This window comes from Lathamus discolor, chromosome Z (assembly GCF_037157495.1).
Source record: "Lathamus discolor isolate bLatDis1 chromosome Z, bLatDis1.hap1, whole genome shotgun sequence".
NCBI lineage: Eukaryota > Metazoa > Chordata > Aves > Psittaciformes > Psittacidae > Lathamus > Lathamus discolor.
The window spans coordinates 69,751,545-69,895,723 of record NC_088909.1 but is presented as its reverse complement, the minus strand read 5'-3'; the positions used below and the strand labels follow the sequence as shown (position 1 = coordinate 69,895,723).

Here is a 144,179-nt window from a genome sequence, read left to right as displayed (position 1 = left end):
ATTTCAGATTTTTAACTGCCAGGCTGGAAGATTGGTTGAGTGAAAACAGGAAAAGGTGTGGGACAGAATCACAGAATCACAGAATCACAGAATCCCAAGGGTTGGAAGGGACCTAAAAAGATCATCTAGTCCAACCCCCCTGCAAGAGCAGGGTAACCTACAGTACATCACACAGGAACTTGTCCAGGTGGGCCTTGAATATCTCCAGTGTAGGAGACTCCACAACCCCCCTGGGCAACCTGTTCCAGTGCTCTGTCACTCTTACAGTAAAGAAGTTCTTCCTGATGTTAACGTGGAACCTCCTATGTTCCAGTTTACACCCATTGCCCCTTGTCCTATCACTGGATATCACTGAAAAAAGCCTAGCTCCATCATCCTGACACCTACCCTTTACATATTTGTAAACATTGATGAGATCACCCCTCAGTCTCCTCTTCTCCAAGCTAAAGAGACCCAGCTCCCTCAGCCTCTCCCCATAAGGGAGGTGTTCCACTCCCTTAATCATCTTTGTGGCTCTGCGCTGGACTCCTTCAAGCAATTCCCTGTCCTTCTTGAACAGAGGGGCCCAGAACTGGACGCAATATTCCAGATGCGGCCTCACCAAGGCTGAGTAGAGGGGGAGGAGAACCTCTCTTGACCTACTAACCACTCCCTTTCTAATGCACCCTAAGATGCCATTTGCCTTCTTGGCCACAAGAGCACATTGCTGGCTCATGGTCATCCTCCTATCCACCAGGACCCCCAGGTCCCTTTCCCCTTCGCTACTTTCCAGCAGGTCAACCCCCAACCTGTACTGGTACATGGAGTTGTTCTTCCCCAGATGCAAGACTCTACACTTGCCCTTGTTAAATTTCATCAAGTTTCTCCCCGCCCAACTCTCCAGCCTGTCCAGGTCTCGCTGAATGGCAGCACAGTCCTCTGGTGTGTCAGCCACTCCTCCCAGTTTTGTGTCATCAGCAAACTTGCTGAGGGTGCATTCAGTTCCCTCATCCAGGTCATTGATGAAAATATTAAACAGCACCGGTCCCAGCACCGACCCCTGAGGAACTCCACTAGTCACAGACCTCCAGCTAGATTCTGCCCCATTGACCACAACTCTCTGCCTTCTTCCTTTCAACCAGCTCTCGATCCACCTCACTACTTGATCGTCAAGCCCACACTTCCTTAGCTTATCTATGAGGATGCTGTGGGAGACAGTATCAAATGCCTTACTGAAATCAAGAAAAACTACATCTACCGCTCGCCATCCCAGATAGGGTCTGTGGTCCCAGGATTATTCACAGACTTCCACCATCCCTTTTGCAACTGCAAGTAGAATGTGCAGCAGCATGGGAGATGTTTTAAGTCCTAGAGCTTCAACCCAACAGCTCTGCCATGGCATAACAGCCAAGGCTGGGAAGAGAAATATCAGTGCTGTATAGCAGAAGGGATGGCCAAGCAAGACCCAGGGCAGCTGCCAAGCTCAGGCTGATTCATCAGTGAGTTATGGCAGCAGTTTCAGGACGTAGGCAACCTGAAGCTGGGGTCTGCAGTGATAGTGTGCTTTACAAGTGGAGAAGTTTGGCTGGCCTTTGACCTGAGAAGAAAATTAACCTATCATGACTGATTTGCCTGTAAAATAGAAATGTTTTCAGCAAGTGTGTGGCTGAAAAGCCTCTGCAAAGTGGAGAGCTGGCCACAGTCTGAATCCCAGCCCACTGCAATTGTCCTGCCCTCAGCAGGATTCCCACCCCTTGTCCCACACTCGCTGTGTGAAAAATGCTTATTGGGAAAGCTGTCGTAGCACCCATGTTCTCTGTTAGTCTCTGCCCTCACTTTTATTTACAGCAACTATATTTGCTCTTCAGTATCTAGAGATAAAAGCTTAATCCCCAAGGAAACATATGGTACATATTTCCAATGACTGCAGTAATGCACTTATTTGTGAAATAGTCAGGAGTTGTTTTATAAATGTCATTTAGAAGCACAAGCTTTTTCAGCTGATGAGGATGTTTTTCTATTTAAACATTGATTCAAAAACCCTGCCAAGTAAATCAGGAAGTTGAGAAAGAAATTTTACAGTGCACAGAAAAGCAGCTGTTTTCTTCCCCTCATGTTCTGGTAATCTAACTGATTGTTTCTTTAAACTACAACAGCAACACCAAGGCAGGCAAACAGTAACTTTGTTTCATTACACTACTGAGCCAAATTAGCTTTTGTGAAAGGTTTCCACATGAAGACCTGTGTGCACTCGTTTGGTATTTTTCCATGTGAAGGGCATGAGAGGACATATAAATTTAATCACACATTACATTTCAAGATCATTTCAGTATGTGAGGGTACAAAATATTCTTAGCAGCTGCTTTAAGATTCCTAAAGGATTCCCTTTAAAAAGAGAAAGCTTTAAAAAAGCAAAACTTTTCCAACACTAGCCAAAACTCAGGGCATTAAAAATATCACTGAAAAGTTTTGAACTTTGGCCGCCTGGATGAAAACCAATTTAATGCAATGCCCGGCTGGGAAATTTGAGCATAATACAAACTGATTTAGCCACTAGCATGATTGTATTTGTACACAGACATGCAAAAGCCTAATTATTGCCTAGGAAAAAAAATAAAATAAAAAAGAAATAAAAAAAAAAGTACTCCACACATTAATTTTTGTGGCCATTTATATTTGTGGAATGGTGTACCTGTGGGTATACTTATGAAAGATTTGCAGTGGGTGGCTTGACAGCTCATTCAGCAGCTATACTCTGGGAAAGAGAAGCAGTGCTTGAATCTCTGCTCATAAAGCAAACTCAGCCCATGCAGTTGACACGTGCCATAAGTACTGTGCATCTTCACAAAAGGGAAGTGGGTTTTATTTTTGTCTCCAACCCTCTTGTGTGTTTAGGAGATGAGAAGAGTGGTAGTTAGCTTCATGGATTCAAGTGGGCTCCCAGTTTGCAGCCTTTATCCGCCCAGTCCAGTGGAACTGCTAGCACACCTAAAAAGCCACATGTGTATTATTTATCCTTTCATTTGCACTTCTGCATCCATCAGTGAAAATAACTTTCTCTGTGACCACTGACAAAACTACTGCCTCTGCACTCCAAGAGTACTGAACCCCCCCAACTCTGAGCATGCAAGCTGGCTGTGAGAATAATCCTGCAAGCAGTGCTCCTCACCACAGCAGCCCTGAGGAAGCCAGGGCCAGCACTGGCCCTAACAGGACTGGGAAGCCAGAGGCAGCTGTCCTCTGAGCCTCCATGTGTACCACACAGCAAGGCTTCAGACCACTCAATAGCAAGCTGGCAGGCCTCAAAGCCCTGGCTCTACTTTCCTGCTCCCAACTGCTGCCACAGATGTCCAGACTTTATTACAGAGATGAGCTGAGATGCCTGCAGGAACAGCTGGAAGTGGGAAGCAGGAGCCAGCCTAATTGGCTCCAGTAATGGCAACGGCTGCGTTAAAAGAGGAAGAAAGAGGAAACAAAGGGAGCTCTCTTCAGAGGCTGTAGCCACCAGTGAAACTGGCAAAATAATTAAACATTTTCCTGGTCTTGCTTCCCCACTTAGAAAACTGCATTAGATACCACAAGACTATCTGAAGGTTTTCTGTGGCCAGAGCTGGAGAGGAGCCAGTATACACTACACAAATGTGGTCTCTTCTTGGAGAAAAGCAGACACCCTGGGTTAAAAGTTGCATCAGACATCACCACTCCTGGTGACAGAAATACCTTGCTGAAGTTTACACTACAGCCAGAAGATAACCCACACAATTGTTTAGAAACATGCACTATATCTTCCAGCATATTATGAATATATAACCACAGGAGGGTTTAGCAGATCTTTGAGAAAAACAACAAAACCCACTTATATTTACCAATGCTGTAGTAAAAGAGTGCTCAGATACTTCTACTACAGGGGAAAAAAAAAAAAAAAAAAAAAAAGCAAAAATTTTGTTTCAAGTTTTTCTTAACTAGTCCAAAAGTACATCCAAATACAATGCTTGGAGTTACAAAATTTGATGAAAAGGCAGAAGCAGCTGACTCCTCAATGCCCGCAGTCTACAGTTACTAACTTCAAGTCCTCCATTTAACTGTAACAAGAACAAGAACTCTGATTTCTCACACAGTAGAAGGACCCATTTTGACATTGCCTAGTAAAATCTTTCAGTAAGAATGCTCTGCACGAAATCAACTAAAAAATTAGGTAGCAGAAACAGTTGCAAAGGTGTAAGTTGTGTTCAGACTGCATGCAGGGCCCGAGACTACTGTTAGGACCTAAGTCAAATGTGGCCCCAGGGAAGAATACCAAGATGCAGCACAAGTACATGGCACATAGCACCAAACCACGAACACCAAACCAGGAACACAGACTGATATGAAGCTGTGGTATAGCCTGAAGAGACGTCTGGTTTGGCTGAGCAGCAGCAAAGATACCAGGATTTCATTAAAAATGGAGCAGTATGAAGACAGCCAACCAAGAAATGATTTCTGCAAGGACAGCCAGCAGATTAGGAGATAAAAACAGGATGGGCAATGCAGTCTCAAAATTTGTAAGATATGAATCATAAGACCATACACTGCTGTACCATTCTCTCACCCTTACCATGTATCTCTTTTGATTTGGCTATTAAACACTAATTATTTTTCTTCTCCGAAGTAAACAACTCTCATCTGTGATTATTTAACAGTGTCATTAATTTTTTATAATTTTATCAGTATTTGACTTGTGTGAGTTTTCACACTGATTAGAAGTCCCCCCAAAGTCCCTGAGTCTCTGATGTGTCACTTTAATTTTTATTAGAGACCTAATGTCCTAGCAACACACTAATTTATCTCCTTTGCCATGACTAAAATACATGACATGGTCTAGAAGCATATTATATCAACTATGCTAGAAGCATAATACATTTTCATAAGAGGAAAAACAATCATTTATGAACCACCACTTTTCTACTACTTAAAGCATGAAGAAAAAAAAACCAAGTAACTGGAGTTTTCCAAGATGGGAAATAAATAAGTACAGCTCAAAGAGTTATACAATTTGTTACTTGCTTGACTGGTTCATTCTAATTTTTCTCAGAAGAAACAGGACAACATGGAAGAGGAGTCCATTTCAAAAGAGTCAGTCTTACTACTGTGGTGAGTAGAAAAATGAAGAAAGCAGGATAAGGTCAACACATTAACATTTACATGAATTCAGATCCCATATAACTAATCCACTTCAGTGACAGGCAGACTATCAGAGGGGTGGAAATTAGACTTGAACATTAATTCAAAATGTCGGGTTTAACCTTTAGAAAATAATTCAATTTTCTCTTTCTTTCCCTTTCCTGTTCCTCTGTTTCCATACACCATGAAGACACTTTTCTGCTTCTTCAAAATTATCTATGTATTTTTCAAGCATTCATTTAAAATTTGAAGAAACTGCCCATGCACACTTTATGAGACTGAAAGTACACATGTGGGACTTAAATTCCTTTCAAACCTTCCATGCATCTTTCCTGTAGACTTAATTGGACTAACAAAGGAGAATGAGTCAGGATTAGCTGCTATTCACTCAAAATACCAGTGGACAAATGTTAGCAATCATTGCCTATGAGTTCCAGGTGAACTTTTCGCTAACAAATCACCTGACAACAGACAAATAGGTCTCAAGTTACAAAGAGGGGCATTCACCAATTGTTTTGGAAAGAGAAGTTAAGAATGAATGTTCCAGTGGAGGAATACAAAGCAGGTAGAAAGAGAGTGAGAGAGGATCCCAAATCTTAAGCAAACAAGGCTTGAAAACATTTAAAAACAGTGAGAAGGCTAAAGCTTTAAAAAGTATTTTATTTTGTATGGCTCCATGGGGCTAAGGCAACAATCATACTTCCCACAAGGATTCTTCGCATCTCTCCAGGCAGGTAGGCTGCAGCTTGAAATGTATAGAAAACTGCAGCTATGGAAAGGATCAGTTTAAGTAATCTGGCTGTCTGAGATTGGCATAATTATGTTAACACAGCATCTTCATCTTAGGCAGGACATTAAAGAGGGAACAATATACTGCTCAAAAGGACTGAGCAGACTCAGAACTAGACCCAAACTGGTAGAAGCCAGTTTCTTGTGCTGACAGACAGTCTTCAAAGATGGAAATTTAGCCAAAATGTTTATATCCTTATTCTGAACCACACCAGTGTAGGTTTTTTTTTCCCTTTCTAGAAAGGATTTACATTCACCTTCATATATGTTAGTGGGAGAGTGCATGTCAGACTGTATCACTCTCATAAACTTCTTAATAGCTTCAAAACAGAAAAGCTTTTGTTAAAGGCAAATATCTGGTATTTCTCTTTAGGTGAGGCAGTGCAACTGACATACATACAGACATACAGACAAAAATGAGGGTAGTCATTCCCTACATAGGATGATAAAGGAACATTATTGAAGGCAAGCACATGCAGGAGTTTTGGAAATGTGATCATGCTCCCTGAAGACACTAAACTCTTCATGAAGAGAATTGGGAGAACTTTTTTCCTTACCCTGAGTGCTCCCAAGGGGAAAGTGAACTCTACAGGGTGGTAATGGCCCAATAGGCACAAGTGGCAGTAAGCTAAAAGACAGCTCCTTTTTTTGTTTGTTTTTGTCCACCTGGCATCACCTCCAGGTGATATGGAATGCTATGTGAAGCAGGACAGTGCTAAAGATGTAGTTCTTAAACTCAAAGGTGCATGACAAGAAAAAAAAAAAACAACCCAAACCCCCCAAAATTCCAGTTCCTGAACAGTAGATAAAACTGTGCATGCCACTTCATTTCCATTAAAAAGGGAAACAAACAAACAAACAAGCAAACAAAAACCACCCCCCAAAAAAAAAAAAAAACAAACCAGAAAACCAAAAACAAACTAAAAAAACAAAACCAGCCAAGCCTGAATCAAAGCAATCTTTCTTATTTTACTTGCTTCCATCGTCACTGTGGTCAAAGAAGTTCCATTCTTCTTATTTCCTGTCTGGTACTGACTTTGTTTTAAATACAAACCACTGGAGTAGTCTGTTGCCAAATTGCTGCATTTTCAAACATTCGAAATAGGACATTAGTTCATAGCATGAATGTTTTGAAATCTGATCAACATGCTGTTTCTCAATACATTAAGCAAAGCAAGCAAAATTAGGCTGTTTTATGTCAGGTACTTAGCACAAATCCCTTAATAATGTGTTTGAGTGCAGAAACCATTAATAAACGCATAATTCCCTAAGACAGACTTGATTAATTAAGTCATATGTGTATCCTTCTAATTAAAAAAAGAACATTAGGCAGATGAGTGGAATTTCTGAGTACAAAATTCAAAGGCTGTTTTGCTTTTATTTGAACAATGAAAGAAAAGCTGCTTGTTAATATAGCTGCCAAAAAAGCAGCAATAGTGCTGACACAAACCCCCCAAACTCTGACTTACTCAAAACAACTATTTATTCATTCATTTGTAGTCTAATTTTTAATCAGGTAGCTGCTTGATTAATCCAGGCAGTTCATATTACAAGGGCAGCTGGTGCTAATATATACATAAGCAGATAATATGCTGGTTACATTTTTTTCTCAAGTAAATTGTTTAAACCCAAAGTCTTAGTGGTTTTTGAACTCTCCAGAAGAACGATTTTATGAAAAACCAACAGTCTAATAGTTGACTCCAGACCCTTCCCAAGCACTGCTGTGTGGACTGTAAATTTTGGTATTATACCATAATTTGCGCCAACACTGAAGTAATAACTATTTTTAAAAGCATGGCTCTTCTGTTAAAACAATTAGCTTTTCGAGGTTCCTTTAAAAAAAAAAAGTAAACTGCTAAGACTAAAAGGGTAAAGTTAGTGGCCTGTAGGATACGCAATGCTGGTACCTATCAGCACAGAACAGAGACTGATCTGCAGGATTAGTCTCAGCTGGGGAAAGGACTCCACTGGTTTGAGCAGGGGGTTGGAACTAGATGATCTCCAGATACCCCTTCCAACCTAAATTATTTTGCAATGTGGGCCCTTGAGGCACTGACCTACTTTCAGGAACACAATGTCCTATGTGTTTAATTACAGGGAAGTGCCTTGATTTTGATGAGAAAACAATCAGGTGCCTGAGAGCAAGAGGGAAAACAGTAGTGACAATGAGTAAACAGCAGCAACTGATAGATGTAGATTTGACAGAATACACTGAATTCATGGGACAGGGAAGAGACAGAAAAGCAGAAACAGGGGCACAAGAGTGATTTGACTTAGATCTGTGAGTATCCCAAGAAACCTTACTTGGGCTCAAAGTAGCTGACAAAGTTGCTCTGAATCTGCTGGCCTGGAAGAAACAAAAAGTCAGACACCAGATCCAGTTATAAAGCCACTGAATCTGTTTCTCCACAGCCAACTGATGATTTGACAGGAATAAGTCTTTTAATTCTTCAGTTGCTATATCCTAGATCATCAATATAAAGAACATTCCACAATAACAAGTAAACCAGCACCGAGTAAAACAGGCGGCTGCTGTATGAAGTCCTAATTGGTTGGTGCAGCCAGTTTTCCAGGCCTCATGCCTAGGCAATTAAAGAACTCTCAAGAAGTGTGACAAGAGCAAAAGAAGGCCCACCATGACTGCTAGTCTTTCCCAAGGGTCTTCATCTAAAAGGCAGTTGGCTGCAACCACTGAGAAAAGTGCTCTGAAACATTTACAGCCAGAGTCTGCAGCTATGAAGAAGCCAGTGAGTGCAAGATGTCTGGCTGGAGACCAGTAATGAGTGGTGTCCCTCAGGGATTGGTGTTGGGACCGGTCTTGTTCAACATCTTCGTCGCTGACATGGACAGTGGGATTGAGTGCGCCCTCAGCAACTTTGTCGATGACACCAAGCTGTGTGGTCCGGTTGATATGCTGGAGGGAAGGGATGCCATCCAGAGGGACCTTGACATGCTTGTGGGGTGGGCTGATGCCAACCTTATGAAGTTCAACCATGCCAAGTGCAAGGTCCTACACCTGGGTGGGAGCAATCCCAGGCACAGCTACAGGTTGGGCAAAGAAGGGATTCAGAGCGGCCCTGCGGAGAAGGACTTGGGGGTGCTGGTAGATGAGAAAATGAACATGGGCCGGCAGTGTGCGCTTGCAGCCCAGAAAGCCAACCGTATCCTGGGCTGCATCAAAAGGAGCGTGACCATCAGGTCGAAAGAGGTGATCCTGCCCCTCTACTCTGCTCTTGTGAGACCTCACTTGGAGTATTGTGTGCAGTTCTGGTGTCCTCAACATAAACAGGACATGGAACTGTTGGAACAAGTCCAGAGGAGGGCCACGAGGATGATCGGGGGACTGGAGCACCTCCTGTATGAAAACAGGCTGAGAAAGTTGGGGCTGTTCAGCCTGGAGAAGAGAAGGCTGCGTGGGGACCTCATAGCAGCCTTCCAGTATCCGAAGGGGGCCTATAAGGATGCTGGGGAGGGACTCTTCATCAGGGACTGTAGTGACAGGACAAGGGGTAACGGGTTAAAACTTAAACAGGGGAAGTTTAGATTGGATATAAGGAGGAAATTCTTTCCTGTTAGGGTGCTGAGACACGGGAATTGGTTGCCCAGGGAGGTTGTGAGTGCTCCATCCCTGGCGGTGTTCAAGGCCAGGTTGGATTAAGTCTTGTGTGGGATGGCTTAGTGTGAGGTGTCCCCGCCTACGGCAGGGGGGTTGGAACTAGGTGATCTTGAAGTCCTTTCCAACCCTAACTATTCTATGATTCTATGATTCAAGATGGCTTGCTGCACTGGATGCGTAAAAGAGGTTACAAGAGGGCGCAGCTTTTTGGCAGTCTGGAATGTGACTTTGAATTCAGCAGCAGTTCACTTTATTAGACATGAACTGCATACATTTCCTCATTTCAGTCCCAACTCGCAAATTACACACATACCACCAGTGGAGAATCACACAGAGAGGAAAGACATGTATCTGCTGTATCATCTCTTTGGGACAGGTGTTTATCTGAACATATGAGCCTTCCAGATACAATTCACACACCTTCCAGTACTAAATCCCAAGACAATACAATTGGCAGCAGCCAAGTCTCCTTGACTTGAGGGATAGCCTGAGGCCTCCACTGAGAGAAATACTTACGTACCTCTATCCAGAAAGACATACAGCAATGCTCTTACCCTTGTCTGCTTTGGCAATAACATATATGCAGGCATCTACCAGACTCTCTACTTAGGCTGATACAAGGCTATCACTCTTCAAAAATCCAGTAAAGAACACTTAAATCAAGACATCTACTATGAGACAACAAATCCTGTTCCTAAAATGTTAGAGAACTACAGCACTACAGAGATAAGATGCTGGAAAGGACCAAAAAGAACATGTACAGTAAAAGTCTGTGTAAAAAACATTTAAATCGGGAGATGGGGAGTGTTGTAATGAGGATCACTCACAGCAAGTTGCTTGTCTAACTACAAGGTCAATAAATATGACAGGAATGACAGAGGAAACAGACACAGTCACTCTGGATTTAAGTGTTTAATAGTAAATTCTGTGTTTTAGCTTGGCCCCAGCTGGAGACAAAAAGAAAGAAAACAAGACTTCCATATTTTAAAGTGGTCTGAGTTTAATGGAACCGATTTTTGGCACTGGAGGAAGGAATATCCATCCTGAAAATCAGCCACCTTTTCCACCAGCTTTGCTTTCCAACAAGTGCCTTCCTGGTCTGCAATTAATTCCATGCAATCATTTCTTCCTCCTAGTAAAACTGTCTTCTAAAGATTAGTTACAAGCCTGGTTTCTGTTGTTCTGAGCCCTACAACTTGCTCTTGTGCTGTCCGGCATCTCCCTTTTGTCCACTGCCCATCTACTCTAGAATTTCTGCTAGACTTGGTACACTTTCAGAAAGACAGCCTCTCTCATCCCCCACTCAAACTCTCTCCTTCCTTTTTTTTTTTACTTTCTACTTTAATCTTATTTCTCTGCTTTGTAGAAAATGTTTACAATGCAAACATATATTCCAGGGCACTGAAATGGCTCTTTTTTCTCTTTCATATAAACATATAGTAAAACAGCATTTAGACTATGCCTTCTGACATACTTCAAAAATGGGAAAATTATTTGGTGGTTTTCAGCTTTACTAAGAATCTTGGTAAGGACTCTCTTTGGTGGATCTCAGGGACAGAGTATGGCCTTCCAGAGACAAGTTTCCCCACCAATTACATTTTCCTCCCTTGTACATAACCCAGTGTTATTAAATGTTTGCAGACCATTCGCTGCAGGAGACAAAGGCACAGCCAATTCAGATTGAAGACGGAACAGAGATTAACAGTGAAATTTTGGAACTCACCTAATGACCAAGGGTCTGGAGCCAGGGCCAGGATACAAGCAGAGGCTGAAGCCAGAGACAGGAACCCAGTAAGCTGCCAAGAGGTAGGAACCAGAGCCAGGACATGATCCAAGGGTTGGTAGCCAGAGCCAACATGCAAGCCAAAGGTCAGGAACAGCTGCCAGGGGCTTGGATCAACAACAGGCTTCAACTGTTAAACAGCTGAAGAGCAAATGCAGTCACCACTTCAACGCCCAGCAACTAACTACATGGATGGCCACACGTGTGGCTGTGCAGCTGAAAAGCCGCAGGCTCCCTCACCCAGCAAATTTCCAAGAGGCACCAGCTAGCACTGAACTCAGGCCAATCCCAGCAGTGCAGACCCAAATAAGCTGTAAAGTATTGCATCACAGCTAAGTATCAGAACAGGGGCATGAGGTAAGACCTGGAAGTAGCACCACAGTTTTCTCGAGACCATAGACCTGAATCAACATGATACCAGTTCGTTACACTTAACACATGCCTGCGGTGCTGCCTCCTGGTGGCTTAAGCCGGGTGAGCTACAACACAGATTGGTGCCGCTGCGCTTCAGGAAATGGGATGGCTAGATAAAACCAAAGTGGAGATAGAAACACAGAAAAGTTACAGGTACAAAACTACTTCTGAGGTTAGTTTAATTAACAAACTTGTGGCTGAGTAAAGTAAATATTTCAGTAAAGCCAGTTGGAAAGCTGTCCTCTTTATCAGTAATCAGGCTCTCAAGCTTACTAAAAATTTAGGAGAAAAGCCAATGCATAAACACATCCTTCTGCACAGCCATAAATAGCCACAGCATCATAATTCACTCAGTCTCTTCTATTAATGTCTAAAAAGTCTGAACTGAGAATTAGAAGCTTTAGAAATCAGAGTGGGAGAACAGCATGAAATATAACAATCTTTGACTAGCCAAAGAAAAGAAAAAACATTAATTCCATCTGAGCTGTAGGTGTAACAAGCTTATCTAACCAGTAAGCTAATAAGCCCAAGTGACAGAGGAATAAACCAAGAGAGATAATCAGAATCTACTGCACTGATGCATCAAAAGCTCATTCCACTGGAATTAGAAGCAGCGATAAAACACAGGTGTCTAATTTGCCCTGGTTAAATACCTGGCACATCCAAAAAAATTATTCTCTCTGTAGCACATTTAAAACAAGTTTTAGTGAAATGCATAAACATTTCCTCTAGAATAGTCTTCAATTTTTATACCTGTCAGATGTCAGATCTCAGTCTACATAGGCATGAACAGGTTTTACATTATCAGCATCAAAAATCGTGAAGAGTCTTGGTCTTCATTCTCTGCCATATTTGCATTCTACACCGTACTGACCCAGTCGGGTGAATTACTGCTTATGAAGGAAAAGGTGATGTTTTCACTCGATTGTCTTTACAAAGAGTTTGTAAACACATGAAAAGGTGAATTAAGTATGGTTCAGAGTTTACAGTAGCTTCTAATCTTTGCACTTGTTAAAGATATGTATGTGTGTGAAAAACGTGTGTGAAAATATGTAAGAGGTGGAGAAAAGTAAAGGGCTCCTTAGGTAGGAAGAGGGGAGTGGTAGGGGTAGTGCACTGAGATCCATGACAAAGATGCATCCAACAAACCTACATTCATCTTGGCTATTTGATATAGCCTTTGTCTTAGACAACACACATGATGTCCTTACGTTGTCATATAATGTCATCAAATTCAAACTCTTCTATAGACATTCTTTTAAGAGTGTGTGGGAGTGGTTTATTGGTGGAGAAAGGGTAAAAGAGGAAGGCAAAAATGAAAAGACATTTTGCTCTGCTTGTGAATAACCACACTGCCAAAACACAGATGAGCTAGCTTTCTAGATGAAGTAAGAGTTTGTGATACTGTCTTTACCAGCACTGCTGGGCCTCAGGCCTTGGGGTCAAAAATCCAGGTTGATGTAGACAAAGATCCACCATCAGTGAAGGAAGAGTTGGTATGCAAACTATTACAGGAGCTTGACCCCCTACATAAGAGGTCCCTGACAACATCAGTGCAAGGGTGTTAAGAGAGCTAGCTGAGATCACCATGAGACTGCTCCCCACAGTCTTTGAGAAGTCATGGAGACTGGGGGGACATCCCAGAAGACTGGAAGAAGGCTAATGCCACCCTATTCTATACGAAAGTCTTCAAGGAGGATCCAGGAAATTATAGGCCAGTCAGTCTTACTTCAGATTCTGGGAAAGTTATGGAGCGACTCCTGGGTGGTATCAAATCAAATCAAGCATGTGGCTGGGAAAAGAAAGCCCGGATTCACCAGGGGTAAATTGTGCTTAACAAACCTGATCGCCTTTTATGACAAAGTAACCTGCTTCATTGATGTGTGATGAGCAGCGGACATTGTCTACCTGGATTTCTTCAAGGCTTTTGGTATGGTTTCCCACAGCCTCCTCCTAAAGAAGCTGTCATATTATGGTCTAGACAAGTGGTCTGTGCAGGGGTCAGGGAACTGGCTGACAGGTGGTACGCAGAGGGTGGTGGTAAGTAGCTCCTTTTCGAACTGGTCACCTGTCACTAGTGCGATCCCTCAGGGATCAATACTGGGCTGAAGGCTACTTAATATCTTCATAAATGATCTGTAAGATGGGATCAAATGTCCCTTGACCAAGTTTGCTGACAATACCAAGCTCAGTGCAAAAAATGGACACTTTGGAATGCAGAGCCACCTTGCAGGACGTGCTGGGAAGGCTGGAAGAGTGGGCTAACAAGAACCTTATGAAATTCAACAAGGACAACGTAGGTAAACACAATTCAAGAGTGCAGCACAGGCTGGGATCTACCCAGCTGGGGAGTAGCTCTGTGGAAAGAGACCTGGGGGTCCCACTGGACAACAAGCTCAATAGGAGTGAACAGTGTACTGCTACAGCAAAAAAAGCCATCGTGATTCTAGGTTACATCAACAAGGACATCACCATAAAGAAGTCATTATCCCACTCTACTCAGTGTTTGTCAGGCACCCACTGGAATACTGTGTTCAGTTTTGGTCCCCCCTATACAAAAAAGACGTGGACAGGCTGGAGAGGGTCCAGGGAAGGGCTACAAGGACTGGGAAGCCTGATGTGTGAGGAAAGGCTGAAAGAACTGGGTTTGTTCAGTCTTGAGAAAAGAAGGCTCACAGGGGAGACCTTATCACCATGTTCCAGTAACTAAAGGGTGACTAGAAGAACATGGAGACTTCCTTTTTACAGGAAGTCACATGGAAAAGAGATGAGGTAATAGACACGAGTTACTCCCAGAGAGATTCTGATTGGACACAAGAGGAATATTTTTCACGAGAACAATAGCCATTGAAATGATCTCTCCAGAGAAGTAGTGGATTCCCCAGGCTGGACATTAAAGATTCAGCTGGACAGGGTGCTGGGCCATCTAGTCTAGCTCATGCATTGCTTAGAAAGGTTGGACTAAATGATCCTTAAGGTCCCTTCTAATCCAGGATTCTATTATTCATGATTCTAATATTTCCCTTTGCCAGAATCTTTCTAGGTGCATCTACTTCTAGTTAAATTCCAAGGATTGAACATTATATTTTAAATAAATTACTATCTTTACAAAGCATCAGCGTTCCCGTTGGGATTATAAAATCTGCACCTTAGTATTTGAGCCCAACTCAATTTTCCTTTGACTGGAAGAGTGAAGCATGAGTCAATGATTTCAAAGAACTGCATATTGATATTGTAGGCTAAGAGAAAGAGAAACCAAAATAACATAATACGTATAGATTGATCTCAGAAAATCTCACCGGTGACACACTAAGATCAAGAAATAATAGACTTCAGTGAACTCAGAGATTTCCCATTTTAAGTTTACAACAATATTTTTAAATAGGTAAGATAGGGAAAAAAATATGTTTCTAAATGTTTTAAAATACATTAGCTAGTGCAAGTGATAGGGTATACCAACCCAAACTCTCCAAATAATGGCTGTTTTTCTAGTCAGTTAAAAAAAATCCAACAAACCCAATACTCAGGCTTCTGGAAATTTAAAGCTTTAGGTTTTCATGGGGTTGTTCTCATCAGGCAATCAGCACATACTTTAAAACAAGTCTTCCTCAGTGAAAGAAGCTGTGAAATGATAGCAGAGAGATTGCCAGCTAAAAACCAGGCCTTGGGAGAATAAAGAGGGAAAAAAAACCCCAAACAATCCCACACAAGAAAGCAAACCAAATAAACCAAACAAAACAAATCACCAAAAAAAAAAAAAAACACCCCACCAAAAACAAACCCACAAACAAATGAAACAAAATTGACACCCCCAAAACCAGAGAGAGTAATCCCAAAATTTCCAAGGAAAATGTGCTGAGGAGACGCATGTACTATTTCTTGCCTCTGCTCAGATACCGCTACTGAAGTCCCTTTCTTCTATCCTTGAAGGTCTAAATCTTTCTAGTCGAATACTGAAAAGTATCAGTAGTGGTAATATAATGACTTACAATGTATTTCTGCATAGGTGTCAAGCGTCTCCTGAACAAGACTGCTGAAACTTAATATGGGATTTCTTTTCACAGACTAAAGAAATATCTATGCATTGATAGGCACAAGTCATCTGGAGCTATTAATATACTTTAGAACAACTAGAAACCATTTACTTGGACCACCTGTAAAGGAGAGAAGAATAAAAATAGCTTTCGGCCTGTAATTTAGCCTGAGGGCTAAAAATAATTTGTGACAAGGTTTTGACATATGTCCTACAAGTAGAAGCTCAGTTCTCTACAGGGGAAGTACCTGGCTGCTATTAAATTTGGATGGGTTGTTAACAACACAGGTGCCCCTGTAATTTCACAGCTGCCTGGAGGGCTCATCAGGCATCTCTTCACTTAAACATCAGCAAGTGCCTGGAGGCAAAACCATAAGGGATGAAAAGGACTCTCCCACTAAAGTAATTTCTTACTTGTAAATCCTACTCATTTATGACCCTGTGTTAATGCCTCAAGCTCTTTGAAGAACTATTACATAAATCTTTTTAACTGCATTATCATCTCTTGCACACAAACCATAATTTATTCTAAGGACTTCAAAGGTCATCAGTTATCCTGGCTGCACCTCTAGCCTGACATGGCAATCCATTAAAAACAGAGAGACTTTTCCCAACAAATTTTTTCACTTTAACTTGCTGGATGACTGAAACTGTTAAGGGGTCACTCTCAAACAAATAATCATCATATTTTTATCATCTTTAAAAGCTTCTGTTCAACTCTGCAGTCTATTAAGACATCAACCATCTTCCCCATGGCCTGTATTTTTCAAGAATTATACAATATCCTCACTATGATATATTAATATATCTTTGACCTTGATGAGTTCCATTCCCAGGATTACCCTAGACTCTTTGAATGCAGCACACTTCAGGGAAGCTTCTGCTTTGTAAAAATATTCAGAAGGCACCCTTTACCAGAATTTCAAGCAATATTTCTTTCTTGTTCAAAAAAGATCTGCCTGCTCATCTGTTTATACCCTGTTTTGAATATCCTTTCCATGTCAAAAGGATAAAACTTCTATAAAAATATTGTGTTTATCATAGAAAGTAAAAAAAAAAATCTCCAGAGGAACTGGAAAAATACACAAGAAAAAAACAAACAAAAAAAACCAAAACACACACTCCCCCCCCCCCCCAAAAAAAAAAAAAAAACAAACCCAAAAACTCAACAACAAATTAGAAAGGCTTGAAAGCAACTCAAACAAAGAGGGATTTACCAAATGGAAAAGGCAGCTGTAATGGCTGAACTGTCTTTATCAGTATTCTGACAAATAACAATTCCTGTGCTTTAAATATTTAATGCGAAATCCATGGATTTATATAGCTTACAAAATGCCAGAGGCTTATTATCTTTACAGATTGCATGACAGGAATATTCATATCATTTGATTCCACTGTTTAAGACAATAGGAATTCCTCCAGGTGCTAATGGTAGATAACTTGTGTGCTGCTTCAATAATCTACTAATTATAGAATTCCTCAGGTAGAACAACATCATTAATCTGATTAAATTATTTATATTTCGGGAAAGCAAAATCTTATTAAGTCCTTGGCATTTGACTGTGCATATTAGCGGCTGTGTCTGTAGTTTATGATGTGGAGGAAAGGGCCTGTATTTTACCTCGCCATCACCACAGCTGGAAAAGGACCAGAGTATCTTACATCGCAATTTATAGTGTCATTCATAAATTCCAGGGTATGCTCTGCAATGCATAGGTTGCCCATTTAGAGTACTGTAACACTGCTGAGAGTGAAGGTTTGTTGTGAGGTATTTATCAGGAACCTCATCTTCTCTAGAATAATATAGCAAAAGACTGCAGGGTAACCATGTTAACACCATGTTAATGCGAAATTATCAGATACACTAACGTAAGATCAGATTCAAACCAACTGCCAGAATTAAAGTGAGGTTCATTTCTATTAAATACAGCAGGAAAAACCACAAATGCAACATATGTTTGCATAAAGCACAGTCAGATCCCGCTTGAGTAGCTATGATTTTAAAATAAGGGAGAGCATAGGGGATCAGAAACTGGTAACTACCTTAGCTCGTAACTTAACACATACAGTGGAACTAAAACTAGATGCAGTGTAAGTTAACAAAACCAGAAAATTTGCTAAGTATTTGCAGCACAGAAGGTATTTTCTGAAACAGGCATCTTCACATCACATGGGATAATGCACCGCTTATTTAGACAACTGATAAACTCCACCATTATCTCTGTACACCATTGCTTAGTATATCTAATTTCTGCCACAAAGCTCCATTTGAAGCTCACCTTTCTACAGATGCACAATTAACAACTGTAATCAACATAATGATGTTCCCATAGTAAACAAATAAAACCAACAGTACATTTTTAGTCATTTAAATATCAAGGTAAATACAGAACTCTTAAGGATCTGATTTAATGTTGTGCCTGTTTTAACTGCTATATCATACAACTTACACACTCAATAATTTACAGAGTAATATCAAGGTCTCTCTGTAGGTCATAATTCTGCTAGCATTTATTCACAGTCAACTTATATTCATATCCATTTAGGTTAAAATTACAGGCTTAAATGTTGGTAGTATTCCTTCCAGCAAAATATTGTTCTGCTTTTATAAAAAGCCACCAAGTAGTCTGATAATTTACCTTTTTGCCCTTCTAAACATCTAGAATATTTAAGTACAAATTGAACGGAAGAGAAAAAGTTGAGAACACCAGTGTCCATTTCAGCCTATATTAAAATACATAACCTAACAGTGATTTGCTTCTTTAAAAAGCTATGAACTTATACATTTTAGATTTTGGGTCAAAATTGGGGTTTGAAACTAGAAGTAACTGATACAGTACATACCGCATGTAGTCAGCCACTCTAAATATTTTAAAGCATTAAAAGTCCTAACATTACTGGATAATCTACAGCTTTTTATTCCTTTTTAGGAATTACCAAATGCTCTTTCCAGTGCGTTACTATCCATCTATCAAATGCAAAGGATATTTGGAAAGGGATAAGATGGAGCAGTTTCCCATTTTCAGCTGATTCTTCTAACACAAAATAATTTTATTTTATGAGTCATCTTACTTTCTGGCAATAACAACAAAAAAAGTGATAACATTTCACCTCTGTCCTACGCAAATCTGGTCATATAAAATGTAGGACGTTCATCACAGTGAAAGTGAGAAATAAAAAAAAAGAGTCCTTTCCACCCTCCAGTAACAGCTCCTGCAATGAGTCATAGCAAAAAATCACCTTGAATAGAACACAGTATCTTTCTCGGGCCAAACTCTTGCTAGTTGATCTGGCACATTGTAACTGAAATTAATTAACTAGCAACCATTTGTACCATAAGAAAGTTCAGTGCTCTTTTCATCAACATGTTTCTGATGTGTTTCTTGAGAACAGACTTTCCCAGAAAAGCCTGGTTTGCATGGCACAGATCTGAATGACAGCACATGCCTACTGATACCACCATCTCAGTAGACTTCCTTATAGCCTCCTAAGTGAGAAAAATGTTTATTCTTTCAGACACGTCCACTTGAGTCATTGCCAGGGGGAATTTACAGGCCATCCTAGAGATGTAAAAGTGATGATTCTTCCATCTGCCTTAAATCAGAGGGGTACTAAGCACGGTCCCACAATCAATTTACTGCTCAGTTGGAAAACATGTTCAAGGTCTGAGGCTGTCTTTTAAAAAGAAAGTCGTCTGTGAGGAATGGGATACATAGATACAAGCAGACTTTTCTTGTGCTCATCGTCATTGTTCCTCAGGCCCAGGAGCTCTGATGCATATTTGTTATATATAGTAAGCATCCGCTAAACAGCAAAGTTTACAGAGAAGAGAAAAAACATGCAATATCTTACCTTCAAGCTTAAATACCTCATTTTCTCCTTCGCTACAGATGCTGTCATATCCAAGGCATCATCCAGCATATTTAATGTTCCAGCAAAGTTTACTATACTGAGTGATAAAAATCCAAGTAAGTGGAAAAACAACAAGATTATTCAATGCTGAATGAGAAGTAAAGACCTGTTGCAAGCTCTCTGCTGAAGGATTTTAGCATTTTCTCTAGTGGATACTCTGATTTGTTTTCCTATGTCCACTCTTCATCAAATCCCAGAACAATGACTTTTTTCACCTGAAAAAAATGTTCTATCACATATCAGAAGACACATCTATACAAAGAAGGTGGTAAAACCAGCACTGGTTCCTGTACATGTTAGTAGGAAGGAGAAAGTGAAAAAACAGAAACAGCTGTAGGTACTGCTGCCACCTTTTAATAGTCCTCAGTGCCCATATGTGTCCACATACATCAGAGTACATTATGCTCTGCTCAAGGATGTGAGGCATAAGAAGTGGCTTACACTATCATGCCTTCACATCTAACATGCTACAGCTCTCTTACAGTCTTCCACAGAGAGAATTAACTTCACAAGGAGGGTAAGTTTAGAAACACTGTTCTTTCCAAAAAAACTGCTGCAATTCCTTTTTCAAAATTAAATTTGCCTTTGCTCAACATAAAGGACTACTTATAATCAAAAAATAGACAACTAGTCATAGAAATTGTTGAAGATTTAATTCCTACATAATCTACTTTTCACAGAAATTTAAATAGACCCTAGGATCTTGCACATGTGTACTACTTTCCTGCATAAACTACAAAAGCAGACAAACATTTCTTCTGAACCATATGCAAGCAGCAATTCTTTGAGAGTAGATGAGTATGGGACATAAAAAACAGTGAGGGAATGCAAAACAGAACAGCAAAAAAACAGGAGTAAAAGACTACCAGTAGTTATAACAACTAGTTAGAACAACTGCTAGCTGTTATAAACTGCAAAAACTTCTCTGGGTCCAGAGACTACAACAGCTTGCACACCTGAGAGCTGCACTAGAATGAGAAATGGGAAGGAGAGATCAGACAAAACAACAGTATGCCACAAGGCCTGATCCAAACTGGATTTTAGATGATAAACTTTGTATTAAGAGATCTTTCATCTTCAGGCTATCCAAGATGAGAGTGTAATGGTGGTGATTAGATATGAGCACATAAAAACATCTGCAAGGCCCAAAATAGGCTTTTGCAATGTTACCTGTCTACTCACAGTGGGTATTACAGATGCACTGGTTAGTGGCTGGTGGGGGTTACTATTTTGTTTTGTTTACGTAACTGTGCACTATGATTATGGTTTTGTGTTTGCTATTACTTTGTCAGATTAAATAATTGTGTGTGTAAATAGAGGATATATAGAACTATGCATTTTAAAAATAACTATTCTTACAACACTAGAAACAGCCATGTAATTCTTATACCTCTTGCTTATACAAAATGATAACCTTAGGCACAAGAGAATTCACATTTTATTACTTAAAAAATTAAAATCCTATTTTCAAACCTGGAATATGCTCAGGCAACTCTGCTGCCTCCATTGAAATGACAGCTGATGTCCTTCATAGGAAAACAACAAATATCTGCAAGTATGAATGAACTCATTAGAAGTCTGTATTTTTTTTCACACCATCACTATTTAGGTTTCTTTTCTACCTAGAAAAACATTGATATTGGTATCACACAGACTTGCTCTTGGGTTTTGTGTGATTTTTAAATCCACAATGTATATTTTACAGTTTAATTGTTTCTTCAGATTAAATTGGTATGAAACACAGTAAACACAAATACTGGTAACCCTAGCTAAAGAAAGCTTTCATCTCAGATAACAACAGCCTGTTACCTAAAAATCTACCAGATTATAAACACAATGACCATTTACAATAAAACCCTTCTATCACAGAATTACAGGATCGTATAATGCAGAGACAATGCACTACAATCTAAATTTTTATGTGCACTTGTGCATGGGGGGTAAGGTAGGGACACTTAACTTAATTCTAATAACCGTATGTGTAAACTCAGCTCAAAAACAATTCCCTAAACGAGCTTGTAAATTAGAACAGCTTTGCTGACAGTTGGTATAGCAAAATTTGAAATACAAATATCTACCATGCTGAAAAAGATCTCATCTTATTATTTCCTCCAATTTACATAGTTATCCAATTTACCCTTTTACGTAAAAATACATCATTTAACCAAAAGCAGAACAGGCTTAATTTCAATATCCTCTCAGAGCACAGACACAATAACCTACATCTATATCATCACATAAACATTATCATGCTAGAAACATGCAGTACTACAATTACAGTGCACAAGAAAATACAGCACTTATCTTTTTACTGCTTTGTTTAACCCCCACATGCTGGCTGAATGCGCCACTTGGTAGGCTTTCAGAAAACAAGGAATTGGCTGGATGGTCTCACTCAAAGAATTGTGGTCGACGGCTCCACGTCCAAGTGGAGACCAGTGATGAGTGGTGCTCTGCAGTGGTTGGTACTGGGACCAGTGCTGTTTAACATCTTTGTTGGTGACATGGACAGTGGGATCAAGCACACCCTCAGCAAGTTTGCCAACAACAACAACCTGTGTTGACACACTTGAGAGACCTTTACACATTTGAGAGGTGGGTGAGCACAGACCTCATAAGTTCAATAATGCCAAGAGCAAAGTCCTGCACATGGGTCAGGGCAAGAACAAAGCACAATTACAGGCTGGGCAGAGAATGCATTGAGAGTAGCCCTCAGGAGAACAACTGGAGGGGTTGGTTGCTGAAAAGCTCAACATGAGCTGGCAGCATGCACTTGCAGCTCAGAAAGCCAATTGAGTCTTGGGCTTCATCAAAAGAAGCTTGGCCAACAGATTGGAGGAGGTGATCCTGCCCCTCTATTCTGCTCTCATGAAATCCCACCTGCAGTACCTTGTTCAGCCCTGAGGTCTCCGACGCAAGAGGGATGTGGACCTGCTGGAGTGAGTCCAGAGGCCACGAGGATGCTCCTTTGGAGGCAAGTTGGGAAAGTTGGGCTTGTTCAGCCTGGAGAAGAGAAGGCTCCAGGGAGACCTTGGAGCAGCCTTCCAGTCCCTAAACATGGCCTACAAGAGCATTTTACATGTAGTGACAGGACAAAGGGGAGTGGTTTGAAGCTGAAAAAATATTTAGATTAGATATTAGCAATACTTTTTTTATTGTGAGGGTGATGAGGCACTGGAATGGGTTGCCCAAAGAAGTTGTGGCTGCTTCATCCCTGGCGATGTTCAGTGCTGGGTTAGACAGGACTTTGAGCAACCTGGTCTAATGAAAGGTGTCCCTGCCCACAGCAGGGGAGTTGGAACTAGATGATCTTTAATGCTTCTTCCAACCAAAACCATTCTATCATTTTGTGAAAACAGAGGGTCTTGTTAGCCGCATCTGCCAGAGGAAGAAGGGAATTCTGAAGCAATAGAAATGTGGACTGTATTATCTTATTACTTTTTCTACCTCTAAATTTTAGGGTGGGATGATCAACTGTTTATAAATATTTCCTTTTATCAGCATGCCCTCAGCAACATGCAACTATAATTTTGATTTTCTAGTTCGTTCTTGGTGCTTCAGATAACTCAGTAATACTTCAATCCCAACCCTCCTTTGTGTCTCTCACAAACCTCCACCAGGGGACTGCAGTGCATACATAGAATCATAGAAGCATTTAGACTGGAAAAGACCTTTAAGGTCATCGAGTTCAACCATTACCCCAGAACAGCCAAGCCCACCACCAAACCATGTCCCTAAGCACTGGTCAGTGACTCAAGCACCCTGGGCAGCCTATTCCAATGATTGACAACCCTTTTGGTGAACAATTTTTTTTTAATATTCAATTTAAAACTCCCCTGTCACAACTTGAGGCTATTTCCTCTTCTCCTCTTGTTACCTGGGAGAAGACAGTAACACCCACTTCATTACAACCTCCTTTCAGGTAGCTGTAGAGAGCAATAAAGTCTCCCTTGAGCCTCCTCTTGTCTAGAACAAATACCAGTTCCCTCAGTTACTCATCATCAGACTTGTGCCCCAGACCCTTCACCAGCTTTCTCACCCTTATTTGGACACACTCCAGCACTTGATTATCTTTCTTATAGTAAGGGGCCCAGAACTGGACACAGGATTCAAAGTGTGGCCTCACCAGTGCCCAGTACAGGGGGATGATCACTGCCCTGGCCCTGCTGACTACATTAATTGCTGATACAGGCCAGGATGCCATTGGAGTACTTGTAGCTGCTCATGTTCAGCTCTGTCAATCAACACCATCAGATTCTTTTCCGTCAAGCAGCTTCCCAGCCACTCTTCCGCAGGACTGTAGTGTTGCAAGGGTTGTTGTGACCCAAGTGCAGGACCTGGCACTTTGCCTTGTTGAATTCAACTGGCCTTTGCCCATTGATCCAACCTGTCCAGATCCCTCTGTAGAGACTTCCTATCTTCAAAACAGATCAGCACTCCCACCCAGCTTGGTGTCAGCTGCAAACTAACTGAGGGTGCTCTCGATCCCCCCTTCCAGATCATTGAGGAAGACATTAGAGAGAACTGGCCCCAGTACTGAAACACAATTCATGAGCAGCTGCCAACTGGATTTACCTCCATTCACCTCCACTTTTTGAGCCTGACCCTCCACACAGGTTTTTACCCAGCAAACCGTACATCCATCCATGCCACGACCAGCCAGTCTCTCCAAGAGAATGCTGTGGGAAATGGTGTCAAAGGTTTTACGGAAGCTTTTCCCTTATCCAGGAAGTGGGTCACCTTGTTGTAGGAGATCAGGATGATCAAGCAGGACCTGCCTTTCATGAACCCACACTGACCAGGCCAGATCCTCTGGCCGTCCTGTACATACCATGTACAGGTACACGTACATGTACGAGTACATGCCACTCAGGGTAATCCACTCCATGACCTTCCCCAGCATAACTCCAGTCAACTCGAATATCCCTGTTTAGCCAGGACAGCCGAGAAATGATGGAAACTGGCTTGCTGAGCACTTCTGCCTGCTCGCTCAGTACCCTTGGGTGGATCTCACCCAGCTCCATAGACTTGTGTGCATCTAAGTTGTGTAGCAGGTGACTGACAACTTCCTGTTGGATTATGAGAACTTCATTCTGCTCCCTGTCCCTGTATTTCAGCTCAGGAGGCTGGATACCCAGGAACAAACTGGTCTTACCACTAAAGACTGAGGCAGGGAAGGCATTAAGTACCTCAGACTTTTCCTCTTCCTTTGTCTCTGAGTTGGCATGGCATTTCTGCATGGCACATTGTAGAGAACCTGAACTCCCTGCACCAAACACAAAGACTCCACCTCACCACCTAAATTATTTTCTAGTACTACAACCAAAGTAAAGAAGTGTAAATAAGGATGGCGAATGAACTGAGATAAGCAATGAGGTTTAATTCTCTAACATTAATGCTTCCCAAGGGTGCCTTATCACCATTTAAAATAACTGTAATTAATTCTAATCCTTCTTAGATTGTGCATATCAGCAACAGGCCTAATTTACTCTGGAAGAATTTAACATGCCATATATCTGTTGGTCACTCTACCTCACGCACTCATCACATTCATGCACATTATTCTTCATGAGGATCTGCACTGTTTGGTATCATTTCTGAACAAGTCAGTCATTATTTGGTAGAGCTCAGAAATTTCCTGATTACTTTTCTGTTCCATGGACAAATTTCATAAACCAGCAAAAGACCCGAGACTTTGTTAAAACTGATGGTCACTTCTGAATCCTTCTCATTATCTATCCAAAGCCTGAGAAATTCACTTCTCTAGCAGAGTTCTGCCATCACAGAGGGCTGGAGCATGGAGCTCCCAGTTATTCAAGCCCTCCCTGAATTCTCAAAGCTACTGGCCAAAACCACCAGTTTTTGCAAATTGCATGGCTGGTCTGCACAGCCTGTTGTAGCTGAGGGCATCCCTTACTTCTTGCCACAGAGAGGTGTATGTAAACTGTCCAACCAGGACCACAAGGACTTGATCACTCTTCAGGAACCGAAAGCACGCAAGAACTGTGGCCAAGAGGATAACTTAGAGGTTGAGTCCTCTAACTCCATTTCACCCTGAATTTTTCCAAATAAAGTCATCAGTTGTTTTCTTTACTTTTCCTTTCTGTAGGCAATTTTCACATTTCTACTTCTGTTTGCAGAAAGCCAGAATCTTTGACTTTTTACCAGCTCTCTCATTTTCTGGTATCTTGGACAAATCACCATCATAAAAAAAAAAAGAGCCCCTTGGAAAAGGAAGAGCACGTTCTGCGCAAGCCACCTTCTTATATTCTCACATGAATGCATTTGACACTCTCAACATAAGAATTTTTAAAGTGATCTTCTTTTCTTCCTTCTAAAAGCCACCTGATTAGCAACGGCAGCTAAGACCTGCGCAGGCATCTGATGCAAGGGGGAACTGGGACATGCTCATCTGCCACCCTAAGTATGAGGAAAGAGGCAGATTTTGCCCTGGCAACCTGGCCCAATGCAGGCAAGCCAGCAGCAGCTCAAAGTAGCCAGTGCTGTATGTGCCACCAGCACCATCACAACCAGGGGGGACCCACAGACAACTCGCCCAGCTCAGCTCTCAGCAAAAGGCAAAACTGAGCTCCTTCAGCTACGCCATCAATTCTCCCTGATTCCCTTCGGAGAAAGATGATACCCCTTCCCAAGCCTTCAATAGCTGCTCACACCAAGCTGATGCAATGAGTATGCTCACCTTGATAAGGGGTATTTTAGGCAGAACTCACTCTAGTCATGGGGTCACCTCACTATGGAGCACAGTTATATCCTCTGCTCCCAGTCTATTTTCTGCAAAAGGTCTTTATGCTGCTCTGCTGTGGCTGTCCAGTGCACATCCTAAAGGAGACAAGAGCTGCCAGCTGGCATTAAGCTGCCTCACAGCCAGCAATGGTCACGTGGGGAGATGAGAAGATTCAGGGCTAGCTAGATTTAGTCATAAGATAATTTTGGGTTTTGTGATCATATGTCTGTGATGGGCATTACTCAGAGGTACAAGCAGTGCCAAAAGGAGAGAGATCAAGATTACTGCAAAGCCCAAAACAATAAAAATAAATCTGAGTTTGGGGAAGAACATGCACACATTTCATCTTTGCCTAGACATGACTCATCAGTACTTTCTCCTCCATGCAGCCCAAGAAGCTGCCCCAGTGCTTCTGTCCCTTGTTCTCTGGCCTCTCCCCTGTTCACTTACAAACTGCATCGAGCCACGGCTTAATAGCTACATCACTTAGCTGGGCATATCGTGCATAATAATTCAAGGACTACCATTACGCTACTGTTGAATAACTTTTTGTCTGCAAATCAGGATGCAATTGGATTAGCTTTCAGTGCCTGACCTCATGGCCACACTACCTAGCCACTTAGAAACACTGCTTCATTTTCACTATAACATTGATGCAATAAAGAATTACAACGATTTTATAGAGGCACAGAGTGATTAAGCTGTTTGCTCAGTCAGCAGCAGAGTCCACAGCTGAAGTCGTAAAATCTAAAATCCCACAACCCAGAAAATACAGTGTCATCCATTGTCTGTCTTTTTGATAACTCTGATGCTACATGGGAGAGTTTCCTGGGATGGTCATGTTCCACTGCTTCTCTCTGGCAGAAATGACTATTTCCCAGATTTGCAAATAGAAGAACAAGAGAAGGGAAATATTATAGAACAACTTCAAGCTTAAGAAAAAACTGCAGACTGATTACACTATAAAACCTCAGGGGATTATACAAACAAGTACCACATTGTATACAGTGGAGCAGAAAGGAAATAGTTTGTGTACAAAAGAAAAATACTTTGGAAGTACAGCTATGGTCAGAGAACTACAAATAACTTTATTTAAAGGTATTTATCAGAAGTCTGACTAAGAGATTTTGATTACCCTGAATTTTTAGTGGAATTTCCACACTCCTCTAGCCTTTCAAAAGTAGTCCTCAGCAGGAAACTAAGAAGAGAGGCAGACCTTTGAGTGTATTCTCATTACCTGAAACCTTCCCACATCTCAGGCTCACCCCTGACAGTACACATTGTTCTATACCTCCTACTTCAGATGAACAAAATGCTAACTCACTGTATGCCTTTCATCTCAAAAGAGCAAGTTTAAGCACCCAGACAACACCTAGTTGCCAATCTTAACCATGAAGAAGCTATTTTCTACAAATAAATACATTAAAAGTGGGCCAGAAGGATCATTTTCCAAATATACAGGATGTAACTTGAAGACTCCCACTGTTGTACCACATCCAAGGAAAAAAAAATTCTCTTCCTCCTGTTCACTTTACAATTAGAAACCATATGATATGAGGAGTTACACATGAACCATACAATTTTGAAGTAACTATAGGATACGCAGAACAGTTTCAATGCTCCTTCCATTCCTTATGCTGTATAAAGATGTGTTTCTCAGGGTTTTTGATCCAAATAATTTTTACTTGTATTTTGAAGAGGCTAACCTTTTGTTTTGTTTCCGTGTAATTAGTATTTCAAAAACATATTAAAAATTGCACCATTTTAAATTGTAGAATAGCTACATGACAGAAAAATGCTTTTCTGACCATTTACAGATTCTGTTTTTTTTTTTTTTTATAGATCTGTCATTTTAAGGTAGTTATTATTGCATTTGGGTTTTATAAGGTGATACGTTCAGTTAAAAGCTGTGTTACAGTGAATAGTGTCACTGTTGAACAGAATTCAGTTTAGCCTGGCCGATCTCTAGTGATTTATGGAGATAAGCTCATTATAACTTCAACAAGGAAACCGTAGATCACATGAAGGAACAAAAACAAAAGGAAGATTTAGCTGCTGTGTCAGGAAAAACTGCTATAAGAATACAGAATAACTGCATTACATTCTTCAGAACAAGAAGAAAATAGCAAAGGAAAAACACTGCTCTCTACCAAAAGAAATATTCTTTTTAGGATATTTTAATGGGTTAAGAGCAAGAGGAAAAAAGTGTTTAGTTTACAGCTTCCCCCTTTCCATACAGAAAACCCATAGGAAAAAGTCAGTTGTAAATGATACTGTTTTTCTCTCTCACACAATTTAGAAACTCTGAGAAATGCCACTGCCTACAGTGGATACTGATAGGGCCATATTTCACCACTGCCATGCTGAACTTCCTGCTCAAGCCAGAAAATGACACCACTCTCTCCTTTTTGACAACACACCAACTGAAGAATAGTTTTCTCTTCCTCCCTCTGGCTGGTCTCTTTCTCACACAGACACTTCTCTTGCCCATGACACAAACTCATAAGAAAAATCTCATGTCGAGGGACAGTTCACAAATGAAGTTGTGTTAATGTACAGGTCTTGGTGCTTGGGCAGTATACTGTTTCTTTTTCCATAGGGAGATCAACATACATTTATCGTACAGTTTCCTTCACTTTCATCAGAGCATGAGAAGTGTTTGCAGGTTTCAAACACCCACATATGCATGTCTCCCACAACGCATTTTAAAACAATCATTTGTCTTTTAGTCTTGGATCTTTAATGTAACATTTTGATTTTTTAGGTAAAAGCAGCCTGAGATGCTGTAACTATAGACCTCAGATGTCCCCAGGAAATTCAAAGTGCTTTAGCTAAGCTGTTCTCAGTTTCAGTAACGTGGGTGTTTGGAATTAGCACTTGTCACATTTATCTTATGTTAGAGTGGTTACAAATGCATCGCTGAAACCATGACACTTCAACAAGCTGCCAGCATACATTAGTACTACCTAGCATTTTAGCTGTGAATCTCAAAGCATGCTACAGAAGATGGCAAGCAACACGCCATTTAGCAGACAGAAAAGAGTGAGAGACAGTGTAGTGCAACTGCCTGCCAGAGGCAGCTCAGGAAGAAAGGTTCCTGGCCACTGCAAGTGGGGCTGATAACATCTTGAACAAAGATGCTCCCTGCCTGCCTGCCTGCCAGCAAACCTTCAGAAACACCTTGCATTTTCTGAAAAGCAAGGTTTCCATACCGTGTTATGGAAGCTCAACTCTTGTTACTGCAAAAGAGGAAAGGCAAGGCAGAGGACTCCCTATATGAATGCATTTCCACAGATTGGCCTTCTCTCAGAATGGTTTTCCAGTTGATTTTTCACCAGGAGCTCTTTTCCGTTCCAGCACCCTCCTGTGTCATATTTTGAGACTCCGCTCAAACCCAATCCTACTGCCAAAACCACTAGAAACCTTTCAATTTTATACCTGGAAATCAAAGTAACAAAAAACTGTTCTCCCATATGAAGATGCCAGTAACCATTTTAAGTCACAATATATTTCTTTATCAGATTATTGCAACCAAACTGGCTTTTAGTCAATCTAGTCTTCTGTGCCATACCATATCTTCTTTCACTAGAGCAAATTGAAGCTTTTTTTAGTGAGCATGCAGTCTAGTCTCTAGCATTGATAAAATACAGGTTAAGCAGCAAACAAAATAAAAAAATTGAAAAAAAAAAAGCATATTTAAACATTGTTTTGATAGAATATAACAAAGGTAGTTTATGCTCGTTTAGAGGTAAGGTGGTAAAAATAGGACTCTTGTTTTCGAAAGTCAACCTCTTTTTAGATTTTTATTTCAGAGCATCTTGGTGAGAAGGCTATGGCTGTTTCAACTACAGCTTTCAAGAAAGAAATCTGTGAAGCATAACTGGGTATCCAGAGCTGAAATTCTTGGCTACTTACAGTAGGAAGTAAATGCATAGTATGCACAGAGGACCATGCTTATGCAGTTTTGAATCCCTGTACATCTGACATGTTTGAAGGATACTCAAAAGACATCTCAGAGAGGACATCTTTATACATGTGTGTGCCTGAGTACTACCTTTTCAGTCTCATCAACACCTAAACATTTGCTAAGGTTGGAGTAGGGACTGGTGTGACACAGCATAGGCTTTCTGTTGCCCATTCTTTTCAAGTCTTTTTTTAAGAGCTGACTCATGATGCTTTGGCCATATAACATGGTTTAAAAGTAGCTGGAGTGAGAAACAAAATCCTGATTTGCATACCAGGGTACAGAACTCAAAACATGGAGTGAAAAACACTCTAAGACCTACTTTTGAATTGTTGCACTTTCATGAAAATGGAAGAGTTCAAAACAGAACTTGCATTTCCCCCTGAAAATTACTAAATCTAGTGGAAGGAAGAAGAAAGAAGCAAGAATGAGATACACTTTTAAAGCACAAAAACCCACCAAAACCAAATAAATCATATTTTAAAATATATTTCATAATGATATTATATGGGGCTTCTAGATTGAAGATTTCATGCTCATATTCTCCTGTGTAGATCAGTCTTCCCAGTTAGCCCAAGTTCTCCTGTGATGCATGACTTGTAGCTCACAGTGGCTGTGTTCTCCTCCCTGCTCTCCCCTGTGATCCCCAGACAGGACTCATAAGCACTGGGAAGAAAAGGAAACTCAGGACCTATAAGACTGTAACACCTCAGAATAAAAAGAATTGTATTTCCAAAAACAAAAATGAATTTGCTGTGGAGAAGATAACAAGCTTCTTGCCAAAAAATCAGATTTTCATTTAGCCTTAGTTACAACCTTTTAATTGGTAGATAGCCAGCAGCTATTCTAAGCAAAATTCTGCAATTAATTATTACAACAACAAATAACAAATTATCCATTTAGATACTGATGTGAAAGCAATATACACTTCTAAAGGAATTACTTTACAAATGAGCAGGTTGATATCTTTCTTGTACTATAATTTTCAATTTGCCAGCCTGACAGATAACACACACAGAGAGAAAATTATGAACTTTGGTGTCCAAGTAATTGTTGCCCCTTTATATTTACTGTTTTTACACACAAGTGCATGGAAAAAGTATAAACATTGTAAAGCACATTTAAACTTCACAGCCACATATTAATTTATTATTAATAATATTATTTAATATTAAACATTAGCTGTCAAAGAAGTGGTGAAGCTATGTATCGATATTTGTATCTGTGCGTTGGTGAACTTATGCATTTGCTGCTAGGTAAAAGGCTTTTTGTTTTGATTTACATCATGTAATTAATTTCTTTCAAAACTCTGAGAAACTGGCAATAATGCTATAATTTTTGGCTAAGAAAGGAACAGCCATATTGTATAGAGGAACAAATGAAAAAAAAATATATAAAAACGTTATATTCAAAGGTTTTAGTGGCACTTAAGATGGTACTCAAGCCATTCTATGCTTAACTGTATTAAAAAAAAAAAAAAAAGGAGAATGAGAAAAAAAAAAAAAAAGAATACAAAGAAGTATTCACTAGGACAGTGTAGGATTATTTATTCCAGCAAACACTGAAGCTCATAGCCATCTTATTCCCTGTGCTAATATTTGGAAAACACTGAATTCGAGAAGCAATTCAATTCCTAAAGCCCTTTACATCTTTTTAAGACAGAGGAAGAGTAAGGAAGGGAAATTTCAGTCAGCATCATGACCCATATAAAAGAAATATAGTAAGCAAAATTACTGAAATGATACTCCAAGGATTACTATAGTGAATAGATGTTGGAATTTTTTCTTAGAGGATCGGGGTTTAGAAAAAGTGGTTCCAGGCTCACAGAGTAACATTCACACTACTCTCAGAGCTACTCCGTTTTTTTCTCTATGCCCCAAATCCAGTTCTATAGAAATGCTCAACTTTTCATTCCTAGTTTCTCCTTTACACTCTCAAGGTTGCTGTACTCCTAATCTTTTTTCCTTACTATTTTTTTTTCAAATACTACTAGACATGATTAGGAAGAAATTATTAAAGTTGGAAGCATTTATTCCCAGAGAAATTACAAATCTACTCAATCTACTCACCACCACAAAAGGAAAAAAAAAAAAAAAGGAGGAAATTCAAACATAATTATGTGCACTTTGCCAAAAATAGCTTTTTTGGCACAAAACCACAAAAATGTGCTTTCTTTAAAAAAATAATAAAAAAAAAAAATAGTACATACTTTCCACTGAAGGTTAGTTTTTTAAACTACAAAAAATTTAATCAGTTCCTACCAGTATCAAAAAACCTCAGTGAGCAGAGACTAAAAAAAGTCTAACAAAAATTTCACAAAAACCCCGCATGAATCAAGAAAACTTGACATGTTAAACAGCAAAGTAGCCAACAGCAATCACACTCTTGCAGTTTCTTCCTTCTGACTGCATAAAGAAACCTAATCCTTTCCCAAATGTCCTTTCTTCTCCTTCAGCTCTCCTCATTCACTTTTCCTCAGCCATTAGTTCCAGCTCAAACCCATTTAAACAAAGCTTGGGGTAGGTTGTGGAAGTCACACCAGAGCTTACTGCCTTCAGATACATAGCTAAGACCAGGTTAGCCTCTTCTTGTTTATATTATTTTCAAAGCTTCAACTTTCAGCTGGAAAGTAAGATGGATGGCAACAATAAGGGTGACCCTTTATTCATCTTTTCCCCTTTATTAAGCCCTTCTTCAATGCAGGTGAAGAGATGCATACAGGAAAGGAAGCTTTGTGTCACATGGTTATTCTCCCTGGGTAGGCAGCAGCTCAAAGCCAATGAAATCATTAAAAAGTGGCAGACACTGAATTTCATCTTTCTGGCTTTTCTGGCCTCTGGAAGGGGTGTTCAGCAGGATTCTGGTCAGCTCCATTTTCCCTGCTCCTCACTCACTTCCAGGCAAGCTCTTCCCGCTTGCAGTAGAGCAGTTTCTAGGCCCTGGAACTTTCTTCTGTTCTTTCACCTCCCACATGAAGCAGCAGCAGTCATATAACAACTATGTTAAAAGAGAATTTTCAGATTAGGAATAGTAAATTGAAGCATCTACATAGTTCACACTCCTGTTGATGTTGGGAATGCCACCTTCCTAGCTTGCTTTCAGTTATCATTAAATACAACCCATCAGGTCACTTTTGCATTGGTTACAATAAAATTTTAATATGTATTTCCATTATTTAAAATAGTGCATTTATTTCTGGTGTTATTTTGCCTTGCAGCTAAAAAAGCATGCACGGTCACTACCATTGTTCCCAAATTATTGCATATTTATTTGACAACAACAGTTCTTGCCTTTGCCTTGTACTGTCTTCAATGAGAAGTACAGTTGCAACTAGCAGAAGACTTGAGAAAGCAGAGCCATATCCATTCACCTTTAGAAAAACAAATTTAAAGTAGCACTGATGCAATTCAGTTTCCCTTCTGGAGGCTGACAGCTATGTAAGATGCCTTTCAACACAGTGAGAACAAGTATTTCCCCCCCTCACTCGTACTGAGTAACCTGGAGATGTAATTTATGATGGATTCACAAACAAACCGGTCAACGGTTCAGTACAAACCAAACATAAGTAGACACATTTCTAAACCTGTCCGTCATGCTGCTTACACAATCTGTTGATCCATTGAACAAATATATGTTGAAAGATTAGGCGGGAGTTGACTGCCATTCAGTAAGATAAATGTAGACTAGACTAATTTTCTGCCTGACTTAACACTTAAGGATTTGTATTAAAGGGGAGGAGGAGGGAATTCCAGCCACCTAGGTCTTCGGAATGAGATTACCCTGCCAAGGACCTCACACAGAGGTCCCTACCAGCCCTCTTTCACATACTGAACCATCTGTTTTCTGAATAAAATTGCAAAGCAAGTGAGCTGGTACTCAAGAAGCACTAATTCTGGTTATTCAGATTGTTTTTTCTTGGCAGAAAAGAAAAAAGGCAGGCGGATGAAGTTGTACAAGGTACAGTTTTAACCTAAAAGTGCTAGCTGTGCTGTCATGGTGTTTGTTATACTGTTTTTTTGACAAAAGAGTTGCAGGCTATCGAGCTAGAGACAAAACCGAAGACCATTAAGTGGGGAAAAGCATTCATGTTGCCTAAGGACATCCACTGGCATATTCTAAACCTTGTCTTTGCTCCTTCTTAGTGACAGTCCCTCTGAAAGCAGCTTCAATGCATGTATGTTTTCACAAGCTTACAATATACATCCCTCCACCCAGCATCCAGAGTTTGCATCCCATATGCTTTCAGAAATGTGTCTTCCTATAAAGATTCTAGCAGCCTATACCTGGTGTCTGTCTTGTGCTCCTAGATCTCTTGGCAGAGATAAGTTACTCAGCATCTCGGAGCCTTCCATCCCACGACATCTGAAATGCACTTGTAAAGATTTTGGGACAAGTGACAATTTTCTAATCATCTTAATTCTAACCTGTAAACTCTTGCTCCGTTTCTCACATAAGACAAGATTTGACAGAAGCAGGCTGGATATATATAATTATTACATAACCCTTTGGACCAACACTTGGACCAATACCATTCCCTTGGTATTTTGTTACCTCACAAATAAGAACAGACATCTTGTATGCCCAAGTGCCTATTTCTCTTATGTTACAGAGAAGTTGCTCTTCCAAAATTATTTTTTTTTCTCTAGAAAGTAGCACTTAGAGTGCTAAACCATGCTTAACCTAGGTCACCTCTCCACCCTTCCAGTTTGTTTAATTTACTGCTTCTAAAGCAGATCCTGTGGTCTTTAGCATCGGATGCCTTTCTGTTTGTTTGTTCCAACAAATGGAGGCCAAAGGAGTGCTGATCCCTACCGGACACTGCTGTAATACTGAAAGCAGCACCGCATTAAAATAAGCAAACCTACTGCATACCAGATACAGTGTAAACAGTCCAAATATTACTCTGGTTGATTGCATCTCCCTGTTGCATCCGCAAATAGTAGTCTCTGAGTATTTAAGTCCAAATTCACCATAGAAATTGAAGCATTTTAGAAAGCAGAGGTAATTTTGCTTAACCACCTAAACCATATGATAACAAAGCCAACCATACTTACTTTTTTAATACATCTGGTATTACTACAGTACTCCTATCCCACTCATAATCTGTTCGCCCTTTGACATTTGTCTAGCTGTTGTGGCATCATGCACATGACAGATGGCTTATGTGGTCTCAGGTACTATTGTACTTTATTTTCCAGCTGTGTTTCTACAACACAACGCAATTCTGCAACAGAAATTGATCAGATTTTGGCATGTTACTGAGCTGTGAACAGTCTTGAGATGATGCTCCATTGCATGACTATTATGATGCATATGGGGCAATGTAACTTTGTATCTGGTATATTCAAGGGCATTCAGAAAAAATAGCAGAGGCCAACAATCAAGAGTAGGAAATGGATGGACAGACACCTTCAGAGGACATGTTTTACAGCTGCTGCACTTGTTTTGGCAGGGAGAATACAACTCTTGCTTCTAGCACTCAACAGCTTTTGTTAGAATTTGATATGCTAAGTAAGCAAATGGAAACTTCATACTATCATTTCCAAATTTTATATATCTATTTGATGCTTTGTCAATGAATGAATTCAAACTGGATAGTTCAGAGGACACGATCAATTTAAATGCCACACCCCTCTCAAAAAATACTTACTTATAACTAAACAAAGATCAGAAGAAAAAAACATACAGTCTTCATCTTGTCATGGTGCGTTAGATGACATCAGTTGACTTACACATGTCAGTACTTCTCCCATATACACAGAGAATAGTCATACTATTTATTGCAGGCAACTTAAGACAATGAAGTAGCAGAATGATACTATTTACATACTGAGAACTGTTCATTATAGGACCATTTCTCATTGTAAATGGGCAGAGTTCAGTTCCTCCATCTTTTAGGAAGTATAAAATAGAAGGATGAAAGCTAGCTTTACTTTAAAAGTGACAAAAAAAAAAAAAAAACCCAACCCAACAAAAACCAACAAACCAAAAAAATACAAAGTAGTGAACACCCAGAACTGTCCTTTCTATCCTGTTCTTTCCCAATTCTAAAAATAGACAAAATAGACACTGTCCCTTTACAGATGAGTCAGTGAGTATCCTATTATTGTCCCTGTATCTGCTTTTTCTGTTTCATTAGAAATTTGATTTCCTGGATTCTCAGAAAAGTTGCTATCAGAAAAGATCAGTAAAACTATCAGAAAAGATCAGTAAATAACACCTACTGCTCTTCCATAAGACATCTGGTGCAAAGTGCTGGTGGGTTTCGGTTTTCCTGGGATTTTTACTTAGACAAAATATTTTTTTACATCACTAGTCATAAGTATTAGAGTTTCTTTAAGGCTTTAATTCTATAAGAAATAATTTGTACAAAAACATTTTATTTAGGGTCTCAGAATTGCTTCATCTTTAACCTACTTTGATTGAACAACTGAAGAGCAACACCCATCCTAAATCTGGGGTACTCTAGCCAATCTTTAAAACAAATAAAAAAGAAAAAGCAAACAAGCAGAATAGTATATGAAAAAAACAGCCTGGAAACATGAGTCTACAGAGATATCTAGTTAATTAGCACTAATGTTTCTTATTCAGCAAGTGACCCACCCATGATAAGAACAAGGCAGATACCCTGGCTGAATACATTAAACCTACAGCTCCTTGTTATTCAAACATCTAGATTAATCCAAGACAAAAAAGCGTATTAAATACTGTCCTGGGTTCAGCAGTAGCAGTCATTTTTCTCCTTCTTAGTAGCTGGTGCAGTGCTGTGGTTTTGGTTTTCAGCCTGGGAACAGTGCTGATAACACCGATGTTTTTAGTTGCTGCTCAGTACTGTTTACTCTGACCAAGGACCTTCTGAGTCTCATGCTCTGCCAGGGAGGAGGGGAAGCCAGGAGGAAGTAGAGACAGGACACCTGAAACAAACTAGCCAAAAGGGTATTTCATACCACAGCACTTCACCCCACTATATAAACTGGGGGCAGTTACCTGGAAGGGTTAGATCACTGCTCACTTGGGCTGGGTATTGATCGGCGGGTGGTGAACAGTTGTATTCTCTTCCCTTGTTATTTCCCTTATCATTATTATTATTGGTGGTAGCAGCAGTGGTTTGTGTCATACCTTAGTTACTGGACTGTTCTTATTTCAACCCGTGGGAGTTACATTCTTTCGATTCTCCTCCCCATCCCTCCAGGACTGGGGGGAGGAAGGCGGAGGGAGTGAGCGAGCGGCTGCGTGGTTCTGGGTTGCTGGCTGGGCTTAAACCACAACACTACTTCTAGGTAACCTAAGCATTGATTTGCACTGGTTTAATTGAAAAAAAAAAAAAAATACAAAGGGGAAAGAAAGAGAAGGGGTGATGTGCAGGAAAGAAGGGGAGATAAAGAGGAAGGGAGGGAGAGGGAAAGACAAGAAGAGAAAAACGGAAAGAATTGTTCAACAGTTTAAATCCTTCAGGAAAAAACCCAAGCAAAACAAAACAAAACAAAACAAAAAAAAAAAAAAAACCAAAACCAAACAATAACCAAAATAAAACCAAATCAAACCAAAACCAACCAACCAAATAAAAAAAAACCCCAAACAATTAGGCAGTTGAGATTAGTTTGGCAGTCCCAGGCTTTTTAACCTAGCAGCTAAAATTATGCTAGAAAAGAAAGCTACAATATGGTTCTAATGAATTCACTGGAGACAGTTTTCATTTTAAAGAAAACAAACTTGACCATCTGGATTAAGTTATGGCAGATTGCTGAGTATTTTTCTCCTTCGGTCCCACGTATATGTCTAGCAACATCATATTTGGCACAGCAGTAACCTGTGATAGGCTCCATGGGTCTTTTGAAAGCCTGCTGGTACCTGCTCCAAACTTAGGAAGTCAAATTGTAATCATCATGATAAACAACAGCCAAAGAAGGCTTCATTTGGTATTTTCATAAGCTTAAGATAGCCACCACCACTGCTCTTTTTCTGATGCCATAACATGTACTCAGCAAGTAGCAGCTACAGACAGCCAAGTCAGTCTATCAGACCAGTTACTATCTAGTGCTTTACAGCAAAAAAACCCAAACAAACAACAACACAAATCCAAGAAAAAATACGTACCTTCCCATAAGACCCCTGTTACTCATAAGCTCCTAGGAGTGCAAAATACGCATAGCTCAGAAGAACTGACTTGAATTCGTCACACTTCCTCCACTCTCAAGTTAGATGCATGTTCCAGTTTTAACCCCTACTCACCTGAAAGGAGGAGCAGATAAGCTACATTTTTTATATTAGAATCAACAAGCAACAAACATGGAAACCAACAAATAAAAGTATAAAGACAGTACATAAGAAGTGGTGAGTGGGAAAAAGAAGGTTCAAAGGCTACTGAAGTAGCTCAGTGCTGCATTCAGCACAAGGTACTTTCACCGAACTCAACAAATTTATGTACAACTTACACCCAAATCAGACTCATCTCCAAAAATCCTTGAATTCTCCTTCCTGCAATTAGCAGATGAATTTGGTGAAAGCAGGAATTTTACAAGCACTACCTTACACTGTACTACACAAAGACTTTGACGCTTCAAACACACTTAAATGCAACTTTTCAACTAAAAGAAATCCTGTTTTGAAACACAAGAAGTTAAGACTCAAAGTTTTGCCCAGAGAGGGAATCCCACAGTGTTTTAAAAATACCTGATTCAGCAGAAGGTAAGCATCAGCACGAATAATACATTTATTATGTCTTAAGAACACAGCACAGGTCAACCCTGCTTTTTGTTTACACTGCAGTGACCCCTGAAGCTTCTAGAGCAATTTGTTCAGCTGTGTCTACAAGCCACATTATGCGCTGCATTTCATCTGGTAGGCCACATTTTATCTTATCATCAATATCCACATACAGTTTTTGATCTATGGTCATTACAGTGGAAGAAGCAGCGTTTCTGTCTCACAAGAATTTTGCCTTACAGTTGATAACTAGCAAATACAATCTATGTATCCCAATGCCATGGTAGAGTATATGGTGTCTACTTCACAATAGATGACATTACAATTAGCTGAAATATGAGTAGGAGGAAAACAGTGCTTTTAGGATCTTCTCTGATCCATCACACTGCATCTGGACACATGTGCATATCTAACAGCACTGACAGTAGAACTGGGTACTCCCAGGTCTTCCCCAGTTAAGTATGCCCAGAGGAAGATGGTGATGAAAAGGTTGCTATCCTTTTGAATCCACATTTGTATTATTACCACTAGTCAAGCTTATTCCAGGGCATACAATGCTCCTGTGACTGCTCAGGTTATACAAAGAACATTTAGGAGAATTAGGACACAATAACAGCACATAAAGCTTTCTACAGCTTTTGCAGTTCAACTGGGAGTAAGTCCTGAATAAAGTCAGTGCTGCATGCAAGTGCTGCACTTGCAGTTAAGAAGTCACCTCAGCTACTGCATGGGAAGGAGTGATTCATATACAGAAAAGCTTTAACAGTTCTCAAGGATGGAAAACACAATGGTATTTTTAAGGTATAAATTCCTTCTTCATCTAATGAAAGGGGAAAAGAAAAAAAGAAAACCATGACAAGATTTTGCAGCCCACTCAAGACTGAGTCATACCCATGGAGGAGTTAAAATTACCATTTATTCTTTTTCCCCCTACATAAGGTTGTCTTTTCCAGCTCTTATCCCAGCCAGCTATCACCTGCATTGCTGTTTCCCCATGCCCATCTCAGCTACTCTCCTTCTACTTCATCCCATTTATCTTCTCCCACCCATGAGTTATCACTTGTCCCACTCCAGTACACGAGAAATACATAATAAAAATTGAGCAAGGACTGTAAGTGGAACAACGAAGAGCAGGAAGACAGTCTCTCTTCTCTGAAAGAGTGCTAGTCAGAAGGAATAGCCCACAAATCATTCTGCCCCATCAAACTCCTTCCAACTGCATTTAAAACACCCCAAATCACCAACCAAAATCAACTAAAACCCAAACCAAACCAACACAATAAAAAACTCCAAACAAACAAGCCAAAAAAAAAAAAAAAAACCAACAAACCCACCCATACCTCATAATGAGAATGGTTAGGCACTGAAACATGCTCTCCAGAAAACCTGTGATATGTCCATTCTTCTAGGTATGCAAAATTCAAATGGACAGGTCCCAAGCAACCCAGCTTAACTTTGTATATGGCCCTATCTCAGCAAATGTTGTGCAAGGCAATCCCTTCTGACCTGAATTTTATTCAATGATCATATAAAAGACACAGACCTCCTGCGACTTTCCAAGCTGTATCAGTAACATTGATAAGAACCAGCTTTGTGGGAAGAGGAGCTAGCAGGAGGTCAGAAGCCTTTATGATAAACATCTACATAAGGGTTATGGTTCCTCCTTGTTTTTACTGAAGTTATTCTTTTACATGAATAGGGACTAGGAAGTAAGAAGACATGAAGCTAGAGGCCTACACTAAATATTTTATGGGCTATTTTTTTGAGACAAGAGAAGATGATGAAAAATAACTAGATTTTAGCAAAGGCTGGTGTAGATGTACAATTGAGGAGACCTATGGTGGATGTGCATGTGTCAAGCTTCACTTGGTAGGGCAAGTAATTCTGCTACCTTAAGAGAAAGGTTTCTTTTTTCAGTTGGTTGTTAGTTTGCAGTTTTTGTTTTGGTGTGGTTTTTTTTTCCCCATTAGATTTCCTGCTGGATGTCTGAATTGATAGTTATGAGACAGCCTTCTTCCATCCGCAGCAGGAAATCAAGCACATATTGATTGCACAACATGACATTCATTGCAAAGCTAACAGAAAAAACAGCTTCTTCCTCCAGTACAACAAGATACTAAACACTGTAGCCTCTTAAACTGCCAAGCCTAGCAGATTGGGATTTAATACTACTTCTAACTAGTTTAATCTAGAGAGATCAGTCCTGGTTTACCAATTTGTGCTGAATAGCCCAGCAGGCCAAACCACTCATCACACTGGCTCCTCAGGACTGGATAAGAAATAGAAAATTGCTTATGTTCAATCCCAAAACAAAGATCAAGAGGAAAAAAAGAATAGAAGAGATGTTAGGCAGGCCTTTCAAATCCTCCCCATCTCCATTTAGAGACATTCAAAAAGGAAATGCTAGCTTTAAAAAGCTCAAAACTGCAACAGAAAATAAATCAGTGAACATGAGATCAAATTAAAGTTCTTCTAGAAGAGGAAACTTGATTGCTGTGGGATATTCAGACAATTGCTCAGAGCTGAAGCTGGTTTTTTGTCTAAGTGCTGTTTTCTTTCATTTTGCTTTTGTAACATGAATTTCTTCACATTGGCGTAGAAGCAAGTTACCTCCCAAGGAGCTGGAGAGACAGTCAAATAACTGGCAATGTTTTACTTTTGATTGAATGTCTTGCTTGAGGCGTATTTTCAGGCTTTGGATGAAAGCATGGGAAATTGCTATGATAAGCCTCAGACTTTAAAGTAGTGGTGTAGTGGGGAAGACACTTCACTATAGTACAGATTGTGGAACATTTCAAAGCAACACAGCAGAACACTATTCTGTTCCTGACAGAAGATTCTGTTACTCTATATGAGATTAACAAAACACACACAAATATAAAACCGACTTTTAAGGATTTCAATAGTACCAGCCCTAGAAAACCAACAGTGATTTTGAATGATACCTGCAATTTTCTGTATTATTTGCCAGTTTGCAAAGATTAGAGAGCAAGCAATGTTCAGTACAACTGCTAAAGGATTTTATACTTTTTTGGAGGAAAATGGCATACAATGTTCAGCATTTTAACACTGGCCTGTATTAGTTCTTAACAGGAGCTATTAATGATGCATTGTAATCGCCCATGCTGCAAAATGCAGTGGCTTCATCTGGGCAAATACCTTCTCCATTCCTGTCCTATAACCAGGTTCCAAAGTCTCCAGCATGACTTATCAAGAGTTAATCATCAACATATTTGCACTGGAAATTTTCAGTCTTTTCTAGATATTGTGCTCCTGAACAGGAAGGTGAAATTCCTTACAGTGAAGGTGTTTTCCTGTGAACAGAGAGTAGGACCTCTGGTGGTACTTATATAAAGCTTATTTTTGTTAGAACAATTTCAAGCAAGCTACCTCAAACCAGAACATTGAGGTCTCTGCCAAAAGTACATTACATTTTAACCACAGTGGTTAGCCACTGCCTGGTTGGATAAGACCATTTCTCAGGAACTTATCAAACATGCAGATAAACATTTGCTTTTATATTTGCTCTTTCACTGCCTTCTTTCCTGAGGGTACTAAGAAAAAACTCAGAACAACCAACAGTGTGTTCTGGCCTCCCTTTATTTCGTTCAATAACACAAAAGTAATGTTTCACCCAGATCTCTTCAATCAAGTATAAAGTCTTGGCTTACCTTTCTGGTGTTACATCTTTGTTGCTGCTTGAATGTGCTATATCTAATGTATTTCCATTTCCTCTGTAAATGGAAAAGTCTTCCCTACTTGCAGAAAAATAATGTTCATTTCCAATCCACAGTCACCTTCCTTTCCAGTAAATAAGACCCAGATAAAGCAATTCTTCACCCTGGCTGAAGACAGGCAGCAGAGCCAGGGTGTGCAATTCTTTCCCCTCAGGTGCATCAAATCTGCTGCAGGCAGCTTGCTGCAGGGAGGCGAGGAAGATGAGAAGTTCACTGTTAATTTAGTGGACACCCCACAGGTGGAAGCAGCCACAAGTCAAACACTTGATGTCACCTCAAGAACCCCTTTCATCCAGGACTTCTTCTTCACTTGCCCCTTCACTTGCTTGACCACCTTGGACAAGCCCAGACCCAAAAGAGTGTTTAGTGATGGGGCGATAAATTACTTATTCGTATATTTGTTAGCTCATTCTCATTCGCAATAATTTTATCTATACAGCACCTTGCGATCCAAATTTCCCACTGCCCACACCAGCCCCCTAAATTTCCTCTGACAACCCTTCTCCCAGCAGGGCCCACATGCCAGTCTCCTTTCCTCAGCTCCCCATTCCTCAGCTCCTTGCCTAGCATCCAACCGCTTCCCCAGCAACATGGGGGCTGGCTGGGTAAGCTGGTACCCCACCCACCCAATCATCACACTGTTGCTTCCCCCTAAAATCTCTGACATTACTGGGGGTCCACCAGAACATGACCTGGCCCCTCCAAACCATTGCTGGCACAGTCCTTGAGGCTGCCCTTTTCACCAGCCTCTCCCCCCTCATGGCCAAGAGCTAACAAGAAAAACCTAGTCAAATGGGAGGCTTTGCTCTTCATCTTCCCCCTTCCTCCCTATTTCAACCTGTCCCTGACCCCGTCCTGGCACCAAAAGCCTTAAGGGCTGTGATAATGTTATCTGCCTGTTTAGTGGCTTTTTATAAGCAGAAGGCTGAATCTTTATGAGGGTATAAAAAGCTTTGGGATATTTTTGTCTAATAGAACCAAGCACTAGAGGATTTTGTCTCATAGTGGCAAATAGTGGGTACTAGGCTGGTTTACTCTCAGCTGGAGTACCAGAAAGGTACAATGCAGGAGAAAGGATAGTTTCTGGTAGAGCCCAGCAATGCTCAGATCAACTATTTCATAAAAAAAAAAAAAAAAATAAACACCAAATGAAAAACTTTGATGGAGAAGCTGAAAAAGAATTGTGAATTGTTTCAATGAATGACCATGAATATGACTGCAGGTACAACGAACTATTCACAGTTTAAAAATTTTTGCTAAGGCTAGGAAAAATGACACCAGCAAAACATTTGATATTCAGCAGCATACTGCAGTAAATTGGAACAATTTTATGACATTTTGAATGTTGGAAATCTGAACAAAGGCAAAAAAAAGCTGCATTTTCCTAGCATAGCAAGTGAGAAGAGTTAGGAAGTCATAAAAAAAAAAACCCAAACAAACAAACAAACAAAAAAACCCCAACCCAAATCAGGCTAAAGAACTCAAGATTTTGCTTTTCTGATGTGTTATTGGCTGCATTTATGAAATATGAAAAGCAGCCTGACCAAACTCAGACTGACCCAAACTTAGATATTGACAACAAACTCTCTTTAATTACAGAAGAAAGCAAATGCAGCTTAGTGTCCTGTCTTTCACTGGAGCTCATAAGCTGTTACAGGTTGAAGGGCGCTACTTACGGCTTGCACATCTTTTCCAGTAATTAAATGTTGGCTGAGACCTCATTTGTCCGAACTGTTTTCTCCCCACTAACCGTCTCTTAAAACATCCACTATCTACAGCAGCATTTGGTGCAGCCAAAATCCGTTACAGCCCAGTCTGAATTTTTGCTCTTTCCATAACAAAGCTAGAGCTTGCAACTTCAAATTTAAAAAAAAGCAGCTTCTGCTTTTTGTACTAGAATGATTTGTAACCTCCTTGCTCTATGCAAAATAATGGGTTTGGCCTCATTAAAGTCAAGAGTAGGCATGCAGTAACAGTGTTCACATCACATCAGCAAGGAGATATTAATTCCTGGATACTGTGTCACACAATTTTGTGTTTTTGTTACAAAAGAAGGTAAATTCAGTGATTAGCCAGGGCAGATTTTCTGTGTCCTATAAAATGGACAGATTTTGTGTACCCTTTAAATGTTCTTTGCTCACTCCAATATAGGTATTGCACTATACAAACAACCCCATGTTTGTTACTAAATGGAAAGGTTTATTTTGAGAATGCAATTAGTACGTAATACCTTGGAAGATGAACAGCTACCGCAAATACAGAATAAAGGTTAAAGCATAGCTCTTCTGTTCCTGTATTTTTCTTCTACAAGAAAAGATATACAGCACTAAACTGCATAACTTCCATAAAGGGTGCTATAACTAATTTAGAAAGACAATGCTTCAACAAATCAGCATTTCAGATAGACATAAGTGAGCATGCATAAGAATTCAAAACAGGGGTCCAGAGAGCCCTATAACATGAAGTGTTCTTGATCCCCTTCAGCTGTGCTTTGAACTATGAGTAGTACCTGTTTTGCCATGCTGCCCTATGCTCAGCACCTCTGCCCTCAACTCCATAAGGCAGGCTAATTTTCCCTATCAGTTGTGTGAGTGTTAATAAGCCTTGTCAGCTCATTTACATCAGTGGACACTAATACAGTAAGAAATGAACACATTGATTTCATTGAGATCCCTGGGCAGCCGCCAGTTACCGACAGTTCTCAGCTGAGTATGAAAACAGCAATGCTTTTGATTGCAAAATGATTTTTTCCCTGCTGCTGCTCCCTCTCCCCCCACTCACTTCTGATCAATACATCATTCTGATTCACGCACACATCTTCCTCAAGAGACTTTGAACTAACTCAGTACAATTGCAAGCTCAAAGAAAACGCTGGCATTTATTTTTCATGTTGCAAACTAATTCTACATATCTCTTCTCTCAGGATTCAAGAAAAACTTGATTTTAATTGAAACTGAGGTAAAGAACAAGATTAGAAAGGCAGCTCTAGTAGAAATGACAGGGGGTGAAACTCACTGTATAACACACCATGAAGAATACATGGGAATTTGTTTAAACAAGACAGAGGTGAGTCTGAGTCCTAGCGGCAAAGAATTTAATGCTAAAATCTATGAGAACTAATGTGTGTCCCATATCCTTTACACTCAACAGTTACAGCATAAATCAGCTCAATTTCACCATAACTGCTCCAAAATCAAATGTTTATTAAGGACATACACATAGAATGACATAACCGATGTTCCTACTCTGACCAAGGCTAGATCAAGCAGACGCAATTAACAATTTTTTTTTTTTTTTGAGATTAGCTTCATAAATTACCTTTCATTTTTCTCAGTAAACCTTTGAATTTCATATGTACTAACATAATTAAAAAAGACAGAGTGGCTTTTGACGACTTGCACAATGAATTTCTGGATAAGGCTCTAACATTTCCCGTTTTCCAATAAGGAGATGGGGACAGCAAAACCTATGACTAAAGCTTAAGCTTCCTGGAGCAGGCTGACAACAAGCATAGCTAGGATAATAATTTGTACCCTCCTTCAACCACACATAATACAGTCTTTATTCAGCAAATAGCAAAGTCGTTTCACACCATGCCAAAGGTCAGCTTTTGCTGTATTAATAGCTGCTCTGGGAGGATCAGTGTTGTGCTATCCTACATTTTTTCCAGCGCCTGGAGATGCAATTTCCTACAATCTGCAGGCAATTTCCCACCAATTTTCTTGGGGAGCTAATAGGCTGTGACAGGAGATGGAGCTAGAAAGCAGCAGGCAGCTTCAGAAAAGACAAATTGCATCTCTGCCACCTAACCGGGCAATCTAGGAAGACAGAGTTTATAGCTTTGTAGTGTTATTGGGCCCCATGCTAACAGCAAATCATTCAAGCTGCTATCTGAATTTCATATTCTTCTCCTTCTAAATTTGTTATCACCACATATCACTGTAGCACTTTTTCTACAAACAACAGTTAAACACAGATAATGTATGATTACTAGTTTAACTGCCTTTTAACTAGACAAGCCTTGCTAAATGCTATTCACACTTAAGCGAAATATACAGTCTCACTGTCAAACACAGTGATATTTTAGATTACTTTCATACTTATCAAGGTACAAAGCAGATGCTTACAGAAAGGGACTGAATTGTAAGCTACATTCAAATCAATCACACAGTGCAAACTATGGGAATATTTTAAAAAGTCACTACAGTGAGCACACCTATTGTGGTAAGAAAGTCCCACTGATCTTACATAATATAAAATGAAAGCATAAAAAAAAGCGCCAAATATAACGCTAAGTTCTCCTATTCCAGTAGTGCTTGAAACCTAAAAAAGTTAAACTGAACAGTCTACAATCAGTTAAAAAACACCCATAAAACCATTTAGCTTACCAATTTTAAATTACTTCAGTAAAAAAGAAAGTTACTAAAACTAGTAAAGCTGTAAGAATGTATCACTGATTTAAATAGAAACTGATTTAAAGCTGCCAACCCTCACCTAAGACACACATAAAAAAATTAAAAAAAAATCAATTAATTAAAGAAGATTATTCAAAGGCACATAACACCAGCAACTATTGCAAGTTATATCTGTCACTGTACTTCCCCTTACTATTACAGCAAACCCGGGTATAAATACTGTAAACACATTCTAGTACTGAACCCTGTATTTCTGTATGTTTTTCTTCAATACACAGAAGAACAAGTTTCTGAAAGCATGGGGATTATTAAAAACAACCACCAATACTAATGAAATTATTATAATTAGAAAAATCTGCAAGGTTAATATTTTCCTCTCCTCCCCACTAAGAATAAATTAGGTAGAGTAAAAACAATCCCATCTAAATTACTGCTATCCACTGGGAGACAAAATTAATACTGAGAGATATAAAATTTTACTATAATTCAACCTTAGGGATTTTTTTTTAATTACTTAAGTAATGAAAAAATGTAAAATTACAATGAACAAAGTGTTGAAATATTCTAACATGCACTTTGAAGTTCTCACATCTAAACCACTTGTCATTAATATCCCCATTTCATATTTGTGGTTTTTAGTAAGTTGCAGCTCAACAAAGTACTGAAGAACCAGGCAGAATTATAAACAGAGTACCAGGTCAATAACTTGCACTCAATAAAGAATAGTTTCTACATAAACAAAAAAAACTATGAAACCCATTCAAAACCAAGAAGTACTTCCTTAAAGAGATTCACTGTCAAAAACACAAAAGAGTATCAAGACTCTAGAATCTTGAATTTAACAAGTAACAATTGATGATTTCTCTATAGAATTCTATCAAATTCTTGAAGTACACATTCAAAACCTCAGTGCTATCATGGATCAGCAAATATTCACTCAACTGCTGTCAGAAATACACATCTCACATAATTAACAATCAAAAAGACGGAGAAAGGTAGAAGTATTATGCATGTATATTGCATTAAAACATCTCTAGAGGATTAATACATATGCAGGAGGAAACATGGGGGAGCACAGTAGTAAACTAGTCCCTGCATGGAAAGGAGACTTGTTCTAGGAAGTAAATTTAATGTGGCGACAAAACTGAATCAGTCCAAAGTTTTGCTGCATGCATGGCATGCTAAGCAAATACCAAACTGACATTAAGGACTTAACAGCAGTGTCTGGATGATTCATCAGCTATCAAAAACTATTTTGAATTTTCAAAGCCATCAGATTGTGTATTTACTTGAAATTTAATTAAGAAAATAATCAGGTCCAGCTCAAAAAAAACCCCAAAACACTCCCCCTCCCAAAAAAAAAAAAAACAACAACAAATCCAAACAACAGCTGATAATCTTTTAAGAATAAAGTGAAGCTTCATTGCTCTCCAAAACATCTTTTTCTAGCAAAGCACAAAATAAGTGTTATTAGCTTATCATAATTGCAGCCAATTTTTGAAGTAATGGGGTAATCCACTGTGGATTGTTGTAAGGAAGTGGTACAAAGACTGTGACGTGAAACAGATGGATTTTATTTTGAACAAATTAGGCTCACTACCAGGAAATTAACAAGTGATTTCTAAATTTCCCAACACTATGGATTAACTTTCACTTATGACCCCTTCTTTCTGCCTGTTAACTTTTTTAAGATGCCATTAAAACCAGACCTTGAAGGAAACCCAGCGTTTATTATTTGCAGTTACAAGCCATAATCTCAATTTTCTATACTAATGCCAGAGTATACAAAACGGATAACGATAACAGTATGTTTGATTACTTAATCTCCAAACTATGTGTTATCTTCACCTCTGACTAATTCTTGGCAGAAAACAGAAACAGAAATGAGGGTCAAGAGGTACTATACCTTTGTATTATGAACATAGCAAAGACAAGCCTTGCCAAGCTCTACGCAAAAGCAACTGTCTAGTGTGCCTTACAGCATTTCTTCTATGAATCAACATAGCTTTAGGAGAAAAGGTCCCAAAATTTAAGTTTTACCTCAGCAGAATTTTTCTACTACTTCAGATTTTTTCTATGGAGAGTCAATTACACTGATCAGTAATTCCACATACAATTAAAGTATGAGTATGGAACAATGATGCTATCTTATATTTGGGATGTGGCCTTGGTAAGGAAAATTATTACAACGATGCTGGCTGATATCTATGTAGCTATCCACCAGAAGATTCAATCACCAACAGACTTGTTAGCAACAAAATTCTTACTAATGCATGAGCCAGAAAGGTCACAGCCTGTCATTCAGCTTTGATTGAACTGCGGGAACTAGCAACAAGAAAAATGAAAAAAAAAAAAAAAAAAAAAAAACCAAACAAACAAACAAAAAAAAAAAAAACCCAAAAAAAAAACCAAACCAACCCCCCCCCCCAAAAAAAACCCAACCAACCCCCCCCCCCCAAAATAACACAAACTCAAAACTTTGCTTAGATTTGAAAATGGTAACTAGCATAGGGCCCCATATCACTAATTTCTTCCTTGTTAGTTTTCCAAGAACAGCACTTTAGAAACACAAATCCAGTGCTCTCCAGAATTAACATATCGTAGAAGCAATAGGTTATTTTGATACACAGCATCTTTCAGAACAGTCTGTCTGCTGAAGGCAATCATTCATTCATTCCTCTTCGGTATTTTCTTGGTGTATTCAATTCACAGATGTTTTTAATTATGTATGAAGAAAAAAATTAAACAAATCTACACCCCACCCCCCCCACCCCCCCAAAAAAAAAAAGTAATGGAAAAATAAAACCAAAACAAGCCATACCCATGTGCTTAAAGGATGTTCAAAGCACAGGTTTTGCTGGTTTAGAAAATGTAGAGTGAGCAAGCTCTCCTATACAGTTTAACAGAAATTTTGAGTAAACTTCCCAGAAATGTCAGTAAAGTAGTCTTACAAGGCAAATTCTTAAAGCACCCAGTTTATACACGTCTGGTTTCCCCTACAAAATCTAACATGCTGCACTAAGCACTTAAGCTGCAGTCGGACATCTGGGAGCATATTGCTGAAAATGGGATTATCAATTGCTGGAAAGCTGATCTTGAGCTAAAAAAAATACTAGGTAATGGGAAATACTGAAAACTGGCTGTGATTTAACTCTCTTTCCTCTTGGGATTAGATGACTGCTTATGGATGTCAAAGAAATGCCCGCTTCCAGCTCCAATACACATCTCAGGTGTCCTTGAATTACTATGCAGAAACATCTGAACAACTTGATGGAAACATATGTCAGTGAAATGGGTCATCATAGTGGAATCTCATTCTAGGTGAATTTTGCAGTTTAGATATCAGATGAAATCTAAAATGTATGGTGTGTGCATGTTCCCATCCTTGCTTGCCCACACATGTATTCCATGCCATGAACCCTTTCTTTCTCGTGTTCACTGGGTCCTACTCTGAGCTGCTTCATCTTTCCTATTCTGTTTTAAAAGACCTCTCTCTGGAAAGACACCATAACTCAAGTCTTGCATAGACCTACATTATCACATTCTTTCTACACACTTGTGGTAAGAAAAAAAAAAACCCAAACAGAATCCTTTGAAGAGACAGCACAGTTGGAGTCAGCACAGCTTCTCCAGTGAAGTGGCTTAAGGGCTAAACAATTTATCAGTAGTGTTAAATCTGAATTCAGTACTCTTCCATAGCCTGGAAACATTAAATTCCACCCTTCTTATTTGCTAGAATGGTTGAAGTTCCTCATAAAATTGTACCAATGCAACAGAAAATATGAAGGAGTACTTTAAAAAGATTACATGATCCCTCAGGCTCACAAGTGCAGCAGCCTTTCACAAAAAACCCTAAACCAAAACCAACCAACCAACCAAAAAGCAAACAGCTGGTCAATCTGAGTTTACTTAGACACTTCTGAAAATTCCACCTGCATCACCAATGTGACAGAAAAATTATGGGCAATTGTTTATACACAAAAGTATGCATGTGACCAGATGGTAGATTCTATTTTGATGTTTATATTGAAAAATAACACTATTTTAACAGTCTATGCACTTCATATGTTTCATGCTCCCTCCTCCCTTTAAAGGAACAAAAGCTTTTCAAATGCCAAACAACTCTGAAAGAATTAATGTGGATAAAAATTCTCTCTCAAGGCTTGTGGTTTAATGTGGGGATCTTTGCTTGTAACTATAATCAAAGAGGTACCCTGACACAGACAAATGCATTGTGTGGAATAGTATCATGATTTTCCTGCACAACTGATTTATAAAAGGTTATGTCTGGTGCACATAAACAAAATGTATACATTACAGCTGGCAAAGGATTTTGTTCAGCTGAATTGGCATTACCACAAATCTCCTCTTCATCAGTTATTGTTTGCACTGACATCTAGTATATCATTTGTAAGGACTCCCTGCTTCTATCTGGCACTAGTGTTTGCCAGACCTGCATTCAAGTATCTCTGAATACTGAGGGCCACCCAGCAAACAAATACTGTCCCAGGAAGGGGCTAATCAAAGGAATCCTTCAGGATTATAATTAAATTGAGACACACACACACAAATTAATTACCTGTACCATAGTTATTGCTGTACCTCTTTTTTCCATGTGCCTTTTTTTTTTTCCCAGTGCCTTTTCTGTTAATGCTGGTCTGGGTTGGTCTGCTTCTTCATTCAATATGCAATTATTTTCGTCCACTACTTTACACAGGACTATGAGAACTTATGGACGTTTTAAGCTCTGTTAGTTTTAAATCTTGTACGTAGTACCATAGACCAACATGCCAAAATATCACCAAATGTATCTTTTCATTAAAAATTACATCTGCTGGTGGAAAAGGCTTTACTGTTTGACAAATGAAAGAAAAAAAAAAATCAACAAACTGCAAGTGAAACCTGAAAAAACATCTGGAGAGGACTATTGCATGCTGCATCCCCAAGTTTGCAGACCCAAGGCTTAAAGCAGATCTGATTAGGGAAAAGAAGGATTTCTTAAGTACAAAGAAGAAACATATGGTACAAATATGATTAAATTCATTCACACACATAAATAATGTCCAATTCCATAACTTCTCTGACTCATTGTGCATTCTGGAAGCTAACAAGAGAAGACAAGGTATTTCATTATTTTCCTGACACTATGATTTTGAACCTCCTGACTGCAAAGAGTGTGGTCTTCCTAACAACCACTATGTTACAAGTTATAGCAGAACCATAACATAAATGTGAATTTTTTCTCAAAGTTTGCACAAGTGTGTTAGAATACTTGCATTCTTTGTTCCTCTGATGCCAACTTTAAAGAGAGGCAAAAGAACACCTATGAAGTAAAAGCCAAGGTGATAGCAGTGTGGCAGAAATCCAGGTGTTCCAAATTTGCCACTGCTGCTAAACAAAGTCAATTATCACTGGCAGAGTCAGACATGTGCAAAAAGTTCAGTATGAAAACATGGTCAGTGTAAAAATCAAGCACCCTAGTAAATACTCTCTTTTTAAACTTTCTCTTTTCAAAATGACATAGCACTTCATCGTGTTTCAATGTATCAAATACAATTATTTCTTTGAAATGCATTATGATTCTACTTTTTGGGTCAGTATGTGTGAAAGAAACATGACCACCACCTAAGCTGGTCTGCCATTTTCATACAGATTTCATACTCACAACACAATAGACAAAGATACAGATATATATGGATAGAACACTAATTTTAAATGTCTAGGAGACCAGATTATCCTGAATGGTTAACATTTTACATTTCAAATGCAAGGTTAATGTATTAAGGCTATTACAATTCTAGATGTTATAAAACTGGTTTCAGTAGAGTGGTCATGAAAATTGAGAACAAAACTGACACCTCTTCAGACGGGAAACAGAGAGAAAATTTGTGCCCAGATGAGAAATTTCCTATCCAGTCAATGTATCTGTCAGTCAAACTTGTTTCTTCCTAGTTACATGTCTTTAAAGAGCACGGATATAGGTCACTGTCAAATTCTAGCAAAAGGAGAAAGCAGCTCTTCACAGATGAGTCTCCTAGTTTGTGTAATCTGAATTATTTGTTCAACGATACCTTTTCGTTCATTTGTACTCTCATTTAGCAACAGAAATTCTAATTACAGAATGTAGGAAATGTATGGCCCTCACTGGTGCAATAATTAGGTTTGTCTAGCGCACAGTGGTAGAACTCATTAATCTGAAAAAACATGGTTAGAATAAAATGTGCACATTGTCTCCTCACTCATTTCTCGAGTACACAAAAACTTGAAGATGCTTAGCTTTGGTAACTGGCTGCTTAGCATGGCTCTTCACCAATGTTACACTCTTTGAACGAACAGTGGAAAGGACTCAAAGATTGTTCAGTACAAATATACAGAGCCTGTAGGCCCGCATAACATGGGACACTCAGGAAAATTAATTCTAATTAGTATGTACAGCGGATTAGTTTAGTTAAAAATCAAAATATTCCTTTGTCAATATTCTCACAAGAAATTAAGAAGTGAGTTTAACTTAGTTCAGGTTAATCCACGTCACTTGCACCCTGCAAGTATTTAACATTGTTTTAAGTGATTCCCTGTAAAACTAACACTTTTGGTAATTTGACCAAATTTACCTGAATATCTAAGCATAGACAAGACATTAAAAAAGAAACAGTCTTTAAATACCACTTCTCTGTAAAATATGAAGGATGCAACTTATCTAACTTTGTTTAATCACAGACATCCTCAGTTAATGAATAAAGGCTCTGATGTACTTAGTTGAAATGTGGTTCTTGTATGAATTCTGTTCAGCTGAGGGAGAAAGGTGAGGGCAGTCACCTCCTCTTCTACAGAAATGACCAAATGAACTATGATCAAGCACATATTACTGTATCTGCCAAAGAATATATCCATGGGACATCAGAATAAACTTAAACTGCACAACTTTATGAAATGTTCAATTTTTATATTTACACTATAATTAGTACAAAATTGCCTTTTAAGATTTCTGTAGCACAAGACAGTATTCTACTGGACTTGATACCCTAATATGTCAAAACAACTACTTTGAAGTATGATAAAGGAATCTAGGAAGAGTTATAAAGTATAAGACACCATTTTCAAACTATACATAGTGTTTGCTTTTGCTTCTAAAAAGGTACTTATATCCCCAAAAGGTTTTAAATTTTAAATAAGCAGGGTGGGCAGGGAGAGGACAGGGGGAAGACTGGTTGTTGGTACTAAAGCCTTTACTGTAATAAACTAAAGATATTTACAATTTATACAAATGCTTGACCTTCAACAAAAATACAAAAACATATTACATGATGCAAAACCAGGAAACAAGTTCATCTGAGACACCACTGCTCTACACAGGACAGAATGCAACTTGAACTGCACGGAACAGAAAAGTATTTATCCCCCATAATCAGGCAATGAGAACAATTTGCATGAGGTTACAAAGAAAGAAAGAAAAATAAAAGGCTCCAATAGTCTTCAGTAGACTCAGCTTTTAAAAACTATGTCAAAAACCTAGGCTACATCTGTCCATCTTGCCTCTGTGTTCCATTTGGTCCACGTAGCCAATATTTAGTTGCTGGATGTTGCCTTCTATTTTGAAAAATTGAAGTAGGTTCATGGCAAGGTCTGGAACCTCAATACTTTTGTTCCTTTTTAAAAGGCAAAACTTTTCTACTTCTACAATTAAGAACAATTTTGGCCCAGTTCAACTTCTAAAAGTTATATCCCCATCATATTTTCAGTAGATAACTTCATAGACTGTAGCCTTTTTGTCTCCAGAGCCAGTGACTATGTACTTATCATCCACAGAGATGTCACAGCTAAGCACTGACGAAGATTCTTTGGACTAGAAGAAAAATAGAAATATATTACATAATTTAAAAAAAACCCGCCTGTTACCCTCATCTTAGCATCCCAGTTCGGGTAGAGACATAAGTGAAGATATCTGAGTCTACTCTTGGGACTCTGGGTGTTCTAGTTATCTTTAAAACCATCATCATCCCCACCTGAAAGATACTGGCTCCGTAAGGAGTTCTCCATGCATTAAGAAGGTTATCCTTCCCAGTACTGACAAACCATTTACCTAGAATATAAAACAGAAGGGCTATGAAAAACATGAAACACATATGGGTTTTCAACTCACACCTATGAAGCCTTTTATCTAATTACTGCTGTAAAAGTTCTCACCACTAATCACATACTTTTGCTTACAACCAGTGTGGACACTGATGCTTTTGTAGTGTGTTAACATATTAGGAAATCTCTAGATTCATAAATTGAAATGTTTTTTTACATATAAATCAACTATCACAGCAGCTTTTAGAGAAACAGATGGTTGTAGGTAAGTACCTTTGAATTCATAAAGCAGAGATATTTATTCATAACTTGAGAAAATGAGATACACTCCCGGCTATGGAGAGTGGCCTGGCCACACATGCACCTTGAGGCACACAACACTGACTGCTCCCCAGTGGTTTGTAGTTATGATACCGCTCTGTGCTCTGTTAATACTCAGCCTGTCTGGGCTGAGGAATGTAAAGGCTTCACTTACATTTTTACTTTGGAGACGCTAATTAATGTGTAGTACACATACTGAAACAGGCTGCCCATAGAGTGGTGGATGCTCCATTCCTGGTGACAGTCAAGGCCAGGCTGGATGCGTTTCTGGGCAACCTGATCTAGTTGAAGATGTCCCTGCTCATTCCATGGGGTGTGGACTAGAATATCTTCGAAGGTCCCTTCCAACCCAAACTATTCTATGATTCTACGATTATCGAATGAGCTATGACTATGTATTAACTAATCAGCAAAACATGAACTAGACCCCTGACTGCCAGTTTTGTGTCCAGTGCAACTTACCACAGTAAGCAAACTTGAGTGACAATACACAACTCTCATGAAGGTGCAGTTGATATTTGTCTGGTTTATTTACATGTAGCACTTCTACATTGCTGCTCTCCATTCCCACAGCTAGCCATTCACCAGTAGGACAATAACCAAGGGAAAATATCTGAAAATTAAATGACATTTACACTTCTTATTTTTTTCCTACAAATACTTTTTTTTTTTTTTTTATTCTACAGTGATTAAATTGATTGGGAGAGGGAGAGAAAGAGAGAGGAGCCAAATAAATTCATGCAGTTCAACAGAAGACTGCTGTTCAAAATTCAACTGATTATAAACAATCCTGATCTTACATATTAACTTAGAATAATAGGGAAAGTGAGTAGTGTCAGGCTATCATTTTGTTTTGGAAGCTCAGCATATGAAAGCTGCAAAATACCATGTTGTGAGCAGCCAAAAGGAAGAGAGAGAACAATCCGCCAGCTGCACTGGGCTCAATCTCAGCTTTCATCCTAAATGTTTCCCTCTCACCTTCCCATCTTCCTTCCCCGGCCCTTCCCCACACTCTAAGAAAATCCAGGTGTACCTGTGATGTGAAGTCATGCTGTTGTAGCTGTCTTCCTTCTCTCAAGTCCCAGGATCTGACAGTGTTATCCAAACCTCCCGTCCAGAGCTTGGTACCATCATTAGAAATGTCAATACAGCTGGCTCCATCTGTGTGGCCCTGGAATTGCCTGATAAAACAAACCAGATTGAATAATGATTTCCTGCCAGAGCTCAAGGTAAACACTGTTGTGGTGTTAGTTTTGGACTCTCTGTCTGCTGATGGGTAAAAATCAGCCCCTCCCTCCTTTTTACCACACATGAAATACAACAGTATTACAAAAACATTTTCCAGGTGCTAGGAGAAATTAATTGTATGATGGTTAGCTGAACAAAAGCAAGTACTTCCTATTGGGTTTTGAAAGCAAAAAAAACCCACCCAAAACTTGGGAGAACAGTAAAGTACAGTAACTATACTTAAAAACAATTAGGACAACTCAGATTAAAATAAGTGCTGAAAGAACAGAACTCCTGCAGTTTCAGAAAACAGCTTCTGTATTTTCCCTTGGCTGCAAGTCAAAATGATAAATAAAAAGCAGGTATATTAATAGAAAGGGATCCAGACAGTTAATCACAAGCATTGCTGAGTCAGCAAAGTTGCATACTCTGTAGCAAGAGATCATAAAAATCTAAATGGTGTAGTTTGTTCTAAAACCTTCTCATCAGTGATTCCTCGTTTTTGGCAACCAGAGGTTCATCTCAAGCCTTCCTTAATCCTTCAGCAAAAACATTCCGAGGCTCCTGCATTTTTCATTAGCAATTACCATTAGGAGAAGTCCTGTGACTCAATGTGAAAGGTGGAGGGCGTGGGGAAAAAGACAACTAGCTTGGGAATGAATCACCACAGAAAGGTCACACCACACATTTTGTTTTGTAGCTCTGGTCTCGAACTACCACATGTTATCAATTAGCAAGATCAGCCAGCAAGCAGTGGGAACACCTACAGCAAGCATTTAAAAGGCAAGACAGTCACAGACAGAGTGAGTACACCTTTACAGAGACCAGGCACCCACAGGGGAAACTGAAGACTGTATATAGCTAATATTTTCTTTGTTCAACAGAAAGTAAAATTTGCATGTACATTAATATAACTCTGAATATAAATTTAGATTAATTATTGATAAACAGGGAATTCAACTGAAACACAACAGACGAAGCAAATTCTTCACTGTTTGCATTTGGAACTTTTAAATTATCATGACCTTTCCCAATTCAGGCTCTCTCTTGTCATATGCCGTGGTTTAAGCCCAGCCAATAACTCAGAACCACGCAGCTGCTCACTCCCTCCCCTCCCCCTTCCTCCCCCCTCTTCCAGAAGGATGGGGAGGAGAATCAAAAGAATGTAACTCGCACGGGTTGACATAAGAACAGCCCAGTAACTAAGGTATAACACAAACCACTGCTGCTACCGCCAAGAATAATAATGATAAGGGAATAACAAGGAAAAAGAAAACAACTGCTCACCACCCACTGACCGATACCCAGCCCGACTCGAGCAGCGGTCTAGCCCTTGTGGGTAACTGCCCCCAGTTTATATACTGGGCATGATGTGCTTTGGTATGAAATACTTCTTCGGCTAGTTTGGGTCAGGTGTCCTGTCTCTGCTTCCTCCCGGCTTCACCTCCTCCCTGGCAGAGCATGAGACTCAGAAAGTCCTTGGTCAGAGTAAACATTACTGAGCAGCAACTAAAAACATCGGTGTTATCAGCGCTGTTCCCAGGCTGAAAGTCAAAACTGCACCAGCTACTAAGAAGGATTAAAATGACTGCCACTGCTGAACACAGGACAGTATCCACCCCTTATTCCACACCATTCACGTCATGCTCAGATCCCACATTTTCAATATACCATCACTCTTATCTCACATGTATACATATATATACATCAACACAGAGAGAGAGAGAGAGAGAGAGAGAGAGAGATAGATCATTCCCTAGTGCATGGACCAATCCCTATAAAGCTGCTGAGTCCATCCGGTCCATGATGTCAGACTCCATCTCTTGTAACAGTCTTTCAGACAGAAGAGGCTGTGTGCCGTGTTGGATCGTTGCCTGCTGATGATACCGCAGAACCCATCTGGTTTCAAAGTTCATTCCTTGTTGGAATGATTGTCAGAGGAAACTCAGGGCCAGTTGCTGGTGACCTGAAGACATCTAGTTGGTGGGCTGTAAAAGTGCTACATAGCAGGCAACACCATACAACTGAATTAATTGGCTGTTTTCCCTTAAAATCAAATCCCCTTGAGGTACACATCGGACTTCCCCATCTTCCCGCATTACCCACCAAGCATACCTGCGTCCCTGAGCAAAAGCAATCACACTAGTGGGTTTGCCTTTACCTGAAGCAGGAATAACCCAGACTGTCTTCCCCAGCAAATTCTTCATGTGCACCACAGGAACTTTGTCCCCTTCTACAGTGTGTGAAAGTTCTGACTGGGCTGGACCAGCGCTGTTGACAGATCTGCTGGTGTTGACCAACCAGGTGGCCTTTGATAAGTGTGTATCCCAGTGCTTGAAAGTTCCCCCACCCATTGCTCTCAGTGTAGTTTTTAACAGCCCATTGTACTGTTACATTTTCCCAGAGGCTGGTGCATGGTATGGGATGTGATATACCCACTCAATGCCATGCTCTTTGGCCTAAGTGTCTATAAGGTTGTTCCAGAAATGAGTCCCATTCTCTGACTCAATTCTCTCTGGGGTGCCATAAAATCTGTTTCTCAAGGCCCAGGATAGTGTTCTGGGCAGTGGTGTGGAGCTCAGCGTATGTTTCCAGCCATCCGGTGGTTGCTTCCACCATGGTAAGCACATGGCGCTTGCCTTGGCAGGTTGGTGGGAGTGTGATATATATAATCAGTCTGCCAGGCTTCCCCACATTTGTACTTCAGCCATCGTCCTACATACCAAAGAGGCTTTAACCGTATAGCTTGCTTAATTGCAGCACATGCTTCACACTCATGAATAACCTGGGCAATAGTGTCCATTGCTAAGTCCACCCATCGATCACGAGCCCATCTATATGTTGCATCTCTGCCCCGATGGCCTGAAGTGTCATGGACCCACCGGGCCAAAAATAATTCACCCTTATGTTGCCAATCTAAGTCCATCTGAGCCACTTCAATCTTAGCGGCTTTATCCACTTATTGGTTGGTCTGGTGTTGCTCAGTGGCCCGACTCTTGGGTACATGAGCATCTACATGGTGTACCTTCACCTGGGCACCCAGGAAGCGACATCTTGCCACAGCGCAGCAGCCCAGATGGGTTTACCTCTGTGTTGCCAGTTGCTCTGCTTCTATTGCTGCAACCACCCCCACAGGGCATTTGCCACCATCCATGAGTCAGTATAGAGATAAAGTACTGGCCACTTTTCTCACTCAGCAATGTCCAAGGCCATCTGGATGGCTTTCACCTTGGCAAACTGACTCTATTCACCCTCTCCTTCAGCAGTCTCTGCAACTTGTCGTTGAAGACTCCATACAGCTGCCTTCCATCTCCGATGCTTTCCCACAATATGGCATGACCCATCAGTAAACAAGGCATACTGCTGATTACTTTCAGACAGTTAATTATATGGTGGGGCCTCTTCAGCACGCATCACATCCTCCTCTGGTGACATTACAAAATCTTTGCCCTCTGGCCAGTCCATGATGACTTCCAGAATTCCAGAACAACTGGGATTTCCTATTAGAGCTTGTTGTGTTAGTGCAGCCCACTTACTCCATGTAGCATTGGTTGCATGATGTGTAGAGGAGACCCTGCCTTTAAACATCCAGCCCAACACGGGCAACCGGGGTGCCAGGAGGAGCTGTGCTTCAGTGTCAATCACTTCCGAAGCAGCTCAAACCCCTTCATAGGCTGCCAGTATCTCTTTTTCAGTTGGGGTATAGCTGGCCTCAGATCCTCTGTATCCCAGACTCCAAAAGCCAAGGCGTAGACCTTGAGTCTCCCCCGGAGCTTTCTGCCAGAGGCTCCAGGTAGGACCATTCTCCCCAGCTGCAGTGTAGTGTACATTTTTTTACATCTGGCCTGGTCCGGACTGTACAAGGGCCACTGCATGAACTATCTCACGTTTAATTTGCTCAAAGGTTTGTTGTTGCTCAGGGCCCCATTTAAAATCATTCTTCTTTCGGGTCACGTAATAGAGAGGGCTTACAATTGAACTGCAATTTGGGATGTGCGTTTTCCAGAGCCCCACAACACCCAAGAAAGCTTGTGTTTGTTTCTTATTAGTTGGTGGAGACATTGCTGTTATCTTGTTGATTACATCTGTGGGGCTCTGGCAATCTCCATCTTGCCCTTTTTTTTGCCAAAAATTGAATCTCCTGTGCTGGTCCCTTGACCTTACTCCAATTTATTGCAAAACCAGCTCTCACCAGGATTTGGATTATTTTCCCCCCTTTCTCAAAGACTTCTTCCGCTGTATCGCCCCATACAATAATGTCATCAATGTATTGCAGGTGTTCTGGAGCTTGGCCCTTTCCCAGTGCTGTCTGGATCAGTCCATGGCTGATGGTAGGGCTGTGTTTCCACCCCTGGGGCAGTCGGTTCCAAGTGTACTGGACACCCCTCCAAGTAAAAGCGAACTGTGGCCTGAACTCTGCTGCCAAAGGAATTAAGAAAAATGCATTGGCAATATCAATCGTGGCATACCACTTGGCTGTGTTTGACTCCAGTTCATACTGAAGTTCTAGCACGTCCGGTACGGCAGCACTCAATGGTGCTGTGACTTCATTCAGGCCACGGTAGTCTACCATTAGTCTCCACTCTCCGTTAGACTTTCGCACTGGCCAGATGGGGTTGTTAAAGGGTGAGCGGGTCCTACTGATCACTCCTTGACCATCCAACCTACTGATCAGCTTATGTAGGGGAATCAGGGAGTCTCGGTGCGATATTGCTGCCAGTGCACTGTTATGGTCGCGACTGGCACTTGCTATTCTTCGACCTTCCGCAACCCCACAACAGAAGGATCCTCTGAGAGACCAGGCAAGGTGGACAGCTGCTCAATTTCCCCTGTCTCCAAAGCAGCAATACCAAAAGCCCATCGATACCCTTTTGGGTCTTTGAAATACCCTCTCCTGAGGTAGTCTATGCCGAGGGTGCATGGAGCCTCTGGACCAGTAACAATGGGGCGCTTTTGCTATTTCCTCCCAGTCAGGCTGATTTCAGACAACTCTTGTTGACCAATACCCAGCCCGACTCGAGCAGTGATCTAACCCTTGCGGGTAACTGCCCCCTGTTTATATACTGGGCATGATGTGCTGTGGTATGGAATACCTCTTTGGCTAGTTTGGGTCAGGTGTCCTGTCTCTGCTTCCTCCCGGTCTCCCCTCCTCCCTGGCAGAGCATGAAACTCAGAAAGTCCTTCGTCAGAGTAAACATTACTGAGCAGCAACTAAAAACATCAGTGTTATCAGTGCTGTTCCCAGGACGAAAGTTAAAAACACAGCACTGCACTAGCTACTAAGAAGGAGAAAAATGATTGCTACTGCTGAACCCAGGACATCATAATAGTGTAGAATACTACTACTTTGGTAAGCATAAACCAAAATTCATCTTGTCATGAACTACACAGTTAGTTGCTCAAAGCCATTTCACACACAGCCCTATCTTTCTTTCTCTGTCAGAACACTAATGCTGGAGGACCTTCCAGAAATGTTAATCTTCTACTAATATATTTATTAATCAAAGGTTCAACAAAAGATTTCAAAAATAACTTACATGGCAATCCATTTATTCTCTTTGCAACCTACTCCAAAACTTTTAGAGATCGAATTCCCCCAAAAAACTCAAACAGCTTTTTTCATGAGTGACCTAGTATCAGTCCTTTATGCTTTCCTGAAGAACTGACATTTTCAACTGCTTTTGTAAGTTTAATTTTAATACTTATCACTAAATATGAACTGAAAATTCTCCTTATTACTTAACAAAGCTTAAGACAAAGGAAAAGAACACACCTCAAAGAGTTCCCTAAGTTATGTTCAGTCTTCACCAACCACAAACCAGCAAAAATGCTGACTGCAGAAATCTGCAGATATATCCCAACTAACCAAAACCAACAGAAACTTTCAGCATATTATGGACCAAGCCTTCAGGTAGGCCCTGAAGCATGTCTTCCAAGACTAGGTTGACTACCAAACTAGTTTCTGCTCAACTCAGGTGGCAAACCACATTCTTTGTATAAGAAATACTATTTACTTTGCTGTTATGAACCATTATACAGGAAGATAAATATTTATGTAGCTGTCCAAAGAGTAACTTCTATTAAAGTTTTCTGTAAACAAGTAATGACTCACCTGACCAATGTCTGATTGTGCAGATCCCATACTGCAATGTTCCCATCACTGCAGCACGAAAAGCACACCTTGGAATCAGGGCTGATAGCCAGAGCATAGCAGGCAGGGGCTGAGGATGTCAGCTCTGCTTTTATACGAGGAGTTGGTGCTGCCAGGTCCCATATGGATAATGTGCTGGCTTCTCCACCAACTATTAGGGTGCATCCATCAGGCAGCAATTTACAAGAGCGGATGTAGTTATCTCTGTTCTGTACAACACAAATCACCTCAGTTATGTTAATAGATGCCCTGCCAATAATGATCACTAATACAATTCTGACTGCATCCAAATTTTAAACAGTATGCATTTTTTTCCATTACCAGCGTACTGAAGAGGAACCAGGAGATTCTAAAATGCTTCAGACACCTATTTCTCATCACTAACCAGAGACTGCAGCTGCAGAAACCAAACTGCAGACTTCTGCTGTCACAGTCTACTCTGTTTTAAACCTGACGAATGACGAGTCTGCCAGCCCATTACACAAAAACAGAGCCAAAGTAAGCCTGTGTTTCTGCAAGTGCACTCCACCAGTGAAGGTCACCAACAACAAAAATATTAGAGCAAATGACCTTTCATTTGGCATTTAGGCAACTCTACGTGAAAGTGTGTTTCAAGTCTCATGCCCTTCAGGTTTTGGAGTTCCTTTCAAATACTATTTTGCATTCACCACTGTAAAGTTAAAAAATGAAGTAATCCCATAGTGCTCCTGAATTTATGTTGGCCCTTGTTCAGCATGACTCTTATCATACTTATATCATTACTTTCACATTAACATTTCATATTGCTGACTGAGAGGTACTACAGAGGATTTAGAACTGGAAAACATTTCAGCCTTCACTTTTTACAAGCTTGACTTAAGTGTACTGGATACCCACTTCACCATAACAGTTGCTGAATTAACCAACAGCTCTTTAGGAAATGGAGGGTTAAGATCTGTAACTCAAAACATACAAAAAAACACTGCAAGAAGTAGTCAAGAGCATTCCTACTACTATTCTCTTATTTATTCACAAATTAGGGGCACTAATTAGAGCAGTTGGCTTAGTCTTGTCAGTTATTACTGCTCCGTAGCTAAAATGAAGGCAGCTAGGATGGTGAATTCAGATTCACACCTGCTGCAGAACAGAATACATATTCAACCATACTTTTACTACTAGACAACTAACATAAGAGTAGCAGTAAATAGGTAACGGCTAAAAACCCCAAACTAAACCAAAACAAAAACAGCACTACATTTAATTGGATCAACATTGAATCTAGAATTATTTTCATTCAGAATATATATTACTGCGCTTTGTGACAATAAGTCTTCTTAACATTTCACAAATGTTTACGCTGCTTCTAACATGAGAAGCATCTTTAATTGAGCAATCCTTTTTTTTTTTTCTAATTAGCTTTTCTGCTACCTATACTGACGCACTCAGTCCCTTTTAGATCCTGCACATGTGAGAACAACCAACCAAAATGTATAACTTCTCGATCACCAACAAAAGCATAGAGACTTAAACTGACCTTGATACTTTGTCACATTATTTCATTATGTGGTTGCTGTCCTCTTACACAAAAACAGAGGTTGTCACTACTGGTGTGAGTGAAACACCTACGAAAGTTCTGTGCAGCCCTGCATAAGCCTGGCTACACTCCTTTTAAACTCATGCACAAAAATCATCAGCATGGCTAGAAGGGGACTCAGAAATCTTATCTAATGTGTTACTTGACCCCTAGTGATGATATTTATCCCTAAACATACCAGAACTCTTCTCCACAACTGCACCTGTTATGCGTTAAAAAAAAGACAGCTAAATACATAAATCAAGAAACAGAACTGCCTGCTATTTCCATGTAATATGAACAGAATCCAGACAAGGCCAGCTCCTTACTGAGTCTCCATGGTGAACGCACCCTTATGCACAAGTTCCTGTTGACCTACCAGGCAGTCCAGCTGGGAGACAGGGCTCTTGTTGCCAGGCTGGCTGATGTCCCAGACTTTGACGCACCCTTTCCCACCTGTATACACGTGTCTCGTGGGGTTGCTGATGGTAACTGCACACACAACTTCCCCGTGGTTCAGAGTGTTGATCTGACGGGCATGGCGAGGGATTCCTGGACCAATGAGGGCATCAGGAGGGAAAGGAACTGGCTGCATCTGACCATCTGCAGTAACGTGAAAGGAGTAGGCTCTTTTGGGGAAGGGAGAGAAGACAAACCAAAAATATAATAATCAGCCAGTTAGAGCGGCATAGTGCAAGAAAACCAGTATTTTTTATTTGATCTTTCAATCTTTTTTTCATGATAATCAGAGCTACAGTGCCAAGTCATGCATGCACATGAAACCTCAGAGGGAGACAAGGATTCACACTGAAGCAAGGATTCACCTGAAGCATTTGTGCAGTGGGGCAACAAACACGTTAAATTCTACTCTTAACTGTGCACTAAGGTCATGGCTGGTATCCGTCAGCCACCTGGATAATCAAAGGATCTTTCAGGCCCGGGTTTCTAGACAGCAGTTCCAAGTCTCAGCCTGCAAGTCCTGCAGCAACAATCCTTCACCAGCCACTACTGCTCTTCCAGTGTTCTTCCATGAGACCTGCACCTGTTGCCTCTCAGAACCACTAGCCAAAGCTCAATTTTTGCTCCATTTATGCACCTCATCTTTAACATCAGGACTAGCTGTGCTCACATGCCTCTCTTTCCAGCTGGTAACTAGTGCTTTAAACAGAAAATAGAAATGTGGAGAGTGGTTGTGCTCACCTTTCATCAGGAACCTGATACCATCTTCCCATAATTATATTTTCTTGAGTAATTGTTTCAGAAAAGCTGAAACGCTTGGTTTCCCAAGTAGTTTTGGCACTTCTGTAACACCTTTTATTTGTATTCAGTGCATGATTTCAAGTATATGAAACTGAGGTTTGAGGAAGTGAATCCCAGCACCAAATAAAAACTCTTCTTTAGGGAAAGTACACAAAATTATTTCTTCATGTTCACGGCAATGCTGAAAGTCAGCTATACTTACAGAACAGAGCACAAACAGTGGGTAACAAAGGTTTCAAGTGCAGAGGGGGATTCTTTGTTTGCTTTAAATAATAATGAAAATACTACTGCAAAGCCTGCTTTTTGTTACACTGGTGATCTCTTTTCAATTCTTCTGTTTTAAACACATCCATAGCATATGTTTTTGATGCTGTTATTACATTAACATCATTATTCAAGAGGCCAAAGTGGATAAAAAATGTTGAGATCCTTTCCCCTTCTTCTCCCCATTAATAAGCTATGGTCTTTGTAGTGATTGATAACTTCATTTTTCCAGTACATTCTTTTGTTCAAAATTGCCCTTTATTTCCAAATGTACCTTCTTCCTCAGAAATCTTCCGTTACTGTAGCTCAAGTATTAGTATTGCAACCCTCTACCAAAGGACAAAACAACAGATAATTCAATTTAATCTTCTGTTCTGAGCTAGTATTTTCAAAGTATTTTATTGCATGCTACCAAGTATTGCACAGTTTGAAAGGAAGAACAAGCAAGATGCCTGGATCTGTAACAGACATCACAAACCAACTGAATATGCCCAGGAGCAGAGCAGAAGATAATTCCTTTCAAAAACAGGGAGAAGTGGAGAGCCAAAAGAACTCTACAGTTCTTTCGAACAGATGGTAACAGTGGAAACAGCCCCACGCAATACCACAGTTTTCTCAGAAGGGTAAGAACTGGTTAACAATTACTGCTATTAAACAAAGTAAGTTAATAAGCCTGCTCAAAGAATAAACTGAAATGGAGGATGAGAGAGTGCAAAAGATGACAAATCATTTTGGTCACGTAAATGTCAGGAATGGGAAATGCAAGATAAGAAAGGAAGTGCAAAGTTCACTCCCTTACATGTATACAAGATTCACAGCCTACCAAATGTATTTCTTCCCACAGGACCCTTTATTTTTACTTGAATGAAGAATTACAGTAATGATAAGGGCTTAACTAAAAATTTCTCTAATTTCCATGAAAAGGAGTAGAGACAGAACTGTCCCAAAGTAGTTATTCACTAAACAGATGATGAGAGAGGAAGCAGAAAAGGAGCGGCAATGAGACTAGTCAAGGCTCAAAACCTGCTCTGGTTCAGGTACAGAATCCAGCTAATGTCATAGCACCTAAGATGTTGAAAAGATGGGCCTCACCCTGGGCTCCAGATCAAAGTCAGTTGCAGAGTATTTGTTAGCAGAAAGAGTACAAAGATCTGCACAACTCTGAAGTCTCAGCCTGCCCCTGCTTTTATCATGGACAGTAAAAAATAATCAAGCAAGTATTAAGCCATTTTTTCCAGCATAAATAAAATTAATAATCCACTTTACATGACTTTTTTTCTTTTAATGGAAGATTGCAACGCAAATGTTCTGTTCAATTCAAAACACCTAAATAACTGGTAAACTGGTATTTTGAAATGCTTCTGTGCATACACAAGGCTTCTCAGTTCTTGCTGAGATGGGGTGGGAAGAAGACAATAGGAACATTTTTCAAGTACTTCATGCATACTGTAGAATTATGATGACTCTTCTGCTCTGAAACACCAGAGACTTACGCAGTGTACTTTTAATCATGTAGAATTTCATTAGTGCGCCTGTGTTTAACATGAAGTTACATATATCGTAAGAGGAGTCTCTCTTTTTTATCACCCTGAGTAGGCATTTGTTTCCAAGACCAGCTGGTCAGGAAGATGACTGAGTTTTAGGGCTTAACAAACCACCTCTAATTTCCTACAAGCCAAGACAGCTTTTTCTGCAGTGCAAGTTATCGGCAATCCACTGTGTAAAGAAATGGCTACACATTGCCAAATCCTTCTGTCCCTCCCAAGAGAAGCACACAGAACAGTAAATGTTCCTATTTGTACGAAGATGTGAGTCATGTCATGCTAACATCACCATGGTCAGCATACTTCTGTGCACTAGTAACCTGTATCTACTAGCTATTATGGTATAACCCTGCATTACACATACCTTTCACTTAGAAAAAATCTTTCATCATTTTCCAGACTGACACTCCCTGGACAAGGAAAGCTTCTGTTTCCAGAAGAACGAAGTACTGGAAACAGCCTTCCATTAAAGTGCTCCTCATTGTGCATTCACTGAACAAATGTGAAGGTCAGGAGAGCTGAAATATTTTTTATTTTTGCTTTGAGCAATTCACTAACAGCATGCTATCTCTTTCCAAAAACACATACAAAAGTGAGCATCTAACTAGAAGTTGAAAGAGTTAACATTTACCGCAAGGAACTTCCTTTTCCCACTAAAATGAGAAATGTGTATTTCCAGCTCTGTGTTCGTAACACCTCATGTTTCCATTAAAACCACATTTAAAAAATATACTGGGAAATAACGTTTGTTCTCAATGTTACCATTAATTCACAATTTTAGACTGCAGGGAAGCAATAACGTGGATATAAATCTTCACAGTGAGCTTGAAAATCTGTGCTTAGTGCACGATACAGCTATGAGAAGGTGTGGTTCACATCAAGGATAAATCCACAAGAATATTAATTTAGCAGCTATAGAGGACTAAAAGCTAAATAAGTACCTTGCTATGCAAAGAAAAAAACATGATTACAAAAACACACCAAGAACTTGCAATCCAGGGCACAGTTAAATGTATCAGAATGACAGAGTGCAAAACTCTGACACCACATGTCCATGTCCAAAACTAGAACTGATTTCCCGCTCACAACCTAAGACAAAGATAGTTATTGATTAGGTGATATCTCAAGACAATCTGGAAGGAAATCCCAAAAAAAACACCACCAACAAAAATCAAACAGAAGAGCTCCTAAAACGACAATAATCTAACTACTGATGGGAATCAACCTTGAAACCAAGAATATGGAAATTTACTTGATGCACATTCGTACAGACAAGTCTGTGTCTGCAAAATTAATTACTGAACTACAAACAGCTGAAGAGAGAGAACAACTAACATGAGATCATATCTGTGTACACCAAAATATCAAAGCAAAATGTAAAACCTGAAAAGCCTTATAGGAAATAACTATAAAGAAAAAACAAAAAACCACCCACGCAAAACAAAAAAGACAAACAAAACAACTCCACACATACACACACACACACACACAGACAAACAAAATCCAACCCACAACCTGCTACCACATGCAAAGACTAGCTCATTTGTATAATTAGGAAATTGCTGAATACACTTTGACTTTCTAGATTGCTATCCAATCTCCCAAGTACATTTATACCACTTCTAACAAATTAGACTCTGCAAAGAGCAAAACTGAAAGATTAATATTCAGGAAAATACACAGATGACAAGAAAAGACTTGCACTGAATGAAGTTATAGAAGAAAGCAAGAAAAAGGCAAGCTTTCCAGATAACAGTCCACTGATAAAAGGCAGACAGACACATAGGAGTGGGTACTTCAGCATTTACTAATTTTTCTAACAAGCTACTCATTGGCAGATCTCAGAATACACAGGGGTTAAAAAAAAAATGGGTGGTAATAAATGTCACCCCCTTGGAAATAATTTAATTTTCTCTTGGAAGAAGAGCTAGGTGGAAAAAAAAACCCCAAAAAACAACAAAGCAAAACAAAAAAAGGAAAGCCCTAGAATAACCACTGATAAAAACGGTGCAGCCATGAGCACACACATATAGCTCAGGATCCAATGGTTCAATTTGAAAATTAACTGTACTACTTGCAAAACAAGACTAAATCTCCACATCTCATCACATCAATGTGGCACCTTAACTACTCTCTAGGAAAAGGCAAATGATGTAAATGAACCAGGAATACTCCACTAGTTTTCATAATTATATAACCCATGTACTTGGTATAGAAAACACAGTAGCCTAGCGTAAGTAAGAGATACTTAAAGATGCTGCAGGTAACAGCATCTAGCTAGCTATAGCAACGAACAGTAAAACAAGATTGTTCTAAAGCTGTCAGTGGAAAGATAACAGATCAGTTTATGGAATGTTAGGCTTGTCTCACAATAAAGAAAATAAAAGAAGTCACTTTAAGAGGAAATAACTGACTCAGTCAAAGTAACACAACCACAAAAAAATATTACAGAGCACATCAGCAAATCAAGTAGAAAGTGGAGAGTATGTAGCAACACTGTAGGTGATCTACAAAGCAGTGTAAATAAAGCGTTGAAAATACTAAAGATAAAAAAACCCCAACCAACTACCAAACAAACGAAAAACAACAAAAAAAACCCAAACCACAACCCCCCCCTCCCCCACCTGTAACTTAGCTATGCAATCACAGGATACAAAGTATAGCAGCACACATGCACTGCTTTTGTGCCTTGAGTAGTGCAACAACTAGAACTCAGTCACAGGAAATTTCTGACTGAACGAAAATAAAGTTTTGTAGCTTATAATATAAAATATTGACAGGCATTATTCATGGAATAAGTCATTGAAAGCTGATGAATATATGTGCTTAACAGTAAAAACTTACAGTCACTGGACTATGCAATCTCAAAAAATACTTTCTGTAAGTATGCCAAATTCTACTGAAGTCAGCAAGAGCGACCCTGACCCTTAATAAAAGAACGTTTTGAGAACAAAGCCTGTTCCTTATTGCACTAAATTTAAATATACCACCATCTGACTCATTACACCAACTCACTGAGCCCTCACTTCAGGAATCTTGTCAACATACCACCAACTTTTCTTTAAGTAAATCCTTAAAAGAGATTTAACAGGTTTTTCATGCTGCCAACAGATAGCTAAGTCTGTTCTAGAAGCACAGTGGGTAACAACGATGAATGGCTTTCCTAATCTAAGTCTGCTCTTTTCCTACTGCTATGGAAAAAGAGTAGAAGAAAAATAATATACTTTTTTGCCTGTAATCTGGTGTACTTTTAAGGATGTCTGCATGACAGACATTACAATGTATCACTAACCATTAACAGGAGTTCAAAATGAAGGCAAAGAGTGCATAACTTTCACTACAGCATGTCTTATAACAGTATTCTAAAAATACGTTTCTAAATTTTTCCTGAAGCTGCAAAAGGAAAAATTAAACCATGATAGACTGGTAAAGAAGATAGCATATAACAGGAACACCCAGCATAGAAAGTGCAAAGTGTTAAGTGAATTTCAAAATTTTAAGTACCTAGACAGAAGCTAACTGCAACTTCAGTTAAAAGAGAAGACAGGACTGAATGCCAAGCATGAAGGGATGAAGAACAGGTTGTACAGAGTGTTGAAAAACCTGTTATAATTCTCTCTGCCCCACTCTTTCCAAGAAAACTAATTAGCCAAATTTGCAGTCTATGCTCTGTTTGTCCCTGCATAGACTAGTTGTCCATAAATACTTAAAAAATAATCACTTTTTTATCGTGACATGCTCATGAGCCTACCACGCACATGTAAGCTAAATCTCAACAGCCTGCCAAAGCCAAATTACTGAAAAATTGATGTATATTTTTTGATGAATTTGTTTTATTGTAACATCAATGAGCCACAGCATCACACACGTACTTTATTTAACCACCCCTTCTTCAGTAATTGAAACTTTTCAATAAAAGAACCTATTGTAAAAGCTACCTTACACCTATGCACCACCTGCTACACAATTGCTTCATCATTCCTTTTGCTCTCCAGCTGCACGCTTATACAAACATTTAAAAGAGCTTTCTCTATTATGCGATGTGTGCATCGGCTGCTAAAGTAGCTACTTCAGACACCCACTGTGACCAACAGTTGCAGACTTTCATGCCTGTGCCAGGCATGGCATCTGTGAGTCTGCACTACACATTCATGCTCAACACAGTAAAAAGTTTAGTTTCAGTAAGTTTTATCTTACATATTTTACCACTGTCTACCAGTTTGCAGTCCTCTTAACTTCTACAGAAAGGAGAAAATAAGAAAGCCTTAAAAGTATACCTTCAACAGTTTTTTCTTCAAAATAACTATATGCACACCTGTTTCAGGATATGACAACTAACATTTGAGAATTTATATGCTGTACCTCTTGCCAGGAGAAATCTGAAACAATCTCCTGGGAACAACCAGACACTGCCTACTTTTGAATTCTTAATTCACTGACACAAGATAACTTTATTCTCTCTAGATGTTGCAGATGTTACCAAAATGTTAAAAGTTACTTACGGTTTTCCCCCAGGAATCCCTGCTAGGTTTGGAGGAATTCCAGGTACTCTCATGTGAGGAGGAGGATCAAACCCAACCTGACAATGAAAAATGAATTAATCTCACACTTGTAATTTCTAATTCAATAAACCCCTTCTCTTCACTCCCAAGATACTTGCATTTAACCAAAATGTGTCTTTTACACACAGTATTAAATAAGTGCATGGCCCTTCGTGGGGCGAGAAACAAGGCATTTTCCCTAGGAATGCTTGTGCTAGAAGTGTTTATAGGCGAACAGAAAACCAGTAACGTGTATCATGCATTCACACCACTGAAAACAAATACCCCTGTGTGCAGCCACACCAGTGCTCTTAAACTCTGACAGCAGTGTGCACCCATGCAGGCACAGCAGGGTGCTGGAAAGCACCTTCAGATCCCAGCTAGAACCTGCATGGCTCCACATTGCACTGTGTAGCCACATCGGCTAGGAGATCTCTCACAGTTCTTAAATATACTATGCTCCCTTTGCATACTGCAATGCCACTAAATTTTTATATCCTGGATGAGTATATACATCAAATAATACAAACAGAAATTCTGGACTAAACAGACCTAGTTTTAGTTTTCACCCCAGTTAAAATTCTTCTTGCTTTAAGGAGCTCATATGCTATTTAGAATTTCCACATTTTCACATAAGAGCCCTGTTTACCAGTTTTAAAAATGTAGCCATTTCTGCCCTAATGAGACAACTACAAGCTTAAATCCAATCTTGCAAATTCACAAGTAGGTAAGATTGTCTATGCACAAAACTGCCACCAAGCTCATGTTTGCAGAATCAGGCCCCTAGGTTATTCTGCTTGACAACATCTCTAACTGCTGCGCTCCATTTACTTGCTACACCCACAACAACTATTCTTAACACACCTTATCACAGAGCTCCAAGATGTACCGAACAACTTCCACAAAAATCAAAATACAGGGAAAATGACAAAGTTAAGATTGTTCTACATGCTTCAAGATTAATTTGCTATGTTTGTACGGAACACAAATCTGGTTCAGCAAGAGAAAAGATGATGTCCACAGCAGCAATGAAATACTTCATAGCTACCAAAACAACCTTCTCAAAGCATAAAATATCTTTTTTTGCCATTTATTCATTAGTCAAAGCACTAATGAAGGCGAAGAAAAAGGGAAACATACATAAATACACCGAGATTCTTTGTTTTCAAGGTGCAAATTTGTTTCTCTAGCTACGCAATAAAATGAAGCACAGTGAAGCTGTCAAGCCTCTGGCACTGTTATAACTTGGGAATTCAACAGTGCTAAATGAAGCATGCAGCTCTTCTCAGTGAACCATGGCGCACAGAACTGAGATTTCATACAATGTATGGCCTACCATAGGAGATCTTCCATAGGCAACCACAGCAGCTGCAGCAGCTGCAGCACTCATCTGGGGTGACATATTGTGCAAACTGGCATAGGCTGCCCCTGGACTGGTCAACTCTCCATTCATGCCAGCATGAGGTACCATTCCAAATGGAGCAGGGTATGGTCCTGGTACTGCCAATGGTGTCCGCAAACCTGCAGCTATGAAATAATGAAACAGTTTTATTTATATATTCCCACACACATGGAAGAAACCAGTCCATTTTTAGCCTGTAATACCTAGCCTTCCCCTCTCACATATGCACATTGTCAAATGCCAGAATTTATCAGTACTGTCACCTCTTTTCACTCAGTGTAAATAAGATCTACTGAATTCTGAACTTGCTGATTACTTCTAACAATCTCTTCTAGCATTACCTGTTTCCACTGCTGTAATATTTCCCTGTTTACACTAGTCTCTCCTTAGCCAAATTAAGCAGTAAAACTGACAGACATGGTTTACACAGCTCATGTCTGAAGCAACTGTGCTGTACCAGCCTGAATAGCAAAAGTAAACTTCCCCCCTGCACTTGTCAAGATTTACATTGTCTGAGTCTACTAATATTCACTGCAAAGAGCTGGGGAAGAGATTGCATTCAGAATGAGCACCAGGAACTTCTGAGAAGTCTTTTTATATTGCATTCAGTCTCTGGATTATTTGCAAAAAAGATAAAGACAAAAGTAAACAAAGAAGGATAAGACACAAAGATATTCAAACTCTTGATAATCCAAACATCTGCTTCTCATCAAGCCCTCTCTTGATATCAAGAACAAAGCAATATATTTAGTTAACATTTGCACAGAACTACATACATAAAAAAGATTAATTTTGGAACCACAAAAACACATGAGGTAATGCATTACCAGCTTGGTTAACCAGAGGGTCCATTGTTGGAGGCTTGCCAAGGCCTGGACGAAGTCCTGGAGTTGCACTAGTGCCTGGGGTTGGCACATCACTTCGAGGAGTCGGTGTGCTGGATTTCAGAACAGGCGTGCTGGCTTTTTCATGCTGGTATCGTTAAACAAATTAAATGAGTATTATTTTTAATCCAGGCCATATTATACAATTTATCACAACAGCAGCTGGGATGCTGGGCACCTACTATCTAGTCCCTCAGCCAATTTTCATAAATCCAGGCAATGCTGACAACTTGTGAGAGAGAAATGCTGACCTTTTTGACTGCTGCCAAAATTAAGAAAGAAAACAAAGTTATTTTTCCTTCTTCCATTGGCATTAAAGAAAAAATGCCTGAACTAATTTTTTCCAGGAGAATATAGTATGCATCACCAAATTATTTTAGCTTGAAAACATCAATCTCAATTAACACTAGACACAGCCAATCTGAGTACAAAACCAAAATACCTCTCCAGCTGATTGTATCAAAAAATTGTGACACAAAAGCTACAAAGAATGTCATCAAGCTACTAGCGTTACTGCAGGAAATATTTTCAAAGAGTAACAGCATAGTTAGAAGAATTTAACAAAAGCCTGCAGGACTTCTTAGTGTCTACGTTCAGACTATTTTAAACCATAAGCTATTGCTCATGAAAAAATAAACAATGCTTAAGCATTGCCTGGAATAACAGTAGTCTATTTCAGCTTCAAACGTTTAAAGCCATGTACTTTCTGCCACAAATAGTTGCAAAAGAATGGAGAGTTAGACCTCACAAGAAAGAACAACATATATCTGGACAACAGACTGCTACCCACCAGGCTCATTTCTTTGGATTTGAGGGAAGTGGAACTTCCTGAAGAGGCTGTAGATGCTGGGCTGCTAGAGGCATCTTTCTTCAGCAGCCGAGTTTTATCTATACCGTTTTCACGTGGTGAATGAGTTGGACTTGCCCTTGGGGAAGAAGGATCCTAAAACAATGGGAAGGGAAGAACAGCATAGAACCCTGTCACGGGCTGTTACAGAATCATCACTAAGGAGTCTAGGGGAAAAAAGCTAGAAAAATTTTAGGAGCAAGTTCAAATTACAAAACATTTTATTATCTCTATAGAAAAAAAGCTGAAATCCCTTCATCGGTTTAGAGACATAGTTCATATTGTAAAAAATCTGGTTTTATTTTACACTACATGTAATCATAAACTGTTTCCAAGCATAAAGCTTGCTATCTAAGTATATCTAAGTACAAACTAATGCAAGCACAAATGACACATGGTAAAAGCAAGAAAGACCAACAGTAATGCATTGAAATTTACACTGTTTTTATCATGTACATTCTCCACACACTGCTAGTGACAACAAACATACCGATAATCTATTTAGGTCATACAAACCTTGCTCATCTCTATCTTCAGAAGAAGAAATAAAGACATGTTTTTTATGTCTTAATATCTGTCACTTCTTTCTAACTACCATTTGCAATTGCCTCGCTACTTGAATCTACAGGAAAACCTGAAATCATCTCTCAGGTGATTATCTTTCTTCCAGAGGCACTCTCAGCATTTACTTTAATCTGAAAAAGCCAGCTCAGTTAAGCTACCATGCCATCAGAGTCTGCAGGTTCTCCATGCTCCTTTGGCTCAGGAGAATAGCAGCAGGAAGGAAGCAGTCCTCACAAGAGGGCACTAAGTATACTGGCTGATTACTGAGCAATTTCATCCTAAATAGGGCTTCTGAAAGGATTACTAAAAAATCCCTTGTTTGATACCTATTTTGCTACTTGGCTGACATCATTTGGGCACTTGGAGCTGCTGAAGACACTTCTCTGTCAGCTTCTCTCCCTGTGCTTTTCACAGAGCAGAACCTTGCTACTGTATTCAGGCTTCCTAAATCTCTTTGTTGCATGAAATAAAAGACTTAAAAGAGATAAGGCCCATCCCTTCACTATGATGTGACTGAAAAGTCTCTGCCCTGAAGGAAAAAAACAAAGTGATACAACCTCTGGAAAATACTGTGAACTGACTTCATTCTGACTTCCCTCCAAAACCAAACATTTCTGAAAAATGTTGTCTTTAACACAGGACATTAAAATACTTGTAATTTTTAAAGTACAAAAAGGTTTTTAATAATACTCCTCCTACTACACACAACATTAGATAATGTCTTCCTTTTTCATTTGAACATAGTTTGAAAACCAGAGCCTTTCACCTGCATCTCACCACAACTCTCTCCACAACAGAGCAGCTGTGAAGCATCAGAACGTAACTGCCAAGGGAACAGACCTGGACAAAGCAGTAGAAGGAAAAGCTGAGAGGGCAACCAGATAAAGCTCTGAGAAGATATAGTGATTAGTACTAGCAAAAAAGAGAGGTTGTGAATATTTTAACATATCCACACAGAGGATTCTTTTTCTTCTAACATCTAAATGCACTTTTCCTTTAACCTTTGGGCAAACGTCAAGACTACAAAAATGAAAAAAGTTACCTCATTGGATACATCTACAACCAAGTTATCGTCACTCTTGTCCCCATCACTGTCCTATTAAAAATAAATAAATATAGTGTTCATTTAAATTAGTACATTAAGAGCCCAGAGAGAAAGACTATGTATCTACTCAGACATTTTTTTTTTTTGTTTTCCTAAACAAAAAGCAAACAGCCTTTCATTATTAGTAATAGGGAAAACAATGAAAACAGGAACACAACACCTTATTTCTGCTTCAGTAATAAAACCCAAATAATGTAGAACTAGTTGAAAGCTGATGGTCTCACCATCAGTGCAAGATGGTCCAAAGCTCCTGCTCATTACCATCACTGCTCCTAAAAGAGAAACTCATTCTGTTCATATGCTAATCTTATGTGTTAATCTTATGTGTTAATCTTATGGAAATTACTACTTGTGCATACCTAAAAAAAACCTCAACAGACCTCAGAAAACTAGAGCTTTGGCATGTGTTTGATGAGTGATCTTCCTCAAAGTGATAGGACAATTTTTCTCCTTTTCCAGAAAGGAAAGTTTTGAAATGAAAAATTCTGGGGAAGAAAAAGCTTCAGAAATGCCAAGGCATTTCAACATTTCTAACAAAACCAAAATACGTTGACATTCCTAAACGGAAATGATTTATTATGGCTTGTCAAGCTGCATTTTGACTGTTTCACATAAATCTGTTCACCTGAGCTGCTCTAGTGCCTCACAATAGCTGTTACTCAAGTTTCTTCTGGTACCTGTCTCCAATACAGGCAGGAATGCCTGTTCTATGACACACAGTGATTTTCACAGTCCACTGTGGTGGTTCAACCAGAAAGTGAGTCTTAACTCACAAAACAAATCAAATGAATGACAAAACTTAAAATTTTCATCTGGACAAGCTGGACATTTCCAACAGAATTTCTTTTAGTTAAAAGGTTTCTAGGCAAATAAATCAGACATACAAGATTGATCAAACTGTCCTGCATCTCCTGCTTTCAATGTGCCTGGGCTATCCCACTTTAACAGTGGCAAAGTAAAACGCCAGATCTTTTTCCTCACTTCAGGTCATAAACGTTTAAAACAAGACACTACCACCATGAAAAAGAAAAAAAACCCCACAAAACAAAAACCCAAACACAACCCCCTCAAAACAAACAAAAAGAAACCCAACACAAATAATAATAAACAAACAAAACCAAACCTGAACAAACAAAGAAAACCCACCCCAACAGGTAGTGTTTTAACCCTTCCCTTCTGTTTTTGTAGCTGAATATTAGTCCATGGAATATTGCAAACATATTAGGGACCCAATAGTGCCACTGAAGACAGAATGGTGGCTCTTTCTGCCACTCAGGAAGCTGTCCAAAGGTTGCAAAAGAAGGAATAGGAAAATTTTACCCCTGATTAATCTGCCACCTCTTGAAAAGTATGAAACATCCAGAAAGCAAGAATAGGTCAGAACACATCTGAGCATGTGGGAGCATAGTGGGTGGGTCACTTGTTCACCAGAAATACCACTCCTGAGGAGGGCAAAAATAGCTGCCAAACAATGATTAAAAGCACTTCACTGACTGTCGTCTTGGGAAACTGAAATTTACTGGGACTATCAAAGGCATACCCTATAGGTACTAGGTAGTATCAGAGTATCTCCTCACTAACAAACCCACAGGTTGAAACTATGGAGGTCCTAACATGGAAATCGAAAGAAGAAAAACATAATAATTGTGGTTTTGCATCTTATTTTCATTAATGACCATTCCTGCAAGTTGTTTGTCTCCTTTCTGACATAAGTAGTACTTCCTTGTCCCTAAAAGGGTCTCTCATCTAAAATGAGCTGGAAATCAGCAGTTCTGTTTGTAGAACTGGGAAACCTTTAAAAATAAAGATCTTCTTCCAGATTACAATAAACCTGGAACCTGCAAGAATCCTTGTTTTGCTCAATTCTTTGATGCTGCCGTTATCTGTAAAATCCATTTCAAGCAAAGAACAAACAACCACACATTTAAATGTGGATTAAAACAAACTGCTTCTACAGGGCAATAATATCCTTTTCATTTCTTCTTAGCAGAAATCCAAGAAAAACAAACATGGTAAGCTTTTTCTTCCTTTTTTTTTTTTTTTTTATCAAGCATAGCTTAATAATGCTTAGTGTTCAAACCTTTAAAATGAAAAATGCCCATAGAATATCAAAACCTCAAAGTTGAGGGCGTAACATGGGGAAGTGTGCCAAACCCCTCTGTAATCAAAACAAGATTAGAAAGTGGTGGAAATACAGCTTGCAAAACTGTAATTGTACTACACCACCACAATGTGCAGAAAGGGGAAAGTAGTCCTAACTACTGTCAGTAGCTCCAGGGATATCCAATAGCTACTCAGAGATATTCTGAGTCCAACTGGCGAGAAATTATCCTACCAAATACTGAGGAAATAAAGTGGTACCTTATTTTCTATTGGGTTTCAGTAACCAGGAAGTAATTAGTAATTAGATTCACATTCAAACCAGACAATCTGCCACATTATTATTGCTATGTCAAAGAACAGTATCTTCTGATAGATTTAAGTTCTGATTTTTCTGTACTTTCACACCAGTCCTAGTCTCTAAAGCCTGTTCAAGTATCATCCTGTGATTTGGCTCAGCATTTAGACTTGGAAGTTAAAGCCTGTATGAGCCTTTTGAGATTCACGTATGCCACACTGTTGTAGTGACGTGTCTCTTGGAAACCAAGCAACAAGCAAGCTACTCAAAAATGCACTACACAATCGTGAACTTTTTATATTTCAATCTGCTTTCTGCTGAAAATGCCATATCAGCCAAAAGCAGACTTTAGTAAGATGGTACAGCCTCCTAACTATAACGCAACAGGTAACAGCTTGTATCAGAAAAATGTACTAAAACCAATCAAATCAACAAAATCCTTCATTTCAAACAAACCTGCAGATTTTAGAGCAGTCCAGAAAGGATCTCTTGCTCCAACTCTGAGAAATGTCCCAGAAAACTTGTGAATCCCGAACAGCTACTCCTGGCTTTTATTCCCTGTTGAGGAGTATTACTTGACAATAGCTCAAACTCTTCCCACAACATGAATAATGGCCTCTCCGACACAAATATTCATGTACTACATCAGCCATAGGAAACACATTGCCTCATTCTTCTCAGCTCTTTTACTCCTCATACAAGCACAGTACGTGCAAATAAATTAATCATTTCTTTGACGTAGATTTGCTTACATAGTGGCTGGAATCCTTATCATCCACCTTTCTCTTTTTGATGTCATTGGTATATTCAGGGCCATTCCTGCGTTTATCTGTGCTCCGCAGACTGTCTGGGACCAAAAGAGAATTACTCTGTAAAGACAAAAACCAAGGTCAATCAAAAATTCCTTTCAAGATTCCTTCACAAATGCTTAAAAACTGGATCTGATAGATGCTTTAGAAATGTGATACCTACATAGTCTTTCATTCCATTTAATTCAACTCAAAGTCCTCCAGGCAAACATGTACAGCTTCATGCATTCTAAGAAGCTTGGCTTTTCATTGTTCAATGTATCAAAAGTTTAGTTCACTTGTCAGTCATTATTTAACTAATTAATTCAACTGAATTTATTGTTTAGGAGAAGCAGGCTTGCTGTTTATTCATGAGCAGGCAACAATCTTTTTTTTTTATTTTTTTTCATATTCACATCCCATTTAATGAAAGAGACCTCGTAAATCTAATCTGATTGATTGCACACTTTTAGATCATCATAAATAGATGATGCTTTGGTATGTTTACATCTGCAGGCATAGAAAATTGCCTTTAACTCTTAAAATAAATATTTACCAAATAAGGTGATGCAGTAATCATTCGTTAGCTGTGGTAAACTCCAATTGGATGTCTTCAATAAAGGTATTGCCAACAAAGATCAAATATTTTTACCTCCAGCATAACATTCACTACTAGTGTGAAATTCAGGCTAAAGTGTTATTTAATCAGATTTGACCTGAAAAACTGAGACCAACACACACAAAAGACAAAAGCAAAGACTAATCTTTTTCTCAAACTACATGGACTGCTTTCATTCATGGTAAGGTATGCTAAGTACAAACTGTTGACCCAAAGAGAAAGGCATTTTAGACATTTTTTAGTCACATGACAATTTGACATGCCTGCGATTCCCATCTCCATCTCTGTTCCAGCTAAAGCATTAAAACGTGTTACAATGAGTTCTTTTAAGTGCAGGATTAGCATATGCAAGAGAGCAATTTGTTCAGTGATGTGTTAATGCTGTGAACAATACTGAATGAGTTGAGAAAAAAGATCTCCTTTCACAAAGACTTGGTAAGCCTAGTTCCTAAAAGCCAAGTACATGCTTACATAAATAAATATATGCTCACACACATATATAAGTAAATATATATTTATACGCATACACATATCTCTCAAGAAAAAACACAACATATATTCAGTAAGTGTAACCCCTCAAAGGAAATACTTAGATCTACCGAAGAGCCAGAGATACTTTTAATATATCATAACCATACGAATAGCCAGTGAACTGTGCACTGAATGGCTTTCCCTTTAAAACCTGAGGACGACTCAGTAGTTTTACTCAGACATTGTTTAGTCCCAGGAAGGAAAACAAAACAGGGTACACAAGGCAATCCGAATTCTCTTTTTCCTACTTCAGAAGCTGCACTTTAAAGCCAACTCTAAGTTCTTTTATTCATGACTATTCAAGCTAAACAAATGCCAAGGGGCTTACATAAAGCATACAGGAGAGTTTAAAAAAATTGAGTATAAAGAAGCTCAAAATAACGTCTTTACTGCAATGTTTTGCAGCTAAAAGGTGGGCTTGTTGGATCACTGAACTAATTGCCTTGACAAATATAGTCCAAATTTAACCCCTTATCTCCTCCCAGATGCACACAAACTCAGGGATTCACTTGTTTGAAGAACATTAAAACACATCTTCAACATTCAAATATATTAATAATATTAATATTTAATACCATGACATTTTTAATATATCATGTTTGTAGCAGTAGAATAATGTTTAGAAGTTGCCAATTCAAGCTTTACCACAGATTTGAGTACTGTAAATGTCTTTTCCTGAAAAGGGGAGAAAAGTCTTTTACTTAAGAGATACTTTCCTTAAGGAAAAATCATTAAAAAAAAAAAAAAATCTATTTTACTGCCAAAGACCCTAGCATAAACAAAGACAACAAACGTAGTAAAGTAAGTAAAACTCAGTTTCTCATCTTAAATTGTCAAAATTTATGTGTAACAGAAAGACGGCAAAGTGGAAACAGCTGGGAAAAATTTTGCAACCCTGCTATTTGAAGTTGCCACACAGCATCAAATATGTGTAACTACAATTCCTGACCCTTTTCCTAGTTTAATGTAGTCTACCTAGACAATGCTGACAACATTCTGTACAGTTCGTCTTGTAGAATTTCATACTGTGAAACATACCTAGGAACTCCTAGGTACACCTAGTTCCCACTGTGTCCTAAATTCCAAACCATGATTATTCAATTCAATTTTTCTTCACAAGACTGGTGGATTAGTTATCATATAAACATATAATTACAACAGTAATCTATAGTCCTTATAAGCCAGTTTGGCAAAACATTTCCCCTATGGTCTGCCCTTCTCTAATTTAACACTTTCATTTAAAGGCACTGCTCTCTGGAAACAGAGTAACGAATCCAGAAGCTGTTGTAGACCAGCTTATTTTACAACAGCTATACCATCAGTTGCAAATAAGATCATGCTGCTGCTCTGGCAAAATATACCTGTAAACTCAATAATTAAGAAGTTACTGTTTTGTTTCCCTTAGGAGTACAAAGAAGTTCTAACAACTGTGACTAAAATCAGGTAAACTACAACTTTTGATGAAAAAATAGCCTTTCTTCATTTCAACACTGGTAAAGTTTGTATTTGCTGTACGTTCACTATCAAGCATAGGGCCACCTAGGAGACAGTAGTAACAGCTTCACAGTGATAAGAGTTCTCCCTATCTTCTCTATAGGAGAAAAAAAAAAATAAATCTGTTAAGTTCTTCTACCAGGCCTACTAATATCTGACTTAATTTTCAAAAGTGAGCCAAGTATTTCCATTTTAGATTTTTTTTTTTCCTAATACTACAGAAATTTTCAGTTGGGATTGATCTTCAATAATTATCAGTTCGTACAAAAAAGGCAAAGAGATTTATACATGCATAGTTGATTTCCTAAAGAGAAACTGCATGGCACCAGTTTTCATTTTGTATTAATTTCAACAGACTAGATGCATAATTGAGGATAATCCTTGCTTTCATAGTAGGAGTTCAATTTATTAGGGATCACCAGTGCAACATCAGCAAATCATGACTCTCAGTTCAGAAAAAATGGTCAAAATCAATTTTATGAATTTTCCTTTCAATCATTCAAAATTTATCCCCATGAATCCCTTTTCTTCAAAAGTCCCGGAAGAACTAAAAAAAGAAAAAAATCCTAACGCAGCACCACTTCCTGTCAGTTACCAGACTGCATAAGAGCTTTGTAACAGTCAACTTGCGATCCTAAACTAACTTTGCTGCCAGCATAAGCCAAACACTGAAACCACCAGCAGCAAATGTGAAACGAAAACCTAATCACGAGGCACAGAGAAGGCAGGTTCTCTATTAGGAATACAAGGCACGTTATTCAAATGCATTTCTTCAACTGCCATGCTGCTCCCCACTCCAAGTACTTCCAAACCACAAGTATGAGTGCCAGAGGTACAGGCTCAGAGCCCACAGTATCTCATTTAGCCTGAGTTATAATACAGCACAGACAACTCACTAGAACATACAGAATTGACAACTAACTTTATGCTGATCATTACAGCAATTAAATAACAGTACTGCCACCACATCTGTGCTCATGGTTCAACTACACCTGGTCCCAATTAACGATTTCTCTAGTGCTGGGCTCCTTATCCCTCTCCCTCCTTTCTCTCCTAAAGACACAGATACACACTTGCTCTGTGCTTGTCCATTCACTGACTCCCTATTAATCCAAACCAACCGCATCCATCTGCCCTTACAGCCAGTTACTAGAGCTAACTTGCATTTGCCCCTATCACCAAGCAGGGCCACTGAGTTTATTTAACCACTACAGAGGACCTAAGCACCACACACAAGTGCTATCTACAGACATCCGTATGTAGACAGGAAGAAATGCAATCCGTTGTTGAGTAGGTAAACAGGATCAAGTCTAATGTCTACAAAAAAAACATCAGTTACTCAGCATTACCACTGCTCATTGTCAGGACTCATTAATAGGCATACACTTGACATTGGAGGAGGGACCAGTGTTTTCTCTAACCCCCTCCCCAAGGCACAAGAAGATCACACTCAAAGTTATTCAAGTCAAGAATCATTAAGTTCCATTTGTTGAATATGCTTCTTGCAAGCACATGTCAACAACCCAAAAGTTGACTATAAAAAGTCAGCAGGTTTTGTTTTAAATTATCAGTGATGGAAAGCTATTAACTTCGCCATCTTTTTGTCCACCATTTAAAGTTCTATTTAGACTACTTTGTATTAGGAGCAAGGAAATCTAAATCCTAAATGGATCTGAATCACATTCCACACTGACGCAATAATCAGGAGACATTAACAGAGAATAACGCTTCTGTTGATTTCTGTTTTTTTCTAGTTAATGTTTGTCAGAATCAGGGTATCCATGAAAAGTTATACCAGACCACCCCAACCCTTTCGTCCTTCATCATCAGCCTCATGTTGCTTTGTATCAGCTACAAACTAAACTGCATCACAGCATCCCATAGCTCTTCTGTATGGGCAGCTCCTGCTGAAGCTGATTTGTGGTTTGCATCCATAGAGACTGTAAAATTCAACTTCTTTTTAAGTTGACAAAGCCAACAAAAGAAAATATTTACCTGATTAAGGAAATTAAAGTTTATCCATTGCATGCTATATAACACAAAATACTACCTTCTTCACAAAGCCCAAAAAGCATACACCTGCTACATTGAAAAGTACCTTACATTTTAATGTAACGCCTTCTATGATTACCCACCTCCCTCATTTAAAAGAATTAAAACACAAAACAAAACAGCTTGCGTACAGTATCAGCCAAAAACTATCATTCAACTGTGCATGCCCCCTTAGTCAAAGACTGGAAAAACAGGACAGAAGCTAAGGACATAGAATAAATTTACTGCTGTAATAAAAGACCATTTGCTTTACAAAACAGTACCTATATTTATGCTTAAAGATGGAGGCAAAAAAAATTCTTGGAAATTTTGTGAGTACTTTCCAAGTATTAGAAAACAAGCTCAACGCTTTTCATGAGGACAACCTCAATGTAAATCCCAAGCACATAACAAAGTCAGACTGCACTGTCTACAAATTGCTACTGATACAGTAGAGCACTTCAGAACATTTGCACTTCTACAACCTGTCCAAATTAGAAGAGTGGGAAGACAAATAATAAATGAACACCTGAGTTTGAAAAATGTTGCCAGTATGTTCCCTAGAGAAAGAAAATGTAGACATCAAAGATGTTTTGTACTGATGTCTCCCAAAACTTTACTAACTTGCTTGCTTTGCCTGGCTTTTATTACCTGGAGCCAGACTATGTCACAATACTAGGGATGCCTGCATTCCCACAATAACATGACCCAGTTTTGGATGGTTAGAGCTGTATCAGCCAAACCCCACCTGCCATTTCCATATAGTCATAGAATTTAATTTTGACCACATAATTTTAGCAGTTCATGTATGAGCCATACTATTATTACTAATTTAAATGTTACATATTTCACAAACATGTCTTTACAAAGAACTTTCCTTCACATTACTTCCCAAAAATTTAAGTAACACAACAAATAATAAAGTAGCCCTTGACATTTAGATGTAGCAAAGAGGTTAAACGGACACTGATCACAATCAAGAATAATGAAATCACTAGCTCTTTATACTCCTTTATAAATATGCGAGTCTCACCATACTATTAAGTCTTCCTAAACACACCATAAATAAAAGCTTATGCTTATTTGCCTAAGGACAATTTAAAAAACTAAAACCAGATCTCGTTTAAAAATGAATGTACCTAAATAATATGCCACAATATGCTTTAACTCAAAGTTATTTTAAAATCAACTTAAAACCAAATAAGAAAGTGCTTTACTGTAGTCTTTCCAAGTTGCATATTTAAAGTTGTCAGCTTGTACTGATGATACTGGAAGGTCACACTAGATGCAAAGTAATACCAAATCTCACAGCTAATTTACGTAACCATCAGACAGCATGGGGTTTGGTGTCTTGGTATAATGAAAGCAAGCTTTTTCAGGATTTCTAGCAGCACCGTTACACTTAAAACACTACTCTGAAAATCAAATTGATCTTATTTGGGTGACCCAAAAGTTATGAGCTAATCTGCACAGTAAGAGTCTATTGCTCAATTGGAACCACATGTAATAATTACAAAGACCTGCTGGTATGTCTTCAGGAAAACCAGCTTAAAATTATTTCCACAGTTACACTATCATTAATAACATTAAGAGAGCAGAAATGAATGCTTATTTCTTCCATAAGTAAATGTCAAGCCCTATTATAAAAAAAAAAGGCAACAAAAATCAAGTGTCCACTACGTAAAGATATCTGTCAAGTAATTTTTCCTAGCTCTTGTCTTTTCTGATTGAGAAAAAAAAAACGAAACAAGAGCTCAAATTCACCTACTAATTCATCAAGAAGAATTAGCTTTGTTACTTGAAATGATGTGAAAGTTGCCATGCCTATCTCCAACAGTCTGATATAGCAGTATCTCTCAAAACACAATATAAAACGCTGTAGCAATGTAGTTCTTTGGCTGTTTTTCTAATAAGACTGCCTTACATTAATTCTATTACAGCTTACGCATAAAAGGGAAAAAGGTACTGCTACAGAAGTTATACTTGAAGCACAAATTAAGCAGTAAACACATTAGTAAGGCTCAAACAGATTCAGTTAAAGAAAAAACTAGGACCAAACAACTGTCATGACACACGAATTTTAAATTTCTCACCTGTTCTGCAACTCTAATTCATGAAAATCCTACAGGAAAAACCTTAACTTTGACTAATAATGTTATACTATAATTTGCAGTTAACCTTCTGTTTGAGTTGCAGCTTCCCCTACATCTCTAATAACCAAACTAAAGTTCAAGCTTCCCCCAAATCATTCTGCTCAGAAACAAACCTGGTTCATACAGTCCCCCAAACAACTGACAGTGTTCTGCATTAACCAAGAGTATCTGAACAGAAAACACATAAGTGGCATGAAACCGATTAAAAGGAAAAGTAACACACAAACAGTGTAAGGTTTGATTATTAAATTTTGTAAAAGTGAAAACATTACCAGGAATGTTGGTACTTACTGTGCCCGGCTCTCTGTCTGCTCCCGCAGTAACCAAGAAATGCACAGACATGCCCGTTCAGACACAGAGGCAAGAACAGAAATAAAAAAGGGGGGAAAAATTAGAACACAAGCCGCAAACAGTTTTAAAATGGCTTTTATTTATGTAAGTCATTGCACATTCCTAATACAGTGATTTCCTGAAAATTACAGTATTGTGTAAACATGATTTACAGTTTAACCATACACAAAGCCTAGTTTTATTTCATGACAGAATAAATTATTTTCTTTTCAAAAATTAGTCAAGTGCAATTTTGCCCAATATTTGAGTACTAGAATTTAAGCCTATGAAACTAAAGTAACAGATGCAATTATCTAAATTTCTTGTTTGAACACATTCACTTCAAAAATTTAACTTTTCATTCCCCCTACCTTCCCACCCACTCATTTAACAACATTACTTTCTTTAAAAAATTACCCATTATGCAGTTTAACAGTTTTCCACAATATGGTGCAGGCCACTGCTATTACAACTAAGCATTTACCAGGATGTCAAAATGCCCTGCAAACTATAGAGCAGGTGACACCTAGTGATCCCCATTTAAAACACTGAAAAATTCCAAGCTGAATTTTGCTCAGTGGTATATATGCAGACATTTTTAAGTTTGCCAACAGTTTTTTCTCATTCTATGTAACTTGGAATCTTTAGAGATGCACATAATTTGCAGCAATGTGCAAATGTGACAATGTCCTAATCAGGCCTGCCATGCCTCTCACCTCTGTGGTGGTCTGCATCGTGATGCTTCTTGTCATCTTTTATTGCCAAGTGAGACTGCCCACCCAAAGCACTAGAAAGGGCAAGAAGGCCAGCACTGCTTCCGAGTGGAGGGATTCCTGGAGGTTGGAGTCCTGATGGATGCGGTGTTAGAGGCACTGGAGGTCCATGGCCATGGGAGAGATGTTGAGCCTGCAACTGCTGCTGCTGTTCCCAGTGGTATCATCATCCCCAGATGAAAAACGCATAGCACATAGATGGGGAAGGAGAAGCAAGAAGTTTGGTTAATTACCAGGAATCAACGCTAGACTTTTACCAGTTGTTTGTTTGGTTTAAATTTAATCTCTGCTTTCAGTCCCAGCTATACACATACTGCATTATATTACACTCTGTGCTTCTGTCCTATGAACCAAAAAAGGCTCGCTGAATAATTGTTCTGCAGCCCAAGGAACAGGTTCAACTACTTGTAGGTTGTTCCAGGTAGCCACTGCCTGCCACAGGATCCTGGGTGACAAACAGCAGCAGCAGAAAGCCCAAATACCATTCCCTTTCTACAGAAAGGAGTACCACTGATCTGAGAAAAAAGTAAGTTTCACTGGCAAGACTGATTCAAACTCACATCCCTCTCTTCCCCTAATCTGGAAAAAGTAAGTAATATTTTTATTTTGAATTTTAAAAAACTAAAAGACACTGCTCAATTTCATATTTTTATGGAGGTTTTATTATAGCCGAACTTTTGGGGAAAAAAAAATAAAATTATTCATGAACTGACACGGTGTTTATGAGCCAACTGTAAGTTTAAAATCCAGGTATTCCAGATAGCATCAATAAGGTCATGGAACTCCCAACAAGAGATACGGTATTAATGAATTAAAATACCTCCATCTGTTTCAAAAGCAGATTACAAGATCGGTATCGTAATAACTAGACATACAACCCTGTAACCAATCTGGCAAAATAACCTTTAAGCAATTTTATTAGAAGCAGTCCTTGCAATAAAATATCTTCCCCACAGTTTAAATATTAAGGTATTTTCTAGTTAAAGCTGTTATGGTTTTATTAATATTTTCTAAGTTCAGCTAACCACTTAATTTGTCCAAAATGCTCAACACAGATTTATTCAGAAAATAATGCTTCAAAACAATCTTTAGCTTGGTCATAGCTCCACTTTAGTCTACTACAGATAAACAGATTTTCTGCCCCTTTCCTCCTTCCTTGTGCCTGGTCTTACAAACAGAAGACAGAACAAACCTCTCCACATTGGCCATGTTCCATCATCCCTCTGACGAAGGTAGGTACACCATGAAAAAAGCTAGAGTATCAGTCAATTTATGGGATCAAAGAGAAGACAGATAAGGAAACGTCTGGACAGGATGAGCTCAGCTAGACATGAGTTTGACCTCGTGAATGCTAGTGGTCCTGTAAGAGCAGGCAGAATTGTTACAGTACTGCTGACAGCTACTGAAATCAAACCTAAAGCCCACAATATTTCACAAGTTACTAAAAAATAACTCAATCCAAAAAGTATTTTACCTGCTTCCATAGGTCCCAAGACTCTTCAAGACAAGTTGTCAACAAAACCTGCAAACATCTACTGGCATATGAATGACTTAATTTATTACTATTTATATAACTACTATGCCCTACACTTTTATTTCTTACAACCCCATCCCAAGACATGCCTTGAGTGGTTTATAAATTCATGTAGACACAAGTGACAGATACTGAAGAACTGTGGACTGGACCTGGTAATCTTTCACTTTCATACTATTCCCAACTGTAACACAGCCATCATTTACTTATTTCTGATACACAATACAAGTAAGATTTACCACAATCCCTTTATTCAACTGTACATGCTTAGAAGTTTACCCAGTCTCTCACAACCTGTATCAGGACTTTCTTTTCATATGCTGCATAAAAAGCCTCACTAGTCTTCACTGTAATGCATACATCTGATCGCTATTCTCGCCAACTTTTCAGTATGCTTAAAAAGCAAGGCAAGAAAGAGGCAATTCTTATTCTTCTATTTTAATGTGTTTTACAAACAACCCAAAAAAAAATTTGAAGGAAGTATTAAGAAATATCTTTATTTGAAGTAGTTAAAGCAGTAGACCACCTTCTACTAAGCAAGCAGCTACTACTATTTAAAGTTCATTTAACTGAAGAAGTATCAGTAAAGAGCACTGTGAAGTCTGACAAGACTGCACGGTTTGGGGTTTTTTGTTTGTTCATTTGTTTGGGTTTTTCCTTTAATCCAGCTTCTAAGGAAAAAGGTGGTATCCCTCTTCTCACTTTATGAAGTACAGACTTCATGAAGACTATAGTAGTTTTCAGCATGTTTCCTCAAATCAGGAAATAACCTGATGTTTTGGCAGGCTCTCCTAGAGAGACAGTATTTCACTTGCTCCCTTTCTCACTGATGGCCTTAAGCCAGGTCAGTCATCTCACTTAGCCTTGAGACAACATACATCAGCAGTACTGTACGGCTTTCATGGCATCGGTCTTACTTGTCCCCAACTGCACTATCACACTGGATTGCCCGGCTGTGTCGTTCAATTTTGGCTAAGAAGAAAATGTCATTTATCCCTTCCAAATTGGTTTTGCAGAGAAAAACCTTCTCCCTTCTCTAACAGTGACCTCAAACTAACTTCTGCAGGGCATGGGAAGGTCAAAAAGGGGAAAAATAAAGTTAAACAGTTTTCACTCTTGTCCATATTCCTTCAGTAAGCCTCTGAAAATTTCCTTTATTCATGCCTCTTGCTTGGTTTAATTAGCAAACAAGTTAATCAGCACAATTTCAGTCTTTAGAAAGCAAACCGCTAGGGACATATTACCTACGATTTCCTTGGTTCTGCTTTGTAGCTTACACACAGGGTATTTTGAAAGACATATAACTGAGGGCCAGATTAATGCCCTCTAAACACGTTCTGAATCTGAAGGAACATGTCGAGAAGAGCTATGTCCTGTTTCTCTGATGGGACTACATACAAATGCTGGGAAGCAATGCCCAGCATAAGGTGTAGAACAGAGTGTGAGAACTGCAAGTGGAAATGCATCACTTCATATAACATTTTTGCGGCTTTACAAAAATGGTTACTGATGATAGTGGAGGAAAATGGTACCCGAAAATGGTACCCAAAAATGGTTAAATATCCAACTGCAATAAACAGACTTAAGACTGAAAACCATATCATGGTCTTTTAAGTCAAAGGCACATTGTGAATTAATGTTTGTTATCTGAGGCTCAGTGCTGTTTAAGACTGAAGAATACGGATTGATTGGTATGTATTACCCATTCATAATAGTTGTAAAGTTCTCCATAACACATAAAGATGGTCTTTTCCAGAGGTTCATGATCATTTTATTTAAAAAAACTTGAATTTTAAGAAGTATTCTTTTCCTAGAAGTGGGAAAAGGAATATGTGCTGCACACAAAGGAAGAGGGAGATAGGAAACAGCAGCATTGACCAGATGTATTTAGTAACTAGACATTTGCCATAGTAGATCCTAGAAACAATTATGCTATGCATATAATCACCTTCCCGTCACTTCAAAGACACTAATGCTTGCTCTGTCACCTTTAAAGAGCTCAGCAGCAGTGAGATATAAAACAGAATAAGTTGGCAGCAGTATCATGGTCTACTAGGCATGTTCATTAGCAGTTAATTAAAAACTAGACATCTGCCATAAGAAATGTGCTCAAAAAAGGATGAGTAACAGATCTGTCTTACTACCAATTATTATCATTACTTGCAGAGCAACGGCTGTGTCCACTTTCAGAGGGAAGTGGGATGGTAGAGAAGAGTGCATTGATGCATACATAACTGACTACACTGAAGTAATTAGCTATAGCAGTGATTTTAAAAGCATCAGTAGTTCACCCACCATTTTGTTGCAAAACCAGATCTTCGTATTTGCAAAAGGACCAAAGGAATGGCAAATTCAACTTACTGTACTTCCAGATGTAGGTTTTCTTGCCTCAGTCTTTTTTTTTCCCAGTATCCCTCTAATCAGGCCACAAAGGCGCCAAAATCAACATATGAAAACCACAGCACTTGCTTTGCTGGGTAAGCATCTCTGAACAATTTTTAAAGCAGTACAGTTTTTCACCTCAAGCATCCTAGGCAGCTTCCAATGATAAAGAACTCTTTAACAGGAACTTAAAATTGGTAATTAACTTTCAATCTCTGACAGAAATCTCTGCCAGAGACAGAATAAATCTTTGTGAAACAGATTTCCTGTACATAAAACAATGGCACACCTCCTTTAGGCTCCCTACCAAGACTGAGCATGAGCTCCTACAATCCCCACTTCCCACGTTAAAGTAGCTCTGCTGAGGTCACAAACACCTATGGCTTACTTAAAAGTCTAGTTTTGAATTCCTAGCATTAAACAGAACATTCTTCTGTTCTTCAACAGATGTGTAATGTGCTATTCGGTATCTGTTGAAAACCACCGAATTAAAAGTTCAGATGTGACTGTACATGAACAGCAGAAAAAAAAGGTTATACCTGGTCCCAAAGCACAAGAGATGACTTCTCTCATGCCTTTCTAAACAAATGTCTGAGAGCAGAAAAAGTTCTCAAACCTTTTCAGCACTAGCACCAGTATTACTGTCAAGAGATTCCCCCAAGCTCCTCAGAGGTGTTCTGAAAGAAAATCTGGCAAGCACAAGTCATTTAGAGACCTGAAATTTGAAGTGCATGATTTCATGTTAACTTCTGTAAAACTAAGAAATATGATTTTGTTAAACTCAAGCAGGCAGAAAGTCATGAGAGAATTTCCTTGTTATATCCCCTCTTTCCCAACGGGAAATCAGGGTTTTTTATTTCTTACTTCATTAGCAGAAGGAAGTGAGAGCTTGCACGAAGTATCTATGATCAATGAATGCATAAGGGCTAGTGTCTGAGCACATACCACCTAGCCAGCCAAGCAATAAACTTCTCCCTCACTGTTTAGAAATACTTGCAGAAGCAACATTGCAAATGTAACCTTCCAAAACACGAAAAAACTCAAGATTATACTCCTGTTGGATCCAGTCTTCTTCCTCATTCTGAAATAACCCAAAACCCTGCACACACCACCCACACTACTAACACACAAAACTAGCAGGAGTAAACTTATTTAGACAGTTTAAGCCATTAATTAAAACTCATTGGGACCGGTCTTGTTTAACACCTTCATCACTGACATGGACAGTGGGATTGAGTCTGCCCTCAGCAAGTTTGCCGATGACACCAAGTTGTGTGGTCCGGTTGATATGCTGGAGGGAAGGGATGCCATCCACAGGGACCTTGACACGCTTGTGAGGTGGGCTGATGCCAACCTTATGAAGTTCAACCATGACAAGTGCAAGGTCCTACACCTGGGTGGGAGCAATCCCAGGCACAGCTACAGACTGGGCAAAGAAGAGATTCAGAGCAGCCCTGCAGAGAAGGACTTGGGGGTGCTGGGCGATGAGAAAATGAACATGAGCCGGCTTCAGTGTGCGCTCGCAGCCCAGAAAGCCAAGCATGTCCTGGGCTGCACCAAAAGGAGCATGACCAGCAGGTCAAAGGAGGTGATCCTGCCCCTCTACTCTGCTCACCTGGAGTATTGTGTGCAGTTCTGGTGTCCTCAACATAAGAAGGACATGGAACTGTTGGAATAAGTCCAGAGGAGGGCCATGAGGATGATCAGGGGACTGGAGCACCTCCTGTATGAAGACAGGCTGAGGAAGTTGGGGCTGTTCTGCCTGGAGAAGAGAAGGCTGCGTGGAGACCTCATAGCAGCCTTCCAGTACCTGAAGGGGGCCTATAGGGATGCTGGGGAGGGTCTCTTCATCAGGGACTGTAGTGACAGGACAAGGGGTAACGGGTTCAAACTTAAACAGGGGAAGTTTAGATTGGATATAAGGAGGAAATTCTTTCCTGTTAGGGTGGTGAGACACTGGAATGGGTTGCCCAGGGGGGTTGTGAGTGCTCCATCCCTGGCAGTGTTCAAGGCCAGGTTGGATGAAGCCTTGGGTGGGACGGTTTAGTGTGAGGTGTCCCTGCCTGTGGCAGGGGGGTTGGAACTAGATGATCTTGAGGCCCTTTCCAACCCTAACTATTCTACGATTCTGTAAGTTCAACAAGGCAAAGTGCAAGGTTCTGCACCTGGGTCTGGGCAATCCCCAGTATCCCTTGACTGAAGGATGAATGGACTGAGAGCAGCCCTGTGTTCACTTTCTGTAAAAACACTTGGGGGTACTGGTTGATAAGAATTTGGACATGCAAAAGCAATGTGCACTTGAAACACAGAAAGCCAATCATGTCCTGGCTGCACCCAAAGAAGTACAGCCAGCAGGCTGAGAGAGACTATTCTCCTCTACTCCACTGTCTTGAAACCCAACCCAGATTACTGCATCCAGTTCTGGGGTCCACAGTGCAAGAAAGACATAGACCTGTCACAGCAGATCCAGAGAAGGTCTGTAAAAGTGATCAGAGGGATGGGGCACCTCTCCGACAAAGAAAGTCTGAGAGAGATAGAGTTGTTCAGTCTGGAGAAAGAGAAGGCTCCAGGCAGACCTTACTGAAGCCTTTCAGTATACAAAGTGGGCCTATAAAAGATAGAGAGACTTTTTGTCAGAGCCTGTAGTGACAGGACAAGGGGAAATAGCTTTAAACTGAAAGAGGTCAGGTTTAGATTGAAGGTAAGAAATTATTTACAGTGCAGGTGGTGAGTCCTGATATACACGAAGTTGAACATCAGCCAGCAATATGCCCTTGTGGTAAAGCAGGTGAATGGCAACCTGGACTGAGTTAGGAAAAGCGCTGCCTGCAGGCTGAGGGAGGTGATACCCTCTACTTAAGCACTACTAAGGCCACACCTGAATTAGCGTCCTGTTCTGGGCTCTTCAGAGACACATGGACATACTGGACAGCATCCAATGATGGGCATAGAGAAGGCTAAACAGTCCCAGTTCTCTCAGCCTGTCCTCATTTGCAAGGTCCCTTAACCAGCTTCGTGGCCCATCACTGGATGGCCCAACAGCAGGGCAAGAAATAATGGGCACACACACTGAAACATAGGAGGTTTGTCCTAAAGCTCAGAAAGCACTTTTTTCCTGTGATGGTGACAGAGCACTGGCACAGGTTGCCCACTGAGGGAGGTAGTAGTCTCCCTGAAGACAGTCAAAAGCCATACAGACATAGTCCTATACAACTGTCTCTAAATGGTCCAACTTTAGCAGGGGAATGGACCAGATGACCTCCAGGGGTCTCTTTTAGACATTCTGTGATTCTACAACTGTTATTGCTTACTGTTTTCTTCCGATTTAAACATGTTTTAGAAAAATGAGAGTCAGCTGCTACTATCATGGCTTAATTTTGTTCCCAGCTCCTTTGAAACATCTGTGTTTATTTTGTTTCATTTTGTTCCCTTACTTCCTCTTCTTCTAAATGTTCAGATTTTATTCTGACAGATAGGAAACTACACTATACCACAGTAAATAAACTTGAAAGTGTACACCACTGCATCTCTAGCCACTAAGCAGAAAATGGAGCCTTTGTAATTTTGTAGAAGATACTTGAAAACTATCCATTATGAGAAAAAGCCACAGTGGCTTGGGTGCAGAAAGAGAATGCCCTCAGAAACAATGAAATAGTCTCTTCAGTAAACCTCTTCCATCTATAAACCATGTAAAATGCCATTGGATTACAGAGATTTAAGTCCACAGAAGAACAGTAATGGCAAAAACTATCCTAAGCAATATACTTCATATATGTAAAATCTGTGGGGCAGCAGCATGATTAAAGGCCCAACTGACTCACAGGAAAAATCCTGTTTCTTTTTCATGCTTTATTACAGAAGATGCAGAGTACAGTGTCTTTAGGTCTTACCATTTATTTTTCACTCCACAAAACAAAAAAACGAAACAACCCCCCCCCCAAAAAAAACAAAACAAAAAAAAACCCCAAAACACCCAAGCTTTTTACTGTGTACAGAATTGATGTCAAAGCAAGTATCAAAGTCAGAAAGAAGATGAAAAAGTTAACTTTGTTCTTTGATATTATTTTCTATGTGGTGATCTGCTTCAAACTAATGTTAAATTTTTGAACAGAAAGCTCTTCAAAGTTTTCCACAGCTCCTGTTTCTACTTGTTCAAACAACTCAAACCACACTAGTAAGTCTCAGCTGCACATGAACTTTTTCGAAGCAGTTAAGGGGTTGCATAAATAGCATCACAAACCAGAGGACTAAACCAATAGTGGGATAAAGGCAGCTTCCCCCCGCAACACACACTCCCCAAGCAGTCCTTTTGTCACAAATTGACATAACCTCTAAGGCAACTGAAATGCAGCTGTGAAATTGTATTTCACTGCTCTGCTGATACAGTGATTGTAAGAACACTAAGAAACTAAGGCCCTTTGCCACCTTATCTACTAAAATAATAATCAGATGCAAGACCCTCAGCATGTCCAAAGCACTCCATGAAGCTATTGCAAAACGACACAAAGTTTGCAGTTTTCAATTAGTCTTTTCTTTTTTCCTTTCTTAACTCCTGTTTTTCTTGCTAACTTAATTCCTTCCTCCCTGTGTTATTTCCTTCTTTTCAGAATTCCCTCTGAGTCCTCTGCTACGGGACCCTCCTTTAGGAATCAAGTCTTGCCTCTTTGTTTTTCAGAAAACTCAAAATAGGAAAAGCAATGTTGATTTCAACTGGCTTATGAAGATTAAAAAGACCACTTTATGCTCCGGTGCTCTCATTACAGTTTTACACTGATGCATGCATGTTTTACTATAAATTTAATTTCTTATACAAATTCATGCTACACAGGTTTGGCAGAGAATACTAAATCTGGCCGGCTTTAGAGTCAGTCCTTTTTTTCTCCTGACATTAGAGAGTAAACCGCATTATTTAGTCTTACTAAAGTAAGGAATGCTAGCATAAACACAAGCTTAATTCCTTATATACTTCCTCTGTGAGGCTAATAGTTCTATATATAAAGGGAGAAAATAAAAACCAGTTGCAGTCATGAAGCTGCCACACTAACTTCTCTGAAACAAAAATGTCTATTTATTGATTGGTGATGTAGCTTGAGAGAAAATCTGATTCCACAGAAAAATCACAACACAGGAAGAGAATACAGATTCTAATATGGGACTAACGAACCACTGGTGTACATGGTTCACCTCCAAACAGCCCACAGAGCCAACAAGCATCAAAGCAGTTACACCAAAGCCTTCATCTACCTAGCAAAACTCTAAACTTCATTTTGCATTACTACAACAGGAAAATTTTTAATAGCTCCTTAAAATCATTATAAGACAGAAATGCCAAATATATTCTTCAGGTTGTATTTTAGAATATATTCTGTATTTCATGAGGATATTTTTTTTTTCAACATGAGAAAGGCTTGGGTTGTTATCAGTTTGAACTACACGGCCAGTACCAGCCTACCTACTAGTAGAAGATACAGCACTTTTGCTGTATCACAAGATCCCATCTTAAAGTTTTAATACTGTAGTTAGCTTTACACCTGTAGAATTGAGAAACAGGTCTGCCATGCTCGCCAATATAACACAAATAGCAAACAATTTCCAAGAGCAGCCTGTTAATCATTGATTAGTTCTCCTATCACCATCTTACACCAGCCAGACTTCAGACAGCACTCTCTTCTTTAGCACTATGCTTAGCAGCAACTCTAATCTTTGCTGCGCCTTTCTGTCTCACTTTAAACAGCTAGGTTTCCCTCATGCTTTCTTCTAGCATTTTGGAGGGCAAGCCCAAGCACCAGAATTAGAAAGATAAAGAGATAATTACACTTCAGGAGTCTTCAGAAATATCACTCTTGTAAACTGTAACAACAGATGTGCGTGATCCCACCCAAATGATTTGTCACTGCACCCAGAGAATAAGCACATCCGCTATTTTTTCCGCTAAAGCGATCAGCAATTAACTATTTAACAAAAGTTTAGTGATAATTGTTAAATGGCAAGATTTTTAACATCCCATTGACATAGAGCGAGTAATTATATAGTACTGCCAGCATGACTAGTATCTTCACGACAGTAGATCTAAACTAGCAGCTTATCTACGCTGTGGAGACTGCAGATCACCCCATGCTGGCAGAACCCTGAAGCGAGGATGCTGGATATTGCCAACAGATGGAATTCTTTCAGTTCAGTGACATCTTCTCCCCAAGGTGCATTAGCACTCCACCGGTGTAGCTGCATCCACATTAAGACCTTTTGCCAACAGAAAAGATGTTCTTCCCTCCTCCATGCTTTTAGGCACTGTACGTTAACCTAAATCTCAACAGCTTGTACCAAGCGCAGACACACTGAAGCGTGACTACTGCTTGTATCAGCAGCTATGTAGGCAACACAACAAACAGTCCACAAACTAAAGCCTTTTTGCTAGTGTAATCTAACTAGTATATACACACATATAACATTTTATGTATCACATGTAAACAACCGTATATATCTTAACCTATTGTATCATTAATATATTGCTATACACTACATATATGATACCCATGTATAATATTCTGTATATATTACACATACATTGATTGCTTACACTAAGATGAAAATATATTAAGTTGTTCTCTATGTTTGTATATACAGCTTTTTCATTGACAGCCATTCTTCTAAAAATGTATATTGCAGAGCTGGCTTAAGACCAGTTCCTGTCTCAAACAGCTTATAACAGAAAAAGGAAATAAAAACAAGTCAGAAGTTCTAAAGGCCCTTGTATTAATGATGTTTGGGTTTGCTCTTTTTTTTTGCTTAAGTAATGTTAGTTTTGTTTAGGGGTAGTTTTCATGGGGTTTTTTTTGGGGGGGGATGGGGTGGGACTGGAGGTGGGTTTCTTGGGGGGCTTTTTGGGGCCATGTTTCCCCCCCTTCCCCCAGCTAAATTCTGAAGAAATAAGGGACAAACAGCAAAGCTGAAGTTGCACTGGAGTAAAAAGATGGCAACAATGGAGGAACCTTTATGAAGGACAGATGCCACAGGGCAGAAGGGAGTGGAGGGGTAGAGTCTGAGTACAAATGGAAAAAAGGATCCTTGCACAGGAAAACATGTCTTCACCAAAGGACTTCCCAGACTCTAAAGGAAAGTAACAAATTCAAAACCACATTCTAAAAACCACAGAGGAGGCACTTTAATTCTCTTGGTCCAGACAAGACAAAGGCTGGTTTTCTGAAAACAGTTAACATTCATTTGACCACTGTCACTGTAAGTCAGTTCAAGAACAAAGCTTTTCTTTAATTTCAGAAAAGTAAATATTGCTTTCTCTGAAGACTCAGATGCAAGCCATAAGCCTCTAGAATGAAGCTGTTGGCACATGTTACTTCTGGTCTGCAGAAAATGCCAGAGCATGTTTTTTTCTGGGGCAATCATAAAAACTCACCTTCTAACCTCAAATCTATGTGTCTGCCTTTTTTAACTACTGTTAGCATGCCACTAGCATCCAATAACACCTCAAAAGCACACTCCTGCTGCCACAGCAGCCAAAACCAACTAGTTCAAGCATGTACAAATTTGGAAATTACTTAAATACTACTTTAGGGAGGTTTATTACTGACCTATGATTACCTTGAAAAGTATTTATTTTATTTCCAGGCTCTTACAGTCTCTAGAAATTTACATCTTGCCGAACATGAAGATAGTAATGCTAAAGCAGAAAGGCTTTTTGGAAAAGTAAAATCCAGATATTATAATTGTGCTCATCACACTTTTGTCACAGCTACTAATAGCTACAAAAATATTTCACAGATATCAAAGAATTAAAAGTTTGACAGTAATGAGAAAACCATTACACTGATTTTTAGCTAATGTTCCAAGCCATAGGCCAAATACCAGAAATTTCATATACATCCTGTAACAACTTCTACTTAGTAAATGATCATCACTACTGAACATGCATTTGAGCAATCCACTTTTGCTAATCCTTGGGTTTACTACCTCAGTACTACTGCTTGTAAGTATTCAATTTAGAGTGACAGTTAGCCAGTACATTTAAAAACAGTACTGGACATTCTCAGAAATTCAGTGTTATTCAAGACAGCACCCTTGGTACCTCAGCAAATACTCTAATTAAAAATAATGCAATTACCATGAACTCTTTATTGAAAATTACAGCAAACTTCTGTACAAACTGTCTTTGCACTGCCTTTAATATTTGCTGAAGTTACCACAAATGCCTATGCCAGCCTCACTTTGCGGCTGAATAAGGAAAAACAAGCTTCTCTCCCTTCTCTTCCACACTTCCAACACAGACCCCTCTCTGAACAGTCTGCTTTGTTCTTCCCTATGAAAAACTGCTATTTTCTTTCACATTCCCAATGTTCAATATTTATGTTACTTTTGTCCCCTATATCTTCCTCCACATCCTCTGCCACTATCACTCTGCAATCTCCTACTCCATCTTTATTACAGTCACCCACTTACAGGCATATTTTGCCTAGGCAGTACATACCACTCCCATCTACACACTGACAGCTCACCTCAGTGTATCAGTGTTTGATTCTCAAAACAAGACCTTAGCTCCTTTATGATCAATATGCTTCATTCTTTGCCCCTCTCCTACCACAGAGCCATCCAGCTTAGTTGTACATCATTCAACATGTGAACGCCCAACACCTTTCTCTCCTCCCACCCATGTTGCAGGACAACTCCAGGACCATGAATGCTTTGCTTCATTCTTACTCAACTAACTTCTCTGCATCTGATCTCACCTTATGCGCAGTCCCAGCTGAGTTTCTCTTTTGTCTGGGCCAACCAATTCATTCTTCCCATCAAACTTCCTTCTCCAAATCTACCTATCTCAGACTTCTCTCAAGAGAAGCACTAAAGGTCACATCCCGTTTTTATCTGAGCCTACTGATTCTTTACTAACTCCAACTCTCCAACTCCCCCACTTGTCTAGCTTCAAGTATGAATGCAAAGGAGGTATTTGTAAGAGAGAAGTTACACTTACCTTTTCAGTTTGCCTATTTTTACTTTCTTGATAACTTAAGGGAAAAGTGGATAATATTCACAAGAACTATCTTCAAACATGGAAAGCTTTTCTGCCTGCATATGCTTGAATCAAGAGAGGTGCTTTTAATCACTATCTAGAGGAAGTAATCCTTTCCTCTGGGATTAAATAACCTACCCTTCTGTGACAGTGACTCCATATATATGTATCAACACCCCTCTGCCTCAACCACATTCAAAATTAGATCTATCCTTAACCCCTGTCTTGTCTTTCTGAAAGCCCTTCCGTGTTTTCTTTACTAAAGCTCACTGAACACACTTCCTGTAAATCCTTGCCTTGAACTGTACTATTGAAGCACTTTAATTCATTTAGGCCTTTCCATCCCACTGAAATTATTCCTTCCAAACCTGTTTAACAGAACCCATCTGGAGACAAGTTCGCAAAAATAAGGAACTATCCCTGCTAGCATATCAATTTCCTCTATCTACCTAGCCCTTCCTGAAACCACATTTCCCGTGGACTTCTCTGGTCTTCTGTTTACACACATATAGGTTTTTCTAACCTTGGCAGCATCCCCCGCACCTCTCTCCTGCTGCAAAGCAGACCAACTTACAAGCTCTACACCATTCAACATGTACATTCCCTATCCCCATCATCTGCTGAGTGGACAATAATCTAGCAAGTAGTACCAACTCACTGTTGGTACCTCACACAGTCATCTCATCAGAACCTACTTTCTCTCTGCATTCGCAGTTGCAGCTGTGTATCTTCAGGTTTGAGCTCTATGTAACCACGTTCTTCCCCAACCATTTCCGTTTCACTCCTTTCGTGACAGCTGTTTAGCTTCACAAATTTGTAACCATATATTTGGTCTCACCTTTGACTTGTACCTTAGACGTTAGGTGGTTCTCCATCTAGATCTACCAATTTTTTTTGTTTTTCAACAAAATCCAAGATGCAGCTTTTTCAATCCACCCACACATGAAACTTTGCAACATAAGAGAGGTCCGGGCTGCTACTCAATTACATTTGAATTTTGGATGCAATTTTCCCCTCTCCAGAATGACTGAAGAGTCATTCATGAGAATATTTTGTTTTCCAGGAAATGTCTTGTTTAGACACTGCTCTCTATATTGTTTCTCCAAGGTTCTCTGTTTCCCCACCAGTACACAGTGTGTACAAAGGGGATGGTAGGATGTCAAGTGGAAAACAATTCTTGTTAATACTATCTATTCATTCACATTTTACACACCTTCTATTCAGGTTTCCTGTTTTGAATAGGGCAAGCTACCAAAGCATCAATAACACTTTCTTGTTTTTCCTCAAAACTTAGTGACACAAACAACAAAAATCTAACCATTGTTCAGGAACTGGTATTCTGACAATACCAATTGTCATGCTGACAAGTACCTTCTTCCTTTGCTATCTATTTTAAACTTGGTTTACAACTCTGAAGCTTTTTTATTCCAAATCATCTACTGTGAAGAATCCTAGTATGTAACTGAGGTTTCTATGTATTTTAAAAAAGGCGAAATATGAAGAATAACACAGGATGTTACCACACAGAGTTCCGACTGTCAGAGCTAAGTAATTCAGACTTGGAGTTAGCTAGTTAACATTAAAAGGGAGGATAGTTTTGTGCTCACTACATCTCATTTTATTTAATTTAAAAGAACTAGGTAATTTCCCCTCTCTCAGCACATAATGCAGATCATGGCTGAGAAGATCTGAAGTGATGTTACAGCTGCTTAGCTCTTCCCTTGCACTAAGTTTTGCACTCATTTCTGCTCTAGTCTGTATTTCTATTTTATAATGAAACATACAGCCTAGTTATTTATAGGCTTTCTAAGGATTAACTGCACTCATAAGAACAAACCCTCAAGAGGTTAACCTCATCCTCTTAAACTTCACACACTACAATCCCAGAGATAGCTGGCAACCACAGCCAAGAGAGAAAAAATTAATCCCACATCTTGCTAATCCTTTAACCAATCACCTCATGCAACTGTGGAGAGGCCTCTCCAAGGCCTACAACTCAATCTGTCTCAAGAGTACTGTCAATCCAAAAGATACATATTTCACAGAACCATTAGCAACATGCCTCAAAAGGCAAAATAAGATAGCTGGCTACCCAGTGGTACACCAAAATCATGCATCTAAAATGTAATATTAAAAAAGATCCAGTTTGCTGCTTGTATTTCCTATTCAAATATTTGCACATTCTACTCATAAACCTACCTAGTTTATTAATTTGAAAGCACATTAACAAATTTTGTGTTTACATCTAGATAGACCAATTTAGTTCTCCCTTATACTTTCTACCACAAGCTTTGAGCACCTTTGATTTTCCAACCAGATAACATCAAAAAAACCACCCCAAATAAACAAACTAAAACCACAAAACAAACAAAAAACCGAACAAAAAAAAACCCAACTTCAAGTTAAATCATAATCATCTACCTGAATTTTTTTATATCATAATTTGGATTCTCCCTTAACCCCACATATGGATACTGCCTACAGCTGAAGCAGTACCAGGGAGTTAAGAAGTGCACTCATCTCTTAAAGCTTTCTGGTTTGTTTATTCTTTATCTAGAAAAATTGCTACTCATTCAAATTCAGTATAAAAGTGGTGTCATAAAATAAAAAAAAAAAAAAGCCAGGAAGTTGTTTAGCCACACTGCTAAGCCCATGGTTGGAAGTTAAAGCCTCCAAAAACATGCAGGAAAAGTGTAAGGCTATGACTGTTAATAACCAAGTATCATCCCCAGATCTTTCCTGAAGTAAGAACTTTTAATCAACACAGAGGATTAGCACTGCCCACAAGCTCATCGAGTCCAACTTTAGTACTTTTTTCTTTTCAATGTGTCAGTTCATTCTCTTTTGTACATGCTTAATACACACCAATTCCAAACTTGTTTTTGACTTCGTAGGTAAACTCTCTGAAAAATCTCAGTCCCATGAGACTACAGAGCTCCTGTCTTCACAGTCTGCCATCTAATAGGCTTCCACCTTTTCAACTATAAATAACAAAATTTAATAACCACATTGTTATATATTTATATATATTACCTTGATACTTAAAGTATGAAATAATTATAGTAAAAAAATCATCTTGCATTTCAGAAAGTTTTTCCCACGAATTAAAGGCTTTGTTCCCTTTCCAGCAGGAACAGGAATTGCTGTAACTCAGGCAAGCCAACCGGGAATCTTTTGAACCCAATGTCCCATAAAGAGAGAAAGGAAGGAGGGCATAAAAGTCAAACCCTGACTAAAATGCAGATTTTATCCAGTCAAGAGAAAATATGAAAGTATCAGCTATGAAAATTAAACTTTCTTCCCATCTCAAAACTTATTGTACATAAGTATTCTCAGTAGTATGATGTCAGAAGCTGCCTGATTGCATCTCCTACTGTCGGCCCAGCCTATTTGCATTCTGAAAAGAAGTTTCATGATCTTTCATGGCCATAATAGATGTCTAAACCGTTAAATTACTATTTCTTTTCTTATCTGAAAGACTTTGCACTTTACCAGCATGGCCCTTCCATTGTTCTTTACACTAAGTCAGATCCCTGAACAATACTGACAGCTGCTACCAAACTGGCCTGTGCTCACTCTCAGTGCAGCTGCTGCTTGTAGGAACAGACAGGCTTCTGATGTGTCCTCCCGTCTGGGAGAGGGCTTGACACACTGTCTGCTCAGTGCAAGGGAGCAAAGGTCCACTGAATTGTCAACCCAATTTTATGCTTATTCAAGTTTTCTAGGATGCGCACTGTCCCTTTCAAAAAAATCAAGCCTGTATCAGAGCATGAAACTTACTGTGCAGCACAAGATAATTATTGATCATGTAAGACTGTAAAAGATCACTGGGACATACATCTAATTTTAGCATGCATCTTTTTGTAGCAAGCATGCATATACACAGTCAAATTCTGTGTCCAAGGTATTAAATTCCTAATGTGTAGTTTGGGATTTGTACAGCATAATTCAGAAGTCTCTCAGAAGACACAGAAAAGTAGGAAAGTACCTCTTCTGATGAACCTTAGGTATCTGAAAAACAGAAAAGGTAGAGGCACAGAAGCCTGCTCCCAAAGACCTGCCCACTTCCCCTCCTCTAACCACCCCCCCCCAAAAAAAAGTTCTTAATTGCACGTGGTACTTATAGATCTATCGCTTTTAGTAGGTTGTATCATGCAGACTATAAAAAGGGGTACGTGACATGACTGAGATGATAAAATTTGGTTTGGCTAACTTGTGCTAGGTCCAGCATGAATGTTTTAGATACATTTTAATACATACTTCCTTTTACTGCATAAAATATTCTTTAAAACCAGTTCATTAAAAAGGTTTTTCATTCAACTTTTCATCCCAAAGAATTAATTAAAAAAAAAAAAAAAAGGAAAGAAAGTACATTTCTCTAATCTTTGCTAATCAAATACCACAAATGTACATGTGTTGTATTTCAAAGATCAAATCTGGTATTTATAGAGTAATTCATTAAACAAACAAAGCATAGAGGAGATTGTGACAAATACAGATGTAATTGTGTGGGTTTCTAAAATGTGATTAGCAAATCAACTAAGTAACAGTCAAAATTTGATACGAAGGGGAAAACCAGCACATATTTAAAGGGCGGGGGTTATGTTTATGCAAAACTAATCTGTCAAGTGTAATAAAGCAGCTTGAATAAAATTTAAGATGAAAATCCACTGAAGCTCCCCATTTCAGGAAGGAAAAGCTATTAAAAGGAAATGAAGGTCACCCTCCCAGTTTATTTCACCTAATTGACTGTCAATAGCTTACCACAGGCAAACCAACTGCAGATCTGCAATTGAGAAACTGATGAAAGGAGCATTTTCAAGCTGAGGCTCATTCTTTTAATCCTCCCTCACTCCCCCTTTTTTTTTTTTCCATCTCCAGTTGGGATGTGATTTTAAGCACAGATGGATTAACTGGTTCCATTGTCTGTAGACGTCATTGGACTATGGCACTGTTAATCCATACAGCAGCATGTCTAATTACCATTACAAAGTGTCTGAGGGAACTACAAAGACCAGCAGGGCATCTTCTCACAAGCAATTAACATAAACTGATAAATGAGTAATTTGAATCCGCTCAAGGCGCTAACATATGAATAAAATCAGAAAGCCTGGGTTCTTGTTTCGACTACTTCTTTCACTTAGTCTGGAAGGGCAGAAAACATGAGAAATATTCTAGACTCAGTGGTAGGGGAAATGAACTCCTACAGTGGAAGGAATGTATGGTTTGAAGTTCCTTAATACAAACCAAATGACTTGTGATTGACAACCAGTCACAAGCAAGTAGTAGCATATTTAGAAGCACATACATGGTGAAAGGCTATTAGAACACTGTGTCAAGACAATTAATACTAGTTCAAAAGCAAGTGAAGTTTCTTTTCAGTAGCTTGCTAATTTAAAATTCATGAAAGATTCACAAGAAAGGGAAAGAAAGAAGAATGAATAGCTGTACAGGCTCCAAGAACTCAAGTGTCACAAAAAGCATGAGGCAAAGGTAACTAGATCAACTGACACACAATACCTACAAATAAACAAGCAATTCTCCTAATCATTCTATTTCTTGCAGAAAAAGTTTTGTTATGCTCAGCACTGCTGTACAGAACAACAAAGTAAGCTGTTAACTTTATTGCTGCTCAAATCTGTGTGCAGCAAGGCAAACATTTCAGCAACATTGAGATATCAAAATATCAAGCTTATTTTAAAAATAGCAAAGCAGTAAGATATGAAAGCAAGTTATACACACTGTAGGAGGTAGACCTGGAAGGCCACGTACCCCGATGATGGCATTCAGCTCAGCCATGGTCACTTGTTTGGCACGTTCTACAGCTTGGGCCACTTGCTGCTGATGCTATTAAAAAAAGAAGGGGCATGGGGAGGAATTTGTGTTAAGGTATTGACCACAGCAAATCAAACCAAGATAAGAAATACTTGAATAACCAGTTTGTCTGCAGAAACTCAAACTAGCTACTGCAAGACATCTTGCACAGGTAAAATGCAACAGTGCCCCATTGGAACATAGGAAGTTCTGCGTTAACATCAGGAAGAACTTCTTTACTGTAAGAGTGACAGAGCACTGGAACAGGTTGCCCAGGGGGGTTGTGGAGTCTCCTACACTGGAGATATTCAAGGCCCACCTGGACAAGTTCCTGTGTGATGTACTGTAGGTTACCCTGCTCTTGCAGGGGGGTTGGACTAGATGATCTTTTTAGGTCCCTTCCAACCCTTGGGATTCTGTGATTCTGTGATTTCTCACCTGTTCGAAATTAAAACAACAGCCCTGAAGGCAACCAGCTCACCTCTTTCCCCATGCCACTTCAATATTAACTTTCTGGCAAATGAATGATCACTTTCTAATTGAGTTGACAGGACAATAATGTCAGCTTAACACTAGTGTCAGTTTTAACACTTAAATATTCTGTGGCCACACAGCAAAACCTACTGAAATTTCAAACAGGGAAAAAAAGTGCTGAACTAAACAAGAATTACAAACACTTTTCGTAAACTGTAGAGTTTGAAAAGCCATAACCTAAATAATAGGCTTCAAAATGTAACAGCAGCTGCTCACAACACACTACAACTGCAGTCATTCAGACCAGATGCAGGTTTGCAACCTTAAACAGTATTTTGCATCTGAGCTAACTACACACCTTTACAATTGAAATTTGATACAAATTATGTCAACAAGATAAGTATGCTTATTTCACTAGATTCACATTTGACAACTGAATATCAAATAACTAATCACCATGATTAGAAACCAAAGCATCTTGTTGCACTGATAATATTTTACAGACTCCCACTCTCCCTAGGCAATGAATGAGGCTGAGCCATTGTCACTAGTTTGAACTCAGATTTGTTAGACCAAATTAGCAGGGGGTTTGCACACTTCAGCTATAACAGATGCTCCTTACACTTGTGTATTGTGATAAAATTAACATCTTAAAACTAGCTAATTTGCAAACAGAAAAGCAACATAATTGCACTTAAACAGCTGAACAGTTTTACTTACTTCCTGAGACAAAAATGGGATGACTTGTGCACAAATTGTATTCAATCTCTTGGCGATTTCTGTCTATAGAGGAAAAGTATTTTGATTAAAACTGTGGTTTAGGTTTTTTGACAAACATTAACGAGTGTACAAGATTATATTAAGTTCACACAGTGAAGAAAGTAACAGAAAATCCACATCTTCATTCTACTGCAAATATAAGTTAATATATAAGCCCATATGAAGGGAGAGATTTAGTAAGCTACTGTAGGACATCTGCCATGTCTAAAGCACCTAAAATACACATTTAAGCACAAATCTGGTCCTTGTATATTGGTCATTAACAAATAAAGCATTTTTAAAATCCAGTAAGTCCAAGATAAAGCCTTTTAAAAGGTAGATTTGTTATTAGTCAAATTATCAAGTAGCATAACATGAAGATGACAGGCATGGAAGAAAAATGTCTCTTTTATGATCGATTTTTTTCTGCCTATTAGAAGCTAAAATTATTTTTGCTGACAGAAACACACCATCATGAGTACAAAAGAAATACCAAAACAGAAGCAAAGCAGAATGAAGACAAAAGGTACAGACTTCTAAAACTTCCATATTCAGAGAGAATTAAAATAATGCAGACAAGAAAGAATCAGATCAGAAAACGTTATAGTCAATAATAGCAAATTAGTGAAACCATGAGTAAAAGGAAAACTATAAGGTTAGGAGCCAGCAGAGAACAGAACAATCCTTCACTGAAAGAAGCACAGAAGACAGCAGGTTGAAGAGTCTGAGTCCCACTTTTTGGCAGCCTTATCTCCTACTTTTGGCCAGTAAACTTGAACACAATATTTCTGGAGGGGAATGGGGATCTTTTTCTCTCATTAGTCAGTCTTACCTGTGCTTACAGCTTTTCAGGCCTATAACATCTACCTACTATTCAAAACAACCACTATAACTAACCCTTAAGGTACCTGCACAACTCCTACAGTTTTTCTTAAAAACGTCTCCTGCAGTCTCTGTAGCACAGTTACACAAAATCAAAATTAGCATCTACATGTGAACACAGCCTATGTACAAAACACTCTGAAGAGCTCTAGTCAGTTTCTGTTATATCATTAACCCATATAGATATTTCCTGGGGTTTCTGTTTTAAGACAAGAAACAAGAGCTCCCTGCCGAGACTTGTTAGGCCTTCCATGAAATGACATGCATAAACCTGAGCAAAGACAAACTTTTTCAAAGTCAGATGAAAGCATTGCTAACTTGTCAGACAAACCCTTCCCTGAGCATTCCCATCATCCTGAGTTTTTCAGGAAGACACTGTGATGTGCTGATCCTTACACATCAGTCAATCAGGATTCACCCTCCACTCGGTATGTTTCAGCAAACAGGTGATTTGGGATCTAAATACAACTGGCAACCTTTAACACCTCTTTCCCCACCTCTGACAGACATGGGAAAATGACGAATAGCACTGAAACGTATGAAACACTATGTCTCTGACATAACCTGAAGTACTCCACCTAACCAAAATCTGGCATTTGACACATCCACTCAAAAGTTTCGCAGAGACAAGAGTCTCCAAAGTAGTTCTGGGATGTATTCAACCTAGGACAAAATGGTTCTGCTTAAGTAATGGCAATGAAGTGACTGTTGCTTTACAACAAACCTTGTTCCCCTATGACACAGGAACAGATCCCTATTCTCAACAGAAACAGCCCTATTTCACAAGGTACCACAGTGACCTGTTCCTGTTTTGTTTGGACCACAACCACAAAATATCCATCATCCTGTGCATGGCCTTTATTACTGGTACTACATACCTAACCAGCAAGGGCAATTAAAGGAAGTTACTAGCTTAACTATTATCAGTTACCAGACTTAACTATTACCAATACTGTTGGTACTTTCAGGGTCTGTTAACAAGCAGAGGGGAAAAAAACAAAACAAAAACCACACAAAAAAAAACCCACAAAGCCACTACACAAATACACACCCACACACCCCATTTCCACCCCTAAACTCCTCCACCCCAATTGCGAGAACCTATTTACTGAAGGGCACTTTTTCACACGCTTAGTATGTCTCCCCAGAAAGCAAGGTATGCTACCTATGGAAAGGAAGTCTGTTACATAGCAATCTATCTGGCTGATGTGTAGCTAAAATGTTTGGGGTCCAAGAAGTTAATTGCCCTAGGCCAACGGGATTACCTTTGTTTTCAAGACAGAAGCCAGGATGAACCGTAGCAGGTGATAAGGGGGAAAGAAGATTAAAGTACGAAACACAAATTGGCTTCTGCTGGAAAGTTCTTTGGCCTGTACGGCCTACACAAAGGTCTCCCTATTCTGTAATACTGAGATAAGCATCTTTATTGTAGCTGTAAGGAAATAAAAAAAAAAAAATGTTTAAATAGAGTCTATAAAATACACAAGTTGTCAAATTCCTCGATTTTCCTGTGCAGGTCACAAATATCTGAGCTTCGCTGTAACAACACCGCATAAAGGATGGCACACACTCAAGGGAATGCAACATTATGCAATAATTACCAGTCCCAACACACACCCAGTTAGTTTGTTGGGAATTTTACTTGTTTGTGGTTTGTGTTGGGTTTTTTTTGTGGGTTTTTGTTTTTTTGGTTTGTTGTTTTTTTCTTGGGGGGGGGGTGTCTTGGTTTGGTTTCCATTATTTTTATTTTCTTAAAAATCTGACAAAAAAAAACCCAAATCAAACAACTTCCCCCCTTTCCCAGTCAATCTTACTTTAAAATTACTGTGTACATATATATATATATATATATACATATATATATATATATATATAGCATTAGAGTAAGCTATATATCACAGATTTAGGGCTCGCATTTGAAAGTCTTAAGAAAGGTACTTATCAGTTACTACTACAGGTCTCCCAAAGCAACACACCTATTATCTAACTGCTGATCTTGAGACACAAAGGGCAAGCCAGAAGAATGAGTAAACTGATAGTACTGAGTAGAGGTATGAAAAAATGCATCCTTCAGAGTTTGTCTTTACCAAAGGAGGGCATCATTGATGATCATATACTAATAACACCTTTAATATCCATCCACAATAAATGTAAATGTACATGCCATAAATAAGTTTATTTCAAGATTCCTTGCTGCTGTTTCAAGCGCCAGTTAAGAGACATTTACACTGAAAAGAAACTGAAAAGACTGTTCTACACTACATAACAAAAGTCTGCTTACATTTAAAAAGCAGTTTGCCTACTAGAGGTATTTCCCTCACAGAATTAAATAAAGTACTTAAAATTATTTATTCACTATGAGATTTAATACATCTCCTGTTTCCTGGCTTCAAATGTTTAGTAGAAATTATTCTTATTCACAAACATTAAAAAATATTTTCATCCTCTAGTGAGTTACGAAAATTAAAGTTTAATGCACCATTCACCTAATCTTGCCTATTAAGAGTTCAAGAGGTTGTTTTAGAATAGAGAAAAAAAAAGAATTTTTATTACTTTAAATATAAATCTAGTTATTCAAAAAGCAATGTATGTTCAACTTTCAAGGTGAAATTATCTTCAAGTATACACGCACGTCTGTGTGTATACATATATATACACACATTCTTGAAAGCAAAAACCTTTTCTGAAGGAGTATAGAAGAGCTCTGTTAATCAAGAGTAGACATCAGTAATTGGTAGCATTAGAATAAGCTATATATTCTGGATTTGGGGCTCATACATTTGAAAGTCTTAAGAAAGGTACTTACCAATTACTACTAGAGGCCTCCCAAAGTAGCATAGCTATTATCTCAATGCTGATCTTGAGATACATAGGGCAAGTCAAAAGAATGAGTAAACGAAGAAAACTCTGCAGAAAGCTACTTGAGCATAGACAAACATGACTAATTGCCCGTGTTCTTTGGCTCCTTGGTAAAGTAGACTGTGGAAGCCTGCATCTCTCATGAAAGCCCTCCTAGCTCTATGACAGCTCTTAGCAAAGCATCTCAAGTGCCCTTAATTGTTTGTGTTCTTAATGCAGAGCCTCTTGAATGCATTCATTTTTAATAGAGGACCTGAGAGTGGGGCCCATCAAAGCATGACAAAACTACATCATTCACTGATTCTTGCTGTTGTAATGAATGTCTTTTGATTTATTTGCAAATGGCAAGCTTGCTAGACCCCTAACTGAAGTACTACCCTAGTTTCTGAAATATCATTAAAAATTAACATGACAGAATTCAGCTGCAATTTATAAACTTAAGATGAGCCAATGGATTTTTCTTCGCTCTTTCTTTTTTTTTTTTTGCCCCTGTTCTATCTAATGAAAGACTTAACTGTTTTGACCTAACCATTGCCAAACTCAAGCATCCCTTGCTAAAGTGAATTCTTAACATAATGACAGAAAACAAAGCAGCCAGACTACTAAATACACATTTAAATAAGTAATTTCACCCAACACATAACACAGAGCTTGGATGTACAATTTTTTTTTCTTCTTCCTTGTTAAAAAAAAAAAAAATTAACATGTTTTCCTCTAGTCTATTACAGATTATTTCACATTTTGACAACCTGTACTTTCCAAAGCACCATATAACTTACCATATTTAAATTAATGATTTAACTACCAATTTTTACACTGAAATGAAGAAAGTATAATACAAGTAAGCAAACTCTAACTGTATTTCTCACCACACCTAACACCCATGTGTATTTTATCACTAGCGGTGGAAGCCCTAGCCTATGGGAGCCACCAGCCTCACTTCCGAGTGAAGAATGTTACCTTCCTCTGAGAAGAATTAATCACCTTTCAGCTTCAGGGGGTTCAACAATAAGAATTTGGGGTTTGCAATCAGTACCTATCACACATGTCCCAGTAGTGATTTTAAGTACAGCATCCATGGTCATCTAAAGCAAAAACTGCATCTTACAACACATTAACAATGCGTTGTGATAACCACTATATTAGTGAAGAGACTCCTGAGAGCTGTCCAGACCTTCCTACCTTCCCTTACAAAACAATGCTCTGCTAAAAATGTCCATTTTATGTCAAAAGCTTATTATTCTTTCTTGCAAACTGCACTTCCTATATCATAGAGATCAGTGTATCTGAAAGCACTCTATCACCACTTCTTAGGGACAGACTTATGTATTCTCATTTATTACATTTTTATTTAATTATTTCAACCCAATTTTGACAATCACATTTGTCATTAGACTGGGAAGAACACATTTTAAAAACAATGTATAGAAAGTAAAGCAAGAAAACCAAAAGTTCTGATGATACCAAAAAAGCATGCCCTGATCCATTCTTTTAAAGCAAGAGATTCAGAGAATCAGCCTTTAATTCATCGCAAAGAATATACTGTAAGTTCACACTCATAAAACCTCTAGAAGCTTAATTCTTCTATATTCTGCCTCCACTTGCAACATATACAAAGGCAACATCAAACTCCTGGAAGAACAAAATGGACTCCCTGTCACTTACAGCATGTAACACAGTAACCCACTAGGGAGTAAAGGTCTGCCTTGCACTTTTGGTCATTACTGAATCATTTGAGATTATCTGTGGTGGGGATGAGAAGAAAATCGAAGGCTATGAGAATGCTGCAAATGGCCTGACCTCAGACCAATTTTCATTTCCATCTGTCTAACAGATGTGGAAAAAAGCCACGTGGATAAAATCTCAGTTGCAAGCCAGATATCAGTTAAATATTGTATTTCAAAATACCTAGGGTAAGAAACTGCATGTGTATACTTTAGTCTTGAATTACAGTTTAGTACCTATTTAGTAGAATCACAGAAACAACCAGTACATTCAAACAATGTAGCCTTTATTCTTTTTATCACTGAGATTTTTTCAAAGGCAACAAAAAGCACACATATTCACAAAGCAATTACAAAAAAAGAAACATTTCACTGGGCTTAGCACTCTGCATGCTTTCTTAAAAGTTTGCTTCAGAAGGACTCAAGCATTTCCAAAAATTTGTTACTAAGAACTGGGGGGGTGAGGGGATGTTGGAGGTATAATTAAATCTCAAAACTTAAATATTCAAGAGCCTCAAATGATTAAGGCTAGCATTCTGTGAACTTTGCTGTTCATGAGTTGAATCCGTGTTGAGCACAGAGATATGCATATATTATTAGTGCCCTTTCACTTAAAACGAATACGCTACAGTTTTGGCAATGGCTGAAGTGGGAAAAAAAAATAAATAAAGGCAACATGGCATTTAAAAGTTTAGGCCCCCCATAGTATATCAATGTCAAACAACTGCACGTCAAGCTAAGATTCAATTCAGGTAAGTGCCACTGACAAATTTTCTTGTTCCCAGACGTGCTTTAAGATTATTTTATTGCTTAAAATTTAATTTGTTCCAACTCGCATCTCCATGACAACGTTGGCTAACCCTGCAAATCATTTGGGTAATTGGATATCTTATCTTTCTATTGCTCTCAAATCGAATGATTCTGCTAGAACTGCAGCAGCCAATCAAATTTACAGGCCTCCTGAGTAATAGACTCGCACAAGTAGCCACATTCATCTCCCCTTTACCGCCATATTAACCACCCTGTGACAAACTGTGGAAGCTGGCCTTCAAACTCTATTTTAAATTATAAACACTGTCATTACTAATATTCTCACCAACAGAAGGGGGTGGGAAGGTTTATTCTCAACAGATACTTTAAATTCAATCTGACAAGCGGCAATGAGTAGTATTCATTTCTGCAACAGGAACATCTCTCTATTTTCAGTGTACACTGTCAGTTTACCATAAAGCATCATTAACAAATAGAGCTTTTTCTTTGCCCCACATGTGTACTACACATTTTAATTGTAAAATCAGCTGCCCACAAGATGATGATATTAAAACTCCAAAACACTGGCATGAAAAATCTTTTTGCTATGAAAAAACCCCGAAACACCTCCATACTGCAAGTGGGAGGGTGGGGAAGTAACAGAAATATTAACAGAATAAACACTCAAAATGATAAAGCCACAGAATACTAGATAGATAGTTTCCAAAGTGAAATCATTTGGGCTTTTTTTAATTTAGTACCTAGCGTCCATTTATCTGAATCCTTAGATGTCAATTTAAATTACAGAAAGGTCATGTTAATTTAAACATAAGCTACATATGATGCACAAGTCAACACATACACTTGCCAAACATCTACTACAGGTTTGGACCTCATTCAACTGTAAAGTCAAGTGACCGGATATATTTCAGATGTCTAATTTCAAAGCTCTCTAAAATAATAGAGAAAGGCTGCTGCACAGCTCTCAATGAACCACTGTACAAAACTGCCCAACCCATTCGCAGCTGTAAATCCTGCTGAAACCAAGCCAACTGGCAACAAAGAAGCTGTTGTCAGGATGTTAAAGCCCTCCTTTCACACATCCCCACTATGTCAAGACTCTTCTTAAACTTGGCTAAACAGGACAGTCACCACATTTCTCCTTTAATCCAACTTCAGCCCATTTTGCTCAAGCACTCACAACTACAAAAGGTGTGTTTATCCAAATTTTAGTTCCATAGCTTAGTTTCCATGTGTAAGCTAACCTCCGGTATGCACAGAAGTATTTAAGTCTTTGAAGTAAGCACACAGCTTTAATTTCTAGTTGTTTTCCAGCATACACAGTTCCCACTTCTAATTAGATACCATAAGATACTGAGGGAGTTGGAGACTGACTCCAATTCAGAAGAGGTCTTGCCACCTTAGCTTCCAGAGGTGCGCTTTCTTCAAAACATGCTGGAGACATTTGGACTTGTCCAACATCTCAACTAAGTAGTCAGGCAGAAAACATTACCATAGAAGGAGGGAAAGGGCCAGCTTAGTGGACCATCACTTCAGTAAGTTAAATAAGCTCACAGGAAGCATCCATCAGGTAGAAGAGCAGCCCAGAGTACCACGGGAACCAAGCTAGGAGCAGAGGGTTTGTCAGGAAAAATAAGCCGTAGGAAGAGGGGAATTCATACAATAAGACTGCGCTCTCATGGTGACTAGAAGCAGCATGGTCTTCAAAATTATCCACCATACTCCGCATTATTAGCTCAAGGACATTAAGAACTTAATTTACTCTGGGCAGCTGAGCAACACTACATTATACAAGAATAAGAAGGAGACAAAGAGAACAGAAAAAGGAAGGAGGCATAAAACGCCCCAGCATCTGTTAATTGCTACACCCCTATCAGAAAAGAGCCCTGTTGGCTTTTCATTTAGTTCAGGACATGATTTTAAAGCTACGTCCTATTTTGCTCTCCCTTAACACAAGCCACATCCAAATTTCTGCATACATCCTTGCAGCACCAAACTACTTTACTGGGATGGCAATGCAAAGTCAGAGCTCTCGTATAGCTGAAAATGTGCCTAGAACCACACAATGCTTTAATTTTTAGAAAGTTCCTCAACAAAAGCATTTAATGCCAATAACAAAACTCCCAGTCAGGATTCAGTTCTTATCAACATTCAAGTAAGACTATAATAGCAGGTAGAATCTGGATTTGACAGTAAGCATGCGATCTGAAAAAAAAACAAAAAACAAACAAAAAAAAAAAAAAAAAAAAAAAAACACAACTTCCCCTCCCCCCAAAACCCCACATTAATACAAAGACCTGGGGGAAGGAAAGGAAGGGAAATCAAAGGGGAAAAAAATACACTACATTCACCAGAACTTTAGCAGTAACTACCTAATTAAACTTACCAATAAAGTCACACACACTTCTGTATCTTAAATATGATTTTAACATTTCACAATACTTATCCAGAGCTACATCCAGAGCTCAGTTTCAAAAATCTGTCACATCAGAGAACCAATTTAAGGCCTTAAAGCTGTGTTCATATCAATGCTTCAGGTGCCATCAGGTGACTCGCTAATAGCAGCTAGCAAAGTTATCTACCACATAGGATTTGGAAGGAAGGTGAAAATAACAGATTTTCACTACGTGGGAAAAGGTTTGAAAATCTTTCAAGCAAAACTTTGGGAACATGTCAGTAATTTCTTGCCCATTTCATCTGGTTTTATATACATTCTGTTGCACACAGAATAGAAAAAAATAGTAATTATAGTATCAAGATTACATTCTAAGAGAGAAGAACTGAGCGAAACTGTCCAAACAGTAACTAATTTGATAATACCCAACAATCACTGCAGAGTTTGTCATTATGCAGTGAAGAGCAAAGAATGAAAAAGCCAGCAAGACTTCAGGAAAGCAAACGACAACTGGTAAGATCAGCTTTGTAAGACCCACTACTAAGGAGGTAGATAAAATGGCGTTATGGAGAACTCCCATTTTCTTTATGGAACAATACTAAGGACATGGATGACATCTGAGAATGGAAGAGGAAGGGACAGAGAAAAAAGGGAAGGGATGGAATTGTGCCAACAGACTAAATCCCAAATTCTTAACTGACATACAGGAAAATGCACAGGAAGTGTAAACTAGGTCAAGTGAGGTAGTATGTGCACACGCACACAAGCACGTATTTTTGTAAGTATGTGCCACTAGTAAGTAACAGCTGAAGTAAAGCTTCTGCTCTACAGATTGGAATAGTTGGAGGAGAACAAAAGAGGTGCAATCCCTTCAATTAGAAAAGGAAAGATATAATCAAGGGACACTGAGAAGGCCAGAAAGTCTATACATTTTTGCATCCATCTTAACTGTACAAGAACTACCAACAAGCACATAATTAATACAAATTGATAGTCATGTAAGGTCAACACTGCAGCTTAAGCAGAAAAGCAATAGGTCAGAGAGTTCCACGTAAAACGGTCTTCAAACTGACCAGGCCTGATGAAATAAAACAAAAAAAGCAGGTTAGAGAAGACTATGGACACCTTGCAGAACCTGCCAATGTCAAGTGGATAGGAAATTATGAAACAACAGTATCTAATGGACAGAAAACAGCAAATGAAGGAGCAAAGATACTCCAGCTTAATCACTGTTCAGGGGCACTGAAAAGCTTCTTATCCATAAACATCTCTGTGAAACAGGGATACAAATCCCAACTCAGAAGTACTTTCAGGATAAACAACATCATAATCACGCAATGTCCAAAAATTATGGCTAAGAGAGGCAGATGATGTTAACATCTTCACTAAGAATGACACTGCTAGCACTATTAGGAGCAAGCCAGCACAGCCCAGCTAAAATTTTACTTCGTGGGAACAAGTACAAAACTGCTTGATAATTAACCCATGAATACATCCTTCTCTCCTGCAAATTAAGAAGATCTGCATGCATGATAGGTCCGGTATTTTTAAGTATTTCCCACTAACAAGAGTAAAGATCTCTTCATTTGCCCTAATCCTTAATTTGCAGAGAGCTTCAAGCTGAGAAAGACAGAATATGCTGGAGAATAGCTTCAGAACTCACTTTGCAGTGAATGGGAAAATGGACTACAAAGGAGAAAGAAGGATAGGGATAAATGAGGATAAAGGACCATAGCATGCCTAGACTGGAACATAAAGGAAAAGGAAATAATGGGCCAGGAAGGAATCTCTTGGTCACAGCGGATCAGAAGCTGAACATAAGTCAAAAGCATGCTGTGGCAAAAAAGACTGTCGCCACGGTAAGCCGTACACTAAGTAAGCTTTCTATGCTACTCAGCACGGCATTTCCTCCCCTGGAGTACTGCACTTATTTCAGGCACTGTACATCAGCTGGGCAACAACATTCAGAGAATGAACATTAGACTGCACAAGTATACAAAATGGTTCTGGAAGGCTCTGGAAGGGATCTGCTCTCCCTACCCAGGGTGAAGAAAATTAATAGTAAAGAGCAGATTGAAGCTGTAACTGAAGCAGCACTTCTACAGCAAGGACATAAAAGCATCCTACTACCTTGAGAGCTTGCAAGTCGCCCCTACTGTTAAGTCTTTTGTAACAGATAGGACAAGCACCCTATTAGCAATGACACTGGTTTAGCCAACCCTGCTGGGACACAAGGTGCAGTAGGTCCTTTCTAGTGCTGCAATTCTACAGTTCATATTTCAGTTTAAAAAAATAAACACCCTAAGAGCTTCCCACTGGTCTTGTTAATTGAAGATTTTGCGTTTGCTTAACTGGCAGTTTATGTCCATCATTTGAGGCCACAGACAGCTAGCTGTCTGCAAAGTAACAGCTGGAAACCTGACAACCAATTCGAAAAACAGAAATTCAGAGCGACCTTACACCCAAACTCACACACAAAAAACAGCAGTAAACATTTCAGGTTTGTTCTGGTTTTGTGGTTTGGCTTTGATGGGTTTTGGGGATTTTTTCAGGGGCAGGGGTGGGGTGTGTACAAAGGGGGAGTCAGTTGTGGGGTTGGTTTTTTTTGGGGGGGGGAAGCGTGTTAACAAAGCAAAAATGTTGTGAATGAGAACTGTTGTGGCAATACTGCAAAAGAATGATCTATTAGTAATTTTCCCAAAGAAATCGTGGGATTTTTATTCCCTCCCCCACCCCGGGATTTAATTCAAAGTTTTACATTTAAAAAAGTTGAGATTATCATACCCTGAAGCATAGAGCACAGCAATTCAGGGGGTTTAGAAGACTTAAAACCAATTTCAAGAATAGGCAGATCTCCATAGATCACAAGCCCCACCTAATTTCAAATGTCCTTTCCTTTTCTTGACCTAACAAACACAGGTTTCCTCATAGACTTAACACCTAATCAAGATGCAGCTGAACAAGCATACCAGTTTTTGCTCCCCATCTCCAAAAGTGAAAGCTACCTTTTTGGTTTTGCTTGCTAATCCATAAAAGCCTTTAAAATGGCACAAATAGAGGCAGCAGCACTTTGTTCTCTAAATCAATTTTATCCTCAGCCATCAACTAGATGTTCCAGCACTGAGAAAGAACAGTCCTTCCCTTCTAATTCAAAAATCCATACTACCATTGCCCTTGCAAACTGCTAAACAAGCAGTATCGGCAATTCACTTGTGTTCTGTAATATATTTACTGCAAATCCCAACAGCTTGCCTCCTAATGCAGTTTTCTATTCTGTCTGTTCTTGTCAATACACTGACTGGTCACCTTACAAGTGAGTTGCTTTGACTGGCTGTTTACACAAACATCAAAAAGCTTCAAGAGGAATAAGAAAAGACCGAACAGAAAAAAAAAAAACAACATCGATACTACTTGGGGAGGGGAAAAGAAAAGAAAAAAAAAACCCAACCAAAACCCAAATGAAACAATAACTAACCAAACAAAATAAATTAAGAAAATCACACACCAAAAGCCCCCACATCAAAACACAAGTTAACCTCAGTTTCTGTTTTGTTATCACATTGTTAGCTCTTTGGATCACCTAAGTAGGAAGTATTTTCAGATAAGCAGCCCTGACACAAAGCTTACCCAACACCCATCAAAGAACTTTAATCTGCAATTTAATCATCTGTGCTAATATGTTCACACATCTGCAGAACATAAAGAAAAGGTGAATGCTACTGGCTAACCCCCAGTTAGAGACTGGACCATCACCACTGTGCAAACCATCATTACCCACAGAATACTACTGTCACTATAAAAGTTCAATGAAACCTACCAAACGGGTTCATTTCCTGAACTGTTTCCCTCATACTAGAAAGTATGTTTTGTAACAGCTAGGCTTGCCAACAACTGAAATACTCAACACAAGGTTGAAGTACCACTATTACCCTATGAAATAACGCTATAAGCCTTTCTGTATTCCAATTTCACTTAAACATACAGTGATTATGGTTCCAACTGAGAGAATTCAACAGTGTTCAATTTGTTCATATGAATCTTGAAACAGCAACAGAACAAGCCATTTTTCTTAAGTACCAAAAAAGGTGCATCACTAGGCCTTCTTTAAAAGAAACAACCTCAAGAAATAACTGATTTTCAAACTTAGTCAGATTTAAACTAGAGTTCTGTTAAGAATAAATTCAATTTCAGCAAGCTCTACTCTTCAGCCGTCTCCAGCACTATACCATCAACAGTTCACCAGTGGAGTTTCACTGGGGCCTTTACTGCAATCCATTTTATGAGCATGCTCAGCAGTGAGTTGGAAAAGACAGCCAGCAGTAAGAAAGCTTGCTCCATAAGATAATTCATTCAAAGTAAAAACAATGGCTGAAGTCTAAGTGGGCAATGAAAAGAATTTTATCTAAACAAAATTTTCACACAATGGGAATAGCCATCCCTAGCCTCAATGTGAAATGATGGCTCCTGGTATTAAAATCATCTTTCATGAGCCAAAACTCAGTAAAAGGCAAGCCCAGCAGTTCCAACATTTCATGGCAGTCTAAAGAGAAATAAAATGTTGGGAAATTTAAAGAAGAAAAGGAGGGGGAAAAGAAAACAAAATATTTGAAAAGAAAAAATAAAAAGAAAAGCATACAGAAAACAGAATTATGTGATAATATAAATTTCTGGTTCACCTGCACCTTCAGAACTGCAGGTAGTTCTAGTCCTCTCATTTCAACAGGCTAAGCTAAAAATTAGAAAGGTTGAACGAAAAGCAATGAAGATAACCAAAGAAAGCCACACAACTGTGTAGGTTGGGACTGCCCAACCTGACAAGGAATCAACACAGATGGGTTACAACACAGATACTAAATTTTTACTTCATTGAAAAAAGCAGGTAGGCATCAACGACTTGTCTGTTCTGAGAACTAGGGGCAACCAAAGAAAGTCCAAAGCAAAGAAAGGTTGGTTTTTTGCCCTACACCTGGGCCAACCTCCTCTCCACCACAGCCAGGGTGAAAACACACCATAAAGCAATTGCGTAGAAGAGGTCAAGAGCTGTCCTGGTTCTTCAATACGCATCAGCCCCTAACCCTCATGTTGGTGAAGGCTACACCCCATGTTAGAATGCAAGAGCATGACTGCAAGCAGCTAGCTGATTAAAATTTAAAAGTGATCCCCTTGTTTGGAAAAAAAGGAAGACGCTGACAAAGTTGAGCAAGTCACTAAATGACACCAGTACGATGATCAGGCAATCAGAGCATGCAATGTACCAGGAAGAAGTTAGATTTGTTTAGTTTCAAGAAAAGGAGGAGTAATGGGAGAGGTGATCTGATTGCTGACAGACATGATTATGGAGAAGACTAAACCAGATTCTTCTTAGAAGTGCTCAGCAAGACAACAAAAGGCATGCAATGATCACCAGTGCAGAAAGGCAAAGTCATAGCTAGTGAAAGAAAAAATTCTTCCCTATAAGGGTAGGTCAAATACTGCAACTTGTTGCCCAGAAAATGTCACACCGTGTTACCTCCACAAACTACTTCAGATGGAAACTTGATACTTGCAGAAGGTTGTTTGAACCTGGGACCAACTTGCAAGTACTTCAAAAGCCATGGCCTAGAAGTAATCCTGAGGACTAACCCGTTAAATTATCTGTTTTGACAAATACATTCAGGGAAAATGCGAACTTCTCCCTGTCAGCTGTTGTTCTTCCCTTTCTGAAAGAAACTACATAAGAAACTACTATTGCTCAAATAGCTACATTCAGAGCCCAAGTAAGAAGTGTGATGCAAAAGACAAAAATAGTAGTGTTTGACATAATTGCCACTGTATTTCCCTAAATCTTACCTCAACTGGAAAGATAACCTCACCAGTTCTACTCAAAGCTGTTATCATTTTTAAAATAACGGTACCATGCAGTCTTTTGGTAAGCGCCAGTTAACCTAAGGCTGTTTTTAAAGGCTTTTACTGTATGCCAATGGTGACCTACTATCAAGCCTGAAAGATCTTCTTTCATTTTGCACAGGAGACACAATGCAATTTTATTGCTTGGCTATGAACACTTAAAGTGCTTGAGTAGGGTGGGAGGAAAAGCAATTCAAATGCATAGCTTGATTTGGTGTAACAACCAGCAGGAGGAAAAGCATTAAGCTTTTTTCCCTGGAATCTGTTCTGACAGAAGGGTACTATACACTCACAAAATGTCTTCCCTCTTACTCCTCTCCCTACCCCAAAAATTACCAGGGCATTTTTTTTGCCCACTTGAACCAGTATATAAAGTACATTATCAGACATTTGGTAATGTGCATTGCAGCAAAGCAAGGAAGTAGGAATACTGGAGGAACACGTTTCATCTCTCGCCATGGTTCTATGAGGAACCCAAAACCTTGTAGATCAAGTCTAAAATGAGAGATAATCAGGAAGTGTTTAACGTAAGTACAGTTTTTACACTGTGACATACTTTCAGATTAGGTTGTATATAAAGTTGACATAGGAGATAGTATCTGACAATCCAGTTATATAAAAGCTACGCAGAGATGTATTTCACACAGTGCCCTGAATCTGTCAGATAATTCCTTCACAATAACTCTGGCCTCGAGCTTAAAATGTGGTTCAGAAGTTGAGGTCATTAGTCTTTTCTCTACATTCAAACTGGCAACTCTAGTTGTAGTAGAATAGGCTGCACTGCTGATACAACTGTACTCATTTAGAAACCAAATGTTCGTATAATATGTACAATTTTTTGAGTGACAAATATTATGTCCCAATCAACCTTACTATTTCCTCTTTTAAATAAAAACAGGTTTTTATTTAAAACGTCTTATGTGGCAGTGCCAACTGTAAAATGTTCTTGAAATACCCACTGCACACCACCAAAACCTGAATGATTCATGAAGTCTTTCATTCCAACAATTAAGACGCAAGTAGGAAGAAAAAAACTATCTCTAAACCCCTTTCCACAGCACAGCCATCCTACTCAGGAGCTGTAGAGAGCTAACTAAGCTCCTTAAATCCCTCCTATTTAACCCACTCCTAAAGAACATCATGATGTTCTAATGAGGTATAAGATTCTGTCCTTTGCTGTAAAACACTGGCAATTATTCCACGAAACAGTCCAGGTTAAACCAGACTTTTAACTCTCGCACAACTGGTTAACATAATGCAGTTTTAGAGTTTGCATACTCTTCTACAAGAGGCAAGGTACTGAATGGCAGATCTGCCTTCAGGCAGGTCACAGAGATCACAATAACCCACCCAAACAGAAGGAAACCTAGCTGTCATGGCTGGGATAGCAGAAACCCACATACTGTAGTAGTTTATATAGTCTGTCAGTTGGTTCAGCAGTGATGAATTTCTCTTTCTTTGGCTGCCTGCCACTGAACAAAAGCTAATCTTTCACCTAAACAATCAAGGCATTGAATGCACAGGAAGCCTTATCTTCTGACTTATGACATAAGATCACACACACAGCTGGTGAAAATAAAGAGGCGCTGCCCTGAATAGCCAAGCGAAGCAACTCTTTAAGTACAGTGTGATTTTTAACACCCAACCAACTCCACATCTTGGCACTAGCAGCTGATGCATCTGTTTTGCCAGCCACAGATGTCACAGTGGAAAAATCTGACTCGGACAGTGTATCACAGAAGAGAAATTTAAGACCATGTAATATATCCTTAACTCATTCTGTCTTCTGGACACATATATGAAAACAGTATTTGCATCTATCATAAAAGAAACTTCAGGTGCTTGTTTCTGTTTCAGGTGTGCAAAACTTAGTGACTATTCACCTTAAAATAATTTATCTGGAAACAAGATAGAAGAATCCACACACAGCATACACTTGACAGCTAAACTCTGAAATTCTTTAAAAAAAAAAAAACAAAAAAACCGAAAACAAACCACCAAAAAAAACCCAACTCAGAGAAACTGGGGGTGGGGGAGGTGTGGGGAAAACCCAACAAAAAACAAACCCCCACACACTAAACCACAAAACCCACTAGCCACAAATATGCCAAAAACATTATTTCCTGACCACTGTTCAGCCAGCAAGTTGAAATGTAGGAGCAGTACCTCAATTTAAGTACACAGTTAAGCAATTAAACACTAAGATACAAAGCTAAAGTTGTGAAGGAAGCCTTATATGGCCATTTCTGGACTCAAATGCAACATATTCATGTGGAAAGCTCTGCAGCATGTATGGGACGTTTACCTCAATTTAAATCCGTTTATAACAACATTTAAGTCCCAAGTAACTTTGTTTCATCAAAATGATTACCAAATTAAACAAAGAGGGACTGGCTGATGCCACTGCATCAGTACAAGTCAATCCTCTCATATGCAGGCAAACCGTGACTACTTCATTTTATCCACATGACTCTACCTTAACAATTATTTACACACCACACTGCATAAGGAAACACTGCCGCAGTCTAATTTTTTGGTTTTCAATCAGCAGCCCATGCATTCTGAAGGGCTTCCCACAGACTGCATGCAGCATCCACGTATCAGGCAGGCCTTAAAAACATTAAAGCTTGTTCAGTAGAAAGTTTCCCCATCACTGCATTTTTCGGTAACAAAGATGTTGTCAGAAATGGCAATTTTTCATGTCCCTTGATGATGCCTTGCTAGCATTTGGTTATAAGCCATAAAGCAGGAATAATTTCAGCCTGTCAGGAGTGTAGCTAATGCCCAGTTTCCCCCTAGAGAGAATTCCTGTCAAATGTAATGAGAGCTCCAAAGGCCCTCTCTACAACATAATGAGCACTTAGGCCATGCTGGTGATCAGCCAGCAAAAAGCATCAATTTGAGCCTGGCTACACCCTTGGGGCTAGACGTCACCAGTTTTAATAAGAATTATGATTACTATCTGCCAAAAGCCTCCTCAGGACTTATTGTTAACGGTGGAAAATACAGAAGAATGTCACTGGTAGGGTTTTTTTTTTTTTTTGTTTCCTGTAATCTAAGACCACCTAGACATTGAACTGTAACACCATTTGGCATCCTCACTGGAGGCATCTAAATCGGGAGTCTTTCTTTAACATGAAGGTGCTACTTTTATTGGAAATTAGAACTACTTAACATGTAAAAGCATAGTATCTAAGACTCATACGCAGGGAAATGTATTACCCCTCAAATGCTTATTACTCTTTTAGCAGCCTACACAGAGCAAGGGTGCTCTTGCTCTCCTTGGCTAGGACCCATACAGGTATAATCTTAAAAGCTCCCAGAGTACCACTGCCTACTGGGTATCGAATTATACTCGCCATACATACAGAACATTAAACCCTTGCAATACACAGATGTTAAGGTCGAAGTGGAAGCCTCACTTTCCACTCTTTAGTCCTTTGGGCTTAACTGATTTCATCTAAAATTAACTCCCAGTACATTTACTGAAGTCGCATGCTCTCTTCAAAGGTCTTCACAAAACAACATCCACTTCACACCAAACAAGGCTGCTATACAGGTGATGTTGGCTTCCTCATGGGATACAGTGTGCCAAAAAGTTGTTTAAGAGAATAAAAGAAAAAAAAAAAAAAAAAAAAAGAAAGAAATTCAAGACAGAAATCTCCAAATCACGAAGCCTGGAAAAGTCACATCACAGAAAAACTTAAGCTCTTTTTGAACATTAGAAACATGAAGACTAATGCAGCTACAGCAGAGAACAACGTCAAACACAACTGTAGCTGCTCTGCCTTAAAAAAACACACCAAAAGAGGCTGTCATAATATTTCTTTTTCCACTGGCATTTTGGATTCAAGCAAGTGTACTTCTAAGAACCAAGAGAACACCTACTCAGCTTTGCAGACAAAAAGTTGCCATGGAATTACAATACCATCTTACTAAATATAGTATTTTCAGGGGGGGGAAGAAAATACATATATAAAAAAATAAAAATAAAAAAAGTTAAAATCAAAGAGTCCAGAGTTACAAAAGCAAAATTCAACTCTGCAATTCACTTGCTTAATGAAAGTCTTTGAATATACTGAAGATCTGAAGCCTGAACTAATCAATTTCTTCGCTGTGCCCTAGCCGGTCAGCCATGCTCTTTAATTTAATGAAACAAGAGTTTTAGATGAAATAGCATATACACATCAAGAAAGAATTGTATTGTTGCACTTTGAAATGTGTCCAACTGTGCAACTTCATCTAATGATAATTTTTTTTAAGAGGCCATCGATTTCTGAAAGACTTATTGTACTAGCATCTTGATGAAAAAGTGAATGTCAGCATATCTACAGAATACTTACACCCTGCCATTAATGCTTTATTTGGCAGACAATGACTACTCAATTGAGGGTCCTCTGGGCTGAGCAATCATTTAGCTTTTCTTCTCTTTTGAGGTCCTTAGTGTCTTGTTCCAGTTCAATACTCTTTTTATTCACCATTATAGTGGCCATAAGTGTGAATTTTATGGGAACTTGCAGGCTCATAGTCATAACTAGAGCTTTCCAAGTCACTAATCTTTTCATACCTTTAAATGGCAAGGATTTGAGCAACTGTCAATACATACGCTACACACGCATAAGACTAGTTCTGCACATCAAAGGCTCTATCACTAACAAAATAAAACAGCGTAAAGCACCGAACTGTATTTTGAAGCTTCAGACACAAGATGTTTCTTATTTTTGCCAACATCTTACAGGACCAATACCAAGAAAGCCTTGTTGCTCAACCTGATCTATACCTCATTTGACAGCAGGTAGGCAAGGGTTTACTAATCACAGCTACAAATCATAGCTATTGATTCAGACACATGATACAGTCCTTTCAAGGTAAACAGAATGACTATATTTAAATGCACTAGACAGACTGAATATTTTGTGGTTTAGAAAACAAAGCGCCTTACCTGTTTGTGCATTTCAATGTTTAATCCATACGACATTTCATAATACTGCAAATAAAGGAGCATACGTTATCTTGTTATGCTGACTTACACTAAATTAGGAGATATTTACTGAAATAAAGAAAAAACAAATACACTTACCATCACATAGTGCCTCTGCATTTCTGTCTTTTCGCTTGCCAGTTTCTCACATTCCAATTTAAGGCTACAAAACAGATCACACTTTAATGTAACATGTCATTTGTTTTGACATGTACCCACTTTATTTGTATTTGACAGAAGCAACTAATTAAAAAAATCATAAACTAACAGACAAATACAGACAGAAAAACTTAATTCACACATGAAACACAAAGGCTGAGCAGGAAATTTAAAAGGTACTTCGTGGGTGCTGTGTGAGACCCGAACTGCCTCCAGAACTCAAATATATCCAGTATTTATGCTTTGACAGGGAGCTGGCATGAAGTGCTACAACTTTCAAGCTATAAAAGGATCTGAATTTCTCCAAAGTACTACTTGTCAGTAGTCAGGCATTTCTTTGTACCCAGCATTCAGTAAATTACTGCCAAGTAACACCACTCACGTTTACAAATTACAACTGAGTATGTCTATATAATTCTTAAGGTTAAGTAATCTCGAGCTAGCTTTATCTTGCCCACAGTTTGAAAATCAGTAACTCTGACTATCATTTGATAGCAGGTTTGTTTTCTATTTATTTTTCCATAAATGAAGTTGAATTTGGTACTTGCATATCTCAACACTAACCACAGCTCAGTTCTGACTAATTTCACTGAGGGCAAATGCCTCCATGGTCCCTTTGTTCTCTGCAAGCTATTCTTGTTTTGGGTCCTTTCCTGTTGTTTTTGGTTTGGATATTTGGGTTGTTTGGTTTTTTTGTTTGTTTGTTTGTTCGTTTTTAATGACACTAGTAAGCATTCTGGGGAACAGTTTAGTGTGTAAGTCAGCCTTTTTAATTTACCATTGCAATGCTGAATGTTTACACTGTATTTCTAAAGTAATAAATGACTTTAACAAGCTAACGATTTCAGGTAAGACTAAAAATACAGCATCTTAAGTAATAAAAAGGAAGCCCAAGCAACACCAGGCTATTTCTACCTGAGAAACCTGCAAAGCATTTTATTCTTAGCCAGATCTTGCTGGGGCACGTAAGTACAAAATTAAGATCAATGCCCTTTAATGGCACTTGCCCTGTGTATGCCAAGAACCAACACCCTAAATCCCTATAAGGGCTTCATCAGCAAGAACGTATAAACTCAACAAGAACACCTAAAGGACAGCACAACAGTCAAACGCACGTCAGTATTTCCACATCAGCTCTGCGTTAGTACTCCAGTACTTGGGTGCTTTCACACTCCTCGGCTCTTTAAGAAACATATGTTGGCTTTTCATTAACCTTTGCATTAGCACCACACACAAGTGAGCAAACATGAGAATTTGCCTCCGTAACGTCCTGTGCCACAGAATTAGCGCAGGTCATCCCTCTATACTTTTAAAAAATCCCCCACGCAACGATACCCAACAAACAGGGCGGGTTGAGTGCATGAAAGCGCCGAACCGCTCTAGCTTCCACGGCACCTCCCTCCCGCCGCTGCCCGGGCCTCAGCCCTGCGGGACGACCCCTCAGGTGCACGGCAGCCCCGCCGCCCCGCCACCCCGCTCCGACCTCCTCGGACCCGCAGCCGCCGCGGACCGGGCGCCCCGCGCCACCCAAGCGCGAACCGACGCCGCCGGGGACCGGGCCCCGCTGCGCGGCGGGGCTGAACCGCGACGCCGCACGCCACCGCCTGGACGCTGCCGCTCAGTGCAGTCCCCCATGCCCGGCCGGGGACGGGGACAACCACCCCCGGCCCGAGGCGGCCCGCAGCCCCTCACCTGTGGTACTGCGCCTGGAGGAACTGGAACTCCTCCTTGATGCGGTCCAGCGACTCCGGAATGGTGAATTTGAAAGGCTGGCCCGCAGCCTGGTGCGGGGTCTGGCGCGGCGGCGGCCGGCACGGGAGAGAGAGGCACGTTCAGACACGGCGCGGCCGCCCCGCGGGAAGAGAGGAGGACGGCGCTGCCCGCCGCGGCAGGGCCGCAGGGATGCGAGGAAGCAGAGAGTGAAGCGAGGAGGCAGAGGAGAGCCCGGCCCGGACGCCGCCGCCCCGGGGCGCTGCTCACTTGTTACCCACCTTCCCGTCCCTCATCTGCGAGAGGCGAGGCTCGCCACGCTCAGGGAGCCGCTCCGGCCCCGACCCACCCGATCCTGCCACCACCACCTACAGGAGAGCGGGGCGTGCCGGCTCCTCCCAGCCGCCCCCCGCCGCAGGGGCACTGCCGGGTGTCGCATCCGGCGGGGATGGGGGTGCTCACGCTCGGGCCGGCGGCGACCCCCCGCAGCATCCCCAAGGCAAATAAGTTTCCCGCGAAGCAGAAGGGATGGGGGGAAAGTGGGGGATCGGGGGAAACGTCCCCTCTCCGGCCACGCCCGCAGGCAGCATGTGCCGCTCCTCCCCGGAGAGGACAAACTTGAGAGGGCGTCCAGCCACTCTGACCCCCCATTCGGGCGGGGAGCTGGGGGTGCGCAGCGGCAGGCAGCGCCCACAGCTAGCAACGCCCAGCCCCGCGGAAGGACGCCCGGGCCGTACTTACAGGGTGCCGGCTCTGGGGAAACATGACTCCGGTCGCGGAGGGTGTCCCTCGCAGCGCGGCTCTGGCAGGGAGCCCCCCGCCCTGCCCCGGCTTCACGCCCCGGGGCGCCGAGGGGGCAGGAGCAACGACTCCCGCCGGCCGCCTTCCCTCCTCTGCCGCGCCTTTCAGTGCCCCCGCCGCGGGAGCATCCTCCGGCCGCGGGGTCTTTTGTTGCTGCTGCTCTGGGGAGTGTTGGGGGGCCCGGGACAGGTGGGTGGGCTCCGCTGGGGACTGTCACAGCCGCTCCGCAGCGCCCGGGTGCGGCGGGACAGGACGGGATCCGGCGTAACGAGGGGGCACCGCCGCCGCCCGGATGAACGGTCCGCTCCCCTTCCTGGGCTCCGGGGTTGCAGATGTAGCTGTAAGGCTGGAGAGCCCGGGCGGAGGCAACTCCTCTCCCCACTCCTGCCCCTCACCAAGGAGGCGGGGAGGCGGGGGGGTGGTGGTTGGAATCCAGCCGGGAGAACGCGGTGTCAGCGGCGGGACCGTCGCAAGCGGTGGGGGCGAGAGGAAGTCTCCGCAGACGGCCGCGCTGCTCCCGGGAGTCGGTGAACGGACCAGGTCATCAGCAAGACACGGAGCGGCCAACAAGGGAGGAAGCCGGGAGGCGGCGGGCGGGAGGCTTGCGCAGCCGGCCCCGACCGGCGCCGCTCCAGTAGCACATGCACGACACGCAGGGGGGGCAGGGAGAGGGAGCCACACACGCAGCCGAGACTCCTCCGTTACTCGCAGATAGGTCCCTCGGACAAAAGAGAAACGAAAACAACGCTTAGCGCTAAAGCCCGCTAGCCCGACCGGCCAATCCGCCCGCCCCGTCGGCGGAGAAGAAAAAGAAGAAACAAAAAGAACACAAAAGCGTCCGTGTCGGGGCTAGCTCCGACGGGAACCTCCTTCGTGCGGCGGCACCACTGCAGCCTCCTCTGGGCGGGCGGGCGGGCGGGCGCGCACCGAAGAGCCGCGCGTCTCAGCAGAGCGCCCCGCGCGCGGCGCCCCGCGGCCCCGCCGCCACCATCGCCGCGCTCCCGGGCAGCCCGGACAAAGTTGTCCCCGACCGAAGGCGGCGGGAGCCCGGCAGCCCCTGCGCGGGCCGGTGGCTCGGGAGGCGCCGCGCTGCTCCGCGCCGCTCACATTCGCACGCGGTTTCACACTCCGCCAGCTAACCGGCCGCGCGGCACCGCCCACCCCTCCGCGCGGGGGGGAGCGCCGCGGCCGCTGGCCAATCGCCGACCCCGGAGGCAACGTGGGGCCGTGATGCGCGGGGGCGCCGCGGACCAATGGCGAGAGCGCATGTCCCACCGCCTCTCTGCCTTTCGCTGGGAGCCGTTTGTGGCGGAGCGGCAGGGGCTCCGCCAGCCAGCCAATCGGAGGGCGCGAAGCCCTCGCAGCCGCCGGGAGGGGGGAAGGCCGCCGGGAAGGGGCGTGGGGCGGGGGTGCCGTCAGTCAAAGTAACGTGGGGCGAGCGGGCGGGAGCCGAGGGCAGGGCGCCTGCGCGTGTTGGCCGCGGGGGCTGCGGCCCGCGGAGCCGGGCGCGTTGCCGGTCGGTGGCTGTTGTGTGCCGGCGCGGGGCCGCCACTGCCGCCCCAGGGTCTGCGCCCCGGGCCGGGCTGCCCGGCGGCCTGGCGGGGCGGCTGCGCTGCCCGCGGGTCTTCGCCCAGCGCCGGTCGGCGCCTGCCGGCTGCCCCGTGCCGGCAGCCGGAGCTGTGGGTCGGGCCGGCCGTCACGGCCTCTTCACCCGCCCTGCGTGCGCGGCGGTGCCGGTGCGCACGGTAGCACCTGCTGGCGGTGCTGCCGGCGGCGCAGGAGCGCTGCGCGGAGGACGGAACCTGCCGGCTGTTTGCCTCGCTCCAGCGCGTCGGCTGAAGCGTGGGTCGCAGTGACCCCCTGGTACGGCGGGCGTCGGCCTTTGGGGGAAAGTGGTTTTCTGCGTAAGAGGGGTCTCGCAGGCAGGGGAAAGCTGTCAAGAGCTTTGCTGCTGTGTTTTATAGGCCCACTCGAGGTTGGTGAGGGTCAAACAAATCCCACAGATTCTGCGTGTGGCGCTAATGAGATGACAAACGGCGACGCAGCTTGCAGTGGGAAGCAAACTTCAAAACATACCCTCTGTTAACAACCACCCTATTCGTACCAGAATTACACGGTAGAGTGTGAAATACCAGTACCTTCAAACTTAATGCGCTAAAATGTATTTATGCTGTTAGCGCGCCTTTATACTACCTAAAAGGAGGCCTCGAAATGTTGTATTGCATCATTTAGACTCGATAATTTTTATAATCTGCTTTTTCTTACAATTCCCCATTAATGTTTTCTAGACACACTTGTTCAGAATTGTATTATGCTGTATCTTGTATCCTAAGGAAAGAGCGGTCTCTCTTTCAAATTTCGTACACAATTCGGTATGTTCCCTGCTCATTGCCGTGGGGTTGGACCAGGCAACCTTTGAAGGTCCCTTCCAACCCAAACTATTCTATGATTCTATGTTGCAATATCAAGATAGAGCTTTACTTGTTCAGAGCGCTTATTTCCCTACAATAGTATTCCCAGTTTTACATAGAAACGACCCAAGGAAAAGAAAATTAAACTTCCCCCAGTCTTTTGCAATGAAGCTTTGGGCTTTGTTTGGGAATCCAAACTGAATCCATGTATGCCTCAGTGCGTGTGTCTTTGCATATGTATATGTGTATGAGTAATAGTGTTTGTACCTATGAATATGTGTGTGTGTTTGTGTATGTATGTATTGTACATTTATGCATACATGTTTCTGAATACATAAATAGATGTGAGGCCCTTGAATATTTTGGGTCTTTCTTTTTTTTAAGAGATGAGGCAAAATACCCTTGGTAGTGACCTTTGATAACTTGTGGTTCCCAGGACGGGAATGTGAACTTGTCTGGTGTTCTGCCTGCAAAAGTAAAGCTAAAAATCTCGCTTTCTGTTCCCAGCTCTTTCCTTGTAGTCTTGGACAAGCCAAATCACTGCTCTGTTCATGGCCTTGGAAAGCTTAATTAGTTAATGCTTATAAAGTACTTAGATCTTCAGATCAAAGGTGCCGTAAAAATGCAAGGTATTATTATATACTTTGTGTGTGTACCTAGTAGCTATGGAGTCTGTAATAATGTAACACTTACCTAACTTTGGTTGTACTTTGCTTAACCTGCTGGCGCAAGTTGTTAATGAGATATTAACAGATATGACATTACAACAATGTTTTGGAACGTAAACAGAAACTTTTTTTTTTCTTTTGGATTGCTTGCCTACATGAAAGTTTGAATGTCTTGTAACCTATATTTGTCATCATTAAAATGTCCAAGGCATGTTTTAACAGAAAGAGAATTGCTGTATTTTACTGTTAGATTTTAGGGTGGGGTTTCTTTAACAAGTGTTTTTAACCTACTTAGATTCAGAATTCACACACTTTAGGGCATTTTGAATCTTCTTCATTATAATCAAGATAAAGACCTGTAAAAGCAGTAGTGGAATCAAGTGTGATTATTTTTACTTTTTTTTTTTTTTTTCCCAAATGAGAGCCACTGAAATTACATTACATGAACCATAACCAATATGATCTGATATTTAATTTATAATGCATCATCATTGGCCCACTAGAGCATAAAAATTTCCTTTTTGTTAGTCGTGTATAAATCAAGGTTAATCCCAGGAAACTGAACATGCTCATTCCATGGCAATACTCACTACTCGCACCAGTGAAAACAGGCCAAAATATGGCCAAGCATATAGTAAAGAGCCTTATTCAACTGAAGGTAATATTTTATACCAGACCATTATGTCACAAAACTATACATACTGTACAGAATTCTCAAACTGGATTAAACATAATTGTGTTTAAACCTTTGTCTTATGTTTTAAAAATACAATAAAAAGATTGCATTCGGTATTAACCCCCAAAAAAACTGTTCTGTTTAATCATCCGTTCAATTCTGCTGTTTGAAATAAATTGTTTTTCACTGTAAGCATTTTAACGTAGTGCTCCTATCTCTAATAGCAAAGGGCCTAATCCTGCATTGACTATGTAATGAAAGCTCACACTGGAAGCAGATGGAGCTTTGAGCCAAAAAAGCAGTACTGGGTTCAAAATGTAGTTTGAATATACTGGAAAGGTTTCAGGTATAGCATCTGTTCTTCAGGGAAATGACCTATTGTGTGATGTTCTGTTTACCATATTTTTTGGTTGGGTTTTTTTTTCTTTACTGTTAACACTACTATTACACACAATATTTTTTAACTTCCCACAGGCTGGCACATATAATAAAAATGTTGATAATGTTAATCACTAGGAGTTGGCTGCAGGTGGGCGGGAAACTATTTAGCAAATTTATGATTTATCCCACTGTTCTACTATCTATACAGTGAGAGAAAATCAGTAGGGGAAGCAATTACAGAATTCAATAGATTTTACGCTTTCAAAATTTTAGATTGAGAGATCATTTGATTTTCAACTGAAACAGTGTATGTTTAAAAATTACGTTTATGTGCATGGAGGATGGGACTGTTCTTTATTAATGGTAGGATGGCACAGGTATAAAATAGAGTTAAAAATAGTATCTGAGTCATAGAGTGCATGTGGTATAGTAGTGACTACCTATGCAGCTGAAAGAATAATAATTATTGTGAGGGCATGCAAAACAATATCACTTTTAAAATATTTCTTTATTTATGATGTGCAAATGATATGAGCAGGGTAAAGCAATTACATTTCTAATTATTAGCTATCTTTTGGCTGATAGCCATTGCATACCCTCTTTGTAATTTGATTTCTTTTTAATTAGTAGCTTTCCTTGAAGGCAAGAATGTTCAAAAAGTTACGCTAGGTCATTTCACCATCCCTCCCCCCATTCTTTCACCCTTAAAAATTCCCCGAGTTGAATTAAAAAAAAAACAACAAAACAGTCAGTAGCAGATCATGCAGCAGTAAAACCTCAAATAAAATCAGAATCCCTTGTGGTTTCACACAATATGGTAAAATTAGAGATTGCAGGAAACCAGCAAAATTAAACTGGGAACATTTGAAGAGAAATGGCCAGGCTTTATGAAAATGACACATTGACTGGCCAGTGTTGTGTTTGTTTTTTTTTTTATCAACAATTTCTTTGTTGAGGCATGGATCAAAGAAACATGCATATGTTTTCGTTTTGTTCTATGTCTAACTAGAAAATGACATCCAGATGTTTAATAGGCATTCTGTTGGTTTTTCTGCATTGATTAGATATGTTGGTACTGTTTGCTTACAAGTGTAGTCGGATCATTAGCTAATGCAAAGAAATGTTTGTAGCGAGTTGCTAATTAGGTCTTTTGGAAACTCTCCATACTCAGGAACAATTTGTACAGTGGCCAGAAAAACTTGCGGTACTTGAGAAGTCGCTTTCCCTTCTGTGTCTGGGAAAAAACAGTCAGTTGCTTTCCCTAATCTTCTTTTGCCTACAGGGATTGCAGCTTGATCCCAATGGGTGGAACTGCAAATAAATTAGGAAGAGACCACACACACGCACGTGCATGTGCGCACACCCACCCCGCCCCCACCCCCACCCCCCCAATCTGCTGTTTCAGTCAAAATGCTTTTGTACAATCTTTCAGAAAGCTAGCCAAAATGAAGTGTTTGAAACTAAAATGTGTTAAATTCTCAACCTTCATGTTATCAAATACACAACATTTTTGAGCATACTTTAGAGACAGATGGGGAAGCCCTTTATGATAAATGAGTGTACTTGAATTCATTACTGTGGTGCTTATAATTAAAGTATCTCTCTCACAACTTCACTACTTCTGCAGGGTACTTCAAGACAAAGCTTAGGGGAAGTGTATACATGGGTGACAGAGGGATGAAAGACACTCAGAAGAACTTCAATCTCCAGTGTTTAGTTAGGTCTAAAAAGGGGTCAGAGATACTACCTGTTTACAATGTTGTCAGAGAAATTGTTGTAGACTTCATGGCTCTGGCCTAATAGCCTTCTAGGTGCAATGTCACCTTTCAAAAGGTGCTTGACAATGTCAATGACCGTTCTAATAAAGACCACCTGCCAACATATCACACTTCAGTCTGTTTCAGAATGAGGTCTCCACCACAGGAGAAGACAGCAAAAAGAGCAGTGTGTATCTACTTTGTACAGTAAACGGGGACACATGCTCATACCAGCTCCCTGATCCTGTCGTCACATACATGACAAAGTTTATTCCTAGAAATAGTCACTTTGAAGTCAATGGCAATACTTACATTTAAAAGGATGTCTTTGTGTCAGATTTCACCAGATTAGGGCCGTGCATAGAAAATGCGTAGGTTGTGAGTGACATACATATGCAAAACGTGTTTTTACCAAGGAGGCTATACAAGTATTGGAGACACAGTTTTATCCCCTTTTTTAAGAGGTACCTAAAATGGAAGGGAGCCACAGAAGAATGGTTAATGATTTCCCTTCAGTGGACTAGTCATAGTACACTATTTTTCCTTGACTTGCAAAATCCTAAAACTTTTCCAACCTATTTTGGTTTCCTATATACTATCTTTTGGTTTCCTATATACCGTATTTTGACATGACTAGTAGATTTTTTAAAGTACCTTTTTTCTAAGCTGTCAGTAGCATCTTAGAAAATGTCTACAGGTCACCAAAGATCCTTAGACTTAAAAAGCCTGGGGAAATAGCATTGACACGAATGGTCTTGTGGAAATGTTTCTTCCACAACATTTGTTGAAATGACTGAATGAACTTTCCTCTTAGAAAGAAAGGGATTATCTAAGAGGGAGAGATGGCTTCTGGTGCAGTAGCATTTCAGGGTTAAGAGCAACGACTGCTTGCTACTGCAAAGATACATGAAGGCCTGTGCTTTACCCTAATACCTATTCTCCCAGTATAGAAGCAACAGTCTTGAGGGACCTTTTAAGTATAGATGTGATACAGAAATATTGTGTGCAAAATCATGACTGTCAGCCAATAGGAATTACATTCAACTGGAAGTTGGCTGGAGTTGGGCAGCTGTTTCTCTAATACTCCTTCCTCTCAATTCTTCAGAATTTGAGTTCTCGCCTATGCTGAGATTATAAACCCCATATGAGCTGCTCTCATACCAACATTCTACTCCAGACCACAGACTTCAGTATGGTGGAGTCTAGATGAGAGCAGATTGTGCTGTCCTGCTGTCTCTTCATAATGCGGATGCTGTAATGCTCTGGCATGCTACGGCTGCAACATCTGCGGAGATGCTCTTCCAGCACTGGTGGCACAGAGGCACTGGGTCTGTTTCCAACTTTCCCCACGCTGTAAAAGCTCTGGGCTCCCATATTCCTGAGGGAATGGATTTACCAATATATCTTTCAGGAGGCAATGGGAAGTGGAGAGATTATGAGAAGTTGCTAGACAGGAGTACTGATGGGGAGCTGGAGAGAAGGAAGGTAATTATATGGGGAGGGAACATTTCAGTACCAATATGATGCAATTCTTAACAAATGTGGATATTTCTGTAGAAAATCACCATTGAACTTCAGGCAAGACTGTAAACAGTTATAGTTGCTCACCGTATGAAAAGAAAATAATTAAATGTCTCAGTCATACAGCACTGTCCACTTCTATGTTTTATTTCTCAGTTTGAGCTTACTGCCCTTCCACTACTTTCAATGCAGGGGTCTCAGTTTATATCCTGAAGGGCTAATATGTAATGACAACTGTGATTATTAATAGAGCATATCCATCCTCCAAAATATGAAATGATAATTTCCATAATTTGACATACATCTAGGACTGTCACTAACATGTACCATCACAAGTGAGTGCTCAAATGAAATATACTACCAAATGTCTTGCAACTGTTCATCTTTTCTGATACACTGGTATGCTTGTAATCAGTGGCATTACCCAGTAGAAAGAAGAGGAAATATATATCCACCCCATGCAATTCCACTGAAGTATTACTGTGTCTATAATACCAATAAATCTTCTACTGCAGAAAACCACATGACGTGGTTACATAGACAGTAGTCTAACCATGCACCAATAATCCAAATATCTGAATATTTAGCCATTAGAAAGCCTGATGAAGAGTTACGCTTAATGCTGGTTGTTGAGGAAAGGGCAGTGAAAGCCACTGAAAGGATATTGTTTGTCAAAACAGAAGCCTAATGAGAACAGTATAGATGGGATGTTGTGTGTGAATTGCTTGTGGGGATGGGGCTGGTTGTATGAGAGTTTTTCCGTGGGTTTTGGGGTGGGTTTTGTTGGTGTTTTGCACAGGAACGATTTGCCATCTATCCACCTGAGCTCGAAAGCAATGAAAAATATGCACATATTTATAATTTACCATTATAAATTCAGTAGTTGGTAGTGAGATATTTTCCTATCCAGCCTCTCACATTTTCTACTGCAGCTTTACTGTCTTAAAGTGCTTATGCATACTCAGGTGCTTAGCTATCTCGAGTTAAGTGGCATCTATGCAGAAGAAAATCTTGATGTTACATGACCCTAGAGCGTAGCTCAGGAGAATGTCTGTACCCTAACACTAGCACAAGGTTGGGAGCAGACTGGATCATGAAAGTGGAATCACTATATCTTCATTAATTTTGCAATAAAATAGTTTGCAAATCTCACCAATGCAAACCATGAAAAGCAGGGAGTAAGCAGCACAAGGCATACAGATGTGCATATGCACCGTTTAGCATAATTATACATTGGATTAATGTTCTTATATTGCCCATATGGACAGATAACTGTTAAGTATTTTGCTTTTGAGTTAAGGTCTTTCACTTAAATTAAAGAGGAATATGATTAGTCTTCTGAAAGTGGTTCAATACAAGAGCACTTTTATCAGTGCTCTTCACATCTGCAAGTGAGATGTCTTTGAAAGACAAGAACAGTATTTGGCAATTTGTAGAAAGCCAATTGTGTCGATCATTATTAATGAGGTCTTATGGAGTCAGACACCTTTTCTGAGAATATTCTATTGCATCATAACATACTGACAATCCCCAGATTTTGCTTTTAGCGCTACAAAGGTGGGTAATATTTGGTTAACATAATTAAGAAGTGGGTTGCCATTTAGTGATATTTTTCACATGCCTTTTGTATGGCAAATTCTGCAGTCTTGCAGAACAATTCAGAATATGGCATTTAATATTCGGGAGAAATGTACTGCCTGCAGTGAGAGCAGTTACTTCAATGCAAAAAAGTGGGAGTATTTCATTCATTTAATTAACCTGGTAAAGCTCTGTCCATATTGTTATAATTTACATCTTTTTCTCAGGAGCTTGATTTTGCCTGCATTTCTTATAAATTGTGGTATGTCTGAACATTTATCCCAATTTGACATTTAAGTAAGCAGATATTTTTATTTTGAAATCACACGCTCTAGTTTGAATTAGAGGGTTGTACAGTTTCTTTTCTTACACTGTCAATTCTACTGGAGAAAAAAAGAAAAAGGTAGGAAATAAAAACAAATCTCAGGACTTTGTTCAACTTTTGGTCTGTCCTAGGTGGAGATTCTATGGAAAGAGAAGAGGCCATGTTCTAAACCAGTTTTCTTTAAGTGGTTCGGACAGAGCTCCTGCTGAACTGGCTGGATGGTGCAGACAAGGTCACACATGGTTTTGAATAATTTTTGAATATTGGTCGGTTCTCTCCGAACTAGCCAGCCAAACCACAAGACAACTTCTGAATCCTTAATTGAGCAAAACTCCCACAAGCAAATTGCTCAACAAAGCCTGGCATATTTTGCCCTTGTGTTTTAAAACAATAGGAATGGGAAGCATATTTCCCGACTTCTATCCCAAGCTCTGAGACACCTCACAGAAAGCCCTAGGAGGGGAGCAGGTCATATACAGGAGAAGGGTTATAGCACAAGGATGATTGTCTCCTAACGGTTTCACTTGAATGTGGGCTGTCAGTTGCGGCACAGCCATAAACCTGGTGTTCTTTTCTCTGTGCCACCCATAAACCCACCCTGTTTAATATCATGAATCAAGCTGATGTGCATCCCTGTCACCTGGGTCATACAGTGTGAGAGACCCTCAATGCATTAGGTACAAGGCCAACTGTAGGAATACGAATGGTGCACATATCTTACTGTATTCAATATTCACTAGGTCCTGTTCATTTCATCCCAGGTATCTGACACATCTGCTAAAATACACTGACTATCCTAAGATACACTGATAGTTTTCCTGCTTGAGGTATGAGAGGATTGATAAGAGCAACCATCCAGAGTCACCAATCTTATCCTAATTGTCAAGCATAGCTTTCTTAAGAAACCTGTGCAACTGCAGAAATGTTGCTGGGTATGGTGTGCAGAATTTTACTGCGGGAATATTTGTGCCTCTCCATTGAGGCACAAATGTGCACTCATTCTTATTTTAAAGTATTTCATAATTTTGCTGGCCTGCATGAATGTTGACTTCTCTTGCCTGAAAAGGACATCTGGGACTTGTTACTTGTACAGAGAAGTGCTAGAATATAGTTAATCTGGAATACAGTACTAGAAAATATTTAATCAGCAACTGTTGAATTCAGAAGAAAACATGTCTTACTCTAGACAGCTTTCTCTCACTGGCTTTTAAATCTCTATATATTTGTACGTATATTTTATATATAATATGTATTATATATAATGTATATATTACATATAAATAATTATAAATAAACATAATAAATTATAGTGTGTACATATATATATAATCTATTTTTTTATTTTATTCCACAGAATTTTTAAGTTCTAGTGGGAATGTAGTGGAACTTAAAAATATAAACCCTCAAATCAATCAGCTTATTATGCTGGCAGTCCCCTGGAACATTGCTATATCATTGCAAGAAGTTGAATCTCTGCAGTGACTCTCCAGTAAAAAACAAAGAACACATTCATCTGGATAAATAAGTATTTGAAAATCATGAGAGAATGGAATATAATGTTTAATTCCTTTTTAAGTGCTACTTTAGATATTTGATTTGCTGCATTTATTTTCAGAGTCTTGGGCCTAGTTAGATATTTTCTTAATGAGTGGAAGATTATTACAAAAAAGCTGGACTACTAGCATCTGGCCCAAGCCAGAAAGATTATTCTTTTATAGAAGATAGACTGTATTGCCTTAAGATTCTGATTGAGCTCCATTTTCTATCTAGCATGTGACTACCAGTTGCCCACTCATGAGTAAAATATATTTTAAAGCGTAAATTGAATGAAAAAGAAAATATTGTATTTTCCCAATTTTTCTGAAAAAGCACAATATTATAAACATCATGTACACATAAAATAATAGCAAAAAAATATGAATATCCCATCTTTTTCTCACATCAGCTAAGAAGAAAGGGAGACTCACAGGCACTGTTTAGGACTGTCAGTGTGGTATATAATAAATGATGGATGTATTACAAAAGCTTGCATGATACAGGGTATAATGTGTTTCCTGACTGTTCTAAAAAAAAGAACATATGTTTTTCAGTAAATCAGGAAGTTATTTATGCATGAATACATATATATTGGTAATTTACATATATGTACAAAGACACGTATGCATATAAACAGTATGAGGTAGCAACTAATCTCTTCAGTTTCCAGGCAGAACATTCAGTGAACCAGAAGGGCTGGGAAGAGAGGACCTGATCCAGAGGTGTAAAACTTGCAGTTTGTGCGGTGACTAATTGAAAGTCAAACCAAAATAACCTCACTTCTTTGTCCCCCCATCCCTGTCCCAAACAATTATTCAAAATGAATACAGAATGCTTAAAAATGTCCCCATTAAAGTCTCAGATGCAAGGGAATGCTGTCGTCTTCTGCTTTCACCATTTTATACCTTCTGTTCATCAGTATAAATGGCAAACTGCAACTGGCACCTGAGAAAGTGTTAAAACACACTGGAAGATTGGAGTGATGTTGATAAATGCAAACAGCCTGCTGAAGGAATACCGCTTTAATTTAGATCATCTGTTTTCAAATGTGTATATCTGTGAAAACAGACATATTAATGTAGCTTTCACCACCAAATCAATACTTGGAGAATAATTTAAATGAAATCATAAATATCTGTTGAGAGTTTAAGAAGAAAAAAAGCTCCTTAAGATAATTCTGTAATTAAGAGTGTGAAAGACCTTAAGTTTTTATCATACGTTAAAAAATTATGAAACATTCTTCTTGCAGCGTGTAAGAGTTTCTGTTCTTTTTTCTTCACAGTGTTATAAAAAAAAAAAAAGAAGTATATTTCTACCTTTTCAGTAAAGAATGTGATTTTATTAAATGCAAACTCAGCTGTAAAAGTGCCGCCATATTAACTGATTCAAAGCTGTGCTTTAGATTACTTTGTTTTATTATTGCATTTCCTTTTCAAGCCAGTCTGTCCCTTTCTGGGCCAATATGCTTCCTTCAGATAGGATTTAACGTTCACTTTTTAAACTATGAGAACAAATTGTTCAATTTTCTTTCTCTGTCTCCTTATGTACACAAATGCACGCTCATACACGTTCCTATATTCACATAAGCAAATACAATGCTAATCAGAAGATGTTTCATGATATGTAGTTGAAAAGCCACTGGGATTTGTGATCAATGTATGCAGAACAGTAGAAATAATAAAAAGTATTTGATTGTATACTGGTGTAAAGAATATCCTAGCTGATAAATGCACTTGGTTCTTTAGATTATTATATTGAGGCTGACATAGCATTTTGCGTTTATAAATAGGAAGCAAACAAGCTGTGAAGTCACTTTCATCCTTGAGTTCTTGTTAAAGGAGTAAATAAGAATAGATGTACCTTTCATCTGCATACAAAGGGTAAACTGTGAGAACATGTAGCTAGCTTATGTATGGTTCACACTGGATCTGGTAGGCAAGAGCGAAGTGACTGTCTGCTATACTTGGCACCAGACTGACATTTTAGTATCGTGAAGAATGACATATTAGAGCTCATATGGAGTGGTGATATTTCCTCTGTTAATTTAAAACTGTCAGATACTGGTTTTAGAATACATGATGCTTTTTCTGAGATGACACTTTTTCTGTTCCACACACCATTCCCTCATTTCCCATTTGCATGCCTACTGGTGAGAAGGGGGAAAAGATGTGTCTTGCAAGGCTGCAGAGCATTACAGTGGGATGTGCTCAGAAGTTATGTCTTGCTCTCCAGCTGCTGTGAAACGAACAAGTCAGTGGTTCATTAGGTCAATCCAGCAACTTCCGCTGTGGCATACTCTTGTTTTACTAAAGAATGCTAGAGCCAATCCAGAGATGCCTGTGCTACTTCATGTATACAGTTGTCTTGGCTTGGTCCCACAAAAGCACCACTAGGTGTTTGAGGGTTTTTTTAACATGCCAAGTAATACCCCAACTATTCAGGGTAAAACCAGCCACAATTATGAAACCCTGTTTCATCCAGTCTTGTAATTGCAGATTGTAAAAAATGTTTGGTTTGATGTCTAACCCATTTACTTTAAAAGGAAGTGAAAATGTTTCTGTGAAGAAAAAAAAAATAGTCAAATACATTCTTTTATTGTATTAAAAATATTTTAATTCAAAATTTTGTTTTTGTTAGTCTAGATCAAAAAGTCTGTTGTTATGTTACTACTTAATACTTATCTGTTGATTAAATCTGTTGAATATTTGTGTGCCAGAGATATTTGAAAAAAGGATTTAGTGAAGTAGCATTGTTCATAACTTTGTTTCAGGTAGGTTGGGCCCTGTAAATACCCTGCTTGTCATAAATCCAGCTTTTTATCCACAACTATCTGAAGGACTGAAAGGTTTATGTCACTGAGGATAGGGCTGGTTATGTGCCCAGGGATTCAGTTCAGTGAGGACTTGTAGGTCCAGCTACAGCTCATAGCTAAAAGACCTCTCCTTTTAGTTTAAAAAGAAGTCTGTAGTTTGGAAATTAAGTGCTAGGGTTACAGTTACATGTCTGAGTGTTGAAGGTTATTAAGGGGAGGCAATCACATAAGCAAGACTTTTTTTTAACCAAAGAGAAGT

At 39.6% G+C, this 144,179-nt stretch overlaps 1 protein-coding gene across 6 annotated transcripts; it reads right to left on the bottom strand.

The window, feature by feature from the left end:
* Positions 1–51,256: 51,256 nt before the first annotated feature.
* On the bottom strand, positions 51,257–131,166 carry TLE1 (TLE family member 1, transcriptional corepressor). Of its 6 annotated transcripts, none has more exons than XM_065663885.1 (20): positions 130,196–131,166; positions 129,437–129,537; positions 127,685–127,748; positions 127,547–127,591; positions 108,049–108,111; positions 106,783–106,887; positions 88,049–88,253; positions 87,294–87,310; positions 80,139–80,255; positions 76,926–76,979; positions 75,263–75,415; positions 74,416–74,560; positions 73,523–73,713; positions 72,148–72,224; positions 64,957–65,206; positions 62,987–63,234; positions 56,681–56,828; positions 56,110–56,260; positions 55,257–55,333; positions 51,257–55,096 (listed from the first exon to the last, which is right to left on the bottom strand). In XM_065663885.1, exons 1-20 carry the CDS (start codon positions 130,217–130,219, stop codon positions 54,989–54,991), a joined length of 2,343 nt encoding a protein of 780 aa, XP_065519957.1. In that variant the 5' UTR covers positions 130,220–131,166; the 3' UTR covers positions 51,257–54,988. The 6 variants fall into 6 exon arrangements, with proteins under 6 accessions (XP_065519957.1, XP_065519958.1, XP_065519959.1 ...); XM_065663886.1 differs by having other exon boundaries at positions 88,049–88,250; XM_065663887.1 differs by having other exon boundaries at positions 106,813–106,887.
* Between the last annotated feature and the right edge of the window lie 13,013 nt (positions 131,167–144,179).

Excerpts from the sequence above, each read along its gene's own strand:
- TLE1 (XM_065663885.1), bottom strand. The coding sequence starts at position 130,219 with ATGTTTCCCCAGAGCCGGCACCCT. Across the intron at positions 88,254-106,782 it reads TTCCAGGTCTACCTCCTACA|CAGCAGCAGTTGCAGGCTCA; the intron begins GTGTGTATAACT and ends CACTGGGAACAG. Across the intron at positions 65,207-72,147 it reads GGGATTCCTGGGGGAAAACC|AGCCTACTCCTTTCACGTTA; the intron begins GTAAGTAACTTT and ends CTTCCCCAAAAG.